General features: G+C 40.7%; 3 protein-coding genes and 1 pseudogene across 7 annotated transcripts; 3 read left to right on the forward strand and 1 right to left on the reverse strand.

Moving 5' to 3' along the window:
• Positions 1-7,665: 7,665 nt before the first annotated feature.
• LMNB1 (lamin B1) lies at positions 7,666-71,564 on the reverse strand. Of its 5 annotated transcripts, none has more exons than XM_041763091.1 (11): positions 70,809-71,564; positions 41,558-41,714; positions 40,802-40,927; positions 37,276-37,446; positions 35,739-35,864; positions 28,704-28,924; positions 27,640-27,865; positions 25,948-26,052; positions 22,771-22,890; positions 10,906-11,013; positions 7,666-8,394 (listed from the first exon to the last, which is right to left on the reverse strand). In XM_041763091.1, the coding sequence occupies exons 1-11, from the start codon at positions 71,165-71,167 to the stop codon at positions 8,353-8,355; spliced, it is 1,761 nt and encodes a 586-aa protein (XP_041619025.1). In that variant the 5' UTR covers positions 71,168-71,564; the 3' UTR covers positions 7,666-8,352. The 5 variants fall into 5 exon arrangements, with proteins under 5 accessions (XP_041619025.1, XP_041619030.1, XP_041619029.1 ...); XM_041763096.1 differs by lacking the exon at positions 70,809-71,564 and adding an exon at positions 70,349-70,368 and having other exon boundaries at positions 7,689-8,394; XM_041763095.1 differs by lacking the exon at positions 70,809-71,564 and adding an exon at positions 70,238-70,348 and having other exon boundaries at positions 7,689-8,394.
• Positions 32,131-32,716, forward strand: LOC121495531 (60S ribosomal protein L39-like). The gene has a single exon (XM_041763097.1). It carries the CDS (start codon positions 32,166-32,168, stop codon positions 32,319-32,321), a length of 156 nt encoding a protein of 51 aa, XP_041619031.1. The 5' UTR covers positions 32,131-32,165; the 3' UTR covers positions 32,322-32,716.
• Positions 41,765-45,517, forward strand: LOC121494552 (annotated as a pseudogene).
• Positions 71,565-76,900: 5,336 nt separating the features above from the next.
• LOC121495247 (cytochrome c oxidase subunit NDUFA4-like) lies at positions 76,901-77,152 on the forward strand. The gene has a single exon (XM_041762490.1). It carries the CDS (start codon positions 76,901-76,903, stop codon positions 77,150-77,152), a length of 252 nt encoding a protein of 83 aa, XP_041618424.1.
• Positions 77,153-144,179: the final 67,027 nt, after the last annotated feature.

Here is a 144,179-nt window from a genome sequence, read left to right on the forward strand (position 1 = left end):
AGCAAGGAACCTGATGCAGGTCTCGATCCCAGGACCCCAGGATCACACGCTGAGCCGAAGGCAGATGCTTAACCAACTAAGCCACCTAGGCATCCCTGAATTAATATTTATTCATGAGGGACTCCTGGGTGGCTCAGTGGTTAAGCATCTGCCTTCAGCTTAGGGTGTGATCCTGGGATCGAGGCCCACATCAGGTTCCCTGCAGGGAGCATGGTTCTCCCTTTGCCTGTGTGTCTTTCATGAATAAATAAAATCTTTTTAAAAATTAAAAAACAATTTTTTCATGAAATGAGTAAAATGTGGTGCTTCCAGCATTCTCAGTGGCTTTCCTTGCTTAATCACTCAGCTGACTGGGAAAAATGTTAAACTCCGACCAGCACTATTCTTACGTGTAGACTTCCAACATTAAGAGCAGCAGATGGCCCCGCCATCTCATAAAGAAAATCTCACCCTACATCCCAATACCCTAGTCAAAAATTCTGGGGGCACCTGGGTGTCCCAGTCGGTTAAGCATCCAACTCTTGATTTCAGCTAAGATCATGATCTCATAGGTTGTAGGATCAAGCTCTGCCTTGGGCTCTGCGCTCAGTGTGGAGTCTGCTTGACTCTATCTCCCTCTGCTCCCTGGTCTCCTCTCTCTCAAATAAATCTCTAAAAAAAAAGAAAAGAAAAAAAATTCTGAATCATTAGTTTTAAATTACTATGTTTTTATTTAGACCTGATATCTTGGGTGTGATCTTTCTAGATGATCTGATTTAATTCTCCCGTCAACACTCTGTAATGAGACCTCTGGTCTTGGGGTACAGATAAGGAAGTGGAGAAGCAGGAACTCACCACACTTAGAGTCCTTGACTGCTGCTGTCTCCAGGGGTTCCTGGTCACAAAACTAGTTCAGAGATGAAATCAATGCTCCCTCTTCTATCCGCAGCCTGCCTGGGGAGAGGGCCCCTCCGTGTGGAAGTACAAACTTGGAACATGACCCAGAACGACACTTGGCATGTCTCACAGAATGGCTAATTCTCTATCATTTAAAAAACCAAAAACAATTTTTTTTACCTCCTTTCTTATCAGAGCTGAATCACCAGTTCCAATAATTTCTGTTATTCATAGCCAGCCCCCACCGCCCACTATGAAGATTGGGGGTACTTGTATTCACCCCGGGACACTGGCCAGTTCCTAGCTACTTTATAAACATGTTGCTTCACTGAGGCTGAGCCTGCTTTAAACAAATTGCTGAGTCTCCATCGCCTGTTTAGCTTACCTAATGGTGACTGTCCCCCAGAGGAGACGTTTGCATCCCAACACTTTATTACCTCCCTGATGTCAGGAAAAATGCATCCTGAAGCAGAGCTGGCTCCAGGAAGGGCGTGCACAGGGCTGCGGCCTGCTGTTCTGGGAGGGTGTGGGGTGTGGGGGGGACACCGCAGGGAGGGGGTCAGCCGCAGGAGCCAGGCTGTGGGAAGCAGGCTCCTTGTCACCCCCAGCCCCTGACTAAGCTACCACTTCCCCAGTTGAGGAGCACAAGTTGGCTCACCTACATAAAGGCATTTTCTCAACGGCCACCTTGCAGACAGTATTTATCACACTCGCCAGTAATTTGAGGAACATTCGAAACAAGAGATATGAAACAGGGATTTGGGGATTATCTGACAGTTGGAATTGTTCCCATTCATTCTTGACAACGCACAGCACCATTTCCATCTGTAAACTAGCTATGTCAATTTTTTCTGACAGCTGTCGAGGGTAAAACTGGTGGAGCTGTCAGACGCACACCTGGGTGAATGAGGCACACTCCCCCGAAAACAGCTGGATCTCCCACCTCGGTATCTCAGGCAGTGCTGGGCAAAACCAAACCCCCCGGGGCGTGGTCGCTGAAGGAATGAGTGCATGAATAAATGACCTAACCGCTGGGCCCCTAAGCCCCCCTGCAATACAAGGGTACCCCTTAACCCAGTGCAGTACCACAAGCTTTCAGTAAGGTAACCTCCAACTGGCAGCACCACATCTCCAGAAGCCTGTGCCTGCTGCTTTCTCTTAGCTGGGTCCCCCAAATCCCAGGTGCCTGACATGGCCGGGGGGGGGGGGGGGGGGGGCACTTCAGGATCCTGCAGGAACCTCTGGCAGGAGGCTACCTGAGTCATCCAAACACCCCATCAGCCCAAGCCCTTCCTTCTCCATAAAGGGACCCCTCCCCAACCTGCAGTCAGGAGCCCTGTTCCCAGGGCCCACAGCTGCAGCCCTGGGGCCATCAATGGTTTCACAGCAGGCACTTAATGAATTATTTTCAGCTTGTTCTAAGTTTCAAATTTCCAGTTTTTCTCTCAGCAGGACAAAGACTTAAAAGAAATGGGTAAGGGGATCCCTGGGTGGCTCAGCAGTTTGGCGCCTGCCTTTGGCCCAGGGCACGATCCTGGAATCCCAGGATCGAGTCCCACGTAGGGCTCCCGGCATGGAGACTGCTTCTCTCTCCTCCTGTGTCTCTGCCTCTATCATTAATAAATAAATAAATTAATTAAAAAAAAAGAATGGACAAGTGGGAAAACAAGAGAATTTGGGCCCCACAAAGAGCCTGGGTTCAGCTCCCTCTTGATGCGGGCAGGGAAGTCGGCCTAACAGAGTGGGAAGCTGGCTGGGTCATCACAGTCCCAGGCTCCAGTAGAGGACGTCCTGGCCATCAGTGGCTAACTCAAAAATAAGCATTTGGTGAAGGGTGGTGGAGCTGGGAGTCTCCCTGGCTCCAATGCAACGCAGGAGGGAAAAGGAGGGAAAAAGAAGACAAAGGTTCTGGGACTCAGAGCTGGGGAAATGAGGCAATGAACGAGTCCTCTGAAGACCATTCTCAGCCACTAGGCTAGAAAGTCAGCTTCTGCCAATGAGACCTACTTGGCAAAGGTCACCACTGTCCCTCTGGTGACACACTCTAGCTAACGCTGGGAGCTACTGGGAGCTAAAGGTAGGTCGTAGCACAGGCCGATATGGAAGGCGGCTGGAGAAACACTCCTGTGCATTCAATGAAGTAGACCATTTGAAAAGAATTACCCAGATTCTGTCACAAACACAGAGGAAATGGGGTACCTGCATGGCTTGGTGACTGAGCATCTACCTTCGGCTCAGGGTGTGATCCCGGGGTCCTGGGATCGAGTCCATGTTGGGCTCCCTGCAGGGAGCCTGCTTCTCCCTCTGCCTGTGTCTCTTGTGAATAAATTAATAAAATCTTTAAAAAAATAAAAAACTGAGGAAAAAAGAATCCTGGTGAAGGTATCTCTTCGATATCACAGCTCTGCGAGGAGGTCTATCCCCCACTTCCACCCCTTGGGACACATGGAAAAAATCCAGAGGTTGGCAGAGGCTGTGGTACCCAAGAGGACAAGGGCATTCGCCGTGGGCTGAGTGCACCATGAAAGAAAGGATAAAAGGCAGTGAGGAGTTTCTTACTCAAAATCAAAGAAATAAACGCCAACAATATGAAAGTGGTATAAAAAAAATGCAAAGAAATCTTTGGGACCCCCAGACCAGAGCCCAGTTGAAGCAGTACACAGCTCAAGGAAGGATAGTAAGTACTCAAACGGAACAAGAGCTACATTTCTCTAAGAGCAAACTTGGAGGGCGTTTAAACGGAATTCCAACCCAGATTGGTGGAAGCAGCGCTCATGTAGTAAGCCTGGTGAAAATGCGCTTCATCGTTGTAATTAAGCTACCGAACAGGCGGTCTCCTTAACATGAGGTGCATTTTTGCCTCTGGAGAGAAGTCAGCAGAAGACAGGATTTACTGGCTGTTAAAAGTGAAGGCAAATATGCGGGGGGGTGGGGGGGTGGGGGGGATGGGAGGGGTAGATTAGGCGCCTGCCTCCAGGGCAAACTGGCTACTGGTCAAACTCTCCGTCCCCTCTGCCCTTTTCCTGCCCGACCCTCCAGAACAGCAGCGCGCGTCCACTCCCTGTACTGTTCCCCACCGATTAACAATTCTTCCCGTTTGTCACGTTCCTGTGAAACTCTCTTCGCAACACCTTGAAATACAACTTCTGTGAGCTTACATGTATCTTGCCTCAATATTTTCCTTGTTGCCATCAGTTTGGTTCTGAGTGTCTCATTAGTAAGACAGGCGAGACGGCAAAACACAGAATGCTAAACATTGCATACTTCTGTGCCTTTTTTTTTTTTCCTGGAAGGAGAGGGAAGGAGTCTTCCCGATTTCAGAATTCTTGGTTTTCCCAGGTATCTATCATAGAAATACCAGAACCATTTCAAGTCATTCTCCTCTGGTGGTATCTCCTAAAATTCATCTCCATGCTGCTCCTTCATGCAACAGAACTAAAAAGATCTGCATTTTGTTCAGAAGCCAGTGATTCAGAAGCAGGGGTTATTTAAAGATCCTTTTCAATTTCCTATTTTGTTTTAACATGTGATTTGGCCAAGAAAAGAGAGGGCATTCAAAGAACTTTCTTTGTAATTTAAGATTTCATGAAAGGGATGATGGGTGAGAAGTTGAAACCAGAAGGAACATGATTTATAATAATCATCTCTCTTAAAATACACACACATACACATATGCAAATAAGTATGCATATGTTTATAGTGATGTGTGATGAGGAAAAAAACCGACGAGGACCCCTTCTTTCACTGTAAAATTGATAAACTGTAACTAAATCTTTGTTAGAGCCAAGCTTAAAATAAGAACCAAAAACTACCCAGATATAAAGCGACAAGAATTCAGTGTGTGAAAGAGAAGCCTTGTGGGCAGAGGTCGGGGGAGAAAACACAGCTCCAACTCCATGCAAAGGGCAGGACCCATAAAGGATCCGGCTGCAAAATGCTCAGAACCGTCAAGTGCTCCCACCTCCCACCCCACTACAGAAGCCCAACTGCCCAGAACAAAGGCAAACTTCTGATTTGAGACTGGGAGCAGCAGGTACTTGCGATAAACCAAGAAGACCCACACACTAGCATCTAACTATTTTTCACCACCACAAGATGAGAAACAGCAACACAGGTCTAATCCACTATAATCACTGTAGAGTTGGCACAGGAAACCCCCAAATTACTCTGTACAGCAGGGGCACAAACCACTCACAAAATAAACAACCCTTGCTGAAGAGAAGTTCTCAATCCTAAAAACCCCAGGACAAAGCAAACCATGAATTTTTTTCTGCAGCTAACAGAAAAATTAGGATCTCCGCAAGAACTCAGGAAAATCAATGAGAAACCATAAAATAAGTGTATTTAAAATGACTCTTTAAAAGGAAGAAGAGTTGAAAAAAGGGACAAATTTGAAAATGAATCAAGGATAATTCCAGAAATGTAAAAGTCAGTCAATGAAATTATAAACTCAATGAGCAAAATAAAAAAATTAAGGCTGAAAACAGAATTAGTGAGATAAATATACAAAAGTTAATGAGAATACAACACAGCGAAATCTAAAACATATGAAAGAAAAGAGGTTCAGTACAAATCTAAAAGAAAACACCACAGGGAAGAACAGTGAACAGGAATAAGGTAATACTCAACAAAATAAGAACACCCCAAAGTTTCTTAATGAAGAACACAGAGAGGAGAGACCTACACACAAGAGGAATTAAAAAAAAAAATCTGGGTGGCTCAGGTGTCTCAGCGGTTTAGCGCCGCCTTCAGCTCAGAGCCTGATCCTGGAGACTGCGGATGAGTCCCACATCAGGCTCCCTATAGGGAGCCTGCTTCTCTCCTTCTGCCTGTGTCTCTCAATATATAACTAAAATCTTAAAAAATATATATATATCCCTGTCTTAGGGGCGCCTGGGTGGCTCAGTTGGTTAAGCATCTGACTCTTGATCTCAGCTCAGGTCTTGGGCTCAAGGTTTTGAGTTCAAGACCCACACTGGGCTCCAAGCTGGAGGTAGCACCTACTTAAAAAAATATCCCTGTCTAAATAGTGGTGAAGCCAGAACACCAAAGACAAAATGAAGACGAAATCCCATACTTCTGGGGATCCCTGGGTGGCGCAGTGGTTTGGCGCTTGCCTTTGGCCCGGGGCGCGATCCTGGAGACCCGGGATCGAGTCCCACATCGGGCTCCCGGTGCATGGAGCCTGCTTCTCCCTCTGCCTATGTCTCTGCCTCTCTCTCTCTCTCTCTCTCTGTTACTATCATAAATAAATAAATAAATAAATAAATAAATAAATAAATAAATAAAAGAATTGCCCTGGGAAGGCCATCTGGTCCTAGACGTTGTTTTTTTAAAAAAAAAAAAAAAAAAAAAAAAAAAAAAGAAATCCCATACTTCTAAAAGAGTTCAATAATCCCGAAACATAGCCCTAAGCTCCATGAATGTGGAGATACAGTGAATACGCTCTCACCCTCTGCCTCTCACATTCAGTGGAACAGGCCCAAGTGCTGCTCGCTTTCAGAAAACCTCAACTTAATCTGAACTTTTTCAGACTGAGAAAGCCCTATAGTCTCCTGCTTGTGACACATCCAGTGACACCAAGCCATGTGTCAACAGGGTCCTGGACCTTCACTCCATACCACTAGATGTACATCTCTGTTACTACAGTATATACCACGCTTCTGTATTACAGCCAATTCTTTCTAATGTCTAACTACTCCAAGTGTTGATTTCTATAACCTAATTCACACAGCAATAAAGTACCTCCAGTGTATTTTGATGACAAGAACCCCATCTTGTGGCAAACTTTTCCAAAGCCAAGACTGGCCGTACACTGCAGCGCCATTCTCATTCTGAAGATAAATCTGCGTTGAGAAGTTATCATCTTATCTGCTTCACCAGACACAGTATCTTACCCGGCATTTATCTTGTGTCTGTGATGGCACCAAAGGAGGCAGTAAATCTGCAGAGCACAGTAATTCTGAGACTTTGTGAGTTATTTTCAAGTGAAAGCTGATCGTCTTTGTGAAGCTTACTGCAGGAATATTTTAAGAGAAAACCAAATACTGACTCTGGGCTGGCTTCTGAAATTTATCATCTGTCTGTTCTAGCAACGGTCCAGATATTCCACTTTCTACAAGATGAACACACTGAGCTAAAGCAATCACAAGACAAAAATGCCCCAAACCTCTGACAAGTGACACCCTAATTACCACCAAACACAACAGTGCCACCCTGTACAGCAATACACCTACCTAGGTCACAGCACTCACACCTTAAGCCTTTACTCAGTACCTTTACTCAGTAGCTTTTGTCCTATTTTACAAGACAGTAAAACTAGATTGTAGGCATCATCTCCATCTTCCTCCTTTAAAAGGACTGTCTTCGGCCACAACCCCTACCCCATTCGGCTTTCCTATTTAAAGAGATTTTGAGAAGGTCTTATTGTTAATAAGATAAAAAAAATATATAGCATTGAACACAGTGCCTGGCTCTAGAACATTAGCAATTATTACTGCTTCTATTATTGTTACTACTGTTATTAATAGACAGCAGAAGGCTGGAAAGCGGGGGAGACACCACAACAGTTTGTGTTAATCTTCCTCTTTATCAAAACTTAAAGAAACATCTGGCACGAACAAGAAGCCAAATTATTTTTACAAAAAGCAAAACTAAAACAATATTTTTGTTTTCCCACACACACAAAATCGGGCTTTTAAAGGTAAAAAAAAAAAAAAAGACATTAATATTAAAACAGCGTTTATTTGTTAATGTAACATAGGAAATTAAAGCAAGTTACACTATCTTTAAAAACACAGCTAATGCATTTTAAGAGAAACCCATCCCTCCCACCCCCAACCCCAGCCCCACATGAATTAAGAATCTAAGAGAAGAAATAACCATAAAACAAAGTTTTGTGGAATCCTTCATCCAAGAGTGCTTACATGATGATTAGGCTAATATTGCCTTCTTACAAAATTTCTCTTTTCTATTAAAAAAAATTTTTGTAGCCTTGATTGTTTATTACAAAAAAATTCAGTACAAAAGTTGTATATATTGAAAAATGCCCCCCTCACAGCACCGTTATATATATAGCAGAGAGTAATCAAGAGCAGACTGCTGGTCTAGATGGAGCAATCTGCAGATTATACCCAGACACACAGTGGTTCATTCACCCGCCCGTCCCCTCCTCCTAAGAACTTAAAAAAACACACACATACAAAAAAATGTCAAAAAATTTGAGGAACCCTTTCCAAACAGTACACAGTTAGTTCAGTGTCAATAATTCACATCTTGCAACCAAGTGTATGGATATGGTTTCTTTTACAAAACTTTCAGTGTCAAAAAAGGAAATTAAGGCCATCAGATTCGCAGCTTAAAAATTCACATAAAGGAAATACAAAAATACTCTGTGCTTCTGAGAAGGCTCTGCACTGCGCGTTGGTAAGGATTACCATGCTTCTTTATTTGAGGAAGACGGTTGACTGGAGAAGTTTACATAATTGCACAGCTTCTATTGGATGCTCTTGGGGTTCCCTGATGAGGAAAAGTAGGAAGAAAAATCAGTGCTAAGGAAGTAGATGACAGTTACTTCAAACTACGGCAGAGACTGGACAAATCCATATTACCTGACTTCAAATAAACCCTTAACTATTCCTCTCTTGCCCTTTTTAACCTTCTCTTACAGACATCTTCCAATAAATTCCAGAACACTGATCATGAATGAACTCCAGCTGCACAATCAGATCTGGAGGAGCTTAAAAAAAAAATATTCTGATCTAGGTCCCTAGATCAACTCAGTGAGAATTTCTCATTTAAATGGGGAAACGTATCTATTTATATGTAATTTTAGAGCTCCCTAAGCAATTATAATATGCAGCTGAAGTTGAAAGTCGCTGTTCAATAAATAACCTCCTTTTATAACTTTGGAGAGAGGAGGTCAGCAGACTCCATTCTGAACCATATCAGGGAACCCAGCTGGCTGGGTCCTCCGCTTGTACATCTCCAAACATGTGCTCTGGTCTCGTCCTCAAATGTGAAGTCAAAATGGCTCCCTTTTGCCACGAATTCTTTAAAACCTCACAGTCTGACCTGTCTAGACGAACCTCTAGACTGGACTGAACCTGGCTTCTTGAAAAGCACCAAAAAAACCTTCTTATCAATTCGGAAGGCCACTGGACCCATTCTTTAAAGTGAAGGCAAAATATCTACCCTTCCATCTTCCCTCTTTTAAACCTTGAAATCATTGCCTACTCTGATCACAAAAGCTAAAAGCCTCATACATGTGACTGCTTTTCCTTCTCTCCCAACTTCAGTCATACTACGTCTTTATGAACCTCCATTCACATAGTCCCTCTGTGTCTCCGCAATCTTCCTTCTGGAGTCAACCACGGCAGGTCTCAGCTTCTTCTTGGCTCCATCGTGTGCAGATGCTATCTGTCCAGGCATCTCAGACCGCACACTTTACCTCCAAGCCTCCTGTCCCCTATATGTCTGACACACACCAATACAAGTAGACAGATATGCTTGCCCCTTAAGTCCTGACACATCCCCTGTGGTGAACGAAAGATCACCTCAGATTCTCTGCCACTCCTCCCATCAAGAGTTGAAGACTGTTTACCCTCACCTAGGACTGGAGATGGCTTGGAGACTCACTTTTGCTAAGAGAAGATGGGCCCAGCCTTTAAGAGATCTGGTGCTCTCTTTTTCACCCTCATGGAAACCAGGCACCATGTTATAAATTAAGCTTGGGCTAAACTACCAAAAGATAAACCAACAGGGAAAGAAAGATGAAGAACATTCCAGCCCCAGCCACCATCCCAGCTGAATGCAACTGCATCACTAACTTCACTCTCCATCACGTGGAGCAAAAGAACTGCTCAGTTGAGCCCAATCAAACCACAGAACCATGACAAGTAAGTAATACTTGTTTCAAATCACTAAGCCTTTCTAGGGTGGATGGTAATGTGGCCAACAGGTAATTCAAACACATGGAGAACACCATCCGTCTTCTGATACCCAAATAACTGCCATCCTTAGAAATACTGGACAAGCATACTTCCCAGAGATCTTCTCAACTATTCTGGTGGCCCAGTCTCCAGCATCTGCCTGCTACAACTCATACTCTGAGCCACTTGTCTGGCACCCTGAGGTAACTGCTATTTTACTTCCAGGCATTAGAATTCTTCCCAGTTAAGGACAGGAAATAGACGTTGTCCTTGTTTCTTGAGAAAGCTAAGCCTAAAGTACCTGTTCTTAAACAGTCAAAAGTCCTCCAAAATGTATGAGGAAGTATCTAAAAACTCATTCTACCTCATACAACCCACTTCAAGTGGTTCTCTACTCTGGAGGCTAACCATGTCCAAGAATGTTTCTTGGAGTAGGACTGGGGTCACTGAAGCAAAACAAAGAGATTTATAAATCTGTGAAGTCTTATAAGGATAAGGTAGGGATTTTAATTCATCATCTGACTCAAACAGCTTGAGAAGATAAATGAATGCTTATTACTTATTAATAATTCCAATTTAATTAATTAAAATCATTTGGAGTTTCTTTATTTCAAGGGCTCTCAAAAGCCCAAGCATCAGCTAAAATCTATCTTGTAATTAGATGATTAGGAACTTAATGTAGCAAGAATTTTGTTTCCCACTGCAGGTGAATATTACTGTTTTTTCTTTTTTAAGTTTATATGCAGATACTCTAAATTAGTAATCTAAACTTCTGTATCACAGAACTCCAGTAAATAATTTTGAGCATGCATTCCAACCCGTATATACTTACTTACAAGTGATATACATGTCCTCTCATTATAAAACAAAACTGAAATCTGATGTGAGAGAAAAATGTTTTAAAAATAAGTGCTAGCATTTTCTTCCAATACACTAATATATTCTTCTGGAATATCCCCTCAGGGAAAACGAACCAACTCCACCTGGCCAACCACTTACGTGGTTCATCAAGTAACAGGGAAAAAACCAAACCTACTATTGATTTTGTCTTTATGTAATTCTGTCAATAAAACTTAATACAAATATATTAAAGTAATACCTGCTGGTGGAAAAGCTCTTCCTCTACAACCACTTCAGGTGCTTCTTCCTCCTCCTCTTCTTCTTCAGGTATGGTTGTTTTAAAGACTGTACTTCTCTGAGCAACCTCCTAAAGACAAGAGTGGTTTGATCTTAAGTTAAAAACCATACTTAAAAATCACAAAGGCAGTTGGGATGAGGGAACTTTTCCTTGCTTAACTTTCAGAAGTAGCACCTCTCCTACATCAGGGACTACTTTTTTAAAAAGAAAAAAGTGGTTCATCAATAGCTTTAGCTACTGAACAGGAAATTTTGCATAACTAGTAGCAGTTCTTAGATTTGAAATTTTCTCTGCAGGGGAGCTACTGATGTCCAATGTGAAACACCTGCTGCGAAGTTCCCAATGCTTTTGATCCCATTCCGTTATTAAGAACTCTGGAACCATGTGGCACACTAGATTCCTTATAACACTCAATGTGAATTCAGAGTAAAGATCCTGGCTCCTAGCAAAAAGAAGGTACTAAACGCTGAATAAAATGAAGGTGAAGGCCGAACAAAAGCTGTGATCTCAGGCACCATGGTGTTAACAGTCCACCTTCAGCAATTCGTTCATCTCAGGAAATGGAATAAAGACAGATGAGCAATCCCTACTAATAACACACTTGTGAAGAAGCTCCAATGGATTTCACACGGAAAACAGTCCTGTCACTCACTGGAGGCACCAGAGAACATAACCATCTCATTCTCTGCTGAACAGCTCATGTGCAGATGACTTTCCTGGAGAGAATGTGGCCTTGCACGATGCACAGCATCTCTGTGTGAGCAGAAGGCTGACCTGATGATCTGGCAGCAAGTAAACGAGTGTGTCCTACAGAGCACCACACAGCAGCTCATCTTATTCTGTACTGAATCCTAAGGTCGCTCAAGAAAGACAACTCAACAGACAAAGATGCTAAAATTATGTCAGTATAAAAGCTTATCTGGAATCTAACACACAACCAGCTAGTTTAAAATGGCAGAGAGAAAAAAACCAAAAAGCCCTATCCTACAAATGAAAGCTCCATTTTAAAAATGTCCAAGGATATATTTTATAAATGAAGCAAGGTAGTACACTAGTATTTTGTGGGGAATTTTGATTATTGTTACATGGCCAAAGAAGATGGATCGTTCTAAGAGTCTCCATTAGCCAGAAATTTCATTTCTGGGAGATCAGTCAGTGGTTACACACACAAATAGCCATTTCACAAATAGCCTGCTTTGACCAAACCCACTGACAAAAAAAGCATGTGAATCCTTAGATCAATCATAATTCTTTGAAGTAAAAGATGGATTGGAGGATGGCAACATACAAAACAGAAAAAGAATTCTCAAAAAAGCGCTCAGAGTACCCAGCTTTCTGTAATTCACCCTAAAATGTGGCAAGAGGGGCACCTGGGTGGCTCAGTTGGTTGAGTATTTGCCTTCGGCTTGTGTCATGACCTTGGGGTCCCGCATGAGACTCCCTGCTGGGCAGGGGGGACAGGAGGACCCTGCTTGTCCCTCTGCTGGCCACTCCCTCTAATTGGGCTCTATCAAATAAATAAATTAAATCTTTAGAAAATCTGCTAGAGAATTCTTACATTCCAGCTTGAGCAGCTGCTGACAAGCATATACATCTCATCTGGAAATATGGGTTCTTAAATTGTGTGACAGAACATTGTCCACAAATGCAAAATGCAGAAAACAGCAACTTGCCCAACTAAGTTAATTATAAATTAATTCAATTTAGCTACTTTTAATATAAGCCTGTTGTTAAGCACTTTTTATTTGACGACACTTAAAAACCAATTACTTTAATGCAGAAAGCCTGTACAGAAAATGAATATGCTAAATAATGTCTAAAAATTGTTAGAAAAATCATAAAACAAATTTAGAACCAAAAATTGTTAGGAGGTTTAGGCCCAGGAAACTGTTATTAGTCGAGGGAGGGGCAAGATGGCGGAGGAGCAGGGTCTCCAAAACATCTGTCCTCAACAAATTACCTAGAAAACCATCCAATCATCCTGAAAATCTACGAATTCGGCCTGAGATTTAAAGAGAGACCAGCTGGAACGCAACAGTGAGAAGAGTTCGCGCTTCTATCAAGGTAGGAAGACGGGGAAAAAGAAATAAAGGAACAAAAGGCCTCCAAGGGGGAGGGGCCCCGCGAGGAGCCGGGCTGAGGCCGGGGCGAGTGTCCCCAGGACAGGAGAGCCCCGTCCCGGAGGAGCAGGAGCTGCACCGACCTTCCCCGCGGAAAGGGGCTCGCAGGGAGGTGGAGCAGGATCCCAGAAGGGCGGGGACGCCCTCGGGCTCCCGGGGACAGTAACAGAGGAACTGCGCCCCGGGGAGATGCGCCGAGCTCCCTAAGGGCTGCAGCGCTCGGCGGGGCCCGGAGCAGCTCGGAGGGGCTCGGGCGGCGGCTCCGCGGAGGGGGCTGCGCGGCTCCGGGAACAGCTCAGCGGCGGCGGCTCGGGCAGAGGAAGAAGCCCCGCGGAGGGGGCGGCGCGGCTCCGGGAACAGCTCGGAGTGATTCGGTCTGCGGCTCCGCGGAGGGGGCTGCGGGGCGGGAGCGCGAATCCAACAGCGCAGGCCCCGGAGCACAGGGCGCCGGGACACAGCCCAGGATCCGGCCTCCCCCGGGACAGACAGAGGCCGGGAGGGCCCAGGACAGCAAGGGCGCTCCTGCCTGGAACTGAGCAGATCAGCGGCCCCGCCCGGGAGCCCCCGGGCCCTGCAGACAGAGAGCCCCGGAGTTACTGCGGGAGCTGACTCCAGGGTCCCAGAGCTGCCCCCGCCACTGTGGCTTCCTCCCGGGGCCTCACGGGGTGAACAACCCCCACTGAGCCCTGCACCAGGCAGGGGCAGAGCAGCTCCCCCAAGTGCTAACACCTGAGAATCAGCACAGCAGGCCCCTCCCCCAGAAGACCAAGGAGACGGACCAGTTCCAAGGGAAGTCAAGGGACTTAAAGTACACAGAATCGGAAGATACTCCCCCGTGTTTTTTTGTTTTGTTTTGTTTTGTTTTGTTTTGTGCTTTTTTTTCTTCTTCTTCTTGATTTCTGATTGCTTCCCCCACCCCACCCCACCCTTTTTTTTCTTTTTTCCCCTTTCTTTCTTTTCTTTCTTTTCTTCTCTTCCCCCCCTTTTTTTCTTCTTTCTCTTTTTTCTTTTTCTCTTTTCTTTCCTTCTCTCTCTTTTTCTCCTTTTCCCAATACAACTTGTTTTTGGCCACTCTGCACTGAGCAAAATGACTAGAAGGAAAACCTCTCCTCAAAAAAAAGAATCAGAAACAGCCCACTCTCCCACAGAGTTACAAAATCTGGATTACAATTCAATGTCAGAAAGCCAATTCAGAAGCACTATTTTACAGCTACTGGTGGCTCTAGAAAAAACCATAAAGGACTCAAGAGACTTCATGACTGCAGAATTTAGATCCAATCAGGCAGAAATTAAAAATCAATTAAATGAGATGCAATCCAAGCTAGAAGTCCTAACGATGAGGGTTAACGAGGTGGAAGAACGAGTGAGTGACATAGAAGACAAGTTGATGGCAAAGAGGGAAACTGAGGAAAAAAGAGACAAGCAATTAAAAGATCATGAGGATAGATTAAGGGAAATAAATGACAGCCTGAGGAAGAAAAACCTACGTTTAATTGGGGTTCCTGAGGGCGCCGAAAGGGACAGAGGGCCAGAATATGTATTTGAACAAATCCTAGCTGAAAACTTTCCTAACCTGGGAAGGGAAACAGGCATTCAGATCCAGGAAATAGAGAGATCCCCCCCTAAAATCAACAAAAACCGTTCAACACCTCGACATTTAATAGTGAAGCTTGCAAACTCCAAAGATAAGGAGAAGATCCTTAAAGCAGCAAGAGAAAAAAAGTCCCTGACTTTTATGGGGAGGAATATTAGGGTAACAGCAGACCTCTCCACAGAGACCTGGCAGGCCAGAAAGGGCTGGCAGGATATATTCAGGGTCCTAAATGAGAAGAACATGCAACCAAGAATACTTTATCCAGCAAGGCTTTCATTCAAAATGGAAGGAGAGATAAAGAGCTTCCAAGACAGGCAGGAACTGAAAGAATATGTAACCTCCAAACCAGCTCTGCAAGAAATTTTAAGGGGGACTCTTAAAATTCCCCTTTAAGAAGAAGTTCAGTGGAACAATCCACAAAAACAAGGACTGAATAGATATGATGACACTAAACTCATATCTATCAATAGTAACTCTGAACGTGAATGGGCTTAATGACCCCATCAAAAGGCGCAGGGTTTCAGACTGGATAAAAAAGCAGGACCCATCTATTTGCTGTCTACAAGAGACTCATTTTAGACAGAAGGACACCTACAACCTGAAAATAAAAGGTTGGAGAACCATTTACCATTCAAATGGTCCTCAAAAGAAAGCAGGGGTTGCCATCCTTATATCAGATAAATTAAAATTTACCCCGAAGACTATAGTGAGAGATGAAGAGGGACACTATCTCATACTCAAAGGATCTATCCAACAAGAGGACTTAACAATCCTCAATATATATGCCCCGAATGTGGGAGCTGCCAAATATTTAAACCAATTAATAACCAAACTCAAGAAATACCTTGATAATAATACACTTATACTTGGTGACTTCAATCTAGCTCTTTCTACCCTGGATAGGTCTTCTAAGCACAACATCTCCAAAGAAACGAGAGCTTTAAATGATACACTGGACCAGATGGATTTCACAGATATCTACAGAACTTTACATCCAAACTCAACTGAATACACATTCTTCTCAAGTGCACATGGAACTTTCTCCAGAATAGACCACATACTGGGTCACAAATCGGGTCTGAACCGATACCAAAAGATCGGGATAGTCCCCTGTATATTCTCAGACCATAATGCCTTGAAATTAGAACTTAATCACAACAAGAAGTTTGGAAGGACCACAAACACGTGGAGGTTAAGGACCATCCTGCTAAAAGATGAAAAGGTCAACCAGGAAATTAAGGAAGAATTAAAAAGATTCATGGAAACTAATGAGAATGAAGATACAACCGTTCAAAATCTTTGGGATGCAGCAAAAGCAGTCCTGAGGGGGAAATACATCGCAATACAAGCATCCATTCAAAAACTGGAAAGATCTCAAATTCAAAATCTCACCTTACACATAAAGGAACTAGAGAAAAAGCAACAAATAGACCCCACCCCCAGCAGAAGAAGACAGTTAATTAAAATTCGAGCAGAACTCAATGATATCGAGACCAAAAGAACTGTGGAACAGATCAACAGAACCAGGAGTTGGTTCTTTGAAAGAATTAATAAGATAGATAAACCATTAGCCAACCTTATTAAAAAGAAGAGAGAGAAGACTCAAATTAATAAAATCATGAATGAGAAAGGAGAGATCACTACCAACACCAAGGAAATACAAACGATTTTATTTTTTTTATTTTTATTTATTTATTTATTTTTTTTTAATTTATGATAGTCACAGAGAGAGAGAGAGGCAGAGACACAGGCAGAGGGAGAAGCAGGCTCCATGCACCGGAAGCCCGATGTGGGACTCGATCCCGGGTCTCCAGGATCGCGCCCTGGGCCAAAGGCAGGCGCCAAACCGCTGCGCCACCCAGGGATCCCAATACAAACGATTTTAAAAACATATTATGAACAGCTGTACGCCAATAAATTAGGAAATCTAGAAGAAATGGATGCATTCCTGGAAAGCCACAAACTACCAAAACTGGAGCAGGAAGAAATAGAAAACCTGAACAGGCCAATAACCAGGGAGGAAATTGAAGCAGTCATCAAAAACCTCCCAAGACACAAGAGTCCAGGGCCAGATGGCTTCCCAGGGGAATTCTATCAAACGTTTAAAGAAGAAATCATACCTATTCTACTAAAGCTGTTTGGAAAGATAGAAAGAGATGGAGTACTTCCAAATTCATTCTATGAGGCCAGCATCACCTTAATTCCGAAACCAGACAAAGACCCCACCAAAAAGGAGAATTACAGACCAATATCCCTGATGAACATGGATGCAAAAATTCTCAACAAGATACTAGCCAATAGGATCCAACAACACATTAAGAAAATTATTCACCATGACCAAGTAGGATTTATCCCCGGGACACAAGGCTGGTTCAACACTCGTAAAACCATCAATGTGATTCATAATATCAGCAAGAGAAAAACCAAGAACCATATGATACTCTCATTAGATGCAGAGAAAGCATTTGACAAAATACAGCATCCATTCCTGATCAAAACCCTTCAGAGTGTTGGGATAGAGGGAACTTTCCTCGACATCTTAAAAGCCATCTACGAAAAGCCCACAGCAAATATCATTCTCAATGGGGAAGCACTGGGAGCCTTTCCCCTAAGATCAGGAACAAGACAGGGATGTCCACTCTCACCACTGCTGTTCAACATAGTTCTGGAAGTCCTCGCCTCAGCAATCAGACAACAAAAAGACATTAAAGGCATTCAAATTGGCAAAGAAGAAGTCAAACTCTCCCTCTTCGCCGATGACATGATACTCTACATAGAAAACCCAAAAGCCTCCACCCCAAGATTGCTAGAACTCATACAGCAATTTGGTAGCGTGGCAGGATACAAAATCAATGCCCAGAAATCAATGGCATTTCTATACACTAACAATGAGACTGAAGAAAGAGAAATTAAGGAGTCAATCCCATTTACAATTGCACCCAAAAGATACCTAGGAATAAACCTAACCAAAGAGGTAAAAGATCTATACCCTAAAAACTATAGAACACTTCTGAAAGAAACTGAGGAAGACACAAAGAGATGGAAGAATATTCCATGCTCATGGATTGGCAGAATTAATATTGTAAAAATGTCAATGTTACCCAGGGCAATTTATACGTTTAATGCAATCCCTATCAAAATACCATGGACTTTCTTCAGAGAGTTAGAACAAATTATTTTAAGATTTGTGTGGAATCAGAAAAGACCCCGAATAGCCAGGGGAATTTTAAAAAAGAAAACCATAGCTGGGGGCATCACAATGCCAGATTTCAGGTTGTACTACAAAGCTGTGGTCATCAAGACAGTGTGGTACTGGCACAAAAACAGACACATAGATCAATGGAACAGAATAGAGAACCCAGAAGTGGACCCTGAAATGTACAGTCATCTAATATTCGATAAAGGAGGAAAGACTATCCATTGGAAGAAAGACAGTCTCTTCAATAAATGGTGCTGGGAAAATTGGACATCCACATGCAGAAGAATGAAACTGGACCACTCTCTTTCACCATACACAAAGATAAACTCAAAATGGATGAGAGATCTAAATGTGAGACAAGATTCCATCAAAATCCTAGAGGAGAACACAGGCAACACCCTTTTTGAACTCAGGCCACAGTAACTTCTTGCAAGATACATCCACGAAGGCAAAAGAAACAAAAGCAAAAATGAACTGTTGGGACTTCATCAAGATAAGAAGCTTTTGCACAGCAAAGGATACAGTCAACAAAACTAAAAGACAACCTACAGAATGGGAGAAGATATTTGCAAATGACATATCAGATAAAGGGCTAGTTTCCAAAATCTATAAAGAACTTATTAAACTCAACACCAAAGAAACAAACAATCCAATCATGAAATGGGCAAAAGACATGAAGAGAAATCTCACAGAGGAAGACATGGACATGGCCAACAAGCACATGAGAAAATGCTCTGCATCACTTGCCATCAGGGAAATACAAATCGAAACCACAATGAGATACCACCTCACACCAGTGAGAATGGGGAAAATTAACAAGGCAGGAAACCACAAATGTTGGAGAGGATGCGGAGAAAAGGGAACCCTCTTACACGGTTGGTGGGCATGTGAACTGGTGCAGCCACTCTGGAAAACTGTGTGGAGGTTCCTCAAAGAGTTAAAAATAGACCTGCCCTACGACCCAGCAATTGCACTGTTGGGGATTTACCCCAAAGATTCAGATGCAATGAAACGTCGGGACACCTGCACCCCGACGTTTCTATCAGCAATGGCCACAATAGCCAAACTGTGGAAGGAGCCTCGGTGTCCATCGAAAGATGAATGGATAAAGAAGATGTGGTTTATGTATACAATGGAATATTACTCAGCAATTAGAAACGACAAATACCCACCATTTGCTTCAACGTGGATGGAACTGGAGGGTATTATGCTGAGTGAAATAAGTCAATCGGAGAAGGACAAACAGTGTATGTTCTCATTCATTTGGGGAATATGAATAATAGTGAAAGGGAATATAAAGGAAGGGAAAAGAAATGTTGGGAAATATCAGGAAGGGAGACAGAACATAAAGACTCCTAACTCGGGGAAACGAACTAGGGGTGGTGGAAGGGGAGGAGGGCGGGTGTTGGAGGGGAATGGGTGACGGGCACTGAGGTGGACACTTGATGGGATGAGCACTGGGTGTTTTTCTGTATGTTGGTAAATTGAACACCAATAAAAATTAATTAAAAAAAAAAAAAAAAGAAACTGTTATTAGTCAAGGTGCTAGTAGATAAATGTCTTCATCAAAACAATTCCTCTCAGCAAGATATCCAACCCTACCAAATGCCCTGAAAGACACACACAGATTGGTCTGTCTACAGAATGTATTCTCAACAGGTCCCTGTTAAGGCCTTGTGCACATCACACGATTCAGGAGTGCACCAAAACCAACGGGCACCGGCTAATGTGGTCACCTCAGCCTATTCCGCTCAGTCACAACATGCTGGCGGTGTGAAATCACCATGGTGGGGGTATGGGATCCCCACACCCCAGAAATCAGCAAATGTTATGTGCAGATCAGGACGGGTTTCTGTTGACAGAGGAGCTGACTGTTCGACTCTGATCTCTCTGTACACACAAGTAGTCATTCACATAGACAAAAGTTTCAGTTAGGATTGCATTCCAGAAGGCACAAAGAGACTGCTTTATTTCTTATTTCCGTCATAGAAAAACATTTTATTTCAGCTTGTAAACGTTTACTGTTTTTAATCCTCTGGTACCCCCTTCCTTCATTTGTCAGTAAGAGCCCCCACTTTTACCTGAGTCCTCATCTCTCCCATGCTGATGGCACAGTCAGCCACAGTGAAGAAGAGGATGAAGCTGTTGGGAGGGAGAAGGCAGCTCAAGCTAACTGTCCTCCTGACCCCAGGAACGGGTTTAGAGGTGAGCCTGTGACCCAAACTGGTACAATGCAAGGAAAGCCCAGGATGGAAAACTCACAGGAACATGGCTCAGTTCCAAAAGCCAACCTCGAAAGATGCACCTCCAAGAGCATCCGGCATCTATCCTGCGTCAACCAAGGAGACACTCATAAAACAGAGACACGGAAGATCCTTGGGGACACTGGGTGAGCCACTAGATCAAGTCCACGATCTCTGGATTTTTGGTTTTGTGAGCCCATCTATTCCCATTAGAGACAGCTTAATTGCATTTTCTGACATTTCCAATGCCTCAGCAAGAAGAAAATATACATAAAAAATTCAACGGACTTAAGCCAATTACCTACAATCTTACAGAAAAATGGTCTTGGGGCACCTGGGTGGCTCAGTGGTTGAGCGTCTGCCTTCAGCTCAGTTCGTGATCCTGAAGTCCTGGGATCAAGTCCTGCATCAGGCTCCCTGCAGGGAGACTGCTTCTTCCTCTGCCTATGTCCTTGCCTCTGTCTCTCATAAATAAATTTTTAAAAATCTTAAAAAAAAAAAAAAAAAAAGAAAAGAAAAGAAAAACGGTCCTTACAGTGGTAATTATGGATTGCTGCAAATATGATATGGGACCTACTAATAAACATGATTTCAGAATTAAAGGAATAAATACCAAATGTATTTATGTTGTCTGACAACCACAGACAGAAAAACTGTATTCATGATATTTTCCTCATTTCTCTCTTTTTCTTTTTAAAGATTTACTTATTTATTTACTTATTCATGAGAAACACAGAGAGAGAGGCAGAGACACAGGCAGAGGGTGCAGGGAGCCCAATGCAGGACTCAATCCTGGAACTCCAGGATCCCACCCTGAGCCAAAGGCAGAAGCTCAACCACTGAGCTACCAAGGCATCTCACTTTCCTCATTTCTGACAGAAGTCACTTAATAGACCATAGCAAGCAGAAGACAAGTTTGTTAAAAAGAATAGACAAACCAACCAACCAAATGATCTAATATTCAAGCGTTTAAATTATGAAGGGAAATCCGAGCTTTATAAAGTCAACTTTATGGGGGCTCCATTATAGTATCCCCTCAAGCCCTATCCCTCTTCCTGGGACCTACTTATTCACATGTCATTCTATCTGTTTGAGGAGCTTTTAAACCTGCTACATTCCAAACACCTCCTCCAAGATCACTTCTAACCCGAACACGTTTTTACAGAGAAACAAATGGTACAGATGATGACCCAAGGGTTCACAAGAGCCTGTTGCCTCTGCCAGGGACCCTCATCACAGAGTTTGGCAACCTGAGCAGATCACCACTCACAGCCAGGCTCTGAAAGAGTCCTGTGTCCTGCCAATCCCAGACATGAGGATAATGACCCGCACAAGAGCTGCAGTCAGGGCAGCACCCAGGAGCCAGCAACAGCCACAGGGGAATGGTTCCAAAGTGCTGAAGACGAGAAACGAGCAACGGATTCCACAGAGAACAGGAGAAAGATCCAACACCTTGACATGCGCAAGTAACTAACTTGGCATGTATAAACTGACTCCCCTACCCTGAGAACCGAGCTGGGCATTTGGAGGTGAATTCCCCAGAGGCGCCCCAAAATCTCACACAATGCTGAAGTCTACAGTGAAAGAATCACAAGCCGTTTCATTTCCAGACTCAGCATGAGGTTAAGGGAACTCTTCACTCGGCAGAAAGTGATTCCACAGGAAGAGCAGTCCAAAGACCCACAGGTGCATACAGGAAGCAGTCCAAAGATCCACAGGTACATGACAGACAGGAGGGCCACCAGGCATAGGACTTGGGATGCAACACCTCAGACCCCCACGGCAAATGCTGTTAGCTGCTTTATTTCTCTGAACTCAAAAGTGAAGATCTGTGTCTAATTTTTTTTAATTTTTAGCAGGAAATTCTTACTGAATGCCTATTATGTGCCAGGGAAAATCATAATAGGTCCTTGCCCTCAATGTGCTTATGACTCTAGTGAGAGAGGCCAATGGGCCAAGCGCCATGCCAGGTAGGTCTACACCTGGCATCACAGGAGCAGAGAAAGCAACCTGAGAGAGATACTGCAAGTTGACCTGCAACCACCCTCTCCTTTGCAGAGCCCCATTTTGCGGGGGAGGGGAGGGCAGGTGTGTATGTGTGCACAGGGCATGGGTGTCTTCATGTGACAATGAGGGTAGGGAAGGTTCGTAAGAAAGTAGGAATGACATGTTGAAAACATAAACCTCAAGCAGATGTACACTCCACAATCTTCAAACTCAAAAGAGTTTCATAAACAATCTGAGAGCTAGGAACATAGCTTGTAACATACCAGAGGCTAGAAAGATACATCCTGAGGCGTTTCCCAATGAGCATCTCATTTATATTATATCCATTACATTAGTATTATCACAGTTGTGACTTGTCTTATTATTATCCTTTTAAAATGAAATGAAGACGAAGAGAGGTGAAAGAACTTGCCAAAAGTCACAAAGCCAGTGTGCAGTGGAGGCAGAAACTGGAGCCTGTGCTCAGCGCTCCACGATACACTCCTATTTCACTCCTAAAATGTGAAGTCGGCTTCACTTTGATTTACTCAGCAGCCTTGGTCTGGTGTAAGCAATCAGTTACTTCACATTTCAGTTTGACTTCTAAGAAGAAATCACACTTATACAAGGAACTTTGGAGTGGAACAGACAGTGGAGTGAGTGGTACTGACAAAATGGCCTCACCTCTCCCTGAGAATTTTTCAATATAACCTTCACATCTTCGCCAGTGCCCCAAGAGTTCTGGTTCTTCCAGATGAGGTCAGTGGGAGGACTGGCTGTAACACCAGCATTTGCAGCCCAGATCTAGAAAAGAAAAGAGCATCAGTCCAGCCAGAACCCTGCCCTGCCCATAACCTAGTAACAGCAATGTAATGAGAAGACTTGAACCCCTAATTCTAAGTCTCAGAACTGTGTCCCAGCTTCAGACCTGCTGTACAAACTAGCTGTGTGTCCAGGAGAGCTTATGTAGGCCTTAGCTTCCCCATCCAATAAATGGAAATGATGATGTTCAGGAATCTTGAGGTGACATCTACATTCACCTCCTAGCCCCTCAATATGTCAGTTGAATGTGTGCAAGTGGCCTTATTTTCATCCATAAAATGGGACAGAGGCAGAACCTATAATACACGGGATTGCTGCAAAGAACAAAAGGATTAGCTGCAAAGTGGGGCTGACTCACTGAGCAATGATTAGCCCTCCCTGTCAGCACTCAGCTATGGGTTTTATGGACCATTCCTCCAGCTTGGAGCCCTTGGACCCACTCCAACAGTATCCTCCAGCTGCCTATAGCAGTCAACAAGGAGACACTACTAACTCCTCTCAAACTTCTGCAGTAGACAGCCCATCTAGAATATTCTTATAGAACTGGTATGTCTCCAATCAGGGGCAATATCACCATACCCCATGAGTGTCTGAGACTGAACTCCAAAAAGCACGCAAGGAATGAATAACCCATTAATCAATGATAAACAGGCTGCTATTGAAATAGGCAAACAAGTAATTACTCTCCCCTTCTCATAAGCACGGAAATTTTGCCATGTTTTTAATGCATATTATTGGCAAGAGTATTGGCAGGGCATAGATAATTTGAGTCAGAAAAACTGTATGTGAACCCTAGACAAATTACTGCAGCTCCACCAACCTCAGTGTCCTCATCTGTAGGGATACTACGAGTCCTGAGGTTTCTAGAAGACCATATTAAAACAGAAAAGTTTTATACCCCATAAATTATTTCACAATATAAATGGCTACATGATGGCAAAAAGACAAGAAATAGTATAGGCAAATATCATTTTAAATGGAGAGAATAATCTATAAATCTCTGATTAGGAGGGAGGCTGTCCTCTTCAGATGCTCACCAGAAGCTTCGAGATCTTCCATCAGCATTATAACTAGAAAGGGACAGGGAGTTGTTTACTGGGATAAAACAAAAAGGAACTGGCTCTGGGCTGTTAGCGTCATGTAGAATGTTAGTGTTTTCCTAATTTCAAAGCAATACTTTTTCTCTAGTCCATATGGAACCACTGAGTTGGGTTTTGTATTAATTAGTAATAATCCTAAAATGTTGGGTAATTTAATTTAAAATTAGTATGTTCCAGAGCTATCCTGTTCAACATGCTAGCCATATGTGACCTCAAGCATTTGAAATTTGACTAGTTAAAACTGAGATGTACTGTGAGAATATCTTAGTCCAAAAAAAAAAGAGAAAAGGTAAAATATCTAATAATTTTTTATACTGATCACATTTTAAAAGAATAGTATTTTGGATACATTACATTAAATAAGACATAGTACTAAAGTTAATTTCACCCCTTTCCTATTTTTCTTTAATGCAACTACAAGAAAATTTTAAGTTACATATTTATTTCTCTTATTTGTGTTCTAGAGTTTTAAACTGATGTTTGCTATTGCCCAGTACAACTTCATAGTTAAGATTACTTATAACTGCTATGTTCCAAAGAGCTTCTTATCCCATTTAATGCTAGCTACTTAAAAAAAAAAAAAAAAATTTACATTTCATATGATAATTGGATTCTCCACTAGACCTATAGTATGTATCTATATCTATATACTTATATACCTATACATATATATATATATATATATATATGTATTTGGTCCCTGAGGAACTACATCTAGTGGAAAAAGCAGATGATTGGCATAATGGTTTCACATCACTTTAGAGAGGTAGAGCGCACACTCAAATCTGAATCTTCTGAATTAAAATGTCAGATGCTTTCCACCACATTATGTAGCTTCAATAAGACACATAATAGGGCTGAACAATTTTCTCGCACTATAATAATTACTGAGGAGAAGAAAAGACAGTCTGGTTGGGATATTTGTTCCCATTTTTTACCATTACAAAATTAGCATCTGATATTTTCACAATGTGGTATCAAGTTCTTCAACACACTTTTTAAAAGAGAAATCCTAACCAGTTTGAGCTTTTGATCTTAAACACTAAGATGTGTATCAATCATAAATTTAAAAGTATGTGTTTAATATTTTTAAAAAGGATTGATAAAAGAGACAGTCCCTTCTATATCCTTCAGGGATAAGAATGTAGACTTCTTTCACATCTATCAAAGTTAACACATTGTTTTTAAAATCTACTTATGAAGTTAAAGTAAAGTAATCTTGTGTCTGCTCAATGAAGCAACTTCTCTAATAAGTATGCTGTGAAATTTAGTAACTATTAAAGACATGGTATTTCAGAACACAGCAACAGTGAACCACTTAGAACCCAAATCAGAGTACCACAAAGCCCATCTCTTTTCAAATCTAGAAACTTAAACACTATGTAAAAACCATGTTACCCTCTCTAAAATATTATGTTTAAAAAAGTGATTGTTTACAACAAAACCTAACACTTAATAATTTTTAATCAAAACATAAGTCCCTGATCCAACACCAGAGATGATGATTAAGGGTGAGGTGGGGCCTGGACACCAAATCACTACCCAGATGATGCTGAGGGTCACCCAAGGCTGAGGGTCACTCAAGTCTTAAGGCATACCTTAGCATTAATAGATTATCCTAATAGTTCTTTATGTCAAGCAGTATCTCCTGAATCAGACTGGGTTACAATTACCAGTCAAGAGACAGCTGTTTTATATCTACTGGAGTAGACAAAATAAAAAGAATTCAAAGGTCAATACTTTCACTTTTAATAGTCAATTACCGCTCTCAATAAGACAGAATTTTTAAAATCTTTAATAGTACTTGTAATTCCTTAATAACGTCAAAGATGTTTTAATACCCATTTCTAAAACGCTCCTCTTTAAGCCAAAAATTTCCTTGAATTACTTTAATTGTTAGTTAAGACAGTGAAGTTAAATGATAATTAAAATCACTTACTGTAACAGTCTGGCCTGCCTTCAGCACATATCTTGAGGTATATTTGTAACTGACTGATGTATCTCCAATTTTTCTGATCATTTCCCAGCCTCCCATTGGCTGATCCTATTCATAAGCAGAGTAAAACAAGGTCACATCAAGTATACAGAAAGTGATGGATAATCAAATGAATTTACACAGGCACTTAAACTAAGACAGCTCTGTGGCTGTCTTCCCATGATTCATATTTTCCTACCATAAAGAGAAAACGTGGTTTTGGCATTCAGCAAAACAGTAGCTTCAACAATGCTGCAGTTTTAATATTAAGGTACTTAATTTTAAAGAAGACAAAACTGGAAGAAAAGGAATGTGAACCAAACTCGATGGTCCATATTCACTGCTAGATCAAGTGGGTCTTTAAAATTTACAACATAATCTAGAGGTCATAATCACAATTATAAACATCTAATATTTGACTACTTTAAGCTTTAAAAATGCAAACACATAAGAAAATAAATCCTTTTTCTTTTGCACCTATACTGCTTCTCACATTTAACTCCCTTACCTCAAAGCATAACGGGCTGAAAAAGGGTCACTGATCCAATGACCAGTCCCAGGTCACAGCTATCACCTCTGGCCCACAACCTGCCCAGGGCTGCCTGGCACCTGAAGAAAGGTGCAGGATATTTAAAATAATTAGCTACAGTCATCTATACCCATCTCTAACTCAAAGATAAGAATAAACCAGACTGAAAGCCAGCTTTAGAATAAGTCAACACACGGCTGTTATGCTGTCTGAAAAACAGCCGAACTACAACAATGGAGCAGCAGAGACTACTGTTGTTCTTCAGCTTTTAAACTCATGACTAAGAGGGCTTGGGGCCGGTTCCCTTTCCTGTATGAACTGCTAGCTTTCCTTTGCCCATCCCAATTATTTATTCATACACACAAAAGACACTTTTAATAGCTCCAGTGAGAAAAGGAGTGATTTTCATGAACATCATCTGACGAATCCTGAACACGTGCTTCAGAAAGTGACATCCATCCATTCCACTGCATCTCCATGGAACCCCCAGACCTGCCTTTCAGCATCATCTCACACTCCTTCATGACCTCCAGCTCCATGATGCCTAGCCAGGGAAGACTTTCACTACTGAGATCTCAAAAACTCCAGCTCAAAACCTCAGAATTTCCTATGAATACTTTGTTTACTTTTAAACAAATAATTTCAAGATAGGGCTCCACACTATTCTTCATACAAATCAAATCATTAGTATTCATTCATTTATTTAGAGAGAAAAATACCCCCTGCATATATTTGAGCCTGGGACTCACGTTTCCTTCCTTTTCTGAAGTTAACAACTGTGATAGAGTATCTCCCATTACACTCACAACTCCAACTCTTCCACAAGTCTGCCTGGGGCCTCAGGAAGGCCACTGGGCAAGAATGACCAAGTGTGAAAAGCAGCTCTGGCTCTGTAAAGAAATGCTGAGGAGGAAAATCTTCAAACTAGTAAGTGTACTTCCTCCTCCTCCTCCTATTTTAATGTATACTTTCCTTCATGAATTTAAGCAAAAAGGAGGAGACAAACTCATTCTTGTGAAGATTACCAAATCCAAATAAAGTCAGAGGAATTATGACAATTGTATAATCAGATGATTGTACATCTAGCAAAGCCTTCCTGGAAAAAAGGGGGGGGGGGTGTTTTTTACCTGTTCAGAAGTGTTCTTCAAGCGTATAAATTTCCCATCAACATCTATCTCTTCAATGCAGACATTCCCAGTGGCTGAAGCGGAGTGAGAGATGCTAACACTACTGCTGGCCTCTGACTCTTCCACATCAACTCTCTTCCTCTTTCCTCTAGTTGTGCGAACACTCCGACTTGAGGATGCTCGGGATACTGTCACACGAGACGAAGGGCTTGGAGAGAGTTTCAATCTACATGGGAAAAATAAGCACTCCATTTATGAGATACTTATGTCCTTACTACTTTAGGAAAAAGAATATTAATATCCTTCACATGCTTTTTGGGCACCTGCATTTCTAAAGCAACACATTACTAAGGATGTGCTGGACAAGGCCGATATACATCCTTAATAAGGTTAGTTTATTTGTGCTAGAATGTGCATAATGTTCTTTAAAAACATAGTAACTTGAATGCTTTCTCTAGAAATAGAATATAATCATTATGCAGGAAGTATGGAAAACACAGGGAGAGGAATCAACCCACCTACTACCACCCTACCACAACCATGGTTAGGTTTAGTATACTTTTCCTCATTTTTTCATACCTGTGTTTTCTTTCTATAAAAATTACAATCACAATGTATGTAACAATGAAACTGAATGGCTTCTCATTCTAAATCACTTTCCCTTAGAAACTTTTTCTAAGAACAGGTGTCAAAGAATTTATACACTAACTAGATTTGAAAAATGACTATGAAGTCTTTCAGCAAATCTAGTATTTTACAACATACTAAATTATGAAAACACTTTAAAGCTCAAGAAAGACTCCACATTTTGACAGAGTCCAGCATTTAAAATAATAATAATAAGACTGGGTGAACAGTATTTTTTGTTGTTGAGGTAGAAATATGATACATTTCTATTTACCTCTACACCTAGGTGTTAAAAATAACATAGAAAATACTTAAAGTTGCCTTAAATGTTAAAATAAAATTTTTGCAAAGGCCCAATCCTAGTTACTACTCTTTTAAATAAAAAGGATGAGGGCAAGAAGTAGACTATGAGGTAGAGTGACACCTAAGTTGCTTACCTCTCCTCTTCGCCCTCTAAGAGCTTCCTGTAAGCACTGATTTCCATGTCCAGGGCTAACTTTACATCAAGAAGTTGTTCATAATCGTTCAACTGTTGCTGCATCTGATCCCTTATTTCCGCCATCTCTCTCTCCTTGTCAGACAGCATGCGCCGAGAGTTGTCTCTTTCTTTAGCAAGCAAGTCCTCCAGCTCTTGAATCCTCTCCAAACATGCTCTAGACTTCAGAGTCAAGAGAACACATTTATTTTCTAAGAACATTCCAACAGTAGCACAAAGCAGCTATCTTAAACCGCTTCCTGGAGGAAAACAAAAAGAACCTGAAGGAATCTCTAACTTTAGAACACAAAACAGATTTTGATTTTAAGAAATTAAAAACTAAAATTTCTCCAATATAAAATATAGCCCTCAGGAAAGTTCTGGCTTATAAAAGACTTTAGAAAGAGATAAATTCATCAAATGCAACTGTCAGAAATGTACATATAACTTTTCTGTATTTGGCCAAATAAAACAAAATTTTAAAAGTTATGGTTTTAACCTGAGCCTGGGTGGCTCAGTCGGTTAAGTGTCTGCCTTCAGGTTGGGTCATAATCCTGGGGTCCTGAGATTGAGCCCATTGGACTCCCTGCTCAGCAGGAGTCTGCTTCTACTTCCTCTGCCTGTGCTCACTCTCTGTCAAATGAATAAAATCTTTCAAAAAAGTCTTATTTTTTTTAAAGTTATGGTTTTAGAAAAAGTCAACTGTGCCCCTCCCACAAGCCATGTCACTCAAACATAAATTAACTAAAAATGAAAGGAAACTCACTGATTAAAAAACCTCATGGCAGGTGAAAGATTGTTGTGGAGAACTGCTGGAACTATTCAGAAACCAAAGAAAGGGATTCTGGTACCCCTCAGGAAGAGTCTCCCTGCAAGACTATATACAGAGACGATACAATACAGTGCAGTCTCTAAGAGATTACTGTAAATATAGAAACTTTGTATTTGGAATTTAAAAAATGAGAAATAATACATCCTGCACCAGAAAGTTCATCTGAGAAAACTTGTGGCTCAGCGTAATTATTCTTCTGCGTTTCACCCAAAACAGAATTCATCTCAGTAACCTCAGAAAATGACAAAGGTAATCAACTAAAAAAGACTGATGGATAGCTCAGGCCCTTAGAATCATAAGTACCAGCAACAGAGCAGGAGAGAGGTACCATGCAAAAATTAAACCTGGAAGGCTAAAAATCAAAAAGAGACTCTGCACTGTGCAGAAACACCATACTCTAGTTAGTACATGTATTTCTCACAAGGTTATGGGTTAAAAATTTTCAAAGTGCTTTTCATCTTTACCACGGATGAACAAATAAGTAAAAAAGATGGTAGAAAATGAGGTTTTTCACTCTCAAAGAGAAAAGCTATATAGATAAGCAAGCAAGAAAGCCTAAAATGAACCCTTTGATATGGGGTTAGTCAGAAACATCTGTATGAACTTGCACTTAGTTTAATATAAATACAAGTGGACAGAGACACAATTATAGAAAAGTATGTAAACACGGCTTAGTATACACACATATATTACCTAGCTCCGTCCACAAGAGGGCCTAGAAGCAATGATACCCCAATACCAGGGAGACTCAGCATCCTGATCTTAATTTCTATATACCATTCTCCAGTAAAAAGAACCAGGGCTCCTTGGAGAAATGGCTGATTCCAGGGATGCAGCAGGGAAAATACAGGATGAGCCTGGAGCATCTTACAGTACTATAAAGTAAAGTGCTCAAAAGAAGGGGGACATGATAGGCATTCTGACAGAACCATCCAAGCCAATAAAAGAAGGTAGTATTGGACTATAACCCAAAGTATAAAATAAATATCCATGAGTTCACACTAATATAGACAAATGAATAAAAATATAAATAAATAAGAAAGAAGAGACAAATCTTTAAGAGAATTCCACTTAATAAATGTAGATAGATACTCACTTCAGAATGTGGAGTTTGCTTCCTATACTCAACCCTCAAAGGGTATGAGCTGGACTTAGGGACCTGCTCCCCAAGAATAGAGTATGGAAAGAGATAAATGGTAATCTGACAGTGGCAAACACTACATTAAGCAGTGATGAAGGTCGGTATCACCAAAGATACCCTGTGGGTGGCCTGTGATTCCTAATGCAATGTGACAAGAAGGGCACTTACTAAAACCCATAACCCCAGTATCATCATGGCAAAGGCACCAGACAAACCCAGACTGGGGACAGTACACAGGGTAAATGGCCAGTCCTCAAGACTCCCAGGGTCATTTAAAAAAAAAAAAAAAAAAGGAAAGCCTGAGAAACTGTCACAGACCAGTGGAGACCAGGGAGACATGTGGTACCCTGGAAAAGAAAAATAGCAACAGAAAATGTGGTAAAGGGCAGCCCCAGTGGCGCAGCGGTTTAGCGCCGCCTGCAGCCCAGGGCGTGATCTGGAGACCCTGGATCAAGTCCCACGTCAGGCTCTCTGCATGGAGCCTGCTTCTCCCTCTGCCTGTGTCTCTGCCTCTCTCTCTCTGCATCTCTCTCTCTCTCTGCATCTCTATGAATAAATAAATAAAATCTTTAAAAAAAAAAAAAAAAGAAAGAAAATGTGGTAAAAATCCAAACAGTCTGGAGTATAGGTATAGTAATGTCTTTGTTTTAACAAATATACCATGAGAACAGAAGGCGCTTACAGTGAGGGAAACTATGGGAGGGACAGAGGTGAACTGTCATACTAATTTTCTGTAAATCTAGATTTATGCCAAAATAAAAAGGTTATTTAAAAAATAATCAACCAGGGCAGCTCGGGTGGCTCAGCGGTTTGGTGCTGCCTTCGGCCCAGGGCGCGATCCTGGGGATCCAGGATGGAGCCCCATGTCGGGCTCCCTGCATGGAGCCTCTCCCTCTGCCTGTGTCTCTGCCTTTCTCTCTTTCTCTCTCTCTCTGGGTCTCTCATAAATAAATAAAATCTTTTAAAAATAAAAATAATAATAATCAACCAATTAACTAAAACCAGATTAGCATTGGACACTCTATATGAGAAGCAGGCATTCATCTTAAGAGTGATACTAAACATAATCCTTGCCTCAAGAGCTTGAATTTAAGCTGCATCTGTGGGGCACCTGGGTGGCTCAGTTGGTTTTGTGTCTGTCTTAGGCTCAGGTCATGATCCCAGGGCTCTGGGATCGAGCCCCAAGTTGGGTTCCCCGCTCAGTAGGGAATCTGCCTCTCCCTCTGCTTCTGCCTGCCACTCCCCCTGCTTGTGCATACGCTCTCGCTCTCTCTCTCATGCTGTCAAATAAATTAAAATCTTTAAATAAATAAACTGCATTTGCAAAAACCATGCTATAAACTAAGAAATCCATTTTTTTCTCACAAGCTTCTAATATAATTTAAGTTAAAACGCTTCTCTTCTCTCCTTTTCACCGCCATCCTGGTTGTGTGTGGTTGACTGTAATCACCATGTCCTCTCACAAGACTTTCAGAATCAAGCGATTCCTGGCCAAGAAACAAAAGCAGAATCGTCCCATTCCCCAGTGGATTCAGATGAAAACTGGTAATAAAATCAGATACAACTCCAAAAGGAGGCACTGGAGAAGAACCAAGCTGGGTCTATGAGGAAGCATCACACATCATGAAATAGCAAACATAATTGGCACACATATTTAAGCTGCATGGAGATCACATGTTCCTATCCTATCAATATGGAAACATCCTTCCTACCTGGCCAGTAGACATGTCTTATCAAGGAAATTATTTTCTCTGTTACTATGCCTCTATACCAGTAGGTTGGTTCAGTAATAAATGTGAGACCTTTCAGCTGAGCTGCTGTTGTGTCCTGATTTGTGAAGTACTGAATTCCCCCCTCCTGTCAGATCTCACATAGCACTGTCTGATAGAACTTTCTGCAGTGATAGAAATGACCAAGTATTTAAAGTGAGGCTAGGGGATACCTGTGTGGCTCTGTTTGCTAAGCATCTGCCTTTGGCTCAGGTCTTGATGGGGAGTCTGCATGTCTCCCCCACTCTGCCCCTCCCCCTGCTTATGTGCTCTCTCTCAAATAAATAAAATCTTAAAAAACAAAAAACAAAACCTGCTTCTCCTTCGATCAGCCTCTTCACTGTATTTGTGATGTGGGAGGTAGACAGAATGAGCAACAAGGTGGAATCTAAAGGAGAGTTGATGAAAGGCATGGAGTACCCAAGATTTAGAAGTAACATCTGGGCCTAGATTTGTAAACCCAAAATGTCTCTGTCTGCCTCTGATGTTACAGAGTTCTGTAAGTGGGAAAAAAACAAAACCTACCATGACTCATTTAGAAATACCTGAATTGTATTTTCAATAGCTGCATTACACCTGTTATGTAGTGAAATATAAAGAATACAGCGTAATACAAAGAATACAGCGTAAGAGGCAGACCTAGATCCTTCTTCCCAAGTCTCCCAACAAGTAGCTCTAAGACTCTAAGCAGGCTGTACCTAACTAACTTCATTAAGCTAGTGTCCACATCTGAAAAATGAAGAGGTCTAACTAGATTACCTGTGAGATCCCACCTCTCACTCCAAAGTATTTTATGACTGGCTTCTGACAGTCTTTTTTTTTTTTTTTTTTTTTTTTTAATTTCATGGTATATAACTGAAGTGTACTGAAGTTTATTATGGTCTACCTACAATAGCAATTTCAAATCTGCATGTTAGAAAAACAAAACTTTAGAGATGCCTTCAAAGTGCCAGTGGAGAGTCTTCCCAAGTCAAAAAGTCTGTGACCAATTAATTTGGCCAGTAAGAAATCTATACAGAAATAACAGAAATACTATAAGCAATATATGAAATTTCTAATTATAATACTGCTACAATCTCTATTTATTTAAAAATATTTTCTGGAGTCAGCTTTTTAAGAACTATTCATTTATTTATTCATTCATTCATTATGTCATTCATTTTTAAGTAAACTCTACACCCAACATGGGGCTACAACTTCTAACCTTGAGATCAAGAGTCACACGCTCTAACAACTGAGTCAGCCAGGTACCGCAAGGATATGTCAATTTTAAATAAAGTTTAAGTACTTCAGTAACATGAGTCATATCACCAAAAGGAAACTGTATGGCCTAAGAGGCAGTGTGATGAAACTGGTATGACCCAACACTAAATGCTATTAAGATACAAATGGGATGATACTGAGAGGGGTGGCTTTTTTCTTTTTCATGATCTAAGAGGCTAAAGTTTATCAACTAATGAAGATAATCCACAAGATATATTACTTATCATAAAATCTAATATCAGTAATGAATAGAGGAAAGGACATCCCCCTCTCCCTGGGTCCTCAAAGACAAGAGAAATTTAAAACTATTCTGACTGAAGAAGGTACTTCACCTATTCTATAAGGACTCTTAGCTCCTGGAAACCCTCAGGGCCTTGCCAAACATCATTTAAACACCATTACCCAGAAGTTAACCAAAAAAACTTCCAAGGATGGGAACAGAATAAGCAAACAGGGAAACAGCCCTGAACCTGAATCAGGTAACATGGCTACCAGGCTTCACAGCCCATCAGTGTCTAACAGCAGGCAAGTCTCAGACCACTATCTGTATACTATAGCTAGCTAAATCGAGAGGAAAATGCAGCAGCCAAAAACAAAAACAAAAACAAAAACAAAAACCAGGGACATGGGAAACTGAAGGAAAGGGGATAACTAGAGTATGATTTATTAAATGGAGAAAAGTAGTAAATGTCAACTCAGAGTAAGAACACAGGGGACTATTTTTTTGGAAAGTAGTTATTATAATAGTGCAATGGAAAAAAGATTATCTTTGAAGAGAGTGAGGGGTAAATGGAAAAATTGGAAACTAGGAGAGAAACCCAGCTATCAACCTGCAGTCTCTGGGCAAGTAATTAAACCACCGAGGTCTGTGTCTGAATGACTCAAAAGACCCTTCCAGCTCTAGTGCTATGTGAAAACTTCAAGATACTATCAAAATGAAATACTCTAAAATAATCTTTTAAATTATGTTACAAATAGTAAAGTACATGATAGGAAATGTAAATGTTTTTTAATTTTGTTTACATTACCCTTTTTTATGCAATTCACTGTCTGCCTTGTTTTCTAAATTCCTACAATGAATAGCCTCAGTTTTATAATCAGAAAAACATTTTACTAAAAATAAGAAAAAGAAAAAACAAAAAGGAAGAAAAGCTTAATCAAGAATAAAGTAAAGTTTATTCTTACGTGGAAAATTTAAAACAAAAGTCTCCTCCCTGAAGGGAAAAAGTAACTGAAGATTCTTCCCAAGTAATTAAGGTGAGTGGATTATTATTATTTTTTTTTTAGGTGAGTGGATTATTAAAGCCTTCTGAACACTTCAGGTGGTTGTTCGTGTACTTCATGCCCATACCAACATTACCCTTAGACTGAAACAGATCTCAAGCAGCAACCATGCCGGCCCTAGCCCAGCCAGGAATACACCAGCATGACTTAGGCACTTGGTCAGCACAATCAGTAATGCAATCATTTGTCACTCAGAGGTACCAACAAATGAATTAGTTGCTAAGTTCTTAATACACAAGTAAGGCTACTTCCCATGACCCTATTAAGTAGTTCAAACACTAAGAGAATCTATCTAGAAAAGCAAAGCATTTACTACTCACAAAGAATTTTTGCATGTTTTTCTTACTATGGTTTCCAAATGTGATGAAAAAGGAGTACATTAGGAAGACTGCTGTGTGTAATGAGGCTGCTCAAGGAGTCAGAAAACCTGGGTCTAGGGGTAAGCCCCAGAAATAAACCAGCATGTTACTTCCTAGGGGAAACTTCCTTAGCTCTGGATAACCTATTAGTTTAGGAATAACAGTCCCACTCAGAGAATGTTTATGCAACACAAAATGAAAAAGTCAGAACAGCGCTGTGCAACAGGAGTGTAGGAAAATACTACGCTCCCTGAAAAGTGACATCGGCAGAACAAAGCAGGTAGACGACAATGGTGAAGGTACCTTCAAGTTCATCTTCAATTCTTCTTAGAGTAAGAGGCTTACTTACCTCTTTCTGTAGATTAGAAAGCTGAGATGAAAGGCTCTCAATTCTCATACGACTTTCCATCAGTTCTTCCCTGGCACTGTTGACAGTAGAAGTATTCATCTCTGATGACAGTCTGGCATTTTCCAGCTAAAAGAAGAAACAAACAAACAGTCTTATCTAGTGACTTAGAACAAACGAAAAAGGAAGTATGATTCATTTCAAGGCATTTCATTTCAAACCTAAGCCCTGATGGTAACTGGCTGATGAAACAGGAAAGCATCATGAAGTTTGCTGACATGGTATGCATGCTCTTAAAAGTCTTTCTGGCTTTAGGCTCAATTCTCAATATATGAGCTTAACAGTGGTAATACGCCTCTTTCTCCAAAGTCTATTACTTAGATATTTCACCTACTGTGTCTCCAATGTGTCAGATAATACTGATAAAAAGAAGAATGGGTGGTAGAAACTTAATTGTGGGTGATGTCTGTAGGAAAATAAACGTCACAAATCTCTAACCCATCAAATCTAATTACAGAAGATAAAGCTTTAAACAGAAGTACTAATTTTAGATTATGTCCCACCAGATAGAAACACTTCCTTTGAGAAGCAAAAAATAGCCCCCTGGATAGAAACATCTTATTTCTCCAAATGCCCATAACATTCTGTTCTGCAAATGCCTGGAGTATGTTTGCTGTTTGTTGGCTCCCACTGGGGCCACAGTCTATGTGACTGACAAATTCTACCTTAGACTTTAGCCCCTTCACTGCCCAGCACAATGCCTAGCACTGAGTGTCAAGACAATTCAATACAGGGTTTCAAATATCCCTCTCTTTCACTAGCCAATTATTACTTCATAAAATGGATTAAACCAAAATCAACAGTTTGAGACCATTCAATAGAAATTACTTTCATTCAACACCTGTATGACCTTAATTTTTCTAAGTCTTCAACTAAGAATTCTTTATAATCAAATCATGCTAACATTTAACACACTGGGATAAAATCATTTACCAGGAAAGTCTGTACTCGGTGTTAAAAATTTTTGCATAATCTGTATGATCACACGTGGGAAGTTTCTAGAATATGTTTTAAATGAATAACAGTGGCAGAGGAAGAAATATCAGAGACTTTCCATTTGGCCTGTGTTCAAAAATGCCTGAAGTGTGACAAGTCACAACCTATGTAACAATGATGCCATGAAGTCAGAATGACCTGCTGTCTAACCCTCACTGTTATATGCAGAACAACATGACTAGTACTTGCTATAGAAAGAAACGTGTTTTCAGATGCCTGGATTTAACCATTATGACCTGACACAAGTGGCCAATCAGAGAAAAACATAAACCCTTACCTCTGATAAGGGTGAAATAAACCTCTTTCTTTGAATAATTTCTAGTAATACTTACTTTATAGAAAAGCTTTTTTTTTTAAGTCCATTTTTAATTTTCAGAGAGACCAGGGGAACTCATTTAAGAAAATTAGAACTAAGCAAACATCAATTCATGTTCTTCAGGGTGACAGGAAGTAAGGGTTCTCAGAGCTCAAGGAGACCACTGACTTTGGCATGGTAAGTCTGCTCCAGCTCCTCCTTGTACAGCTTCACTTGGGCATCATGCTGTTCTCGCATCTCATGAAGGGCCTGAGCGAGCTTGTACTCATACTCAATCTGACGTCCAGAATCCACCTCTACCAAGCGAGTTTCATGCTTCCTTCTGGTCTCATTGATCTCCTAGAGGGGGGGAAAAAAATCACATAAAACCAAGTTAACTACCAAGACTGCCCTGGTACAAGTCTGAGCGACATAAAAGCCATCGGAAGTGTTATACTGTGTCTGCCTTAGAGCAGGCACGTGAATAGACCTATTTCTGCCTTTGTTTTCAAATGAGAAGTTTTTGAGATGGAACTGTGACAGAAGTGGTGGCAGTATCTAAAGCCCTAAAAATTTTATTTATCAGTGGCTTAGCTATGTGTTTCTCAGAAAGCAAGAAATGGCATGGAAGCCTTACAAAAGTACCATGCAATCATGGATAACTATGTACACTGAACAGTAACTATTTTTCTAAACCTGTGTGATGATGATCCTTAGGATGCTTCTAGAAAAAATGCACATGGAGCACCTGGGTGGTTCAGATGGTTAACAGTCTGCCTTCGGCTCAGGTCATGATCTCAGGGCCCTGTGACTGAGCCCCATATGGGCTTCCTGCTTAGTGAGGAGTCTGCTTCTCCCTTCCCCCCTTCTCTGTGCATGCTTGCTCGCACTCTCTCTCTCAAATAAATCTTTAAAAAATAAAAAGTAAAAAATTTTTTAAATTTTTCATCAAAAAAAGAAAAAATACACATGAAAAATTAAACTTGCTAGTCTAGACAGAAGTAACTAGAAGATTTATGCATAATAAAACTATTAAGATTATTTATTTTTTTATTCATAGAGACAGAGAGAGAGAGAGTCAGAGACACAGGCAGAGGGAGAAGCAGGCACCATGCAGAGAGCCTGATGTGGGACTCGATCCAGGATCTCCAGGATCATGCCCTAGGCTGCGGGCTAAACCGCTACACCAAACCGCTGCGCCACCGGGGCTGCCCTAAAACTATTTTCTTAAACATACTAGGATGCAACAGACAGAGCAAGCTAATTTATATGCCTTATTTTAACAGCTGGTGCTAAGGTACCAACATCAATTGATAAAAAATTTTATTACCAATATTACTTTACTCTCTTAAGTACATATGACCACTCATTATCAAAGAACAGAAATAGTAGGCATAATCCTTTAATTTATGTTTTGTTTTAAGGAACTATCCCAAACTAGAATGGCAAGGAACACAAGTCCAAGAATAAAATTTCCATTCAAGCTTCTCTCTGAAAATACAACAGATCTGTCTTTAATGGCAATAATTAAAGAGCCCACAAGAGGGGGATATAATCCACTGACGTTTGTTTCTGCGTCCTTTTCCTGCCTATGACTCCCTATACATTTCTTCATCTTTCTTTTAACTGCTCATGGCAGAGAAGAATGCACTTATTAATAGGATACAAAAACCAGGGTCCAAATTCCAGTTCTGTTACTAATATCTCAGGGTTTACATTTATTTAATGAAACAAATTAAATTTAAAACATGCAAATAAAAGGTTTCATTCAACAAGTACTGAGCACCTAATAATGATTTTGCTCTTTGTCTACCTTTCCTCCTCTTCTTGTTCTTCTTCTTCCTCTTTCTCACCCCCTTAACTGTCCATAATAAGGAACTAAAGTATATCTATTGAATAGAATTATATCCTCTATGTTTAAAAAAAGAGGAATATTTTAAGTTCATTCTCAAAAAGGCAGAAACCAAAATATTCAAAGATGCTATACAACCTAAAAATATTAAATCATTTTTTTTGCTGGTGCCTTTTTTATTATTTTATGTAGAATCAGTGACTTGCAAACAAAAAAAAATACCCTACTCCTGGTTTAAAGATCTAGGACTCCGCACATAGCATAAAAACCAAGTAATGATCTATCACAGGCAATTTTATCAAAATAAAAATATAAAACAACTGAATATAAAAACATATCCATTTATAAAGCAAAACTGCAGTTAACAATTACGTGATAGCATTTATTACACGTCATACAAGGAACTTCAGCACAAAATATTCCACTTTGATCATCACCACTTCTCTAAGAACAGGTATTGGTATTTTACTTTTAAATAAATGACTTGAGGGCAGCCCCGGTGGCTCAGCGGTTTAGCGCCACCTACAGCCTAGGGCGTGATCCTGGAGACCAGACCCAGGATGGAGTCCCACGTCGGGCTCCCTGCATGGAGCCTGCTTCTCCCTCTGCCTGTGTCTCTGCCTCTCTCTCTGTGTGTCTCTCATGAATGAATAAATAAAATCTTTAAAAAAAATTTTTTCCCATTTTAAAAATCATTGTTAGTTGCTGTTTTCAAAATTGTATTACCTCTAAAATCATTAAGTACTTAACTGCAGGTTTCATACCCCAGGACTAATTCCAATCCTTTTTCAATCTTGAGAAAATATACATTCCCCCCTTTTTCCATTTTATTACTTGTCTTTTGGCAACAGTTGCTACCTTCACCTGCCAACGCTTGACCACAGAGGCTAAGGTTTGTAAATGGCATTTTATTTAATTTTTTTTAATTTTATTTTATTTATTTATGATAGGCACACAGTGAGAGAGAGAGAGAGGCAGAGACATAGGCAGAGGGAGAAGCAGGCTCCATGCACCGGGAGCCTGACGTGGGATTCGATCCCGAGTCTCCAGGATCGCGCCCTGGGCCAAAGGCAGGCGCCAAACCGCTGCGCCACCCAGGGATCCCGTAAATGGCATTTTAAAATAAACACACATAACCATAAATGCTGTGGGCAGCCTGCCTTCAAGATAGCCCCCCAGTGATGGCTGCCCTCCTGGCAGCCACACCTTTGTAGAATCCCCTCCCATGGTGTAACATGGTCAGTCTATGTAACAGAGAGTGATGGCACATCACTTCTGGGATTAGAAAAGTTATAGAAGATAATGTGGCTTCTGTCTTATGTTCATGTTTTCTCTCTCTCTCTCATCACTTACTCTTGGGGAAAGCTGTATCATGAACAGCCCCATGGAGAAGCCCATGGTGAACTGACTCTTCATACCAACCACCCGGGAATGAGCTCAGATGCATTTCCTCTCATCTAGGTTGAAAGCCTGATTGCAACCTCATGAGAGACCCTAAAACACATCCATGCTGTTAAGCAGCTGAGTTTCCCAACCTTCAGAAACTGTGAGATAATGAAGATGTGTGGTTTGAAGTTGAAAAATTTTAGTTATTAAGCAGGCAGCAATAGATAACTAACACAAATGCTCAAGCAAGTTAATAGTAATTAACTGCTATGACCACGTCCTTAGGAATTAAGACTTCTAATAAGGCAGTAATAAAGTGAAATCATATCTGTTTAACAGCCTGAATTCTTATATAAAACCTGTTAGCGGTACCTTGAATAATTTACTTATAAAATCTCTCACATTTTTTACATATAAAGTTATAATAAAGCATTTAGGATACTTCCATTCCTTAAAGAAATAAAATTATACAGTTACCTCCTCATACATATTTTTACGGAACTCCAGGTCCTCGGTAAGGCTCTGACAGCGATTCTCTAAATCCACTTTAAGTAAAGTTTCATCTGCTAACTGTTTTTTGGCAGCAGCCAAGGAGGCTTCCAACTAATACAAGGAGAAAGAATTGGTAAAAATCACAAAACAATTATTTAGTAATGAACTTAACAGACATCTATGGACTGAAACAAGAAATAAAATTTCTGTATCACTTATACCTTCCATTTCTTTTATCAATGTATCAAGAGCCTCTCATTATAACCTTTAACCCAGAACTGTGTGTCCAACTGCCGGTCCCCCCAAGAGTGCCACACTGAAACACCTCTCAGATCTGGTAACTGGCAACAAGTAATGAACAAAACCAACTAAGGAGACCTACCCAGGATTTGAGCTACCACTTTCATTTCTTCCTGTGTGTGGAGCAATGTTATGATTTTTTCTTTTCCTATCTTCCATTCTGATACAGTATTGAAATAGATTTTGAGAGCAAGAAACAGAATGAGCATAAGCAAAAGAGAAAGGAAGAAGACCAGCAGTAAGATGTGCATGACCCAGATAAAATGCCTGAGACGTGAAAATGCTTTGCACATCCGCTGCCTCAAGACCATGCTTCAAGGCAGCTATAAAAAATTTTTTTAACAAAAAATATTTTTTTAATGAATTCAAAAATCTACTCTGCCCCAGTCAGATGGGGCAAATTAACCTCCCAACACAGATCAAAATCAGAGTTTGCCTTACCTGGGCAATCTGATCCTTCAGGTCCTCCAAATCTCCCTCTAAACTTTTTTTGTCACCAAGTGCCGTGGCCAGAGCTGCATCTTTAGAATTCAGTGCAGCTTCATATTCTCGAAGCTTCATCTGGGCTCCATTGAGATCTGATTCCTTCTTAGCATAACTGTAAGAAATTTGAAAAAGTGCAAGAGGCCGGGCTAGAGGTTGAGCCCTTGTACAACATCGGAAATGAATGAGCTGTCCAAGCTGTATGAAGACAGCAATGACCCCGCAGATGGATGTGATGCCCGGTGAGGGAGGCAGTGGGAGCTGGGAGCCATCCCTGAACCCCTCCTGCCACAGGGCCCAGCCACAGCTAGAGTAGGAAGGCCCAATGGAGGAGGAGGCGGCCCAGCCAATGATGGAGCCGCAGGAGAACAAGGCCTTGCTCACCGGCCCATTCCTGAGGAGCAGCCAGGCCAGCTCACAGGCCTTGACTTTGAGAGTGAGGACAAAGGTGAGGAATTTGATTACTGGGAAGACAACTATGATTATCCGGAAGAGGAACAACTGAGTGGTGGCAGCTACAGAGTATCAGTGGCCCTGGAAGAAGCCAACAAGGTGTTTCTGAGAACATCCAGAGCGAGGGGAAGCAGCCCTGGATGGCGGGTTTCTTTCTTTCTTTCTTTCTTTTTTTTTTTTTTTTTGAATGGCGGGTTTCAAATGCATTATGAGAACACCCCGTTTGAACAGTTGGCTTTTATCAAAGAGCTTTTTTCACTTATGGTTGTCAATCGTCTGACCAAAGAACTTGGCTGTGATTAGATCACTGACGGAGAGTAATTGAATGCTGTTAAAAGAGGAGGAAGCTACTTGAGGAGAGACCCAACATTCCATGGTCTTTTGGGTTCATTCCAGATAGATAGTAACGGTGCCAAGGAAAAAAGTTGATCTTCAAAAAAAATTTTGTTGTTGTTGTTGTGCAGAATAGAATAGGGCAGTGACTGCGCAGTTATGAAAAAGAATTGTTAAAGAAGAAACATATTAGTACTGTGGAAATCTGTTTTCAAGAATGTTCCTGAAACACCCGCAGACTTTGTTACTGATCCAGATTATTTTTCTTACATTGAGGAAATTTTCGTATTTCATTATAAGGAATGGTTTTTAAGAATAAGTTATGACCAAGACAAACTGCCAGTACAAGACCCCCACTGATACTAATTACATGAGGAAAAGTACTAACATTCAATTTAGGACACAAGATGTCTGAATCATTTGGACTGAAAGCCTACTAAGAGAATTCTGAAGGTCCCACTTTGTGGTCTGTCCAAGCCAGTGTTCAAAGGCTAAATTTTTAGTGTGAAATAAACTGGGTATTCTTCAGTATCCCAAAGAGATAAGCAAACCCAAGAAGAAATATATATCATGTGTGATTTATCTCAAAATGTGTTTAAGAGTATCTGAAATTTTATTTGTACATGTATCTTGATCATTTACAAAGCTGTAATTCAAGAAAATTTGTCTTATGATTTTTAAAACTCAAAAATTAAGACATCCATAATTTCAAAGTTGGACATTAAAATCTATGTGAAAGAACAAACTATTTCTAATACTCTTACATACTGGAGATATTGTTTTACTCGCTCTCTGATTTTCATTTAACTTTACAGGTGAAGGGCTTTGGTTGAACTTCATAATATATAAGAACTGTTAAAGTGAAAATGTCAAGTAAAAGGAGAGCCCTACATCTAAAAAAAAAAAAAAAAGACTAACAATTATGCCCTCAAACTTTAAAGGTTTTAAAACCTGCCCAGAAGTCCACCTCAGTATCTCAAGTTTCCCTCTGTCTCTTCCTCTAATTAAGCTTGTTATTGGTTATGTGCCAGCATTCGCATTCGAGGTGATAAAATTTGTTCTGTGTAAAAAAGAAAGAAAAAGAAAAAGTGCAAGACATCAAATTATGCCCCTGACTTGAAGCTTTCTCCCTCCCTGCTCAAGAGGAAACAAAAGAAGATGCAGTTTAAATAAAGGCTGCCATAATCCACTAAAATTAAAGGAGCAATTTAGGAGCATTAAATCTAGAGTTCTAGCAGATAACAACTTTTTCCTTCAATGATTTCCCTTCCATGGGTACTAACGACTCTAGATCAAAGAACTCTCAAGGGCCAATGTTCCAGAATCCTGGTGGTCTCTGAGTAAGAACATATGTCCATCTTATTTAATAAAGAGACACTCACTACATACAGGTTTTCAGTAAAAAATGTTTTTGAAGAAATGGAAAACTATTATTTTAAAACAGAATTAATATTATAAACCAAGATGTACAGGAGACATAAATCAAGATACAAAATGAGATTAAATAAACGAAAATGAAGTTATTTTGAAAAATAATTTTTATGACTTGATGATATATCATATAGAAATTCCATTTTAATATAATTTTATTTGAAGTGAGCTGATATATAGTATTATTAGTTTTCAGTATACAACCTAGCAATCTGACATTTATATCCATTTACAAAATGGTTATTACCATGATAAATGTAGTTATCATCTGTCACCATACAAAGGTATGACAATATTGAGCATATTCCCTGTACTGTACTTTATATCTCCATCACTTATTTATAACTGGAAGTTTGTATCTCTTAATCCTCTTCACTTATTTTACCCAACCTGCAACCCTCTAGCAACCATATTTGTTCTCTGTATCTGAGTCTGTTTCTGTTTTATTTTATACCAACTCCCTTAATATTACATAAGAACTCAATGATCCCAAGCTTGCAAAACACATTCCATTTCTTACATAAGAGGTGATTTTAAGATTTTCCTAACAGAAAAAAGGGCCTTCCTAATATACTGAGGAAAACTTATTTCAGTTTATACTATTAACTACAAAAATGAGGCTCGAACTGAGGTTTGTCCTCTAAAATATCACTTTTTGGGGCACCTGGGTAGCTCAGTCAGTTAAATGACTAACTCTGGATTTTGGCTCAGGTCATGATCTCAGAGTCCTGAGATCAAGCCCCATGGCAGGCTACGTGCTTAGCAGGGAGTCTGCTGAAAGAATGATTCTCTCTCTCTTCCTCTCCCCCTACACCCTTCACAGTGCTCCCACACATGTATGTGCGTGCTCTCTCTCTCTCTAAAATAAATAAATATCTTTTTATTAAATGAAGTTCTATATTATAGAACGAAGGTTCCTTTGGATACATCTCTGTCAAATAATTCTTGAAACAATAGTTGTTTCAAGGATAGTATTTTTTTCATTCCAAACGATTGTTATCATTAATAGTGGCACTAGGAGAGTCTTAGTATCAAAACTTTCAATAACAATTCTTAATTAAAACTGCTATTGTAGACGAACACTTTTATAACTGATGTTTGAGAACGCACTAGAAAAGGAATAGCTAACAGGAATTTTTAAAATAATCTTTTACAATTCAAATAAAATGAAGAAAAAATTGTCCAAAGGATAAGTGCATATAAAGAGAATAATAGTATTCATCTCTTTTCATTTTGGTATCAGAAAACAACTATATGCATAAAATCTCAGCAGTCTTATCAGTAATTTTTTTTTTCTTAAATCGTATCTTTTTCAAATCCACAAGATGGCATCCTTTCACTGAAGATTCTTTTAGGAGGAGGGGGGGGAAAATCAGCTGTCAAAAAAAAAAAGCTATTCCACATACTCATTAATTTATAACAAAAACGTTTGTTCGGTTCATACAAGGGCTGGGTTCTAAAGCTGGGAACTCATAACAGAATCAATGCTTGCAAGGAGCAATTTTGTCCCACGATATAGAGCAGAGCTGGGCAGAAATATTGTCATAAAACATAATTTAAAACAAAATCATATTTCATAGAGTGTTACACAATATTCAAAAAGCTACTGGTTTAAAATTAATTAACAAAATTAAGTACAACAAATTCTGCTACACCACTATCTAATATTTATTTTTTTAATATTTTATTTATTTATTTATTCAGGACAGGACAAAGAGAGAGAGAGAGAGAGAGAGAGAGAGAGAGAGGCAGAGACACAGGCAGAGGGAGAAGCAGGCTCCATGCAGGGAGCCTAACATGGGGACTTGATCCTGGGATCACACCCCGAGCCAAAGGCGGTGCTAAACCGCTGACCCACGTGGGGCTGCCCTATCTGCAATTTTAAGCACAATTTCAACTTCTGATTTACATCTGCCTACTTTGTTCACTGATGTGAAAGTTAGAGCTTTAATAAATAATTTATAATGGGAGAAGTTATATTTTTACAGATTAATGGCATAGTATAAGCAACTGAGAACTTCACATCGAATTTCGGCTGGCACCACAGCTGAAATGGTGGCTCAAGGTACCATAAATTAGTAGCATATCCTACTCTCATCCTATTTACTCCACTACTCCTTAGCCTTGTTTTTGTTTTTGTTTTGTTTTTTTTAAGTAGGCTCCCTGACCTACCTGGGGCTTAAACTCACTACCCTGAAATCAAGAGTCGGATGCTCTACCTCCTGAGTCAGTCAGGCGCCCCCACCACTCCTTGGTCTTATTTAGGCTTGATTGTTAAAATCACTGTGTTCCAGTCACGTAGGTGAACCCTCTTAATTTTGGCTTCTTGTATTTCCTGTACTCTGCAAGAAGTCACACAGTGTCTTTGAAGTGTAACATTGTGAATTTGCAGATAAAAGCTAACTTTATTTGCCCTGGCTCAAGAGGGAAAAGGAAGAGAGTTAAATACCATCTTTGCACCTTGCACATTTTTGCACATTTGCACCTTGCACTGTTACACTTTTCACACAAACCCGTATTTGTGGATATACTCAGCTACCTCAAGTGACTTGAGAACTGTTTCAGGGCAAGGGCCACAAATTATTAACCTCTATCTTCTACATAGACAACATATAGATAGATAATGACTATTTTGGTAAATCTTTTTTATTTTTTAAGATTTTATTTATTTATTCATGAGAGACACACAGAGAGAGAGGCAGAGACACAGGCAGAGAGAGAAGCAAGCTCCATGCAGGAAGCCTGATGTGGGACTTGATCCCAGGACTCCAGGATCACGCCCTGCACTGAAGGCAGGCACTAAACCGCTGAGCCACCCAGGGATCCCTATTTTGGTAAATCTTAAAAGAAATCACACACACACACACACTCCTCAGAAAATATTGCTCTGCTTTTTTATGCTATATATGTTTTTGTCCTAGAAGAAAAAAAATATTAACTGTGATACTTCTATAATCTCTAAAATTCACACACCTACACGCCCTCAATATCATCTTGCCAATTTCCTAGGCTGAATGCACCATAAAAAAATTAAGTTTACAGGCAAGTCTCCATCTAATAAGCTATGAATCAACGAGTTTTATATGGCACATGAGCTGCCAATACCAAGGACACATGGGGGCCATGCAGAAAGTTATATAATCTTGTCATAGTTTTCTAACTATTATTATTTTTCATTCATTACATATTATACAGGAAGTCATGACCTAAGAATCAGCACTTAGTCAAAGTACAGTAACTTGCAGAAATTACATCCTAAAACGTATACAACACATTAATTAGCTGCAGCCACCAACTAAGCACAGAGTAACATCTGACAATGCCCTAAAACAAAGAGCTACTTAGGAATCCCAAGTTACCAGACGCTATCATGGAAGGGTTTGGTGGACATTTTTCTTTGACAATATTTCTTACCCAGATTTGCTCAGTGTTGCTGACCTTCCCTAAGCTATTCCTACCTCCAGATTAAGAGATCTTCTGTGTTTTCATTTATATTCACCATGTGAACCTAATACTAGAAATAAACTGCTGAATTTAAGTCAGAAAACATACTTGCTTACAGAGATGCTTACAGAAGAACCAAAACCCCAAATGCAGCCAAGAAAACTTTTATAAAATGTAACAGATACTCCATTCTAATTAAGAATTGCCTCCCTTGATACAAATAATTAACTTTTGGGGATCCCTGGGTTGCTCAGTGGTTTAGCGACTGCCTTCAGCTCAGGGAGTGATCCTGGAGTCCCGGGATCAAGTCCCGCATCAGGCTCCCTGTACATGGCTGTACTTTCCTAAAAGTACCATTAACCTTGGGGACCCATCCCTATAATCTTCTGGGGCCTAAAGAACTAACCTAAATGCAATTGCTTACTTGCCATTTTCAGAATTACTCCTCATCACCTCCTACTACCAGCAACATCATTCTATTTCATTGCTTTCATCATCTTGGTTTTTCAGCCTACTACCTCTTTGATCTTGACTTAGGACCATAATTTCAACCCTGCGTTCTGCACTGACCTACCTGGCTCTAGAACTCAAGTGCTTGAACTTCCTTAGATGTCTGCACTACCCTTTCCATTTTGACAACACAAGTCTCCTACTCCCTGAGTATCCTTCATCTAAGTGTACCCAACACCCACAGGCCCTACCAACAAAGAATGGGAGATTTGAAAGTACACTCAATTACAGAATCACTAAAAAATGAATGCTCGGTGTAGCTCTTAGGGGAAAATCATTACTAGGTAATAAATATAGAGCACATTTTTTTTTTAAGATTTTTATTTATTCATGAGAGACACAGAGAGAGAGGCAGCAACATATGCAGAGGGAAACGCAGGCTCCCCACTGGGAGTCTGATGTGGGACTCCATCCCGGGAGACTCTGGAATCACGCCCTGAGCCCTGAGCTGAAGGCAGATGCTCAACCACTAAGCCACCCAGGCATCCCAGAGCACATTTTAAATAAAGTCACACTACACATACATAACAGAGAAAATCACTCAAGACCTACTAAGCAGGGGCACCTGCGTGGCTCAGTTTGTTAAGCATCTGCCTTATAGCTCAGGTCATGATCCTAGGGTCCTGGGATGGAGGTCCACACCTCCAGCTCCCCACTCAGCAGGGAGTTTGCTTTTCCCTCTGCACCCCCCCACCCCGTCTCGTGGTGTCTTTCTCTCTCTAAATAAATAAATCTTAAAAAAAAGACTCAGTAAGCATATGACAGCAACCACTTGAAAATGAATTAGTAAGCATACTGTAATTGTAAACACTTGAGAAATTAGATTAGCCACTTAAACAAGGAACAAAGAACTAGTATGAAACAGAAATCCAAAAGTAAACTTAGAAAAAAAAAAGTAAATTTAGGGGGACACATACTCGGAACATAATCTGAAACTCATTGCAGAATAGTTAATTAAGTAATGGCAAATTACTGCCCTTCTGTTAACATTTTTTTTGTCACACAAGTCACTTTATACCACAAATGCTCAGCTGAATGAATTGTCTAGTTTGGCCAGTAGCACAACTACAAAAGGAATCATGGAGCTCAGCTTCTCCCCCCCCCCCTTTTTTTTTCTTCTTAATTTCAAGTAGGCTCCACATGGGGCTCAAACTCCTGACCCTGAGATCAAGAGTCTGATGCTCTACTGACCAAGTCAGCCAGGCCCTGGCCCCAGAACTCAGCCTCTCTATATCACCTACAATGTTATCTTTGAACAAAGCATCTGTGTTCATTTTCAGGACAGGGACTATGCACATGCTTGGGTTTGGTTTCCTTCTTTCACAATTGGCATAATTTTCAGTATTTTCTCAAGCACTTTTGTCCTTGTTCCTTGATTTTCATATACAGAAATATAAGTATAAAGAGTTACATTAAGCAATTCATAAAAAGAGACCTAAATACAGATGACCTCTTAGTTGGTCTAATAATGACATACCAAGATAAAAGTATAGTAGAGTAGTTTCTGGATATTAAATGTCACTTCCATGAAATTCACCATAGATTATACTGCATATATCCAAGACTGGACAAGAGTTCAATAAATGCCTGTTAAAATCTGTTGGAAATGTGTTTTCTTATGGAAATCCATCTAAGTTATAATATTCATAGACCTAAGAATATAGAATTTTAAAAGCTGTAAACTTGAAAAAAAAAATAGCCAAAGGAAAATTCATGTTTCTAAAGAAACAGAAATACAAGTATGTGGAGTTTTTTATTACTACTTTAACATGTCAGGCAAAAGAACAGCTTATAGAAACCAAAAACAAACCTTTCTCAAGTCCACTTGTTAATATTCTATAGCGAAATACTATGCAACTCTCTGCTTGCTTAGATCACTTTCTAGCAATTGTGAGAAGCTATTACAGATTGCCAGGTTCATCTTATAAAAGAATAGACAATAAATACAGATTGAGAATTTTCCCTAATGTACATATTGTAATATCCTCAATGGAAAGGAGATAATAAAGGAAAATGAAAAAGGAACACAAGAACTCCATGCTAAGAATACCCTCTCTTTGTCCAGTTACCTTTCTAAATGGCACTAACATTTCACTTCAGGACCATTCTTATTCAGTAAAACAAATAAATTACAGGGGTGAAAGGAAAAAGCAATTTAGTTCTTCAACTGCAATCAGATAACATAACATAAATCATTCTATATGAAACTTATTTCTTTCTTTTTTTTTTTTTATTATTTATTTATGATAGTCACAGAGAGAGAGAGGCAGAGACACAGGCAGAGGGAGAAGCAGGCTCCATGCACCGGGAGCCCCATGTGGGATTCGATCCCGGGTCTCCAGGATCGCGCCCTGGGCCAAAGGCAGGCGCCGAACCGCTGCGCCACCCAGGGGTCCCATGAAACTTATTTCTAATCATAACCAACAAACAAGGAATTTTAAATCCCTTGGAGGAGACCTACTCTACACGGACAGCCAAACCTATCAGGCCCAGCTGTTTGAGATCTGTGTTTTAATGTACCGTAAGGTTCTTCTGAACAGCTGTCTGGTGGCAGCTGAACAGCACTTAAGAGTAGAGCAATTATTCAAGTGACTATCAATCCAGCTTCTGAGGCTCTCTTCACACCTAGCATTCAAAATTAACATGCGGGGCAGCCCCGGTGGTGCAGCGGTTTGGTGCCGCCTGCAGTCTGGGGTGGGATCCTGGAGACCCGGGATCAAGTCCCACATCAAGCTCCCTGCATGGAGCCTGCTTCTCCCTCTCCCTGTGTCTCTGCCTCTCTCTCTGTGTGTCTATGAATAAATAAATTAAAAAAAAATCTTTTTAAAAAAAAAAACAAAATTAACATGCCTTTTATTATCTAGCCATCATCCAGACTTTAAAAAACAATTTAACTTGGGGGATCCCTAGGTGGCTCAGCGGTTTGGCGCCTGCCTTTGGCCCAGGGCACGATCCTGGAGTCCTGGGATTGAGTCCCACGTCAGGCTCCCGCATGGAGCCTGCTTCAACCTCCTCCTGTGTCTCTGCCTCTTTCTCTCTCTCTCTGTGTCTATCATAAAATAAATAAATAAATCTTATTTTTTTAAAAAAATAACTTCAATTTGAATTTAAGGTAAAAATTATTAATATGCCCAAACATAAACCTTTTCATAAAACTATGCTATTTCATAATAATGGACTCAAAGTACCTACTAACATTCATTCACCAGCCTCAATTCTGTCCCCAAAATATCTCACCTTTCAAAGGAAAAAGGAATGTGAGCCACAATATTTTTACTGAGGAAAATTAATGAATTTCTCAGCAATTAAGAGAAATATAACACAGGAAAAATCTCTAGGAAGTCCCAAGATCACTGGGATACCTGGGTGTCTCAGTGGTTGAGCATCTATCTGCCTTTGGCTCAGGGCATGATCCCGGGGTCCTGGGGGGGTCCTGGTTCTCTCTGTGTCTCTCATGAATAAACAAATATTTTTTAAAAAATCTTAAGAAAAGAAAAGAAAAGAAAAGAAAAGAAAAGAAAAGAAAAGAAAAGAAAAGAAAAGAAAAGAAAAGAAAAGAAAAGTCCTAGGATTCCAATTTTCATTAGCAAGGGTCTCCTCAGGCACAAGGAAAAAGACTAAGATGCTTTGCAATGAATAATTTCTGGTGGTAACAAACTTCTGCTACTCATTCAATAAAGTGAGCAGTCAACAAATTAGCAACCTAATCAGAATCAGGCAAACCCTGATTGAAATCACATAATTAGGAAAAATACTAAATAAGACAAATTGAACAGAGAACTATTTCTTTGAACAAAAGAGATTCACATATATAACTATTTCTGTGCTTGCTTATAGGGCACACTTAGACCTTAAATCCTAATTTTAAAAAAATTACTTTCTAGGGGTAAAAATACAACCAGTAACCACAATTGTGTGCCAGGTCATTGAGATGACGGCTTAGAAACAAGCAGTGAAAAAATATAACAAGCCCCTGCTTTTATGGAAGGTACCTTTCTAATAAGTAGCAGCTTAGAAACAAGCAGTGAAAAAATATAACAAGCCCCTGCTTTTATGGAAGGTACCTTTCTAATAAGTAGCAGCACCATAAGCAAACTAATGTAGGCAGAGATAATCAATACTTTGAAGAAAATTAAACCAGAATAATGAGTTAGAAATTAAAATTATGATTAGTTATTTTACTGCCTCTCCATGGGTTTCATGCAACCCAATCTTATAGGAGAATAGCTTCCTACAAAAATGGTAATCACTAAATCAATAATCATCTTCAGGAGAGCCTAGAGAGAGCTAGAAAAATGGACTGATAAAATAGGAAACAAAGACACGAACCCTATCCACAAAGAGAATCCACTCTAATAGGGGAACTGATCAATCACATAGAAGTGTCTTAACACATTGTATTTGTCAGCAACTTTCTCAACAAGTGCTAGGAAAGAGAAAAAAGAAAGTACACAGTGCTGCCAAGAGTCCATGATATAACTTCTGGATAAAAATGTCACATTAAACACAACTCTAGGGGATCCCTGGGTGGCGCAGCGGTTTGGCGCCTGCCTTTGGCCCAGGGCGCGATCCTGGAGACCCGGGATCGAATCCCACGTCGGGCTCCCGGTGCATGGAGCCTGCTTCTCCCTCCGCCTGTGTCTCTGCCTCTCTCTCTCTCTCTGTGACTATCATAAATAAATAAAAAAGTAAAAAATAAAAAAATAAAAAATAAAATAAACACAACTCTATTATTACCCTTCCAGAAACCCAACCAAACCAGCAAAGGCACAAATTCATAATGAAAAAAAAGAGGAAAAGACAAAATTTTGGAAGCTGAACATGAATGAATGAGAGAAAATGAGCCAACACAAAAGTTCTGAATCCTAATCCTAAGCCACTAGGACACCTGAGAATTAACCTACTTTATACCACAGACACTATTGACAACCAGAGATACTTTGGTAACTCTGAAATAGAACTAGCTGAAAATCTATTAAGAAGCAAAACATACAAATACTCCCTAGCACGCTCCTGGGCCAAAAGACCCTCATCCACAATGGCCAAAGACGAAAGGTAACTCTGTAAGGAAAGTAAAGCAGAATCTTAGACCTGGCAATTACAGGACACACTCAAAGGTAGCAGTACCACACCACAAAAATAAGGGAATTCAGTGGACTTGGAGAGATGCGGATAGTCCCTCTAAATCTGAGCCCACAGTAGACTAGGCAGCTAAACTCGGAGAAAGACTTGAAAACACTGACAGTGGGTAACCCTGCTGATATGATCCTACTATTTCACTCACAGTGAAGCTTGGTCAAGAAGCCTCACCCATGCTTTCCATCGGATTCTGAGAACCACTATATTTTAAAATCAAGAACTGAGTCCTTCAATTTTGTTTTTTATCAAGATTGTTTTGGTTATTCTGGGTACCACACATTTCCTATGAATATTAGGCTCAACTTGTCAATTTCTACAAAAAGGCAGCTGTGATTTTTGAGAGAGATTGCATTGAATCTGAAGGTCAATTTGAGGAGAAATGCCATCTTAACATCTTCAAATCCATAAAGAAATCTATAGGATATATTTTTCCACTTGTTTAGGTGTTAATTTCTTTCAAGATTTTATAGTTTTCAGTGAACAAGTCTTATATTTCTTCTGTTCAATTTATTCCTAAGTATTTCATTCTCTCTGATGCTACTGAAAATGGAATTTTCTCAACTTCATTTTTGGATTGTTCATTCTTCATTGCTATTGTACAGAAATACAACTGAGCTCTGCATATTGCTCCTATCTTAAACTTAGCTGAACTTAATAGTTCTCAATAGTTCCCCCCACCCCTTAGGATTTCCTATGAAATCATGGCATCTGCAAATATAGTTTTGCCACTTCTTTCCTAATCTGGATGTCTTTTATTTCTTTTTCTTGCCTAACTGCCCTGGCTAGAACCCCTAATACAATGCTGAAAGGTAAGTAAGAGTGGGCATCTTTGTCTTGTTCCTGATCTTAGGAAAAAAGCAGCCAGTCCTTAACATTAAGTATGATATTAGCCATAAATTTTTCATAGATACTCTTCATCAGGTTAAGAAGCTTCCTTTTATTTATTCCTCAGTTGAGTATTTTTATCATGAAAGAGCAGTATACTTTGTCAAATGTTTTTTATGCATCTACCGAGATGGTGGTGCCCTTCATGCCATTAATATGGTTTACTGCAGTATTGACTTTCATAGACTGAACCAATCCTGCATTCCCAAGATAAAACCTACTTGGTGATGGTATGTAGTCCTTTGTGGTAGGTTTGGTTTGCCATCATTTTGTTTTGGGGATTTTTGCACCGATACTCATAAGGGACACTGGTATGTGATATTGTTGCAGTCTGAAGTTTCTCCAAAACAGTGGTCCAATGTCCATTCTCCAGTTTGTGGGGTTGCATGGGGCAGGTGTTGGTAGCAACAGCAGTGGCAGCTTCCTGGTCCTGAATGGTGCTATACACTGTTTTTCTAAATTCAGTGGTTCCAGTGGTAGCCTCAGACATAAAAGCTCCCAAAATTTCCAGCATTCCAGGAATCATTCCAGCACCTCTAATCCTTCTAGTAATTTTTTCTGAACACCTGCATCCCATATCATTTTCTTTTCTGCTAAAAATATCTAATGGTTTCCATTTTCTGCACTGACAGATGCACAGAACTAAATAGATAGAAAAAGAAATTAACTTGGAACACAAAGGAACTAGGAAGGAAAATAAAGACTTCTGAAAAGGTCAGAGAAAGTACTGCACCCATGAAATTTAAATAAGCAAAAACTGGAAGATAAAACTGAGAACATCCATGAAAGAAAACATGGTTTAAATAAGAATGCTAAAGAATCCATTTAAGAAGTCCAATATCTGAATAACAAGAGTCTCAGGAAGCAGTAAAATAGGAGATAATCATGAATAAAATAATTTTTAAATCTGTCAAGGACTGAAGGACATGAATTTTCACACTGAAAAACTAACACCATGTGACCAGCACAATGGAAAAAAAGGGACCCACACCGAGGAACACCCTTAAGAAATTTCAGAACTGGGGCACCTGGGTGCTGAGGTCAGTTAAGCCTCCGACTCCTGGTTTTTGCACAAGTCACAATCTCAGAGTTGTGCGATTGAGCCCTGCATCTGGCTCCGCACTGGGCATGTAGTCTGCTTCAGATTCTTTCTCCCTCTCCCTTTGTCCTTTCTTCTTCTCTCTCTCTAAGAAATAAATAAATCCTTTTTTAAAAAATATTTTGAGAGAGAGAGAGAGAGAGAGAGAGAGCATGTTGGGGGAGGGGAGAGTGGCAGAGGGAGAGAAGCAGACTCCCTGTTGAGCAGGGAGCCTGACCTGGGGCTCAATCCCAGGACCCTGGGATCATGACCTGAGTCAAAGGTAGATGCCTAACCGACTGAACGACCCAGCTTTAACTGATAAAGATTAATAAATCTTGAAAGAAAGAAAAAAAGAAAAGAAAAGAAAAGAAAAGAAGAAAAGAAAGAAAAGAAAAGAAAGAAAAGAAAAGAAAAGAAAAGAAAGAAAAGAAAGAAAAGAAAGAAAAGAAAAGAAAAGAAAAGAAAAGAAAAGAAAAGAAAAGAAAAAGAAAAGAAAAGAAAAAAAGAAAAGATTGATTCCAGAACTGGACCAAAAAAAAAAGGATGCTACATGCTTTTTAATTTTTCATTCATTAGTACTTCTTAGCAACAACAAAAGCTAAAAACTATAAAGCATGCCTTCAAAATCCTTAGGAAATGTCCTTTACAACTTAGAATTCTACATCCAAACTATCAATGTTTATGCTACGCAACTAGCCTCGAGAAGAGTACAAGGCTCTGAATGCTATTTCTTCAATAACATAAAACTAATTAAAAAAAAAAAAACACCCTCATGATTCCAAATGTCTTGATGTTTAACAGTATTAAGTCTTTCTATATAATTAGACAAAACTGAGTGGGAAAAATGCTATTTCCACTGGTAATCAAAAGGTGGTATAGGGAAGAAAAACTAATGACAGTACTCTAATGAGTTCTGTTGGAGATTATGTTCATAGTACAGAAAGACATGGCTGCCATAACACAATATGTGTTCCTAAAAACTCTTGCATTCTGCAGACATTAAAGTAACAGATCAAATGGAAAAAAAAAGTTGGACAACCCTCTCAAGACCTATGCAGTTTTGTAGCCAGAGCACCAGCAATAACATAAATAATAATTAGTCCCTGAGGAGATGACTTGGAAAGGAGTTTAGTGTGGCTACAACTACAATCAAGAGATGCTTATAAATGCAAAGAGTCGTCATGCTGGCTTGCAGGAACTGAGACAATAGAGATAGAAGTAGAGCTCTCAACATACCACCATCTATAAGAGCAAAGAGAATGTACCTCTCTGGGAGAGGGAACCCTAGGAGCAAGCACTCAATTTTAATCTTCTTAAAATAAAATTGAAGAGCAGCAACCCATAAATGTAAGAGAACAAACTGAGGATTGCCAGAGGGATGGGACATGGGTGTGGATGGACAAAATGGTGGAAAGGAAAGGGGGATACAGGCTTCCAGTTATGAAAACAATGAGTCACACAGATGAAAAATACAGTAGTATAAAGGAGACAGTCATTGGTATGGTAATAAAGTTGTACAATGGTGCTGAAATCCATTGTGCTATGGATGTCATTTAGATACAGAGATAAATACCAAAAAAGCAATGAAAATAAATGAAGGTAACCTTTTTTCATGAGAAGACTTGGGAGAACTGTTAGAGTCCTTAAGTTGAGTAGACACATACACATTGCTGGGTAGTCCTAGGTTGGTTGGTTGGTTGGTTGGTTTTTCAGGCTTGTATTAAAAACATCTGATAGTTGAAGACTTCCCTAAAAAAATGGATAAAGTGGACATCTGAGAGGTGAGAAGTTAACCCAAAGATGAGAGAAGTCTAGACAAAGGCGCTTTTCTAAAGTTGCTATTAAGAGGGAGCATGGTAAAGAGGGTTGAATAAAGCACCTCATAGTGAGAGGAGAGAGCATGACCAAGTACAGCTAGAAGTGAAGCAGCAATCAGAAAGGAGCTGGCTCAGGCAGGGAAGAGCCTTGAGGCAGAATGACTACTATGTCGCAGTTTGCCCAGGACAATTTCCATTCATGCCAGTTGTCCCAACATAATTTATAGCTCCCTCTTTCACACATAAAAGTATCCTTATTTGGATACTAACTTATACAGTTAACCTGCAATTATGTAATAACTGAGGGTTTCAGTCTTTATCCTAGAAGCTACTAATATTTTAAGCAAAGAAGGTGAAGTGCATTATCAGAATAAGTGCTCTGGGGCAGCCCTAGTGGCGCAGCAGTTTAGCGCTGCCTGCAGCCGGGGATGTGATCCTGGAGACCAGGGATGAGTCCCGCATTGGGCTCCCAGCATGGAGCCTGCTTTTCTCTGCGTGTGTCTCTGCCTCTCTCTCTCTCTCCCTGAATAAATAAATTAATAATAATTGTTTTAAAAAGTGCTCTGGTCCTCTAGCCAATGTTTTATAATATAAAGTTCAACTGGGAATCTACTTTTAAGAATGTCTCTTCACAGCCAACATTCTTGTACAGGTGATCTCACAATCTTTCTTCCCGCTCCTTCCTTAATTATCCTACTTCTTTTGATTCCACTGCCTTTTACTAGCATTAGGCACCCTCACAACAAAAATCTCCCAGCCACCAAAGTTAATAGGTACTTTTAGGCCTTAACCTACCAAAACTATACCAGCATTCCTGCTGCAGAACTCAGCCCTTGTTCTACTTCTCTATTACTTACCACCTCCACTGTGGGTTTTCCTTTCTCTACCTAGTCCTTCTATGTGGATGTTTTCTATGTCTTTGCGCCTCTCTTGTCTTTTGTTTTTAACCCCAAATATCATCCATGCTCCTAAAACTGTATCTCCAAAGTCTCTCTTCAGAACTCCAGTAAAGTAGTCTAGATTGCCACTAACATCTCCCCTAACTCCCCACTAACCCTGAGTAGGTCCTCTAATCCAGTTCCTTACTCATCAAGCTCTAAAAGCAACACTTTCCCCAGGTTCCATGCTTAGAAGCAGAGTCACCCTAGACTCTTCTCCCCAATCTACCATGCTTAGCATCTTTTAAATCCATTTTATGTCCTTTCCTGTGGCTGCCCTGAATTCAGGGGCCACCTCATTAACTCCCCAAGTTTCCTTAGGGATGTTTTACCTCTACTCTTCATTTCCTCCACAGAATGGCCAGACAATTCATCCATTCATGTCACTTTTTCTTGAGGCTCCTCATTTCTTAAAATTCAACTGTCCCTACCACACACATACATACTTATTGCTCTAGTTAGAGCCTGCCATTCAGGAAAACACCCTCTTCTAACGTTTCCCAACCATCTAGTGCTTATTTAGCTCCCAATACTTAGCTCATTCCCCTGGGATGTCTTTCAAAACTTCACAAGGCTCCGAGTTTGCCTTAAGCTGTAGTCTTTTCCTCCAGAACACCATGTGGATACTCTCACCATAACACTTATTACACTGTATTAATATACTGCATTTACAGTATCACAATAGCATAGTATTTGTTTTCTGCAAAAATGTAAGCAACTTGATAATAAGGACTGAGCGTTCCATCTATTCTGAGCATCTGGGTCAAGGCCTGGCATATAGTACTATTCCACAAATATGTGAATAAAAAGTGAAAACAACATTTCTGAAAAAAAATTTTAAGTCTAAAAAAAATTCCTCTCTGGGATCCCTGGGTGGCGCAGCAATTTGGCACCTGCCTTTGGCCCAGGGCGCGATCTTGGAGACCCGAGATCAAATCCCATGGCGGGCTCCTGGTGTATGGAGCCTGCTTCTCCCTCTGCCTCTCTCTCTCTCTCTTTCTCTCTCTCTCTCTCTGTGTGACTATCATAAATAAATAAAAATTTTAAAAAATGTTTAAAAAAAATTCCTCTCCTGAGTTTATTAAAAACAAGAGATTTTAATTCCTTATAATTATTATTAAGGCTGAGAGTAAAGTAGGAAAGTAGCTTTTAAGAAAGATGAGTCTTTTTTCAGTAATTCATCTTCACCCTTTCCTTATTAGCAAATGAAGCCATTAATTAGTATTTCAAACAGCTGCTTCCATTTCTGCACTCTACTGATAAAACCAAAATTACCTCCTGGGGACTATGAACTATCACTGTGAAAAATACACATCCAATACCATTTGCAAAAGTAAAAACCAAACAAACCTGAAAATCAATTGTCCTGTGTAAGAGAGTTCAAGTCTCAACCCAATGACAGTGTGTGGTGAACCTGCTTCAGGCCAGGAAACCCGCAGAATAGCACTCATGTAAGAATTAAACAATATGGCACATAGGGGCACCTAGCTAGCTCAGTCAGGGGAGCGTGTAACTCTTCATCTCAGGGTCATGAGTTCAAGTCCCATGTTGAGCACAGAGCTTACTTTTTTAAAAAACTGAAATGATCCATGTAAAAACTCTGACAATGCTAGAAGACAGAGGCAGGACTTATTCTACCTCTACCATTTATCTGCTAAGTTCTCTGAGCCTCAAGTTTCCTTAATCATCAGAGTGTCACTGTAAGGCTTAAAAGACAGTGACTGTGAAGCATTCAGCATCATGCTTGACGAACAAGTTAAGCACAAAATGAATGTTAGCACTTTCTGTCCTGTATCTTGCACAAGTACTTTAATCTCTCTAAGTCTCAATTTCTGTATCCACAAAATGAGGTGGTTAGATCACACGATCCAAGACCTCTTCTAGGAGCAAAAGCGTTCTAATTCTATGATCAATAAATCCAAAAGCAGTGAAGACAAAAAAGTTAAATTTTAAAAGGACCAACTAGGGCAGCCCTGGTGGCGCAGCGTTTAGCGCTGCCTGCAGCCTGGGGTGTGATCCTGGAGACCCAGGATCGAGTCCCACATCGGGCTTCCTGCATGGAGCCTGCTTCTCCCTCTGCCTGTGTCTCTGCCTCTCTCTCGCTCTCTCTGACTGAATAAATAAATAAATCTTTAAAAAAAATAAATAAAAATAAAAAAATAAAAGGACCAAGTAAACAGATTAGCTAAGGAAAATGTTATTTATCACCTAGGCCCACACCAAAAGTATCAACAGAAACATAAGATTATAAACCTGAGTCTCAACTGTTTGACCCCTTTATGCCAACAACATTAGCATTACGATGTAAAAATGATCAAGAATTTGGGGCGCCTTGGTGGCTAAGTTGGTTAAGTGTATAGCTCTGGATTTTGGCTCAAGTCATGATTTCTAGATCATATATCAAAGCCCCATACTGATCTCTGCGCTAGGTATGGAACATCCTTGGGATTCTCTCTCTCTCTCTGCCCCTCCAACGACCCCTCCCTTTTAAAAAAACACCAAGAACTAGAAAGAATCTCCAAAATTAAAATTAAATTCCTCTAAACATGGGACGCCTGGGTGGCTCAGCGGTTGGGTGCCTGCCTTTGGCTCAGATTCTGATCCCGGGATCCAGGATCAAGTCCCACATCAGGCTCCCTGTGAGGGGCCTGCTTCTCCCTCTGCCTATGTCTCAGCCTCTCTCTCTCAGTCTATCTCTCATGAATAAATAAATCTTTTAAAAATAATAAAATAAATAAATTCCTCTAAACAGGAAATAGGAACTCGTCTGCTGCTGGTGGCATCAAAAATTGGCAAAATGGTAATTACTTTAACCAGTAAAATAGTTAACATTTAAGCATTAAGTTAACCAAAAGAGGGGCAGTGGGTGGCTCAGTGGTTGAGCATCTGCCTTTGGCTCAGGCTGTGATTTCCGGGTCCTGGGATCCAGTCCCACATCAGGCTCCCTATAGGGAGCCTGCTTCTCTCTCTACCTATGTCTCTGCCGCTCCCTGTGTCTCTCATGAATAAATAAATAAAATCCTTAAAAGATAATAAGTTAACCAAAAGAAAAAACCTGTTATACTGTCAGCAAAAGAGGATAATCGTGGTGCTGTAACGGTCTCTGGGAAATTGGTAGATACACAGTTACTATGAAGTATACACCCTTGAACATAGTAAGCTAAGTGACCAATAATGTTATCAATGTATCTTTAAAATGTGTTAAATGATAGCACAGTACACTTACTGACATGTAAAGATATTCGCAAAATAATGCTGCACAAAAAAGGTACTTATCGAGACTGATTTTGTTAAAATAAAGAACCATTTTTTGTTAATAATTTGGATATTAACAGAAAAACTTCAGAGCTTTTTATGGAACAAAGGTGATTTTTTATTTTCCTCTTGGTGCTCACCTGTATTTTCTAATTTTCCATAACAAATGTAATAATTTTGTGTAATAAAAAAACTTTAATTCCCCAAATGTAACAGTCAGCAGACAATCCTCTTAGCACAGAAATACAGTGAAAAAAAGAAGTCAAAAAACCCTGATTAGGAAACTCCCTTAGAAAAATAAATAAATAAGTAAATAAATTTTTTTAAAAAAAAGGAAACTTCCTTAGATCCCAAGTAACTAAGAACTTCGGTTAGGCTCCCATGACTCGATGCCTCAGCCTCAATCTATTTGTGAATGAAACAGACCTACACTTCTATAAAATCTAAAGATCTCTAACTCGGACATACCAGAGGTGATTCACCCCGACAAATTAAAGACAAACATTAACAGATTGTGTAGAGGAGGGGGAAAAAAAGCATCAGCAACATATTTTTATAGTGCTTTATCTTTCATTCTGTTTACTTTCTTGAATCTGGGTACACTAAAGATTATCTAGTTGAAGGGATTAAACCTAGGGATTAAATCCCAACAACTCCAAAAGATATCTTGCTCTACCAAACATCCTTTGAAAGCACAGGAAGGAAGTGTTATGACAGTTTAATTACTTAGGATTTGCTTCCTAAACTTTAACACCAATTCTAGGTGTTTCATCCTTCCATCTATTCCCCTGAAAGTTAATTTTAAAATGCAGTTTTACAGCTCTTGTATTAAGGCCAGGGTGTTACTGTCAACTTGCTTCTACCAGAGCAAAATAAGGACATAAAAGACCAAGTAACACATGTGATGAAGGTTTCTGTTTTTCAACTCATCATTCTACATACAAAGAACATTCCCTAAAGCAGATTAGCATTTATTATTTTAAGTTTGAAACCTAAACATGAATGTTAAAACAACCTTGCAGATGTTGTTTACCCTATCTATATACACATTTCTTAAATTTCATTCTATCAGTAACTAAAACATATAGAAAACCAACAAAGGAAGCATATACATATGTACTAAGTCCAAATATATAGTAAATTCCAACACCCTTCCCTACTAGGAAAGTAATAGGAAAAATTATTTTAGCATATCTATATTTCATTACTCTTTAAAATTGCTAAAACTTTAGCAACTTTCATTGCTAAATATTTCCTTGTTAAATATAATATAGCTAAAATATTAGCAATATTTTATCCAAATACTGCTGGATAAAAATTCATCATTATATAATACAAATAAATAACAAGCTAATAAAAATGGTGTAAGTTTCTTAATTCTTCCTGAAATTCAGAAAACTGCCACTCCCTCCTTATCCCAATTATACAGATGAGGAAACGTGGACTCAAAGAATTAAAGTACCAGCCCCCAGGCAGCCTGGGTGGCTCAGCAGGTTTAGCGCCGCTTTCAGCCCGAGGCCTGATCCTGGAGACCCCGGATTGAGTCCCACACCAGGCTCCCTGCATGGAGCCTGCTTCTCCCTCTGCCTGGGTCTCTGCCTCTCTCTCTCTCTGTGTCTCTCATGAATAAATAAATAAATAAAATCTTTTAAAAAAATAAATAAAGTACCAGCCCCAAGTCACAAAAAGTAGGAAGCTGCAACTTCATGTAGTAATCTTGCTTGATACTATCCAATCTCATGCTATTGTGATTCAGTGTCCGAACTATGTTAACATCGCTAATGTACCGGTATGCACTTTTTTATTTTTTTTCAGTATGCACTTTTTAATGAAAACATACAAATCCAAATTTTCCATTAGAAGTTTCCTTACTAAAGTAATAGCAAAACAAAATCAAAAGAATGTTATTTTCCCCAAAGGTTTAATCCCTCAATCTCAAATCCATCTTCCTCAAAGCAATGGTGCTTGGGAATAGTGACATTCTACAAACCTTCAGGAAAATATATACCATGAAGAAACACAATATTACAGTGTTAGGACAAAAAAGAAACTTTTATTAAACTGTATTTAAAAAGAAGCACCATTTATTTTGAAAAGGCAAGAAATTACACTTTAAATCATTAAATTTTTTAACTTGAGATTAATTTTTTATTATCTCAAAGATTACTCTGAAAACACCCGCTTTGAGGCCTAATACTGTAAAACATTAAGCTGTTTCATGGGACAGCCTATTTAAGTTTTTTTAAATGAAGAGACAGTAAAATTGGCTCAGCATCTTAAATAATCCTTCAGCACCCATTATATTTGTTATATACCAGTTAGCTCCCATCACAACTTTCCTAATTCATAACTCAAAAAAGAGAAACTTTACTACAGTTAATTTTGCTCCTTTTCAAGCTTTAATAGCTACCACAAAACATATGAGGAATATAAGACAACTTTAGACCTGATGAATCCAGTGAAATTAATAAAAAGCAGTCAATTTAAAAACACAAATCCAGGGACACCTGGGTGGCTCAATGGTTTACCACCTGCCTTTTTGGCCCAGGGCATGATCCTGGAGTCTGGGATCGAGTCCCACACCCTGTGTGGAGCCTGCTTCTCTCTCTCCTTGTGTCTCTCATGAATAAATAAATAACCTTAAAAAAAAACAAAAAAAAAAGGCACAAATCCAGTGACACCTGGGTGGCTCAATGAGTTGTGCATCAGCTTTTGGTTTTGGCTAAGGTCATGAGCTGAGGGTCATGGGATTAAGCTCTCCTCTTCCCCCCCCTTCCAACCACTCCCACTCACATGTCCTCTAAAATATACAAATAAAATCTTTAAAAACAAAAACATAAACCCATACTCCCTTATATGCACTTTCAGAGTTTCTAAAACCCAAAATTTTGATTAATTCAATTGATGACAAAACTTGACCTAAATGGACATGAGGCTATTTTTAGTTGTCTTTCTCCACTTACTCTATTAATATCTTTCCTTGCAGAAATATGTTTCACAATGGAGTGCTTAGCTATCCCCTGGACCCCAATGGGGGTATCCTATATACAGTACATGCATATTACCTTCTTAAAACTCAAAGTGTTTTTACTTCTAGAACATATCTGGCCTTAAAGGTTTTACACACAAAAAACTGTGGACCTGCATCATGGAAGGAAAAAAAAAATATGCATCCACAAAATCAATCACTGGTCAATGACCAACAAATTTAATTCTCCTATATCTAGCTTCCCTGTAAAATTGGTTAATACTGAAATTCTGAAATGTCAATCTTCCTTTTTTGTTTAAAGTGTTGACTGATGGTACTCATCTTCATTCTTAGAAACTCTTCCCCAAAAAACCTTCCAATAAAATATAAGTAGGCTTGAACTGAATCAAAGCAGCTCTATCTTAGATCTGAGATGTTCTCCTGTGAGAGATCAAGCAGATGGAAGCTGTTGTCAAATTCTCTCCAGGAGGACCAAGCATCCCGTAAATGCTTCGGTCTTTGAGGTACATTGTGTGCTGAGGAACCAAAAAGGAACCAAGTAATTTTGGAATCTATAATGTTTTTAAAGATTTTATTTGTTAGACCATAAGCAAGAGCAGGGGCAGTGGGAGGAGGACAGAGGGAGAGAGACAAGCAGACTCCGCTTGAAAAGGGATTCGCCGGGTGGGGCGTGGTGGGGCAGGGCGGCTCAATCCCAGGACCTCAGGATCATGATCTGAACTGAGGGCAGACACTTAACCAAATGAGTTACCCAGGCACCCTTGAAATCTAGAATTTTCTTAATCTACCTACATGATACACTAATTATTAGGAGTCTAAATAAAAAATTAGATAATTACTCTTAAATAAGAAGAGCTAAATGGACCCAAATAGGCAAAAAAAATTTCCTTTTCATCTCACCAATCATACTTCAATTATTGCTCAAAATTAAATGGTTTCCAAGACTTTCAAAAAGATTGCTACATATAGACATTAGCCACCCCACTACACCCTAATAAAAAGATAATTAAATATGCCGCATAAAATAAAACCATAGCACTAAAGTGAACTGGGAAGGAATCATTAGCAGACATTACAACAAATTTCTATAGGTGAAACATATATAAAAGTATGTATCACAAAACATGCACAGAAGGACTACAGGGGAAAGTGAGGAAGACTCAAAATGGGGGCATTAGCTTGTAGAACAGCTTTGTACCTGATCCTCCTCAGCATCCATTACTCTAACTGCAGGTTTTCCAACAAGTTAGCCAATAGTACATCCCAATCACACATAAAGAGGTCCTAATTTGCTCTTCCATTAGAAAATGCAGGGAAGGAACTATCTGATGGCTAAAGCAGTAATGTTCAACCATTCATTTGTAAATATTGACAACCAAGACCACACAGAAGTCATTTGCAAGAAAACAAGCCAAACAAAAGGAACGAGTGAGTAGGGAGGGAAAAAGATAAACCAGTGAACAGAAAAGAATTTTTAAATAACCCTAAGTAGGGCAGTCCTAGTGGCTCAGTGGTTTGGCGCCGCCTTCAGTCCAGAGTCTGATCCTGGAGACCAAGGATGAGTCCCACGTCAGGCTCCCTGCATGGCGCCTATTCCTCCCTCTTCCTGTGTCTCTCTGCCTCTCTCTCTCATGAATAAATAAAATTTTAAAAATAAAATAGGGATCCCTGGGTGGCGCAGCGGTTTGGCACCTGCCTTTGGCCCAGGGCATGATCCTGGAGACCCTGGATCGAATCCCACATCGGGCTCCTGGTGCATGGAGCCTGCTTCTCCCTCCGCCTGTGTCTCTGCCTCTCTCTCTCTGTGACTATCATAAATAAATAAATAAATAAATAAATAAAATAAATAAAAAATAAAAAATAAAAATAAAATAAAATAGGGATCCCTGGGTGGCGCAGCGGTTTGGCGCCTGCCTTTGGCCCAGGGCGCGATCCTGGAGACCCAGGATCGAATCCCACATCAGGCTCCCAGTGCATGGAGCCTGCTTCTCCCTCTGCCTGTGTTTCTGCCTCTCTCTCTCTCTCTCTCTCTGTGCGACTATCATAAATAAAAAAATTTAAAATAAAATAAAATAAACTGATAAAATAACCCTAAGTATTATCCTTTGACAGATTAAAGAATGCATCCTTAAAACAGAAACAAAGTGAAGGGATGAATACACCCATACAAAAAGACTTCTTGGAATTAAAAGTATGACCTCAATCTTTACAATGTCACTATTGAGCTACAAAAGAGTCAAATTTATGAGAACTTAAATTTTGTTGTTGTTGTTGTTGAGACAAAAGTGTTTAACATATTAACCACAGAACAAAGAAAACAGAGCACAGAAAAGCAGGGAATAAAGTAGGTTTCCCAGAGCGAAGTAAAGATCAAGACTTTAAATAGAAAGAAACCACTTATAACAGTAAAGATGCATAACAGAAATATCCATTCCTAGGCTTACCACCACACAATTTCAGAAAACCAGGATAAAAGAAAATTCAAAGCCTACTACACAGAGGAAAAGCAAAAGTAATTACCAAAAGAAAATATCTGACTGGCATCAGACAGACACTACAACTCTGGACTCTACATGACAATGGAGCAATATATTCCCAAGTTCTGAGGAAAAGATGTTGAACCAGTATTCTATACCTAATCCAACTATCAATCAAGCATGAAACAAAACAAAGGTATTTTCAGACACAGAGGACTCAAAGTTCACATCCTGCCAACTTTTCTGAGTAAGTTACCTAAGGATGTTCTCCAACAAAATGAGGCAAGACATCAAGGAAAGGAAAATATGTAATCTGGGAGGAAATTGGGTCTAAGGTCCACTAGGAGGATATCAAGTGTACAGTATGTCCTAAGAGCAGAAAGAGCATCTGTCTTTGGCTCAGGTCACAATCTCAAAATCTCGGGATTGAGTCCCACATTGGGCTCCCTCCAGGGAGCCTACTTCTCCCTCTGTGTCTCTCATGAATAAATAAATAAAATCTTCATGTAAAAAAAAAAAAAAAGTCTTGTCCGTCAACAAGAAAAGTGAAAGGCCAGTTAGGGACAAAACTGTACCAGAAACATCAGGATTGGGGCAGCGGGATGGCTTAGTCAGTTGGCTTAGTCAGTTAAGTGTTTGACTTTGGCTCAGGTCCTGATCCCAAGCTCCACACTCAGTGGGGAGTCTGCTTGTCCCTCAGCCCCTCTCCCCCCATGCATGTGTACTCTCTCTCTCTCTCAAATACCTGGATAAAATCTTTAAAGGTTTTTTTTAATATCAGGGTTGAAACCTCAAAGTAAAACACGGCATGTTTTGAGCAACTGGTGGCATGTTAGAAAGAAAATATATCTGATGCTGATGAAAGGTATACACAGATTTTAAAAATATATTTTTAATCCCAGCACACTACAAGATATCTCAGGATATTATCTTCAAGTATCAATCCCTAAGCAGGCCTTCCTTAACTACACCACCCCTTCATCTTCCTTTATTAAACATTTATTATTTTAGAGAGACAGCTCATGCATGTGCATCAGAGAAGCAAAGGGAGAAGGAAAAAGAGACCCAAGCCGACTCTGCACAGGGCAGGGCTGGATCTCAGTACTGGGAGATCACAACCTGAGCTGAAATCAAGAGTCAAATGCTTGTGACACGTGGGTGGCTCAGTGGTTGAGCATCTGCCTTCAGCTCAGGGCATGATCCCAGGGTCCTGGAATCAAGTCCCCCATTGGGCTCCCCACCACCACCCCCTGCAGGGAGCCTGTTTCCCCCTCTGCCTGTGTCTCTGCCTCTGTGTCTCTCATGAATAAATAAAACCTTAAAAAAAAAAAAGAGTCCCCCCCCCAAAAAAAAGAGTCAGATGCTTAATCCACTGCACACCCAGGTGCCACACTATGCTTTATTTTTATTCCTCTAGCATCTGTTATTACCTAATATTATACCAGGTACATTACTTTATTGATTCTAACACATATTCTTCACTTTTTAAAAAAATTTACTTATTTGAAAGATAGCACATGCGCAAGTTGGGGTAGGAACAGAGGGAGAGAGAGGAGGGGAACAGAGGGAGAGAGAGGAGGGAAGCAGACTCCCCACTTGATCTAAGAACCCTGAGATCACAATCTAAGCCAAAACCAAGAGTCGGATGCTTAACCGAATAGCCACACAGACACCCCTATTCTTCACCTTTTAATCTTACTGAAACTAGCATGCACCTTACAATCCATACATAGCATTTTCTCCACTTTAACTGACAAAAAGACACACATTACTGTGTAAGTTTAAAGCATACAGCATGATGCTTTGATTTACATATACCCTGAAATGATTAACACAATAGGTTCAGCTAACATTCATCTCCTCACATAGATACAAAAAGAAGGGACACCTGGGTAGCTCAGTGGTTGAGCATCTATCTGCCTTTGGCTTAGGGCATGATCCCAGATTCCCAGGTTCAAGTCTCTTGTCTGGCTCCTTGCATGGAGCCTGCTTCTCTTCCCTCTACCTGTGTCTCTGCCTCTGTCTGTCTTTCTCTCTGTGTGTCTCTCATGAATCAATAAAATCTTTAAAAAAAAAAAAAAAATACAAAAAGAAAAAAAAGGGTGGGAAATTCTTGTGATGAGAACTATTAAGACTTAGCTTCTTAAGTTTCCTATATATTGTATGACATGATGACCTACAGACATCATGCTGTATACTACATCCCTAGTACTTATTTATTATATAACACTGAGTATGTTTTGACTCTCTTCTCTTCCTCCTCCACATCCATACATACCATTTTATAACTACAGTCAGCCAGGTGGCAGTCTTGTTACTATGTGAAAAATCTTCAGTAGTTAACTTTTGGAAAGATTATAAAAGCATAAGCACCAAAATGCTTCAGATTAGATGAAACAGGACCTTTATTTGTTTGCTGGGTATCACTCCTACTGTACTCAGCAACATAAGGTCAGTAATTTATTTCTTTAAAAATCTCTGTAGTCTCTGGAGTGCCTCAGTGGCTCAGTGAGCTAAGCATCTGCCTTTAGCTCAAATCATGGCCTAGGGTCCTGGATCGAGCCCTACCATCAGCAGGAAATCTGCTTCTCCGTCTAACTCTGCCCCTCTGCCCGCCTCCCCCCCCCTCACCGCCCCCCCCCCCCCCGGCTCATTTTCTCTCCCTCAATCTCTCTTCTCTGCTCGTTCTCTCTTAAAGAAATAAAATCTTCAAAAAAAAATTTTTTTTGTAGTCTCTGCACATACAACAGAGACTGGCACATAACATAAATAGTGTCACATTTTAACACCTCTGAAACAGAAACGCGTCCAACGGGATGGATCCTACACAGTTGGTTCTAATGTTTTTTTCTTAGTAGTACATACAGTAATGGCAAGTCATTACAAGCAATGGCATCTAGGATTTGAAAACATTCAATAACAAAAACATTGAAGAAATTCGGGACAAAAAAATTAACAAATTGGGCAGTGCTGTGAGAGAAAGGATCCATTTCAAAAGATGACCTCAAAGCTCAGTAAATTCAAGAAAAAGAAAAATAAGCTTTTATCGAGTTAGGGAACTAAACATCCAAATAAATAAGAAAAAGAGTGAAACACAATTGCCTTTTGGAAACAGGAGAGTGTCACCCGTCTGTCATATAACCAAGTCTACAATTATTTTTTTTACCAAGTGCACTTATTTTTCATGATCCATGTTTTCAAATACTAATAAGGCAGGGAAGGAAAGACGCACACATACGAAAGTCACAGAGATTGAGACCGGGACATTCACACAGATACAGACAGAAAGACATTCGTGGGCAAACAGAGTCAAAATCAAGAGCCAAGCAACTCCAGAAATTCCAACGGACGATAAAGGATGGAGACCATGGGTTCTGGAAGCAATTTCAGCAAATACCTAACGCATGACATCAACGCTAGCAGCCTACCGATCAGAATTACGCCATTTTGCTCAGCGGAAAGTCACGGTGGCGGTGGCCTCCGCAGAGGCTTGCAAGTTGATCCCGGCGCCCCGGACCGAAAACTCAGACCCCCTTAGGGGAAGTAATCACAAGCTCAAAATAGCCCCAGCACTTCGCATCCACACGACAACCCTTTCACCAGCCCTGGCCTGTCATTAGTCACGAAAACAGACGTGGGGGCTGAAAGGGTCTCTCCAGAACCAGAGAGACCAACCGACTACGTTAAGGGAGTGCAAAGGCTCGGGGAGGAGACTGCTGCCGGGGGGTGGGCAGGCCGCGGGTCCGGGGACCGCAGCCACGACGCGCACCAACCCAGCTCGGGTCGTGGGGTCCAGAGGAGCACCCGGGGGACCCGTGCCTGACGTCCCGGAGGGAAAGGACACCCCTCCCCAGGGAATGCTCAAGAGCTTAAACACCCAACTTACCCTGGGCGGGCAGACAGTTCAGACCCCGCCCTCCCTCCCCGCCCAAGACAGGCGTAGAAAGATGGCAAAATGTCACAGGGCCCAGACTGAGCGCGCAAAAGCCGGACCCACCCCCGGGAGACCGGGACGCCGGAGGCAGGTCCCTCCCCTTCCTCTCTCCGCCCGCGCACAGCTCATTCATTCTCGAGGCGGGCAGCCCGTCTTCCCGGCCGGCGATCCCGGCCCCGCAACCCCGCCAGCCGCTTTGTCTCGGGCCTGGCCGGAAGCCGGAGCGCGCATCCGAGCGCGCGCCCAGGCTCCGCCGGCCCGCACCGGGGCTCGCCGGGCCTCCCCGCCGGAGAGCCAGCCCCTCTCGGTCTCGGTCTCGGGGTGCGCGCCTCGCCCGGTCCCGCCGCGTGGCCGGGGGACAGAAACGTGCCCCCGGGCCACGGCGTCGCTGGCATTCGAGCCCCCTCCGCGCCCCCGCGCCCCCGCGCGCCCGCGCGCCCGCGCCCCGCCAGGAGACCCTCGATTCTCCGTCCCATCCCCCCGCCCCTGGCCGGGCTCCCGCGGCCGCCGGGCCAGCACTCACTTGAGCACCAGCTGGTCGTGCTCGGCTTTGAACTTGCCCAGCTCGATCTGCAGCTTGGCGCGCTCGCGGGCCGTGTCGTCGAGCGCGCGGCGCGCGTCGGCCAGCTCCGTCTCGTACAGCGCCTTGAGGCCGGTGAGCTCGCGGCCGCGCACCTCCTCGCGCTCCGTCACCTGCAGCTGCAGCGCGCTGTTCTCCGTCTCCAGGCTGCGCACCTTGTCGATGTACACCGCCAGCCGGTCGTTGAGCTCGCGCAGCTCCTCCTTCTCCTGGAGCCGCGACAGCCGCGTGGGGCTCAGCGGCGTCGCAGGGGCGCTGGCGCGGCTGCCCGACCGCGGCGGCACGGGGGTCGCGGTCGCCATGGCGGGCGGGCGGGCGGGCGGGCGGAGCGGAGCGGGGAGGGGCTGCGGACGGCGAGGCGGCGACCGAAGGCACGGACCGACGACCCGCGCCCCCCCGGGAGAAGCACCTGGGTCGGCGGGAGCCGGGTCACAGCACAAAGGGCGAGCGGGGAAGGCTGCCAACCAGCCAGTCGCAAAATGCCCTTTGTAAGAAACACGCACACGCACTCACACCCGCGCGCGGGAAGGTTCGGGCGAGGGTGACCGGGAGCGCCGAGCAGGGTCCGCGCGCCGCCGCCGCCGCCGAGTCTCCCGCCCGCAGCACTTTGTTTCCTCTCTGGAGGCGCGGAGCGGCGGGCGGGGGGGGAGGCGGGGGGAGGGAGGAGGGCGGCGGGGGGCGGAGGTGGCGCGGGCAGTGGCGCCGCACTCTCCAACATGGCGGGCGCGCGCCGGGGCCCACGTGACTGCCGCCGGCCAATGGGGAGCGGGCGGCGCGCTCCGGGGCCCGGGGGCCGGGCCTCTCGATTCAAATTCGGGGCCTCGGGCAACCGTCGGCCTGGCGCGCGGGGCGGGGCGGGGCGGGGCTGGGGAAGGGCTCAGGGCGGCCGAGTGGGGCGCCCGGGACAGCTCGCCCGGCGGCCAGGCCCCCCCCCCCGCCCCGACAAGGGCCCCCCGGAGGGGGCCGGGCCTGCGGGTGGCGGGAAGGAGCCCCGAGGCTTTCCGGGGCGGGTCCGCGCCGCCGCCCACACCCAGCGGTTCAGGGAAATTCAAACGTCAACGGCCCCTAACAGCCACACGCGGAACTCGGGGAGGCCGGCGGCGGCCGCGGGCGCTGTAAGCTTCTCCCCGCCCGGCTCCGAACGGCCCCGAGGCCCGGCCGCCGCAGTTACGTAATGGGTTGCGGTGCACGAGCTTGGGAGCCGCCGGCGCCCGGGCCACAGGCAAACCTTCCCCTCCCGGAGGCGGGACGGTGCCGCGCACACCTGCCGCCTCGCCTCCCCGTGCGGTCCGCCTCTGCCTGCGCGTCTTGAGGCGACCAAGCCCCCAGAGAAGCCAGAAGCCCGGACTTGAGTCACGGGGACAGTAACTAGCCCAAGCTGCTAATTGTCTTGCTTCACTAAAATCCATCAGTGCATCGCAATCTAAACTTGCGGGGCCCCTGGGTGACCCGTGGTTGAGCGCCTGCCTTCAGCTCAGGTCACGACTGGGGGTCCTGGGGTGGAGGCCAGCATCAGATTCCCCGCAGGGGGCTGCTGCTTCGCCCTCTGCCTGTGTCTCTGCCTCTCTCTGTGTCTCATGATTAAGTAAAATATTTTTTAAAAATTTTAGACTTCTGCAAATTCAAGTAGAAATGGACTTTTGCTGAAAAAGGGAATCTCCTGGGGCTCCTGGGTGGCTCAGTGGTTGAGCGTGTGCCTTGGGCTCAGGTCATGATCCTGGAGTCCAGTCCCATGTCAGGCTCCTGGTGGGGAACCTGTTCCTCCCTGTATGTCTCTGCCTCTCTCTCTCTCTCTCTCTCTCTCTCTCTCTCATAAATAAATCTTTAAAAAAAAGAAAAAAGGGATCTCCTAAAATGTCATTGACAGCTGGTTCTAATGGAATGTCCCTTAATCCCTTTGAAAAGTTTTCACTTTCAGGCTAAGGTTTGTTGGAATTTGCTGGTCCCTGCCCTGGGCTTTTGGTGGGTTATCCATCCGCACACGGCCGCTCTGTGGTGTGGGAACTGTGTTGTTTCCCTTTGAAGATTTGCCCATTTAATAGAGGAATGTCCTTAAGGCTGCCCAGGAGGAACAGGACTGCGTTTGAACCCAGTTTCAGTTGACTCCAGAGCCGCGCCCTTAACTATATAACCTAAAAGGCCATGTCATAATCTAGTAGGAACCCATCTGTAGAATAATGACAGGTTAGCTTCCTTAATAATGGTAGAAAGGAAGACCGGAGTGTTCTTTAAATATTAATCAAGTTCTGTGCATGAGAATTAGTGAAGGGCATCAGGCTGCATGGCACCCTGGGCGGGATTTCTGGACACCCTGAGTGATGAGGCTCTCCTTATGAAGGGTTCCACTTCTTGCCCTGTTATCTACAGTACCTGGCTGAGAAGGAGCTGAAAACTTTCTATTTTGAAGTAGGTGTTAGTTTAAAAGTGAATATTCAGAAAGTTTGAATAACTTAAGAGGGTCTCAAAAATCCAAATTACTGATGAAGAAATGAGACCTCAGGAGGATAGCGCTGGATCATAAACCCACCTCATGCAGGCCCTTTCTACACGGATAATTTGGTTTTTATGCCATGGTCCACTTTGCCTCAGTCTTTTAAAAAATGTGCAGTATTTTTTAAAGTATTTTCCTTCCACTTTTGAAGTTTTAAAACCGGATGTGAAGTGATTTCAAGTATGATTCTTGTTACTCTCAAGCCCATGAATCTTGACAGAATCCCTCAATTCCAGATTCTGTTTAGGAAATTCAGGTTATGTCCTCTTAGCTGAAACAAATTCATTGGAATCAGACAGTCAAGAATTTGCTATTGCTAGCTGCATAACTATGGGAGTTAGTTATTCTTTGGTTTTCTCATAGGAAAATGTGGATGATTCCTACCTTGTAAAGATTAAATCTTAAACATATACTATGGGATAACAAGTAATTTTTTTTAAGATTTTATTTATTTATTTGAGAGTGAGAGTGGAAAAAGAGGACATAAGCTCATCAGCAGAAGGGAAGGGCAAAGGGAGAGGGAGAAGCAGACTCTCGCTGTGCAGGGAGCTCAGTCCTGGGACTCCATGATTATGACCTGAGCCCAAAGCAGATAGTTAACCAACTAAGCCACCCAGGCTCCCCTAGTAATTCTTCCCAGTAGTAGTTCTGTGTCTCCAATCAAAAGCAATTTTTAAAAATGAGGGGAAAATGGAAAATCTCTTAGCCATAAAGTTAGGCAATCATGTAAATGTTCAGTCAGGTACTTGACTAAATGTACACTTCCCTTATTCTCTTGCCTGTTCCCATGCCTAACCCTGTACCTGGAGTATTTTCTCCCTCCTCTTTCATTGTAAGTTTGTCCAGCACTCTTCATTCAAATAATTCCTGTAATCCCATCACCGCCAGTATTTTCCCCCAATTAATCAAGAGATGTAACAAACACTATGTAAGTTTGGTGACGGTGCATCTTCACTTATGAGAACAAGCATGATTTCAAATATACTGCCCTGTTTTCCCTATAAACCTTCAGTTTCTTGTCAGGGCACATGTTCTGATTATTGGTTAGGCCATATGTATATCCCCACCAAGCCTCAACTTGCCATGACTTTATTTCCCTCTTCAATACTCCTCCGACTTCAATAGTCTTCCCACAGCACAGAACTACTTCATAACATAGAGACAATTTATTTGACATTTGTCCTACATTCTGTATATCTTTTGGATCTAAGAAAAATACAGGATACCTATCATACCAGGAAAGAAGAAGCTCAGACTAGAATAAGGATGGGGAGACAGGAAGAAGGGAAGGAGATACTGAAAGCTTGCAGTAACCCACTTTTGTCCCAGGAGAGAGGAGTGACAGCTGGCAGAGAGCTGAGCATACAGTGCAAACATGTGGGCTAGCTAGGGGCTGAAGTAAAAAATGGAGAAAAACATTGTTAAATAGTATCTCCTCATTATATGATTGCTGAATAAATGCAAGAAGAAATAAATTACTACATGGTCTTCTACTAGGCCACATTGTTTCTGTTTAATACACTTTACAAAGTTAATACTGTTTCCAGTTATGTAAGCATAATAATAAATCACGTTTCAGATGGTGGAATGACCGTCCAAAATCCTTTCAAGCTCTGATTTTTTATTATTGTGTTTTAAAAAGAGCCAGAGTTTTAAAGGTGTCTTTATCGTCTTCAATAGCATTTGTTCCCTTAGCAAAGCTCCATGAAATTTACAAACTGCTCAAAGTTGTTTTCCAAATTGCTTGTTAAGATCTAGATATTTGGCAAAAGTAGGATTGGTAGAGTTCTTTTAACCTAGTGATTCCATCTTAGTGATAATTTAGGATTTAGTTGAAAAGAGAAACCAATTTGCATTCTTGCAGTTCAGTTTTATCTTATGCCCAAATATGGCCATAGTGCTACTTTATGTATAAAGGTTATCTTTAAAGCATTTTTTAAAGATTTCCTTTTTATTTGAGAGAGAGAGAGCAAGCAATCACACAGAGGGAGAGGGAGAAGCAGACTCCCCACTCAGCAGGGAGCCAGATGGGGGGGCTGATCCCCAGGACCCTGAGATCATGACCCAAGCAGAAGGCAGATGCTTAACCCACTGAGCCACCCAGATGCCCCTTTAAAGCATTTTTTAAACTAGTATTCATGCATCTGGTTTTTAATAGGCTTTTTTTTTAAATCCTACCAAGGTACTCCCCTTCACCCTATATTCTGCATCTTTACGGTTAAAATGGTAAAAATATGAAAAACTGGAGAAAGTGTAAGGTTTATTTATGCATAGTTCAGCTATTTCTATTCTAATTGGAACTGACCCTGCTCAAAAGTTAAGGGCTTTCCTTTTTCATGATCAAGGCTTTTGTCTTTGATGGATGATTTTATCCCCACCCAATAATTTTTAAATGTATTCATTTAACTTTAAACTATAGAGGTGAGACATTTCTTACCTAAAATAGCTTTGTTTCCAGCCCCCACAGCTGAGTTTAAGAAAGCAGATGAAAAAGGAAAATACAATATTCACGTAGCTAATGTACTAAAAAGAATGAATTTTCAACCAGATGTCAGGGTGTTCTTTACTACCACAATTTTGGGGTACAATTCTTCTCAGAATGGCATTGTAAAAAACCATTCTCAGTTTTTAAGTTTAATTAAATTGTGATATAGGTATAGGAAAAGACTTGAAAAGAAAGGTAGTCTGACTGAATGAGTCCCCTTCATCCCACCTTCCCATCCCTACCATCACAGCTCCAAACAGAGCCTGCCGAATGGAGAGGGGAGAAGAATTTGCAGAAGTCGCTGTCTCTTGTCCCACCCTGGGCTGAGTTGAGGGGAAGAGTTGAAGATTCAAGAATAGAGGTGGTTTGTGCCTCACAACAAAGTTCCCTGTTGTATTCCATCTTGCTATGGCAGGGTAGAATCCAAGAGCAGCCTTCTCTAGAGCCATGGTATTTAGCAGCCTCAAAAAAAAAAAAAAAAGGCGACAAGGGGTATGGGGAGCAATCATCTTGCTTGAGCCTTCAGCCTTGAACTGAAGCAGTGGCTCTTCATGACTCTCCAGCCCACCAACCTATGCTGCAGATTTTGAGCTTGCTCACCTCCCTATTCACATGAGCCAATTCCTTAAAATAAAATTTTTATCTGTATATACAAAGCCTATTGAATCTATTTCTTAGGAGAATCCTAATACACCTTCCCTATGTCCATAAGAAGGATGTAGAGGAGCTACCAAAAAAGTGCCAACAGAATGAAATGAGTGAGTGGGAGAGGAAAGCTGCAGACTGACCTGGATGAACAGGCCACCTGGGCCATGGTGGAACTGCACACAATTCAGTAGGAACACTGAGGAGAAAAGTTACAGAAGCCAACATACTCCAGAACCACAGGAAGTCATCACATCTAGGAAAAGCCAGTACAGACTAGAGAGAGCAAAACCAAAAGGCAGATGGCTCTCCTTACAGCTGTCAAGAATCTCCCAGGACATGACATTACTTAGTTCCAGGCCTTACAGAAACTTGGTTTTTTCTTCTCCTGCACAAGAGGCCTCTGCCACAATCATGTTACACCAGATCATCAGTCAGGTCAAGAAGCATCAGCACTTGATCCCCCTCTTCATATTTATTGGGGCAAGAGGTACTGGAGCAGCACTGTATGTCTTGCACTTGGCATTGTTCAATCCAGATGTCAGTTGGGATAGGAAGAATAACACAGAACCCTGGAACAAACTGGGTCCCAATGATCAATACAAGTTATACTCAGTGAATGTAGATTATAGCAAACTGAAGAAGAAGGTCCAAACTTCTAAATGAAATGTTTCATTATAAGGCTGCTTAGAATGAAGGTCTTCCAGAAGCCATCTGCACAATTTTCCACTTATCCAGGAATTATTTCCCCCCTAAATGCACAAAATCATGTTGGTGTATTGTATTGGGGTTTACACTGAATAATATCTGAAACTTGGGGAAAAAATAATAATCTCCCAGGACTTAGATTCAGTCTCAGATAGGGCAGTAAGGATGAAAAATCTGAAGGGTATTGAACATCAACATGATGGAAATATAAATCTAAACCAGTCCACACCACTAGGCAATTGCAATGCCCATCACCAGAATGGCCCCTTTCATCACTTCACACACTTTTCTCCACCAGTAAGGTTTTTTCCAACACAAGCTCTCTGCAACAAGGTGGGAAAGCTGGCTTCTGGGCACCACCAGCCTAAATTCTCCTGGTAGCTCACAACATAACAAATCATAGGAAAACGGATTTGCTTGTTCAAGTTGCATACTCAACCCTGAACCAATTACTATGTCCTCTGACTGGCCAGGTGTAGGCCAGAATTGAATTGATAAGCGGGGGTCAGGGAGAGTCAGGAGTCAGGGCAATCTTCACCAAACCACTTGGGATGGGTTCCATAAAGAATGAGGAATGCATCCCAAAAAGTGATGGAGGAATGCCAGACAACCAGAACAGCACGTGTCTACCTCATGCAAGGAGAGTAAGAGAATTAACTGAAACAGTCCTTTTGTCACCAAAAATTCTCCAGATTTGCATATTTTTAAAAATGTTAGAGGTGCAGCCTTTTGGGTGGCTCAGTCTGGTTGAGCAGCCGACTCTTGGTTTTGGCCTGGGTCATGCTCTCAGGGTTGTGGGATTGAGCCACGTATCAGGCTCCATGCTCAGCATGGAATATGCTGGCACAGTCAGTAGAGCATGCAACTCATGATCTTGAGGTTATGAGTTCATGCCCCACATTGGGCATAGAGCTTACTTACATACATTCATATGTAAAGGTAAAATACAAACTCGTAGATTTAGTATACATATTCATCTACTCATTAATCCATGCATTTATGCATCAAACTTGTGGAGGACTTACTACATGTAGAGGTACGTGACCCCTGCTCCTGCTCTGAGGAGCCCAACAGTCCAGTTGTGGAAAGGCAAACATAAATAAATCCTGCCTCAAAGTGCTAGGTACTAAACAGGAGACATGAACAAAGGAGTGCAGGTGCATTGAGAACCAGACAGGCCCCTGTGCAAGGGAGGAAGATACCACTTACAAACAGATGATCTCTGAGCCAGGTTTGGAAGAATTTCAGCCTCCAGGGACTGGAAGATGAATCCAGTACTTTGTGCAGACCTGTAAGTGGCAAACCACAGGCCCCAGGGAGAATTAGAGGGAAACCCCAGATGGAATCCCTAATTTCCTATGGTGTGCTTTTCATTGTAAACCACACTGTGTAGATGGTGCTTTAAACTAAGAATTAGTAGGGTGGTAAAGGAAGCAGATTTTAGCTAACAGTTAACCTCAGGCCCAGCTTACGGTGGTCAAGAAATATGGAAAATTAAGGAAATTGCCATATAATTAAAACAAGTAAATTACTTAAACCCCATTGATGCCTTGCCTAAGGCAAAATGAAGATAGAAAGCCAATTAAGCAGAAAATTTTGTTGAGTAACTCGTGTGTGCAAGGCATTATACTGTATCCTAGAAAAGAAATTTTTTTAAGTGTGAAATGTGAGTTGTTCCCTCAATAAAGGTATTGTGTGTGTAGAAATATACGGGGGCACCTGGATGGCTCAGTTGGTTAAATGTCGGCCTTCAGCTCAGGTCATGATCTCAGGGTCCTGGGATGGAGTTCCACATCACATCAGCCTCTCTCCTCAGCAAGGAATCTGCTTCTCTCTCTCTCTTCCTCTGCCCATCTCCCCATTTGTGCTCTGTCTCTCAAATAAATAAATAAAATCTTAAAAAAAAAAGAAATGAAATATATACACAGAATAAATAAGTAGATGAATCAACCAAGCTATGAATGATGTAGATCCAAAGGAGTGATGTTGATGACAAATCACTGGGGCTGCTAAAATCTGGAGAATGAATAAATCCCCGAAGGCCAGGACAGCATGAGAGGATGCTGTAGAAAAAGAGAACTTGAACTAGACATCAAAGTAGGGGAAGACTTATTTCAGTAAGTGATTTGATTTGCCAAAATATTAGCTTTACACACCAATTTTTCAGGAACAGAACAATTCCTTAAAGTTGGATGGCTCTATATTTTGTATGAAGTACATGTATTTATGAATGTTGAGTATGCATGCCTGGGATTTAATGCTATCAAAAATATTTTCTAGGGCAGCCCGGGTGGCTCAGCGGTTTAGCGCCGCCTGCAGCCCAGGGCGTGATCCTGGAGACCCAGGATCGAGTCCCACATCCGGCTCTCTGCATGGTGCCTGCTTCTCCCTCTGCCTCTGTCTCTGCCTCTCTCTCTCTCTCTCTCTCTCTCTGAATAAAAATAAAAATAAAAGTTTTTAAATATTTTCTGAAAAGACATGACATTGAAAAGTAACTAAGGACCTCTCCAATTTGCATATATGTCAGGTAAAGGAGCAACTGAACCTCTCCTATATTTCTGATGGGAGTACAACCACTTCAGAAAATTGTTTGACCCTTCTTTATACAGTTAAAAACACATGTACCCTGCAGGTCAGCAATTCTACTCCCAAGACAAATGAAAGCACATGTCTACTGAAAGACTCCGTAATAAGTTTATACTCACACTATTTATAATAGCCTAAACTGAAAACAATCCAAATGCCCATCAAAAGGATAGACAAATAAATCATGGTATAAGTATCATTCAGCCATTAAAAAGAATGAGCTACAGAAAAAAAAAAAGAATGAGCTACAGATACTTCAACAATGTGGATGAATCCCATGAACATTATATTGAGCAATATAAAGAGTACATTTTATGTATGATTCATTTACGTGAAATTCAAGAACAAAAAGTATAATCTTTGTAAAAGAAATCAGAACAGTGGATGTCCAAGGGGCTAGAATTGATTGGAAGTGAGCATTAAAGAACTTTCTGGAATAATAGCATCATGGGTATATGGACAGAGTTATCAAAGCTCACTAAATTATACACTTAACATGTGCATTTCACTACATGTAAATTTTACCACAATAAAAATAAACATATTTTGGTCTGTTATAGATTAGATTTCTAAACTTCTGAGAAGTACTTTGTATCTTTTTTTCTTAAATAGACAGCTTTCCACCTTATTTGTTGCTTGAATTCTATTTTTTCTGTGGACTCTAAAACCTGTGTGATTTCTTCAGGTGACGGAAATTGTACACAAACACACACACACACACAAAGAAATTATACACAGCCATTTTTTTAATAGCCGTTTTTTTAAGACCGTGACTTGATCAGATTTAAATGACACATTTAAACTAATATATGTTAATTATACTTCAATTAAATTTTTACTTTTTTTTCAATTAAAAAAATTTTAAATAAGGGTTGCCTCCCTGGGTAGCTCAGTTGTTTAAGCATCCAACTCTTGAATTTGGCTCAGGCAGTGATCTCAGGGTCGTGAGCATTGGTCTCAGTCTCATTGCTCAGCATGGAGTCTGCTTGAGATTCTCTGCCTCTGCCCCTCCCCTCACTTGCACTCTCCCTCTCTCTCAAATAGACAAAATATTTCTAAAAAACCTCTAAATAAGAAAATAAAAGATGTATTTGAGTAATGAAGACACAGATGTTCAGGCTGAAACCAGTGACTTAAAGAGAACTGCTCCTATTTTTGTCTTGGAAATATTGGAATATGTTAGAATACAAATACTACAAAACTGAGAACTTCATAAAGAAAAAAGAAAGAAATCTTAAAAAATAGTTTCTACCTATGAAATTCTGCTTTTCACTACTATATTGATTTTACTTTGCAAGAATATGTATTTGAACACTAACCATTCTATCAATCACATACAAATACCCATCTCTAGCAATCTGGGACCTAAGTTCTTTTAACAATATAACAACTTTCTGAACAACTGAAGGCACATCATAAGTTTAAGTCAGTAAGAGTAAAGAAGTAATTTTTAAGAGGGGGCTGAGGAGAAGGGAGAAAAAAGTTATCAGGATCTGGTATAGCATTGTGACTTAAAAAGGATATTTATTATTATAATTTTATATTTTATATCTAAAAAGCCAAAAAATTACCGATAGTTTCAATAAGACATATTTTAAATTTTGACTACATTTTCTCGGCCACACGGGCCTTGTAAACACTGTGATTTCCAGCTGGCTGGGGGCGGGGGCGGGGGCCGGACAGACAGACAGCCTCCTCTCTCTAAGGGGCTTCTTTAGATTTGAGGGGGCAGATGAGAATTTCATGTTTATCACAGGGGTTCACGGGATGACAGCGTTCGGAGACACTGCTGTGGAGACAGGAAATATAGCAGTCAGCTCCTGCCCTTAGTCTCCCTGGGGCTCTTGAGTTACAGCCAGAACCATATAAGCGAGTATACAATTACCTACCAGAAGTAACTAGGTCAGACAACCGGCCATGAGGGCCACGACTGCAGAAAAGCTCCGCCGTGACATTCACTTGGAAAAACCACCGTGTGGTGACCTGAACCAACTCCTTCATGAGGTTCTCAGCAACCTCATTTGTCACTTAAAAGAAATAGGTTTCATTTCCCTCATCTTAACCTCTTTGTGTTTTGTCATTTACTATATACTTCCTGTAAAGGATTTAACTTGGGCTGATCTCAAAGTGAGGAATGGAGAGAAGTGGTCTCAATTGTCATAGGGAAAAGGGAAGTGGGGGGGGGGGGTAAGCCTGGTTATTTTTATTTGCACAAGTAAAATGAATCCAAAATGTGTGCTTTGATCCCAGATATTTAAAATGTCTTTCCTCCTCTGAACTCCTGTGGCATTATCATCTAGGGGTGTTGTTTGGAACCTAGCATATTGCTTTTCGGTCTATCATTGCAACCAAATCATAAGACTCTTTAAGGCCAATGAACGTCTTTAGGGAACACTGCAGATGATGGAATATGGTTACTTTTGTCCATTGGCTTCCATATTTGACCTAGAGTGATATACAGCAAGGATGATGTAAGTACCCTGGCCTTCACCAATCTCTCATTTTTCATGAGCCAACTTTACCTAAGGGATATTTCTGCACACTTCCTTTGGGTAAAGGACTCTGGTAGTTATGAGTCAAGGGATACACTTAAAATGTCTCAGAACAATGATTTAAAGACTTTGTAATGGGGGACCTGGGTGGCTCAGTTGGTTAAGCATCTGCCTCCGGCTCAGGTCATGATCTCAGGGTCCTGGGATCGAGCCCATCAGGCAGGGAGTCTGCTTCTCTCTCAGCCTCTCCCTGCCACTCCCCCAGCTTGTTCTCTCTCTTTCTCTCTCTCTCTCTCTCTCTGTCAAATAAATAAATCTTCAAAATTAACTAATTAATTAAAGACTTTGTAAGAATTCCATTTAGAAAGCTATTTTTTTATTATTCTTGTCTGAAAGTAAGGATCTGATTTGCAACATTTTTTAGTCACTATCTATTATTGATAAAATAGTACTAAAAGTCACAAATAATAACATATAATGGGAAGCTTTTTCTCCTTAAATACATATAGCCTATTTCAGTTTCAGGTTTACTATGTCATCTCAAATGCTTCATCCAATTTTGGTCATGATTATTGATGAAAAAAAACTGCAGGAAATGAATCACTTGATTAAGAATGCATACTTTTAAAAATGTATATTTTAAAAATTGAGTGTCGCATGCTAAAGCAATGAGAAAGAGAACCATAGATATATCATCCACCCCAAATGGAATCTGGTTAACATCAGATTTTTATTTGTCTAGCAAAACATGACTGAAGGTGAAAGCTTAGAAATTCGGTGGAAGGGAATTACAGAATTGCATGTTAGGATTAGAATTTGGTGATCTGTTCTGGATCACCAGAAATACACTATTTCTCTTCCCATTTGACTTTTTTTTGTTTTTAAGATTTTTATTTATTTATTTATTTAATTAATTAATTTATTCATTCATTCATTCATTCATTCATTCATGAGAGACACAGGGAGAGAGAGAGAGAAAGGCAGAGACACAGGCAGAGGGAGAAGCAGGCTCCATGTAGGGAGCCCGATGTGGGACTCGATCCAGGGTCTCCAGGATCAGGCCCTGGGCTGAAGGCTGCACTAAACTGCTGAGCCACCCAGGGCACCCCATTTGTCTCCTAAACTTCCCAAACAATTTGAGTTAGGAGATTAAACAGTCGAAGACCTGAATGCCCCAACTCTTTCTGCTGTTGGGATGAGCAGAGGGAAAGAACATGGAGAACATTTCAGAGGCTGATCTGACCGATCTCTAGACAAATAAAATTGAGAATATTTGGAGAACCAATGGAGATATATTAGGGTTCAGATAGCATAAAGACAGGGCAGAGCAGGTTTGAGAGTCAGGAATACCCAAGTGTGAAACCTGCATAGTCACACACTGTGTGACATCTAGCAAGTTACTTCACATCTGTGAAGCCTCATTTCCTCATTTGTAAAAGCCAGAGAAAGAACTGCCTTGCAGGGATGTTGATAGGATTGACTTCGTAAATGTACCCGCAGTGTATCTGGTATATTAAGGGCTGAGTAAGTATCTATTCTATTCCCTTCCTCTACAAAAAGAGATCATAGAATTTTTACTTCCCAATTTTAAAAGCTTCTATTCAACTTAGCATATAAAACATTATACCAGCACTGAGAGAAATCAGTGCCCGTTACAACACTGCATTTTCGAAATGCTAACTGTTTTATTTTGTCATGAGGACTAATGTCTATCTTGGCAGAGAGTCAATAACTATATAAATATTGCATAATACATGTAGCGATTGACCTGCTAGAAGTTGATTCCATTTCACAAACTTTCAGTGAATACCAATATGGCCACCTCTAGAGAAATTACAAAATAATCAAGACTCCGTTCCCACCCTGAAGAAACTGACTGGGTAGGTAAGGAAAAGCCAATGTTAGGACCTCTGACATGTGCCCTACTGAATCTTTTAATTATTATCTATAAGCCAACCTCTCTCCAAATGTACATGATATGCCTGTTGAGGTTAGACTTCTTGGCCAGTTTTTATTATTTTATTGATTAGTTTTTAGATATTCGAGCATTGACTGATTGGCTTGGATTGATTTTTATAATAGGAAGAATACAAGACTTTGACTTAATGTTATCAAAACACCAATGGGCGCCGAGTTAATGGGCATTTGCAAAAGATAGAAAGAGATAAGATCCGTTTTTCTTAGACCATATAATATTTAAACCTAGATTTTTGCTTTATATGTCCCTCTACCACTTCCACATTTTGAGGAGGGAAAAAAGAAAAACACACACACACACACACACACACACACTCTCTGCATGACCACAAGATCAACCACTACTGCCTGCTGGCCAGAAAAAGGGTAGTATTAAGGGTACAGCCATCTGCTTGCCACAGACTGCTGGTGAGACAAGAAAAGCTAATTAGCACCCCAACCCTTACCCTCACTCCTCCCTCCTCTCCATGCCTCCACCATCTGGCTGGCCTCTCTCTCCTCTACTTTCTGCATCCTATGGCTTAGAAGAACAGAATCGTTTCGCTATCCCAGCAAGAGATAAGAACAGGCTTCAGCAGCAGCCCGAACCATGAATTTCTAAAATTTTAGAGGAAATTGCACAAATCACATCCTTTTCCCTCCCACCAGCAATTCTGTCTTTCACTGGTGCCTGTTATCTTACTGAAAACATCTTCTCTGTCCTGGAAAATGGTTAAGTCTGGACCCCAATCTGTTTTGTAATTGACAATTGTCTATGGATGGGGGAGCACTTAGATCCTACAACGAGTCTTCTTCACCACGTTGACTGGGGTTTTTGGGATAACAACGGGATATAAAAATCATTAAGTACATATAGTACATTTCAGCATAAAGCCACAGGAAATGGTGAGAAGTACCTTTGATATGAAGTAGCAATAACAGCTCAAATGTCATTACTTACTAAAGATGTCAGAAAACAGGACATCGGTGGAGCAGTCTAAAATTTTGAGACTTTACGGAATAAAAAGAGTGAAACTTCAAACTAGTAAACAACTATAGACCAGCTATTAACAGACAGGAATGATGACTTTCCTATTTACCTGAGAAATAGTGCAATGTGGATAAACCAATGTTTCATTAACATAAATCCTTGATACCAGGTTACTAGGATTTGGTTACAAAAACAACAGTATTTTTTTTCTGCATTTTGTTCTTGCTCTTATTTCTTCTCTTTTCCTACCTTATAGTAATAAAAACAATATACTTTTTTAAAGAAAATCTAACAGTGCCCACTTAAAGGATGAAAGGTAGTGGAAAACAAACTTTGAAAATTATAAAACTGTAAATATTGGCTCAGAATAAGAGGATGATTAGAATATTAGAGAGATAAGCTTCAGTTAAGCTTACTATGAAAAAGACTTGCTCCATAGCTCTATTTCAAACACAGCAGTGTCAATTTGAAAAGAAAAAAATACCGTGAGGCTTTGATGTCAAAATCTTTACCTTACTAAACAAACTTGCTAAAAGAAATTGCCCAAGTGGATCTTTTCATTTTGGTAACAGGAGGAAAGGGAGACCAACAAACTTCAGTTTAGAGTATTCTTCTAAATTGGATAAAATTAAGCTATGACTCAGACCCATACAGAAACCAGATGCTTCCTACCTATGGGGGACATCTGTAACTTTTTTGGCTGTTCACCCTCTGAACTGTCTTCCTGCATTTGGGGAATTCCTCACCATGTGAGTCTTAGCAAGAGATAGGGTCTGCCTCCCACTCTAGATGCTGAAAAAGCCTACCAGCCAGCCAGTTCTTTTGCAGGCCTAGTTTGGCCAAGCAGCCCCAGAATTTGACTCAAAGCAATGGAAGAGTAGCAAATTTGTTCTGATACCTACATCCAGTTTCCAAAGGCTGTGGGAACAGAGCACCAGCTTACATACACTGTTAGTGGGAGTGGCAGCTACAGAACCTACCCTTCCTTGGCAGCAACAATGATCTTCCCAGATAAATTCTGGGACCTTTGGCACGTAGCTTCTTTTTTTTTTTTTTTTTTTTTTATGATAGTCACAGAGAGAGAGAGAGAAAGAGAGAGAGGCAGAGACACAGGCAGAGGGAGAAGCAAGGCTCCATGCACCGGGAGCCCAACGTGAGATTCGATCCCGGGTTTCCAGGATCGCGCCCTGGGCCAAAGGCAGGCGCCAAACCGCTGCGCCACCCAGGGATCCCCTGGCACGTAGCTTCTTTTCACCTAGGACCTCTAGCTGTCCCATGATTCTGTGCACTACCTGATAGGTCGTCAGTACCTTCCTTTTCTCCTTAAGTCAAAATCCGCTTCTGTGCTTGCAACCAGGAACCCTAATGGATATAGAGCCTCTGGAAAAGTGACTTAGAACTACAAAGAGAGGAACCAGGGAGTATAGTTTCTCTATAAGCTACAAACTACTCACAAAAGACATCTAGTTGAAGGTAAAGGGCATTAATAAAGAGAAATGTATGTATTTTTCCTTTTTTTTTTTTTAGATTTTATTTATTTATTCATGAGAGACACACAGAGAGAGGGGGACAGAGACACAGGCAGAGGGAGAAGCAGGCTCCATGCAGCGAGCCCGACGTGGGACTCCATTCCGGGTCTCCAGGAAGGCTGCGCTAAACCGCTGAGCCACCCGGCTACCTGTGTATATTTTTCCTTAACATAATTCAGGGAGGTGTGTCCAGGAGAACATATAGGCCAGTTTCAGTGATAATGTAGAAACAATAAAGGGAAACCTTATCCCTTTATGTAGGTCTGGATCTAGACAACTTAGAGAGTTAAAAATGCAGGAGTACAAAATAACTGATGCATTCCACAATTAACTAAAATAAAGTACATTAAACCCATGAAAATGGTTCCCTGGGGAAGTTGGAAAGGGGACCAGGGAACAGAGATAGAGGGAATGGTTGCACCAACTCTGGTGCAAAATGCAGGGCTTGTGTCTGAAGGCCTCTGGCCCACATGCCTGGTGACATTTCCTCTACTCCTGTGATCTCCAGAAGAGAAAGAAACTATCCAGCAGCCCAACCTTTGGGCTTGGACATGAGCAAAGCAGAATGCAGCCTGCAGGTTAATGAAGGGACTGACCACCGCTGCCACCCCACCCCTGCAGGCTGCGGCCCCCAGCCCAGGTGCAAATAGGCAGCAGGAGGTTGTCAGAATACCTGTGATAGGGATCCAAGGGGCAGAGGATGATGATGTTAAACATCCTCTTTTATAAACAGACCTCTTTCCATCTAAGCCTAATTATGGTGTAACAATATTTGAAGCATCATGTTTGGCAGTGATGAAAGAGTTGGTAATGGATTGTGGTGATGATTGCACAAAACCATGAAAGTCGTCAATGGCACTGGATTGTACAAGGAAAATGCCAAGGTTTGTCAGTATGGTAGTTCCTCAAAAAGCTAAAAATAGAACTACCCTATGATCCAGCAATTGCACTGCTAGGTATTTACCTAACAAAGGACACAAAATTATTGGTTCAAAGGACACATGCACCCTGATGTTTATAGCAGCATTATCAACATAGCCAAATTATGAAAAGAGCCCAAATGTCCATGACTGATGAATAAATAAAGATGTTGCATATATATACATGTTGTGTATATATGTGAGAGAGGCAAACCAAGAAACAATTAACTCTAGAGAACAAATTGGTGGTTACCAGAGGGGAGGTGGGTGGGAGGATGGGCATTAAGGAGGGCACTTGGGGGATGCCTGGGTGGCTCAGCGGTTGACCACCTGCCCCTGGCTCAGAGCATGATCCGCGGTCTCAAGATTGAGTCCCACATCAGGCTCCCTGCCTGGAGCCTGCTTCTCCATCTGCCTACATCTCTGTCTTTCTCTTTCTGTGTCTTTCATGAATCAATAAATAAAATCTTAAAAAAAAAAAAAGGAGGACACTTGTTATGATGAACACTGGGGGTTATATATAAATGATGAATCACTAAATTCTACAACTGAAACTAATATTACTGTGTATGTTAACTAACTGGAATTTTAATAAAAATAGAAAAAATGCCAAGGTTTATTATATATATTTTATCAAAATTTAAAAATATTGAAAATGAGGAGCGCCTGGTGGCTCAGTCAGTTAAGCACCTGCCTTCAGCTCCGGTCATGATCTCCAGGTCCTGTGATGGAGCCATGTGTCAGGCTACCTGCTTAGTGAGGAGTCTGCTTCTCTCTCTCTTTCCCTCTGCTCCTCCTCAACACTCATTCCCTCTCTGTCTCTCTCTCAAATAAATAAAATAAAATCTTTAAAAATAAAATAATAAAATAATAAAATAAAATAAAATAAAATAAAATAAAATAAAATAAAATAAAATAAAATAAAATAAAATAAAATAAAATAGGGGCACCTGGGTGGCTCAGTAGTTGAGCGTCTGCCTTTGGCTCAGGGCATGATCCAGGATCCTGGGATCAAGTCCGGCATTGGGCTCCCCATAGGGAGTCTGTTTCTCCCACTGCCTATGTCTCTGGCTCTCTCTGTGTGTCTCTCATGAATAAATAAGTAAAATCTTTACAAAAAAGAAAATGAAAACTATGTTTGGCTATAATGGGCCTTTTGTTTTAATCTATGAGATTTTGATGAGAAGCTGCTGGTTCCAGGCCCCTCTCATGTTCAACAGTGCCCCTGAAAGCTCCCCCACCTACTCTCCTTTCCTCATCACCTGTGGCTGCAGGGTCTGAGCTGTCCTGGGAGCCTGGGCCTGGAAGACCCCACAGCTGTGCAGAGTACAGTCCCTTGATTTCTAGACAGCTTTCTGTTTTTGCCTGTACATTCCTAACTCCAGGCCCTCAATCATGCTGCTCCCTGTACGTGCAATGTCCTACCTAGCATGCAAGGTTCAGCCAAAATAGCCTTCCCTTCCTTTCCTAGTGCCCCACTGGAGAGCCACCTTCAAGACAAACCAAACTGTTTTCAAAATAATTGTAGAAACCATTCTCAGATGTTTTTGTCCAGGACAGGAATAGGGGCTGGAAATCAGAAGGGCCTAATAAGCTCTGGTTGTTGGCAGGTGTAAGGCAAGCAAAAGAGTATCGACTAAAGGAAAATACCCTCCCTACTACCATTGATTCATGAGAATCATTGTGAATGCTCCAAATTTAGACCTCCCTAGATCACCCAATGATCTTCTTTCAATATAAAAACTGCATTTCTTTAAAACTATTAATGCAATACACCTAGTGATTTTAACATTTTATTTCTTTAAAAAAATTTTTTAAGACTTTATTTATTCATGAGAGACACAGAGAAGCAGAGACATAGACTGAGGGAGAAGCAGGCTCCTCACAGGGAGCCTGATGTGGGACTCGATGCCAGGATCCTGGGATCATACCTTGAGCCTAAGGCAGATGCTCAACCGCTGAGCCTCCCAGGTATCCCTTAACATCTTATTTCAAAGTAATGGCCTCTCTTTACAAATCACCCTTATATAATTATTATGGGAAGAACAGGCTACATACACATTTTTTCTCTCCTAGTTTGACATTTAACTTTTGTTAAATTGCTATTAATTTCCACTTTTACTGGCTTCCAAGGAAATGTTTGCATTGCCCAGAAGAGTTGCTTCTCAGTTTTTTAAAAGTCACACACATGAAAAATGATAATTATTTTTTATTTAGGAATACAGAAGCAACAAGCTAGGTAAATCATTTTTTTAAAGATTGTATTTATTTATAAATTCATTGATTTAGGGGAGAAAGAGAGAGAGAGAGAGAGAGATCATGTGCTCATGCCTGAGTACAAGCACGAGGAGCAGAGGGACAGAGGAAATCTCAAATAGACTCTACACTGAGCACGGAGCAGATGCAGGACTCAATCTCAAGATCCTCAGATCATGACCTGAGCTGAAATCGAGAGTCAGATCCTTAACTGACTGAGCCACCCAGGTGCCCCCAAACTAACTCAATCATATCTCCAGTTCTTCTGCAATGCCCCCCAAGCTCATTCATTCATTCATTTGTCTATCCATTCATCCATCCATTCATCCATTCCTTTCTACCTCCATTGTCCACTCTTATTTCCAATTCCCACAGACAACCATTTGAGTGTTCAATGTATATTATTTTGTCTACTATGTTATTCTAAAATGTTTACACTTTGTATACATTAATACACTTGTATAAGTGATATCATGTTGTAGATCTCATTCACTTTCTTCTTTTAATCTCTGAGCGGGATCTTGCTGGGTTCACATCTAGTCTGTTACATAGGACTTCATGGTGGACACCTCCCGTGTCTAGCACCCAGCCCTGGCGGTAGGCACCCATATCACACCAGCTGCCTGCCTCTGTGTACCCTGCTGTGGTGAACACCCTCATATATGCCCCGTTAATGACCTGAGAAGGATCTGTGGGATCACAGGGGATACAGACTTTCATTGTAAGTACTATCTCTACTCCTCCCCAGGACTGCTGCCTACACTAGTCTAAAAGCTCTGCAAGGGTTTCCTACAGGCCTACAACCACACACTTGGCACGGAAACAAGAATATTTGTACAACACACCAGGGTGGAAAGGTAAGGAAAAGAGGCCCAGATTCCAGCAGCTTCAGGCCCTCCAGCCTCCCCGAAGTGGAATATCAGTTCATATCCCCAACACCAATGAGGATTGCTGGAGAACGATCCCCACCCCACTGTTGCTACCCTCTGAACAAATGACTCAAGTCTCAGGATTGTCTGGAAAGAAGGAGTGCTGTTGTTAAATTTCTCAGGGTGTCACTTCTGTAATCTCTGTTCCACTAGTTAGTAGCTATTGCTGACCATTCTCCAACAGTCCTGGGAGCAAATATTGCTTGTTGTTTTTTTTAAATTTTATTTTATTTATTCATGAAAGAGAGAGAGGCAGAGACAAGACAGAGGTAGAAGCAGGCTCCATGCAGGGAGCCTGATGTGAGACTCGATCCCGGGTCTCCAGGATCAGGCCCAGGGCTGAAGGCGGTGCTAAACCGCTGAGCCACCCAGGCTGCCCGATATTGCTTGTTTTAAGGAAGAAACAAATGAGGACAGAACTGGTCAAGGCCTCACAGCCAAGGGTCTGAGGAGCCAGTGGAATCCAGGACTGCTTGACTGCAAACCATGATCTCTTTCCATGCTTCCCAGGAAATTATTTCAAGAACAAGGTCCAGAAATAAAGGCTGCCCAAGAGATTAGCCTTGCTTCTTTGGGGGAACACAGAAGTGTTACCTGCAGAGCTAAAGACTCCATGACCAAGCTGCCTTGGGAATGCTGCAGATTCCAACAAGACCATGGTCTGTTTCTTCTGCTTTGTTACCTTGGGTTTTTAGGGATTTCGGTATGGCAGTTGAGACACAAACTGATAAGCTTTATTTGGAAAAATCTGATGATCTGAGAACTGTAGAGTTTGCTTTGCTAGGTTTGTGTGTATGTGTGTGTGTTTTGTTTTCCTTCGGAAGTGTAAATTGAGTGACTAATGTGTTTTCACAGTCTGTGGGCTGAGGTTGACAGAGGGAGTAAAATAGGCATCTTTTCCATTCCTGAATAATGAAAAGAGGTAAAATATCCCCCAGAGTTTATTTTTTGGAGAACTATAAAAACATACCAGCTTATGGGATGATAAGGAGATAAATAGTTCAATAGTTCATCAAGAGATGACATCTTCATTTATTCATGTGAAATGTCAATGTTTGTTACAGTCTGGAATGAGAATTTTCAGAATTTCTGTATATATCAAGTGCTGGAAGAGGAAGAAACATTCACTTATATGCTTCTTTAGAAATGAAAACAATATATTAATCAGGCAGAAAACTGATCTGTGCATCATTGGCCTGCATTTTGCAGTTCCTGATGACATCATGAGCAGAGGACAGGGAGGGACTGACCTAATCTCCTTCCTAGACATGAAGTGTTTGTCCACTCTGTGGTCACTGGAGGCATACTGAGTTGTCCTCTGGACTTCCAGAAAAGCCTTTCCACAATCTTTCCACTTTGGGTCTTGCATTAGCTGTCTGAGGTCCAATATATCATAGGGAATAGACTTAGGACATTCGTGCAAGACAAAGGAGTGGGACTTCCATTAAAGACTAAACACCAAAATAGTGACTCTAACAGTCATAATTACACGTACAAAGTTTAGACATTGTTAATTATGGTTTTCCATCTTCATATTTAGAAAGACTATCTACAGATAACATGTTTGGATGTGATGAAGTGCAATGATATCAAAAAATACATGCCTGTGTCTATACAAATAAACACATTTAAGACTAGAAGCCAATTAGCACCTGTGATGTATAACAATAATGGTATGTTTTTGGACCTTTCTCAAAAGTTAAATTCTATTAAAGATTTTATTTATTTTTATTTTAGAGAGACAAAGCACGCACAAACTGGGGGGAAAGGGAGAGGGAGAGGAAGAATCTTAAGGAGACTCCTCACTGAGTATGGAGCCTAACACAAGGCTCGATCTCATGACCCTGAGATCACAACCTGAGCCGAAACCAAGAGTCAGTCAGTTAAGCCACCTATGCACTCCAAAAGTCAAATTCTACTTATAAAGCTAACTACATAGAAGACTTTGCCCTTGACTGTGTGTTCATAATAATTGCAAGTTTTTTTTTCTCTCACATAACTCCCATTGCATACCAAGATGCCAGACTTATTCTGGATTTTCCATTGGTCAGACCTCTGCCTCTGATTACTGCACCAGCCCTCTTTTAATTCAAAAGAAGAAGTCGCAAAAATATTAGGAAAGAATGCATCACTTAATGCATTCATCACTCTACAATGGAAAATAAGCAAGGTTTGCTTTTAACTGCAATATGTGGTTAGGGTATTAAAGTCATGTGTAGGTGGCCGTGGACCACCCCCTACTCTCTGAGGGCCTCCACTGAGCTCACAAGAGTAGATTCTCAATTCTTCTAAATCTTGTGTCTCTGGTCTAGTTCTACTCAATCGTCAAGGCTGACTGGTCCAGAGCTAAATCCTGAGCAAAGAAGGAATACAGTATCTCTTTCCCAAAAAGTGGACGTTGCCTAGAAATGTTTGAGGCAGCAAGCACTCTACAGAGAAAATCTCTGAATGTGTCCATCCTCAGCGAGGTCCCCAGGGGCACCTTGCTCCTGCCCTCTCAAGACCTGGTGCCCCTCTTCCCTGCATTGAGGAGATGCTCCACTGTTCTCCTACAAGGGCCTCCACCCCTTGGTTTTTTGCCTAAACTTTCCTCTCTTCTTTTTTTCTTTTTCTTTCTTTTCTTTCTTTTTTTTTTTTTTTTTTTTTTTTTTTTTTTTTTTTTTTTTTGTCACTTGTAACCAGAGGAAATTCAATGTAACATAAAAGGAGACACATGTCTAATAGGATGTTACTTCAGGGCTACCATGGAATTTATGGTTTCTGGTAAAATGATGATCATAGGGTCATGTTCTGGCTAATTCTGTCCTTGCTGGAATACAACTCTAAATAGCCACAACTGATGTGCTTAGAATTATTTGAAGGTAAGTTAAAGCAGTGTGTTAGAAAACGATTTAAGGAATTTGCAGGAAAATTTGGGGCCTGTTAACTTAAACATTAAACTTTTTTTTTTTTTTTTGAGTAAAGAATGTCTGGGAAAAAAAAAAAAAGAATGTCTGTTAGACTTCCTTTCAGAATCTCAACATCACACAGGAGATTGTGAACTGTCTCTAAAAGTTATCATTCAGTTTCTTACAACCAAATGGGAGACTTCTCTCTGGTTAAGCACTAGATACAAGTGCTCATGCCAACCTACTCAGGATGTAAAAGTCCTAAGTCATTAGATAGCAGTGAGATTTCAAAAAAAATTGGGCAGCAGGAAATAGAGCAGAACTCTTACCAACACATGCAGACTACAGTAGCAGCCACAGAGAATGTGGTATCCTGTTCTGCCTCGCTCACTGGGCTGGCTGATGTTGTCTCATAGACCCAGTTAACGCTGGAAGAACTTAACAGTGCATATTGTCTAGGGTGAGGGGGGTGCTGCAAAATTATACCCATAGATGCTACAGCTTCTCAAGTTCAGATGAAACCAGCAATCTTGCTTCTAATACTCAAGGTGTGTTTCCCATTAAACTAAAATCCTAGTAAGCACCTGTAGTTTCTTCTTCACCATCTCTGTCGTGAAAATGAAATGAATGGGTTTGCTCCTCCTTTTCTTCTGGAAACAGCAATATCTAGCCGCACCTGAAAATCTCCATTCAGGGCATAGGTAGAATTTGTCTGATCTTTTCTGCACCCCAAAAGAAATGGTCTAAAACTGGAAGTAGTGTTGGGTAAGATTAAATGTGTTGATTTGGTTAGAGTCCAGCCTATACATAACTAGAACAACCTTTTATTGATTCCTCCCCCCTTCCACCAATTAATTAGTGTTCTTTATCCTTCAAGGAATTATTTACAAGAGAAGACATTAAAAGAATTCATAGGCTTACCTTTTCCTAAGAATGTCTTATAAGACCAACTTCCCCCGATCTAAATGAGAATTTCAAACGTTTCCTAAAGATCTCTTGGTGGAGTTCAGTGAACGAGTGTTGAGATGAGCCCACAATAACAATCTGAGGACATTGTAAGTCTCTGAGTACCAAAACCTTGTCCAATTCCTCTTTGTATCCCTTCCACCTACCATCAGGCAAGCTCCAGAAACCTTTGTCAAATAAGCATATCCTATTTAGCTTTCCTATTCAAATTCTAGTTCTCAGAGGGAGTAAGAGCCACACTAGTGGCTGCAAGTGCCACACTAGTCTGACAAATCGCATGCCTGGGGAAAGAACTTCAGATACATCTTAATCCATATTTATTAAATTAAAGCAAAGCAGTCAGTACCAAGAGATTTCAAATATAGTCTTCAGTCAACTTGGAATGACTGAACAAGGTATATAAAAAGACCATTCAAAAAACTCAGGGCTTTGCTCTTGGAAGCAGACGAGTAGCCCCAAAAGCAAACTCCAGAGAGGGGGAATCACAGTGGTCTGGAAATTTGGGGGAAAGATTCACAGGAGATGTGGAGCCCATTTGGGCAGCAAAGGCTGGGTGAGAGACAAAGCTTACCCCTCCCACCTCTGCAGAGGTTCCTAAATTCACCACTTCACTCTTCAGTTGATGATGAGTCAAACCAAAATTATCATCAAAGCTGCTAAGCTTTCTGCCCCCTCCCCTGGCTTTTTTTCTTTCATCTTCTCTTTCTTTCTTCTTTCTTTCTTTCTTTCTTTCTTTCTTTCTTTCTTTCTTCTTTCTTTCTTTCTTTCTTTCTTTCTTTCTTTCTTTCTTTCTTTCTTTCTTTCTTTTTCTTTCTCTTTCTCTTCTTTTTTTGTAACCAAAGCATAACAGGGAAAATAAAGACAATAAAAACCTTGGTAAAAAAAAAAAAAAAAAAAAAAAAAACAAAAAACCTTGGTAATAAAATAGTGCACTTGAAGGAGTGACTCATTTATTGTTTTTTCACAAGTGTCTGCTAAAAGGTTAACCAAGGGGATGCCTGAGTGGCTCAGCAGTTGAGTATCTGCCTTTGGCTCAGGGCCTGATCCTGGGATCCAGGATTGAATCCTACATCAGGTTCTCTGCGGGGAGCCTGCTCCTCCCTCTGCCTATGTCTCTGCCTCTGTGTGTGTGTGTGTGTGTGATGAATAAATAAATAAATCATAAGTAAATAAATAAATAAATAAATAAATAGTTAACCAAGCATCTCCCTTGATGGAGTATATGTGGCAGGAGGTGGAGAGAACTAATTTCATCCCTTCTTTGCTCAAGCTTTTGCCCATGCTGCTTCTGAAAATAACTTTATCTGGAGTTTAAGTGGAACAGGGGTCTAATGGGACATCACATAAAACATTTGTTAATGTTTAAGGAAGCAAGACAAAAATTTAATGCAACAAATGCCATTGTACACTTTAAAATAATAGTTAATTTTGTTATATGAATTTTACCTGAATAAAAAAAAAGAATGGAGCAACCTGGGTGCCTGAGTGGCTAAGTGATTGAGCATCTGCCTTTGGCTCAGGTCGTTATTCGAGGGTCCTGGGATCGAGTTTTGCATTGGCTCCCCGCAAGGAGCCTGCTTCTCCTTCTGCCTGTGTCTCTGCCTCTCTCTCTGTGTCTCTAATGAATAAATAAATAAAATCTTGAAAAAAAAAAGAGCAAACTTAATTTGCCATCTTAATTTGCCAAGGTCATGAAATTTGTCCATGCTACTTTGTGTGTGTAAGCTTTGGATCAAGGCTAAAAGCAATTTAGTCCTGTGAAAAAGTCCTGGAGGGGACCTGAGTTCTGGCCCAGCTCTGCTTCATCTCGGGGAATCTTTAAGATTTCTTTTATAAATTACCAGCATTGGAAATTGGGGTCATCCAGGTCTCTTCCAGAAGCAAATTTATTTCGAAGCAACAGCGATTTACATCTTTACTTTTATCTTTCAGAAGAACTTCTTTTCCATATCATTATCCACTTAAGTCTGAAGGCCCAGTGAAGGGACAAAACCATTAAAATCCAAGCAAATCATTTCACTGGGTCTTTCCTCACCCCAGGAACTGATTCGTTGGAAAAACACACAATTTAACACATTCCAAGACACAAATATGAATAAAACCCAATCTTGCCCCCAAGAAGTAATATGCAGTCTACTGACCATTATGTAAACATATACAAAAGGGCAAATCACAGCACAGCCCAGAAAGTGTCCTTAGGGATGAGGATTAGGAAGGACCTGGATCCAGAGGATGGGTCAGGTGAGGCAGATCCACCAGCAGGGCAGAGAGCAAAGGGAAAAGGCAGATGAGAAGGGGAGCTGGAGTCAGCAGGAACAGCCCTTTGGCACCCTTTCCATCACCGGGCAGATGAGGCAGTTGGTGACATGAAGGGTCCCCACAATATTGTTAACCACCAAGAGAAAAATGGTTACCCTACCAGGGAGGAAATGGGCAGGCCTCTTTTTTGAAGGATCACAGCTAAAGTCCCCAGGTAGACAACGAATTGACATAAAGTGCTTCTTGATATAATGCACTGAGTATTCTGGGGGAATTTCTGCCACAAATGCCTAATCTCAATTTAATCATAAGGAAACACCAAAAAGACAGAGGAACTGCTCCCCACTGATTAAGACTAAAGAGACAAAACAATTGAATGCAGTACTTGTTCTAGAATCTTCTCTTACTCTAAAGGACATTATGCAGATAATTGGAAAAATCTGAGTAAGTTCTGTAGCTTAGGCAGTTATATTGCATCAGTGACAATTTCCTGATTTTGTGGTTATGGAAAAGAATGCTCTTATTTTTAGGAAGTACACACTGAAATACTTAGGAATAAAGGGGCATCATATCTGCAACTTATTCTCAAACAACTTAGAAAAAGTGCATGTATGTATCATATTATTATGCAGTATATTATATATTTTATGTATATTATGCTAGTACATATACAAATGCCAAGGAAAAGGGATAAAACAAGTGTGAAAAAATGTTAACATTTGTGAAATATGGGTGAAAGGTATTTGGGGATTCTGTGTGCTGTTGCTGAAACTTATTTGTAATTCTGATTTTATACCAAAATAAAAAGTGGGGGGAAAAAAGAAGTTGAGCCTCCTGATGCTAAAATACAAACCCCACTTTGTCTGGCCATGTTTTTGACCATTGGCTATTTACTTCCACTCTTTGTGACATATTGGATGAATAATAAATAATACTTATAATAAGATGGGACAGATGGGATTTTTTACTGCACTGTAACTTACATACTATAAAATCACCTTTTTAAATGTACAATTCAGGAGTGCTTGGGTGGCTCAGTGGTTGAGCATCTGCCTTTGGCTCAGCATGGTCCTGGAGTCCCAGGATCAAGTCCCACATCAGGCTGCCCTTGAGGAGCCTGCTTCTCCCTCTGCCTATGTCTCTGCCTCTCTTTATATATCTCTCATGAATAAATAAATAAAATCTTTTTAAAAATAAAATAAAAAATAAATATACAATTCAGTAGTTTTTAGTTATGCAACCTCACCACTAATTCCAAAACGTTTTCATCCTCCTCTAAAAGTAACAGATTCATCAGCCATTATTCCCCATTCCCTCCTATCCCCATTCTTAGGCAAATGCGTTTTTTGTTTTGTTTTGTTTTGTTTTGTTTTGTTTTGTTTTTAGAGAGGAATAGTGCACACATGTGGCAGGGAAGGTGCAGAAGGAGAGGACGAGAGAGATCTTAGGCAGGCTCCACAGCCAGCATGAAGACGAACATGCAGTTAATCTCAAAACCCTGAGATCATGACCTGAGTTGAAATCAAGAGTCAGGTGCTTAACCGACTGAATCACCCAGGTGCCCCTTGGCAACAGCTGTTACTATGGATGGGCCTATTCTGGACATTACATTTAGATGGAATCTTATATGGGCATCTGGGTGGTTCAGTCAGTTGAGCCTCCCACTCTTGTTCTCTGCTCAGGTCAGGGTCTCAGGGCCAAGAGATTGGAGTCCCAGATCTAGCTCTGGGCTGGCTATGGAACCTGCTTAGGATTCTCTCTTTTTCTCTCCCTCTGGCTCCCTGTCTTTCCCTCTAATAAAGAAAATTTTCTAATTAAAAAAATAAAAAAATAAATGGAATCATGTAATATGTAGCCTTTTGTGTCTGGCTTATTCAGCTTAACGTTTTTTTTTCAGCTTAATGTTTTTAAGATTCATCTGTGTAGTGACATTTCTCAGTACTTTATTCTTTTTAATTACTGAATAATATTTCATTGTATGGTTATGCCACATTTTATCTATTCATCATGTGATGGATATTTGGGGTTTGGGCTATTATGAATATGCCATTGTGAATATTCATTACACATTTTTTGTGTGGTCATATGCTTTCAATGTTCTTGATTACATAACTAGGAGTGAAGTTTCTGGTACACGTACTATATTCACTTGCAACAGCTGCCATAACAAAATACAACAGATCGAGTGGCTTCAACAACAGAAATTTATTTTCTCATAGTGTTGGAGACTAGAAGGCTGAGATCAAGGTGTTGGCAAGTTTGGTTCCTTCTGAGGCCTCTCTCCTTGGCTTGCAAATGCATCCACAAGCAGAAAATTACTTTTTCTCTTGCTAAAATGGTTTGCTTTTGATGACATAACTTCTAAGGTCATATAATGTTAAAAAATTGGGGAAGAGACATAATGGAGGTGTGTGCACAGGACAAAATCCCTTTTGCCATTTGGTGCTTTATAAGAAAGAGTCTGGTGAATAAAAAAATTTAAAGAAATTTAGAGATTAAAAAATTTTTTAAGTTAGTTTCATCAACATACAGTAAGTGCCTCTTGGAGGAGTGTTTAGCTCTTTTTGACACAGTAAAAAGTATTTTAAGGAAATCTATCCTGAATCTGTTATTTTTGTGTTAAATATGGTGATTTCTTTGGCCTTATTTTTTTTAAGATTTACTTATTTGCAAGAGAGAGAGAGAGCATGCACACATGGAGGAGGGGCAGATAGGAAGAGAGAAACCCAAGCAGACTCCACCCTGAGCATGGAGCCCCACATGGGGCTCTATCCCACAATCCTGAGATCGCAACCCTAAGATTACACCTGAACCAAAACCAAGAGTCAGACTCTTAACCAACTATGCCACCCAGGTGCCTCAGCCTTACTTTTTAAAAGGGAGGATCTGAGTCACGGAAAGCCTGAAAGGGTTAATTAGAAATGACTAAGTGCAGAGGTGGGGCAACCAAAAGAGCTGGGCAGGGCTGGCCTGCTGACCACCAGTGGTTGGCTTTCTGTTTGGGGTTGGGTTGGGGGCTGGAGCATCTTTCACCCTCAGAGATAGTGCACAGATCCTATCTATCCTGAAGAACATCAACCAGGGAGGTGTGTCTAAAATGAATTATCAGAGTGAGCAAGTTTCCCAAGGCAGATAATAATAGAAGGTGCAGAGCCAAAGAAGATAAGAATAAGAAATGCACAAGAAGGCAAAGGAACAGCAATTTCAGAGGCTTTAGTTACTGCCTAAAGTTGAGCTTTACATTTTACTAATAGAATGTTGCTTGGTCAGGCTGGATGCTTCGTCCTCTTCCAGGATGGAGCACATGGAAGGAACAAGAAAGTTTAAAAGAGGGTTTAGGTCATGTCACAAAACATAGGATATGACTGAGCAAGGGAGCCAGGTGGCTCTCACAATCCCCCACCCCCGCAAATTAGCTTCAATTATTTGGGAGAGCTGAGTCAGCAACTTCTAATAAATTTTGAAAAATATTGTTTATGTGGTTTTAAAATGAACTTTGCTGAACAGCTGGTTTACAGGATCAAAGAAGTAAGGATATTGGGATATTTGTTTTTAAAATACACATTTTTTTTTTGCTCTTAAACATCTTTGAATTCTTTTTTCATCATCATCCTTGATATTCTGTGACTTTTAGGCTTTTCAAAGGAACTGACTTCTATTTTGTAAAAGTTGATACTCAAATAAAATACTCTGTAAGAGAAGGTGCTATTTTTGTTTTTTTTAGTTTACATTCTCAAAGCTTTCCCTGCCCAAATGGGAGTGCCTGCTGCAGTATTCAAAACCTACAATCATTTGGTAAATGACAAAAGACAAACTGCATCGGTAGGGCATGCCAGAACCTCCCAGGTGTGTGTCAGACACTTTATTTTGGCAAATTGGAACTTGTATATTTCCGTAATAAACAATGTGATTCTGTTTATTTTTCAACCACTTAAAGGGGGTGGAATTGTGTCCTTTCAAAATTCAAACAAAGGGGCACCTGAGTGGCTCAGTCAGTTAAGTGTTGGACTTCTGATTTCAGCTCTGTCATGAGCTCGGGGTGGTGAGATCCAGCCCCTCATCAGGCTCTGCACTGAAGAAGCAGGGAGTCAGCTTCTCTCCCTCTCCCCCTCCCCTACCTCAGGTTCTCTCTATCTCTCTCAAATAAATAAATTTTTTAAAAATAGACTATTGATTTAAAACATGAGACATAGTTTTCTGTTCCATTAATGTCAAGAATACCCAGAAAGGATTAGCAAACTATAGCTGGGATATGCGAAATTTACAATTCTATGGAATTTTTTCAGAGTTTCTTTCTTTCTTTCTTTTCTTTCTTTCTTTTTTCTTTCTGAGGTCATTCTTTAAAGTATATACTTTTTCGGCTCAGGTAGACAAGATACTTAAATTTGGAAGTTAAACAAGTTTGCTTCTGGAAAACAAAATAAAGAGGATCTGCTGGGAGACCTAATTGTTTTCTTCTTAACAGGGCCAATTATACACAAAAAAGCCAGAAACACAAAGAAAACCACAGCAGTGTAGGAAGGGATTCTTCTAGTACTCTACCTGGAATGAACAGGTCTCCCTGAGGTTACTTTTCACTGGAACTTAGATCCCATTAGGGATAGCTCAGCAGACTAACGTGCTGAGCACAACTCAGGCAGGAATCTCGCTGGCCATAAACCTTTCAGAAATACACATTTAAGCCAGCTTGGGCTAGGAGCCAAGACAATACAGTAATCCACTTGGACAGCTGAGGAGGTAAAGTTGGGTCAGAGCTAAGTAGCCCCAGCTGAAGGCTCGCAGCTCACCTACCACCTGACGGAGCCCAGGCGCAGGGCTCTGCAGCGCAGGTGTCTGGGCGTGGTGCCTGAGGCTTAACCCCTCAGCCATCCGGCTCTGTTACTGTAATTACCTCAGCCCCGATACTTAAGTTTTTTTTTTAAAGACTTATTTATTTATTCATGAGAGACACACAGAGAGGGGCAGAGACACAGGCAGAGGGAGAAGCAGGCGCCCTGTGGGGACCCTGATGCGGGACTCCATCCCAGGACCCCGGGATCACGCCCTGAGCCAAAGGCAGACGCTCAACCCCTGAACCGCCCAGGCACCCCCAGATACTTAAGACTTGCCGAAGTGAATACATTCCCCCAATTCATACATGGATGCTGAACTGAGCTGCTGAAATAAAATCCTCATTTTTTTAAATCGTAATTTTAATAAAATTTTCTTCCAGGCTTCATTTCATTTATTCAATAAATATCTATTGAGTGCTTCTTACGTGTTAGGGTTTATCTTATAGTTAAGCCAAGCAGAGGAACGAGAGCTGCCAAGGTTTGCCCTTTTGAGTTTCTTTCCAAGTGAGCAAACTCCCAAAGGAGTCAGCAGAATTGATATTTTCTGTGGCAGCTGCCAGCTGTGGGGAAACAAAAGTGTCACAGATTACTGGTGACAGATGGAAGCAATGGCTTGGGTTCAAACAAAATGCAAGTTTATGGACCAACATTATAAAAAGGCCAAATTACTTTAACTAGTTACACAATGTTTTAAGGTGCTGAGTAGTATACAAGTATAATTTAGATAAGCCCTTTGGTGTTGTCAAAATGCTAGTAGATTTGAAAATTAAAATATTGCCATAATGAGATGGATTAACACCCTCTGTCTACTCTCTACCTTTAGTGTAGTAGCCAGAGTGCTTTCTGCTGCAAGTGACAGAAGCCCAACTCAAAGTCATCCAAGCATATGAGTTTATTGACTTGTGTAACTGGTAAATTCAGGGTAGGACTGGTTTCAGGATGACACATCCAGGGTCTCAGATGAGCTGGTTAGGTTTCTCTCTCAACATTTTTTCCCCTCACTGTTCTGGACCTATTCCCTACTATACAGGTGGGCTTTCTCAGGGAAATTATCAATATCCCCTAGTTCTCATCTGCCATCACCTCCCTAATGCAAAAAGCCAAACAGCTCTAAATGTAAAGCCCAGAAGGGGTGTTCATTGGCCTGACTTGGGTTGCATGCCTTTGCCTACTAAAACCAGATAAATAGGGTGTTAGGAATGTCTGGAATGTTCTGTGCCCACTGAGCAGGGTCCTGGTTGAGCAGCCCCACCAAAAATCACACGATTGCACTGCTGTGGGGGAGAACCAATTCCCCAAAGAAGAAGAGTTATGCAAACAATGTCAAAAGACATTCTTGAAGATTCCAATCCTAAACTTTGAATCTGCCCTTACCTCTTGGTTCAGCAGTGTTGCATTGAAAGTTTGACTAATATGGTTATATTTCTGGCTTGGTGGTTCTTCAACTTCAACTAGCATCAGAAACATCTGGAAGGCTTGTTGAAATACAGATCGCTGGGACTCACCCCAGAGTTTCTGATTTAGTAGGTCTCTTTCCAAGTGATGCAGATGCTGCTGGTTGGAGGACCGCATTTCAAGAACCACTGTTTTGGATTTTTTTTTTTAATCGTCAAGGAGCTTCTTATCCAATAAATACCACTCCTGGATATACTTGGTAAAAGTTTTCTAATATTCAGGAATATATCATTCTCATGCTGATTAACATTATGGCCTTGGGCAAGTTATTTAACAACTTTGCCAATTTTTTCTTGTGTAAAATGGAAATAATGGCACTGACTTCCTATGATTGTTGTAGAGATTAAATGAATTAATATACATAATACATTACACTACATATGTATACTATATATGTACACTACATTACACTTAGAAGTATGTAGTATATAACACAGAAGCGTTTGCAAGTATTTAAACTGCTCCAAAAAATAGAGGGAAATCATCCAAAGTATTTTATAATGGAATCAAAATACCAGTATCAAAGCCTAAAAAGGATTATGCACACCTATGTCACTGATGAATTAACCAACCATGAAAACCCTAAATAAAATAGTAGCAAACAGAATCTAGCTGTACATTCAAAGAATACAATATCGAAGCCAAGTGGGTTTTATTCCAAGAAGGGAAAGATGAAAAAAAAAAAAAAAGAAGGGAAAGATGATTCAACTAAATCTACAAATATAGTTACTATAGAGATAGGTCTGAAGCAAAAAAAATATATATATGGTCATTTCAAATGCTGGAAGGGTAATCATTACTGACTCCTGATGAAATATTTTAGTAAAGTCAGAATAGATGGGTAGTAGATTTTGTCATTTCTATCTTTGACTATCCAGTGTCAGCATCCCATTATGGGGTACGGAGTTTCATGCATCTTGGTGGGAAAAAGGGAACCCCTTAAAAAGCCAGTCATTTGTTTTCCTGGCCCCTGAGGAACCATAGTGCAAACACTAGCCAAGCCCGATCAACCAGAGACCGTCACCCAGGACTCTGAGTCAGGAGAGGGTAAAGCAAAGAATCAGAGGTGAGTTAGAACTTAGTCTGCAGGCAGCAGAGATGGTAGGATCTTCAAGGGTGGTAGAGGCATCTCAACCTAGTTTTTTTTTTTTAAGATTTTATTTATTTATTCATGAGAGACACACAGACACAGAGGCAGAGACACAAGCAGAGGGAGAAGCAGGCTCCATGCAGGGAACCTCATGTGGGACTCGATCCTGGGACTCCAGGATCACACCCCAGGCCAAAGGTAGGTGCCAAACCACTGAGCTACCCAGAGATCCCCTCAATCCAACTAGTTTTGAGGAACAATTTTGGCTGCAATCAAGCTTCCCAGCTTTTTATTTTTTATAAGAGATAAAACTTGAATTTACTTTTAAAAGATCAGTATGATTGTGTCTTACAAAAGCACTAAAAAAGCATTGTAGACAGAGGAAACAGAATGTGTTTTTTTCTGATGACCAAAGGGATAAAAAAAAAAGAGAGAGAAACAATGGGTAAATGCTATAGGAAGTCAAAGAAATTTGGCAAAATCATGACTGCCCTATAGAGACTGATGGGTCACTACTTGGTAGGAACATTGCATCAAAGGCTCACATGTTTGGGACGCCTGGGTGGCTCAGCGGTTGAGCATTTGCCTTTGGCTCAGGGCATGATCCTAGGTCCAGTAATCAAGTTCTGCATCAGGCTTCCCACAGGGAGCCTGCTTCTCCCTCTGCCTATATCTCTACCTCTCTCTGTACCTCTCTTTCATGAGTAAGTAAATAAAATTTTAAAAAAGGACTCACATGTTAGATGGGTCCTTGTACCAGATGATTTCAGGTGATTTGCAATCCTGAGACTTATTAATGGATGCTTCTCATAGGATATTCAAGGAATAAGCAAAACTCCCAAACTTCAAGGGAATCCCCAATATCAAGATTCCCGGTCTTTCTTGTTTTTAGGTTGAGTTTGGATCTTCAGTCTTCACAGAGATTCCAAGAATGATCAAGTAGCCTTGTGAAATTTTCTTCCAGTAAGTTACTCAGATTCTGTTTCTGATGGGAAAGAACCTTGAAACCAAGAATTTTGACCAGTGCAAGATGAATATCTTCTTGACTTGATTTTAAGAGTGTATATCTTAAGCCAATAGCCAACCTTATATTTAATGGTGAAATACCAGAAACCCCTTAATGCCACCAATATGCAAATGTGATCTCTATGATCATCCACCATAGAAGTCTCTGGATTTTTTTTTAATGTTAAGGCAGGCAACAACTTTTATACCACTAAAACCTTGCAAACACAAGTGTGGGCATGGAAAGATGAATGGCGGTAGAAGGTCTAAATGCAGTCAAGGAGAGATTTCCAGAAACCAGGCCAAAGGAGTTGCAGCAGAGGAACATGATAATATGTCTAATAAATGATAATATGTCTTAACAGATGTTCATTCCCTCTCTCAGCAGTTTACTTCTGGGGATTCAGCCTAAGAAAATAATCAGGGCTGAGAACAAAGATTTGTGTGTAAAGGGCAGAAAATTTGCACCTGGCCACAATAGATGACAAGCAGGCTCTCTTGTAAGTAGGAAACTGCTGTCTTTATCTTCTTCCTCTCCTCACTGCCCATCTCCTCCTCTTAACTTTCTTCTCCTCCACCTTTGCCCCCTGCCCCTCCAGTTCTTTTCCTTTTTCCTCCCCTTCCTCCTCTTCTATCTCCACCCCCCCCCCTCCTTTCCATCTCTAACTTTCTCATACCTTCATAACCTCTTAGTCATAAGAGAGAAGGTCCTGGGCTAGATGAAAGGAGCAGGTTGGGAAAAAAGTAGGCTTAGTACTTCTGAGGACAGATACATTCAAGTATGAGGGAAAAACAAGATCCTAAAGATATTTATAAAGAAAAAGGAAGGGTACTTGGATGGCTCAGGTGGTTAAGCATCTGCCTTTAGCTTAGGTCATGGTCCTGGGGTCTTGGGATAGAGCCCCACATCGTGCTCCCTACTCAGTGGTGAGCCTGCTTCCCCTCCTCCTCTCCCTCCATTTGTGATTTTTCTCTCTCTCTCCAATCAATAAAATCGAAAGAAAGAAAAGAAAGAAAGAAAGAAAGAAAGAAAGAAAGAAAGAAAGAAAGAAAGAAAGAAAGAAAGAAGAGATAACTAGATGATATGAAAGACTAGCCCCTAACTCACTGGATTGAGACTAACTTATATGAATTTATTATGTGATTTTAGCATAAAGACTTCTGTGCACGTGTTCCCTGGTTGCACTTGGGAATCTTAGGATTTTCAGCACCCTGGACCTTGTTGAGAGGCATCTGGCATATAGCCAGAATTAATTGAATCCTCATTATTTCCTAAAATCTTGTTCTTATGTAAATCACTTGATTTAATTTGCACAACTGCCCAATGAGATAGATGCTATTGTGATTTTGAATAAAAAGGTGAGGAGTAGAAGCTTCGAGAAGTAATGAGTGGGATGTGTCTGCCAGGCAGACAGGCACCAGAACCCCCACTCCTAACCACTAAGCGGCAATGTCCCAGTTGGCTAGTAAATCTAGAGGACACTTTAAAACTAGTTATTTGGGTCCAAGAGGCCTCCCATTCTCCTAACTCGGTTTGGTCATACGATATGGGAACCCCTATTCTTTTTACTGGCTGAACTTCATGGGGATGCATCAAGTCTTTCCACATTTCCTATTATTCTCTCCTGGCTGCCCAGTGTGGTGTACAGAGGTTAAGCTTTAGGGACGTATAGACACGAACTTCGCTTACATCCTGGGGACTGGCTGTGTGACTGAGTCTAAAAGGTTGTCCAACTGGGAGTCCAGGTCCTGTGACTGACCAGAACAGGTACTGTTCTTCATTGCTCTTTGAAACATCTTGCAGAACTACCAAGAGTGCAAAAGGGGTCTGTGTTAGTGAGACAGTTTCAGCCATGCAGCCTTGGACAGGATGAGCAATGCCACGTGACAGCAGCAGATGTGAGTAGAGAATTTCTTTGATTATCCAGGTTTCAGCTGGATACCAGACTCCCTCCTTCTGGCTACAACAATAACAGTATGAAGGTTCCCTCTAATCTAGAGCAATTTTTTTTAGATATGCATGTCCCCAAGGCAAGAGTGAGAAGTGTGGAGGCTGGGCGTCTGAGTTTTGGCTCCTGCAGAGACACAAACAAGGGCCACCCCTTGAAATGAAGAAGCACCCTCAGAGAGTCCTAATCACATTGGGTGTGGGGCTGGAGGACACAGGGGATAGAAACTGAACTTGCTGATCTTCCAAGGATGTGCATGTGGGAGGCATCACTTTCCCTGCAAATTATCAGGTGGGATGCCCCAGTTCCATTTTGAAGAGAACAGAACATTCATATTGTTGCTCTGAAGTTCTGAAATCTTACATTGGGCATTGGTGATGACTTTACAGGTTATCTCATTAACAACCCACCCAATATTTAAATCTCCTTGCCAAGAGTTTTCCAGCCTATTTCGACAGATCTTGACACTGCAATTCATTATGTTTTGAAGCAACTCCTCTCGTGTTTGGGAAACATTAATAAAATGGTATTTGAAAATTGTGCCAAAATCCGTCTCCCTGTAATGTTCATTCTTCGGTCTGGGTGCTACACTGAGGCAATATGGGCTAAGTCTAGTCAATATTCCATAAAACACCTTTCAAAAATGTAAAGGCAGCCGGCATAAGGGAGATGGCTCCTAAGAAGCCAAACATGCTCAAGTCCATTCGTCCAATTGTTTTTGCGTGACATGTGTCAGGGCCCTCAATGCTCCTGATTTCTCTCCATGAGAACTTGGCAGTTGTCTCTTTTCCTTCCAAAATACAACATCCAGAACTAAATGTCATGCTTCTGAAGTAGGAAGCAACTGTCAACTATGCTTTTCTATTAATGCAGACCAAGAGCATACAGACTTTTTTTTTTTTTTGTAGAAACCTCAAAATGGGTGGAAATTGATATAACTGCTGGCTACATTCCCTAAATAATTTTCACATGCGTTGTTTCTAAACCCTGCTTTCACTTTGCTCAAGGCAGCTGCTGTACTCTTGTGACACTCAAATGCCCTCAGGGGTATGTTCCAGCAACAGAAGGAATAGTCCATCCAATATTATTAAATCTGTGTTTCCAGATTCAAGACAATCTCATGCTTTCAATCACGCATCGTATTTTTTCATAAAAGAATGATTTAGTATTTCTTAAAATGCCAGAGTATGCCTGATTCCCTAATGTTTTAGCCATTATGCTTTGCTATGCAAATGTGGAAACAACCTAAGGATTATTGGCATTTTTTTCAGATAAAATTTAAGCTTAATTTAGAAATATCTTTACTATTCCAGTTCAAAACAATGGATTCTCAGGAAAATGTCCTAGTGTTTGTATTAAGTTTACAGACTAATCTTTCAGAGTGTCAGGGAAATTGCTAGTTTTATCATCATAAAGCCAACTCTTAAAATGTAAAACAATAATTCACTTTATAGTATCTAAGAGTTTGAAAAAAGATTAAAATTAAAGTATGTGAGGGATCCCTGGGTGGCGCAGCGGTTTAGTGCCTGCCTTTGGCCCACGGCGTGATCCTGGAGACCCGGGATCGAATCCCATGTCCGGCTCCCAGTGCATGGAGCCTGCTTCTCCCTCTGCCTGTGTCTCTGCCTCTCTCTCTGTGTGACTATCATAAATAAATAAAAAAATTTAAAAAAAATTAAAGTACGTGATAGTAATGTTTAGGAAACCTTATAGGATTTTTTCAAGCACTAGATTGTTGCCCTTTTATCTAAGTTTAGCTTAGATAAGTACTTAAAATCTCAGAAATCAATGTTACACAAGCAGAGTGTCAGTGCAAGATTAGTGTGCTTGGAACTGCCAGGGCTTCGTATCTGTCTAGCAGAGTAAGTAGAATTTGCCAAGTTCTTTACAAGTATGCGAGTTTCTAGGTTTTTTTCAAAAACAATATTTGGGTCATTTAAAAAAGAATCTTACAAATAATTCAGCTGAAACTAGTTTATTAGTTCAAAACAAATTACTTCATACTTCATCATACTTTGGAATTGTATGTATTTTAAATCACATTTGGCCTCCAGCAGTTGGTTCATGACCTTTTCCCACGTGTATTTTTGGCAAACTTTAATGTTGACAGTCTTAAAATATTTAATTTTTCTAAAAGCAAAGAAGGGAAACCGATTTCACTTGAAAACTCATTTAAAAAGTACTGAATAGGGATCCCTGGGTGGCTCAGTGGTTTAGTGCCTGCTTTTGGCCCAGGGCATGATCCTGTAATCCCAGGATCGAGTCCCACATCGGGCTTCCTGCATGGGGCCTACTTTTCCCTCTGCCCGTGTCCCTGCCTCTGTGTGTGTGTGTGTGTGTGTCTCTCATGAATAAATAAATAAAATCTTAAAAAAAAAAAGTACTGAATAGAAAAAATGAAACTCTTGATATTAATGTACACAACCTACAAAAAGAAAACTGTTTTACTCCCTGGCATGCAGATAGACAAAGCTACACACAGGACAGGCCCTCCCTCTCCACCTTCCCTAGAGGCCAGGGTTCTGGATGGAATTTCTAGAGGTGGAGACTGCATTTAGTCGGTGTTCTGTGAAGGACGCAGCAGAGCAGTGAATCATCCTCTAGGAGCTGACCTGCCACTGACTTTGGTCCTCCAAACTCAGGCTGAGCATTGATGCCTTTCTCCACCCACTTCTTCCTGTGTGGCCCCTCCCCTCCTCTCTTTTTCTCCAATGGAAATTTAACTTGGTTGGAAGGTGAGAAGGGGTTGGTGGAGAGAAGAGGGCGGGAAACTGTAAATGTGTATCTAAATTTTTCAGCCTTCCCCTAGACCAGTGACTTTATAACTTCAACATGTCAATAATGGAATCCTTCCCATAAAGCACAGAATGACTCATAAGTAGTTCATCTGGGAGAAGCCCTCAGGTGCATGCAAAGAATTACAGTGGGTGCAGGGTGGGTGAGAAGGTGTGAAGTCACACATTATTAACCTTTGAAGTTCTCTATAACCAAATGACTTTAGAGAGAATAACATTGGGTAACCTTCAATTAATAACAAACTAAAAGCATTTATGGGGGTAATTCCTCTAGGTTCTGTGCATTAAGTGAGATGAGAGAAAACCCATAAAAACAAAAACAATGTCCTTAATGAAAATGTGTGCAAATTCTTCAGAAAAGTAACGTAGGCTAAGTGTTTTCAATGTTTATCATTATCTTTTTTAAAAAAGATTTTGTTTTTTTTTTAAGATTTTATTTATTTGAAAGAAAGAGCACAAGTTGGGGGAAGTGCAGAGGGAGAAGGAGAAGACTTGCTGAGCAGGGAGCCCCATGTGGGGCTTGATCCTAGGACCCTGGGATCATGACCTGAGCTGAAGGCAGACACTTAACTGACTGAGCCACTCAGGCTTCTAAAGATTTTATTTAAGTAACCTCTACATTGAACATGGGGCCAGAACTCGTAACCTTGAGATCAAGAACCGCATACTCACCAACTGACCTAGTCAAACACCCAGATTTGTCCTTAATTTCTGTAGTGGAATGAAATTGTTCTTTCCAGGGTTCATCAATGAACCCATGTTGCCAAACAATCACTTCTCTTCTCTTTTGTATGTGCGTGGAAAGCATTCAACACAGTTGACCACACTTTTCTTTTCCTTTCCTCTCTTCCCTTTTCTTTCTTTCTTTTCTTTCTTTCTTTCTTTCTTTCTTTCTTTCTTTCTTTCTTTCTTTCTTTGTTTCTTTCTTCTTTCTTTCTCTTTCACCAAAAATTATATATATGTGGTATAAAGACTCAAATGATTCCATAAGGTTTATTTTTAAAATTAAATTAAAATTTTTTTTCAAGGCCAGTCTGTGGGGGGTTGAGGTAATTGGTTGACGGACATTAAGGAGAGCATATGATGTGACGAGCACTGGGTGTTATATGCAACTGATGAATTACTGAATGCTACATCTGAAACTAATAATGTACTACATTGGCTAATTGCATTTAAATTAAAAAAAAAAATTCTTTTCAATCCCGGCTGTTCCTCCCCTCAACCTTTCACCATACTCATATTGTGCTTCCATTTCCCAGAGCTTTGAACTCTTTTTGCTCATTCTTTTGATATGGAGCTCCAAGTATCTAACAAATGTGCATAGAACACCACTTCTTGAATTTCCCATTTTAGGTATTATCAATTGATTTCACGCTTTGGGCAATGAGGAATTAATATGGATTTGGTCAGTCTGTCAGTCTGCCCTCTTTCTTACACATACACATACACACAAACCCCACATGCATTGCACTTGGCAACAAGCATACTTCTCGTCCTCTTGATTCCAAAAAAGAGTTGAATTATAAAAGTACTTTTGGGGCACCTGGGTGGCTCAGTTGGCTAAGCATCTGCTTTCAGCTCAGGTCATGATCTCAGGGTCCTGGGATGGATCCTTGCATCTGGCTCCCTGCTCAGTGGGGAGCCTGCTTCTCCCTCTCCCGCTGCCCCTTTCCCTGCTCGCTCTCTTGCTCTTGCTCACTCTCTCTGTCTGGTAGCCTCCTGAGAAAAAGTACGTGAGTGATCCATCTTTTTTACTGCTGTATGGTAGTCCATTGTGTAAACATATCACAGTTTGTTTTTTTCATTTTACTGTTGATATGCTTTTGGATTGCTTCCATATGGGAACTGTTATGAATAGTGCTGCCATGAAAATTCTAGTGCATGTTTTTTGGTGATTTATCTAAGAATATTTACTGCGTATATACTTTGGAGTGAAATTTATGGTACAGGAGATGAATGTGTTCAGAGAGAATAGGTATCGCCAAAACATTTTCCGGTGTTGTTGGATGGACTTACATGCTCTTGCCAGAATGTCTGAGAATCCAGGTTCCTCTACAGTCTTGCCAACACTTGTTGTTTGCTGCGTTGTTAAAATTAGCCTTTTTTGAGGGTTTGTAATGGTATCTTACAATGGTCTGAATTTTCATTTCCCTGGCTACTAATAAAGTTGAATGCCTTTTCATATGCTTGTTCACATCCTCCTATGTGATGTCACTGTTTAAATCGTGTCTCTACACTTGATAGGATGAGCACTGGCTGTTATACTATATGTTGGCAAATTGAATTTAAATTTTTTAAAAATGTCCCTACTTTTTCTATTAGGATTATCCTTTTCCTATTGGATTATGTTATTATAGGTATAAGTCCTTTATCAGATACACGTTTACTGGATATCTTCTTACTCTGTCAGTTGCTTTCATCATCTCTTAATAGTATCTTTTGCTAAACTAAAATTTCAGATGTTAATACAGTCCATTGTATATATTTTTTTCTTTTATGGTTAGTGTATTTTATGTCCTTTTTAAGAAATCTTGCCTTCTAAAGATCAAGAAGATATTCTCATATGTTTTCTTCTAAAAGCTTTATTGTTTTACCTTTCATCTGGAATTGCATCTGGAAAAAATTTTCTGCACATGTTGAAATATTTCAGTACGGTGAAGGACTCTAACACATTGTCCTGCTGGCTCAAGCTTGCATATCCAGTATCAATCCAAATCAACTGTGAGATATCTTAGTTACAGACTGCTGAATTTGATTTGCAAATATTTTGCTTGGAATTTTTATTATCTTTATGTTAACGAGTGAGGTTAAATTGCATTTTTCTCTTATACCTCTTTTGGTGTCAATGTTATATCAGTTCATTAAAATGATTTGGGAAGGGTTTATTCTTTTTCTATGCTCGATGAGATTACAATTAACAGGCACTTGAATTTTTGGTAAAACTTGCTTGTCAAATTATGTGGACCAAGTTGTTAGGTTTATTTTGCAAGGAAAGCTTTTAAACCTATTAATTCAATTTATTTAATAGAAGACTTTATGGTTTCTCTGTTTCATTTGGACTATTTTATTAAATCATACTTTACATAAATTTGTCTATTTCATGAAAGTTTTCAAATATATTACACTAATGTTGTCCCTAATTTTTCCTTTCTTATTAATCTGTCCTGCATCTACACTGTTGTCTCCCTTTTCATAGGATTGTGTCTTCCTTTTTTCTTGATCTAACTTGTAGATGGTAGTCAAATTTTTGTTCTTTCCAAAGAATCATCTTTGAAATTTAACTTTTAAGCTTAGAAAATTATTAGTTTTAAAAATATTGCAATAAAATTTGTATGTGTTTCAGAGATTGTGATTTTTTTTTGGATAGTTTTGTGTTTTATTTTGTGGCCTGCCACATAAACAAATCTTAAAAATGTTCCATATGAGCTCAACAAGAATGTATCTGATTATATATCCATTAGATCTGGCTTGTTGATCATATTGTTTAAATCTTTAATACCTCGATGATTTTTTCCACTTAAAGGATCATTCGTGAGAGATATATGAAAACCTCCTTCTTAGATAGGGAGTTAGCTCATTTCCTCTCAAAGTGCTAATAAATTCTGCTTTCTATATTTGTTGCTATGTTAGTAAATGGATAAAAGTTTAGAAGTATTTATCTTCTATCTGAATTGAGCCTTATAATAATATGTAGTGATCCTTTTTAACTCTAATAATGCTTTTTTTCCTAATAGCTTATTACTACAAACTGATATTATAGCCTTCTCTCTTTTAATATTATTTATATGTATTTTTCGATGTTTGAAATGCATGGTACTTTAAATGTCTTTTTTTGGGGGGGGTCTTTTTTTAAGATTTATTTATTTATTTATTTATTTATTTATTTATTTATTTATTTATTTATTGGCAGAGAAGCAGAGGGAGAAGCAGGCTCCATGCAGAAAGCCCGAGGTGGGACTTGATCCCAGGTCTCCAGGATCACACCCTGGGCTGTAGACAGCGCTAAACCGCTGAGCCATCTGGGCTGCCCTAAATCATGTCTTTTATTGGAAAAAAACTTTTTGGCTGGCTGGCTGGTATGTCAGTAGAACATGTGACTCTTGATATCAGGGTTGTGAGTTTAAGGTCCACAATGTGGGTAGAGTTTACTGTAATTAAAAAATAAATAAATATATATATGTATATATATGTATATATATATATATATATATATATATATATATATATATATATATGAAACATTTCTTTTTGGTTTTTAACTGTTTTGTTTGTTATGTTTTGAGTGAGAGAGCATGCATGTGCTCATGTGTGGATGTGTTCACAAGCAGTAGGGGAGGGGCAGAGGGAGTGATAGAATCCTGAGCTCCATGTCCAGGACTCAGTCTCACAACCCTGAGATCATGACCTAAGTTGAAATCAAGAGTCACACACTTAATGAACTGAGCTACCCAGGCACCCCTGGTTTTTAACAGTTTTATTGAGATATAATTTATATACCATAAAGGCCACCCACTTAATACAATTCAGTGGTTTTCACAGAGTTGTGACATCATCACCACAATATAATACTGGAACATTTTGTCACTCCAAAAAGGCCATACCCATCAGCAGTCACTTCACCTTTCTGCCTGTCCCTTCTCCCTCTCACAGCCCCTGGTAATAATTAATCTACTTTCTTTCTCTATGAATTTGACTATTTCAGGCATCTCACATATATGAAATCATATGGTGTTTGTCCTCTGGGGTCTGGCTCATTTCACTTAGCATAATGTTTTCAAGGCTCATCCATGCTGTAGTACTTCAGTCATTTCCACTGATGAATATTTTATTGCCTGCACATTCCACATTTGTTTATCCATCATCAGGTGACGGACATTTGAGTTATTCCCTTTTTTTTAGCTATGATGAATAATGCCATTGTGAACATTCATGAACAAGTTTTATATGTACACATGTGCTTTCCATATGTATGTTTCTTTTGGGTAGATGCCTAGGAAAGGGACTGCTGAGTCTTGAAGGAAGTGTATGTTTAGCATTTTGAAGAATGAATGAACTGTTCTCTAAGCAGCTTACATCATTTTACAGTCCCACCAACAATGTATAAGGATTTTAATTTCTCTACTTCTTCAACAATACTTGTAATGATTCATCTTTGTGACTATAATCATTCAATTATAATTGTGTAACCTAATACAAACAAGGGCTGCCATATGCAATACCACAGGCTAAATGGCTTAAATACCAGAAATATTTCTCATAGTTGTAGAGAATGAGAAGTCCAAGATAAAAATGCTGGCCAATTTTTTTCCTGGTGAGACTTTATTTCTGGCTTGTAGGTGGGCCATCTTGCTGTGTGATCACAATACTTCTTCATGTGTGTGAAGAGAGACTGCTATGGTCTTTCCCTTTCTTAAAAGAACACTAATCCTACTGAATTTAAGGCCCTGCCCTTATGACTTCATTTAATTTAATTACTTCTATAAAGGCTCTGTCTCCAAATACAGTCTCATAAGAGGTTAGGGCTTATGAATGAATGAATGAACATATGAATTTGGGAAGGATGCAAACATTTAGTCTGTAACATAGAAAATATAAAGTAGTATCTCATTGTGGGCTTGATTTTCATTTGCCTGATAATAATTACTTGAGCATCTTACATGTTTTATTATTCATTCATGTATCTTTTTTGGAGAAATGTTGATTCAAATCTTTTGTCCATTTTTAAAATCAGATTTCTGTCTTTTTATAACTGAATTGTGAGACTTTTAAAACATATTCTGGATATAATTCCTTTATCAGATATATGATTTGCTAAACCATATATTTCCAAAGTAAACATTTTAAATTGTAAAAGTCACAAAATATGGGCACACCTGCTAGCCCCATCAGTAGAGCATGCAACTCTTGATCTCAAGGATGTAAGCTTGAGCCCCATGTTGGGTATAGAGATTACTAAATAAAATTTTGTTTTAAGTCATGAAAAATGCCAACTTAACAAAATACTAAAACTATCAAAAAAGTAGGACCCGGGGATCCCTGGGTGGCTCAGCAGTTTAGTGCCTGCCTTTGGCCCAGGGCGCAATCCTGGGGTCCCGGGATGGGGTCTGGCGTCGGGCTCCCGGCATGGAGCCTGCTTATCCCTCCTCTTGTGTCTCTGCCTCTCTGTGTGTGTGTGTCTATCATAAACAAAATTTTAAAAAAATCTTTAAAAAACAAAGTAGGAAAATAAATAAATAAATAAATAAATAAATAAATAAAGTAGGACGCCTGGGTGGCTCAGTGGTTGAGCACCTGCCTTCAGCTCAGGGCATGATCACGGGGTTCCAGAATCAAGTCCCACATCGAGTTCCCCGCAGGGAGCCTGCTTCTCCCTCTGCCTGTGTCTCTGCCTCTCTCCCTCTCTGTATCTCTCATGAATAAATAAATAAAATCTTTAAAAAGGAAAAAGAATTATCAAAAGAGCAAAGAAAACAAATTACATCACAAAAGAATTTTTCGATTACAGAAAGAAAAAATATAAAATAAAATGACATAAAAAAATAAAATATGCCTGTCACATCAAAAAAATGAAAATATGCCAAGATGCCTGGGTGGCTCAGTGGTTGAGCGTCTGCCTGTGGCTCAGGTCATGGTCCAGGATCGAGTCCCACATCGGGCTCCCTGCAGGGAGCCTGCTTCTCCCTCTGCCTGTGTCTATGCCTCTCTCTCTCTGTATCTCTCATGAATAAATAAATAAAATATTTTTTTAAAATGAAAATATGTTTACACACCTTTTGCAAATCAACACAAAGCAAAAACCAAACTAAAAAAAAAAAAAAAAAAAAAAAAACCAAACTGCAGAATGTAAGAGAAACACAACTAAAACAAAGCAATTCACAAAGGTTGAAGATAAAGAATGGGCAAAAGTAATCTAGGCAAATGCAAATTAAAAGTAAGCAAGAATTGCAATCTTAATATCATAGGTTAGGAATTTATGACAAAAACACATGAAATGAGATCAAGTGGGTCTACTGACAATATTAGTTGATGCAATTTACAATGACGATATAACATCTATTTGGTAGATATGCACCAAAAGCATGGTGGCAATAGTCAAAGAGCAGATACTACAGGAGATATAGACAGAATTAGACACATCTACCTTAGGAGACTTTAACTGCATCTCTAGGTTCAAAGCAGATCAAACAGATTTTTTTTTTAAAGGATGTGAGGGGCAGCCTGGGTGGCTCAGCGGTTTAGCGCCGCCTTCAGTCCAGGGCCTGATTCTGGAGACCCGGGATCGAGTCCCACGTCAGCCTCCCTGCATGGAGCCTGCTTCTCCCTCTGCCTGTGTCTCTGCTTCCCTCCCCACCCCCCTCTGTGTCTCTCATGAGTAAATAAATAAAATCTTAGGGGAAAAAAATGGATGTGAGGATGTAAATAACATAAGGTAGAACCGGTCAATGTATCACATTTCTTTGGATGTAAGATGGCATCGGTTGTAAAGCATAACATGTTTTATATAGCACTGTTAATAAATACTATCAAAGTATGACACAATGTCTCAATTTTAGCCCTGCAAAATACATGAGTAAGTCTCACTATCCTCTGCTCAGTGTAAAATTTATTTCCTCTCTTCTGAGGGATTTGGCAATTTCTCTATTTGGTGTACAATAACTATACTCCTGTACATATCTCAGGAACAAAACACCACACAGATCCATCTACTCATAGTTACTGTTCTTTATTGTTTTAAGGTTATTCAAGGTCTTTGGTTGTTTTTATAAGAAAATGTAGAATTATAGTAATTCTTCCATCAATATTTGCTTTACTAATATCACATTTATACCTTTCTGCTTTATTTCCAAGCTTTACTCTGTGCCCAGTAACTTTTAGTTTCAGTGCCAAAACATACTATAATCTTATCATCCGCATTCAAAATGGTAATTAAACCCAACATGTACAGAGCCAGCAATGCAAACATAACTGAGTTGAAGAGTCAATGACATAAACAGCTGGGACCCAGTGTGTCCATGTGCCAGCAATAACAACCACACTACAAGTGCCATCTGGCCAAAAGTAATTATAAGATGCCAAAATTGAAAGATGAATCTCAATCAGGGATTTTAAAATCTAAAGTAAGACACTGTGACTTAGTTTCAATAAAATATGGTGCATTTTACTCCGTCAGAGCTGGTAATACATCTGCATTTCAAGTGCCCATTGAAACCTCACCATATACACGTCCACAAAAAAACGCAAACAGATTTCAAACAGTAGAAATAATACAGGTCACATTCTTTAATCACAATGTAAGTGGCAGCCCGGTGGCTCAGCAGTTTAGCGCCTGCCTTTAACCTGGGGTGTGATCCTGGGGACCAGGGATCGAGTCCCACGTTGGGCTCCCTGTGTAGAGCCTGCTTCTCCCTCTGCCTGTGTCTCTAACTCTCTTACTCTCTCTCTCTCTCTTTCTGTGTATGTCTCTCATGAAAATAAAATCTTTAAAAAGAAAATCACAATGTAAGAAAGCTAAACTTAATAACATTATCACATAATAAAGGCCTTTATTAAACACAGAAAGCAAATTCTCTTATATTTTGGATCCAGGGGGATATGCTGAAATACTAGGCAACAACACATGTTCTGGAATTGTGAACAAGTCAAAATCATCAGTTTTTGACTTTGTCAAATAAATATTTATTTTTTTTTTGTCAAATAAATATTTAAATTTAGGGATTACCAGTCAGAAAAATCAATGGCATATACACCTTCTAAAACAGTACAAGAGAAAGAAGCAATAAGGACCAATGTCAAAGAACTTACTATGTTTCCTTCTATCGGGTTTTATGGTTTCAGGTCTTAGGTTTGAGTCTTTAATCCAGTTTGAGTTTATTTTTGTGTATGGTGTACTTTAGGAGTCTAGTTTCATTCTTCTGTATGTGGCTGTCCAATTTTCCCACCCCATCTATTGAACAGACTGTCCTTTCCCCATTATATATTCTTGGCTCCTTTGTCATAGATTAATTGGCCATATAAGGGTAGGTTTATTTCTGGGCTCTCTATTCTGTTCCACTGATAGATGGGTCTGTTTGGTTTTTTTGTTTGTTTGTTTGTTTTTTGTTTTTTTTTTTGCCAATACCACTGTTTTGTTCCCAGATTGGATTAAGTCCCACCCTAAGGGCCTCATATTAACTTAATTGCCCCTGTAAAGGTTCTGTCTCCAAATGCAGTCACATTGTGGGGTCCTAGGCATCAGAGCTTCAATACATGAATTTTGAGGGGGCACAATTCAGCCTGGAACAAAATTTAAAATAAAATATTATGTGGAGACAAAACATAAGAGACTCATAGGAAACAAACTGAGGGTTGCTGGAGGGGAAGAGGGTGAGGGGATGGGATAACTGGGTGATGAACATTAAGGAGGGCACCTGATATAAGGAGCACTGGGTGCTATGTGCAACCAATGAATCATTGAACTCTATGTCTGAAACTAATGATACTGTATTTGTTAATTAATTAAATTTAGATAAAATAAGATTTTAAGATACTATGTAATTTTTCAGGATTTCTGTGTGCAAACTATAGGGCATAGCTACATTATCACATTGCTTCCCCAACTTTAGACACACTTGTGAATGCCCTAGGGATATTATAAAAAATGCAGATTGTGAATCAGTAGTTCTCAGAGGGTTTGGGATTCTGTAATACTAACCAGCTCCAAGCAAGGCTGATGCTCCACCAAATGGACCACATTTTGGGTAGTAATGAAGCCCTAGATATGAAATAGTCAGATCCTTGCACCTCCTTGTAATCAAAAGGTTTGGATTTGAGAAATAACAGGATCCAAAGATATTCCACACAAGAAAAACAGAAAAATGAAACAGCAGGGGAACAAATGTGATTTATATCTGTAGATGCTAAGAGAAAGAAATTTAAATGAAGTAAGGATAACATGCCAAGACAACATACTGCCTTTGTGGAGAAAATGAGGAGGTATCATATCCCCCCCACCAAGTGAATAAGTGATTAGTTTTAATATACCCCACCAGTGCTGTCAGATTTCCCAAACTGCAAATGTGCCAAACAGTTTTTCATGCCACTGCATAATTTCAACACCACTACAGGTAACACAATGGGATGCCCACCATGTATCATCAGTAATACCAAATACAATGTTTTTAAAAAGGGAAATGATTCAATCAGCCCTAATAGCCCCCTTTCCAGTTTATTTACTGCCAATTTTTTAAGTATTATAATCATACATCACAGAAGGAAGAAGCTCAGATTTAGTAAGTTATTCAAAGACTGTCTTTAATTCCTTTGGGTTTCCTTATCCATACTACCTACCTCTAAATTAACAGGGTTTTGGGTTTTTTTTGTAACTTCCTGTAAAACAACAACAATAAACTCATTATTAAAATCTAACAAATTATCAATGATGTATATTTGTAGTGGGTTAATCCTGGTGGAACACTGTACAAACTGAGGGTAGTTCTTTCTTGTGTAAGACATTTCCACACCCTATAGGTGGTTTAACATTCCTGGGTTCCGCTTCTTAAATATATGAGTGTCCAACCTCCAATCCTTATTAGAGGTAAAAAGGATCCCTAACAACAACTAAAACACACTTTAAGGGGCACCTGGGTGGCTCAGTCAGTTGGGCATCTGCCTTTGGCTCAAGTCATGATCCTCGGGTCCTGGGATTGAGCCCCAAGTTGGGCTCCCTGCTCAGCGGGGAAGGGAACCTGCTTCTGTCTCTGCCCCTCCCTCCTGCTCTGCTTTCTCTTGGTATCTTTCAAATAAATAAATAAAATATTTTAAAAATAAAAATAAATAATAAAGTACACTTTAGGATGTTGACCATCACTGCATAGATCATCAACTAGACTAGACTAAACTTTACACCTTGAAGATTTAATGCAACTTGCAAATGCCTGACTTAAAACCAAGATAGTAAAGATACCGAAACAGAAAAGGCTTCACAACTGTCTTATAATCCAAAAGTTTCCTACAGAAAGGTCAAGCCCTAGAAAAATCTGACATGTTCACTCAGGATTTGTCACTGAAAATCTCAGGTAGTTAGATAGCCAGTGAGCTCTGAAAGTTCTTCCCTTACTAACTGGAAATTCAAGAACAACCACTTCTATTCTTTTTATATCCTGTTTTACCCAAGAACGCGCCTCTTTCACTCTCTGTTCAAAACACAACATACCTGAAGACACTCTGTTTACATTCACCCCACCTGCAAGACTTTGTAGCCTATTTTACGGAAGACCGGGTCCTATTCCATATCATAATGTTCATGCTTAATTACCCTACCCTGAATGAGGTGACTTCAGGGGACCATCTGTTCAGAAAATAACTGGATAAACACTTGAGAGAAAATATGTGAAAGGGTCATTAATATGGTAAGCTAAACAACAATAAGAACTACACACCCATATTTGGTTCATTTGCAAGATCTCTTCGGGCACTTCTTTTAACATAGCATCTGTATAAAATTAGGCAATGTGCATATCAGGCCCTGTAATTTGCAAAGCTAGAATCTCATCAACAAATTGGTAAACTCTGGCTAACTTATCCCTGAGATCAAAATCTAGATGGATTAGTAGCATCAATAAATTAACTCTTCACAGCCTTAGTAAATTATGAAAAAAATACTCTTATTAACAATAATTCCTAGATTCACAAGATGCTCTTTTAATATAAGTCAAAGCCATGTGTTTTTGCAATGTTTGCCACCAATAGGTTTCAGTTTATTCCAGACATTAAAGCAAATGGGTCATATTGTAATTGTTGGTTATATCTGATTATAAGATATCTACCAGTGCACTGTATATGTAGAATAAAATCTGGGGGGCTAAACCACAATACACTGACAGAGCTTGTCTCTAGAAGCTGGGATTAAATGTAATCTTTACTTTGTTCTTTATATTTTGCTGGGGTTTTTTTTTTAAGGTTTTATTGGGACACCTGGATAGCTCAGGTTGTGATCCCAGAATCCAGGATCAGTCCCACATCGGGCTCCCTGCAGGGAGCCTGCTTCTCTCTCTGCCTATGTGTCTGCCGTTCTCTCTCTCTCTCTCTCTGTCTCTCATGAATAAATAAATCTTTTTAAAAAATTTAAAAATAAAATAATAAAATAAAAAGTTTTTATTTATTAGAAAGAGAGCGTGTATGCACACCCGTGCATGAACTGGGGGAAGGGCAGAAGGAGAGGGAGAAGCAGACTCTGTTGAGCAGGGAGCCTGACTTGAGGCTCCGTCCCAGGACCCTAAGATCATGACCTAAGCAGAAGGCAGATGCTTAACTGAGTCGCCCAGGTGCCCCTCTTTTTTTTTTTTTTTTTAGATTTTTAAAATCTATTTACTCATGAGAGACACAGAGAGGGGCAAAGATACAGGCAGAGGGAGAAGCAGGCTCCATATAGGGGGCCCGATGCGGGCTCGATCTGGGGACCCAGGGATCACGCCCTAAGCCAAAGGCAGCCGCTCAACCACTGAGCCACTTAGGCATCCCCTTCTTTTTTTTTTTTTTTTTTTTTTTTTTGAGAGAGAGAGAGAGAAACTGAGCCAGGAGGAGTGGGTGGGGGCAGTGGAGGGAGGGGGAGAGGAAGAGGGAGACAGAACCTTAAGCAGGATCCACTCCCAGAAGGAGCCTGAAAGGGAGCTCAATCTTACCACCCTGAGCACCCTGAGATCAAGACCTGAGCTGAAACCAAGAATCCCACACTTAACCCACTAAGCCACCCAGGTGCCCGTCGATGGGTTCTTTTCCAAAATGTGTTCAGTAACTATGTTTTACTTTTATAACCAGATATAAATGAATGAGAGTTATTTTTTAAAACATAATGCACGACTTGCAGAATGTTGACCAAAACTTGTTTGAAAATGTCTTACTGCATGGAAATGAATGAAGCGCAGAGAAGACAATGCTTTGGAAAGATTAAAACCACAAACCATGGCAAGCATTACCAGGGAAAATGAAGGTTTTAGATGTCAGACAAATAAAATATCTGGCAATGAACATGATAATGTAGTCTATAAACAAAAACTTTACTATGAAGAATTAAGTTTAAAGCAAATTTCCTTTTCTTTCAAAACACTCTGTCATGTGAGTACTTAATTTTTTTTAAAAGATTTTGTTTATTTGAGAGAGAGAAAGAGGGAGAGCATGATCGTGTGCGTGCGCACAGAGGAAGAAGACTCCTGCTGTGCAGGGAGCCCGATTCAGGGCTCCATGGGGGCGGGAAGAACTTCAGGATCATGATCTGAGTCGGAGGCAGATGCTTAACTAACTGAGCCACCCAGGTGCCCCCAAGAGAGTACTTTTAAATCTCTGTTTAAAAACTTTTTTAGAGGGCAGCCCGGGTGTCTCAATGGTTTGGTGCCTGCCTTGGCCCAGGCGTGATCCTGGAGTCTCAGGATCGAGTCCCACATCGGGCTCCCTGCATGGAGCCTGCTTCTCCCTCTGCCTGTGTCTCTGCCTCTCTCTCTCTCTCTCTCTCTCTCTCTCTCTCTCTGTGTCTGTCATGAATAAATAAATAAAATTTAAAAAAAAAAAAAAAAACCTTTTTAGAGCTCTCTGCATTTTGCTCAGGGTCAGGACATCCGGGGAGGAAAAGACGTCTGACATGAACCAGGAGGGGAGCCCTCACCAGACACCCTACCTGCCAGCAACTCCATCCTGCACTTCCCTGCCTCCAGACTGTGCGAAACACATCCTTCACGTTTATCAGCCACCCACCCAGTCTAGGCTACTCTGTCCTAGTGGTCCCAACAGACTAAGACAGCAAGGGTAAAGTTTCTCTATTTAGCTCCTTTCCTAAGGAATTTTTTTTTTTTCAGAAATTGTCAAAGTTAGGGCTTGTGGTGGCCAAAGCTCAAGGTCACAGGGTCTCAGTAGCCTCAGAGGTCTGCTCCCTTTATAACACGCACAGGAGGGCACAGCTCGTCTAGCAGGGGTTGTCCAAGTGTGATCTGGAGATGCCTGGGGTTCCTGGAGTTCCTGGAGACCCTGTGAGGAGGGGCTGTGAGGTCAAAACTATTTGCAACACAATTATCTGGCCATTTTTGTTCCTGTTCTTACATTAGTGTACAATGGAATGTACTGAAAACTCCGTGACAGGTAATATCACAGCAGAGAGAAAGCAGGAGCAGTTGGGAGACTCCACCTGGCTTCAGTTAAACAAGACATGAATGATGCACAGTCTGTCACTCGTTAAATTATTTTTTGTTTTGGGAAATAGAGTTACTTTCCTTAACTCGAATGTTTTTAAACATTATGTGTGCATATGAGCCTATTATTAATTAATCTTTCATTTTGAGGGGCGCCTGGGTACCTCAGTTGGTTGAGTGATCAACTCTTGGCTTCAGTGCCAGTTGTGATCTGCTGTGTCAGGGGATCAAGCCCTGTGTGGGGCTCCCCGCTCAGAGGGAGTCTGCTTCGGTTTCTCTCTCTCCTTTCTTCCCTTCACCTTCCCCCCACTCATAGGCTCCCTCTCTTTGAAATAAAAAAAAATTGTTCATTTTGTTTTTAATCTCTAGTATAATATCAATAGAACCCACATAAACAAAAACTCTCTTAAGGTCTTCAGTAGTTTTTAAGAACGTAAAGGGTTCTATCTCTTATGTTGTTGGTGGGAATGCAAACTGGTACAGCCACTCTGAAAAACAGTATGGAGAGTACTGAAAAAATTAAACATAGAACTACCCTACGATCCAGCAATTGCACTACTAGGTATTTATCCAAAGGATACAAAAATACTAATTCAAAGAGATATGTGCACACTTATGTTTATAGCAGCATTATTTACAACAGCCAAATTAGATGTCCACCAACTGATGAATGGATAAAGAAGAGGTGCAATACATACACAATGAAATGTTAGCTGCAAAAAAGAATGAAATATTGGCATCCACAATGATGTGAATGGAGCTAGAAAGTATTATGCTAAGAAATAAGTCAGAGAAAGACAAGTATCATATGATTTCACTCATATGGGGAATTTAAGAAACAAAATAAATATAGGGGGGAGGAAAACCAAGAAACAAACTCTTACCTCTAGAGAAGAAACTATTACCAGAGAGGAGGTAGGCAGGAGGATGGGTGAAATAAGTGATGGGCATTAAGGAGTGTACTTGTGAAGAGCACCAGTACTGTATGTAAGCACTGAATCACTAAACTGTACATCTGAAACGAATATTACATTATATGTTAAATAACTGAAATTTGAATTAAAAACTTGAAATAAACAAACAAAAGAATGTAAAGAGTTTAAAGACCAAAAAGCTTGAGAAGCACCATTTAATATAGTATAATCGATCTAAACTCAGAAAGCACAGAGGACTTGATATATAAACATAATTATTATTAGAAATGGGCTTCAGGAAGTGTTTTGTTTTATTCATGGAAAAAACAGACCAGTATAACATGAACACACATTTCTGCAGCCTCAACTCGCCCAAATTAATTAATAAAATAATTTAGTAGGATATCTATATGCCAATACATGGGACTCTGTCACCAAATAAAAAGCATATGATGTGATCCTGGAGTCCCAGGATCGAGTCCCACATCAGGCTCCCTGCATGGAGCCTGCTTCTCCCTCTGCCTGTATTTCTGCCCCCCGCCCCATCTCTCATGAATAAATAAATAAAATCTTAAAAAAAAAAAAAAGCATATGATGTGGCTTCACTCTGACAAATACTGGGAAACACTAACTTGTTTTGTCATTTTGTTGTGGTGTTACAGAGCTACAATCATTAGCCCAGACTATCATCTATGAAATGCTTGTGTACAGGTAATTACAATGATAGAATGTCAAGTATGGACCAATACAGCGAGTGGTGTGTGAACACTTAGAGATCTGATGATCCACCAGCTATATCAAGCCAAAGGAAAATTCTCATTTGAACAGGTACTGGTTTTCTTTCCTTTTTTTTTTCCTTTTTTTTTAGGGGGACGCCTGGGTGGCTCAGTGGTTTGGCACCTGCCTCCGGCCCAAGGTGTGATCCTGGAGTCCCAGGATCAAGTCCCACATCAGGCTCCCTACATGGAGCCTGCTTCTGTCTCTACCTATGTCTCTGCCTCTCTCTTTCTCTCGGTATCGCTCATGAATAAATAAATAAAACCTTAAAAAATGATACAATTTAGGGAGAAGACACAGTTAATATATGTATTTAGATACATGAATTTTTTACATTTTCATTACAAAGATTTTTAAGTACAACAGACAAGAGTATAGTACATTACACCTTGTGTGTCCATCCTCTGCTTCAATAGCTACTAACATTTTATCAATGTTGTCTCATCTATCCATCACCCCACAAACGCACTTTTTAGCTGTAGTATTTATTTATTTATTTTTTAAATATTTTATTTATTTATTCATGAGAGACACAGAGAGAAAGACAGAAACACAGGCAGAGGGAGAAGCAGGCTCCAGGCAGGGAGCCCGACGTAGGACTCGATCCTGGGTCTCCAGGATCATGCTCTGGGCTGAAGGCAGATGTCCAACCACTGAGCCACCCGGGCGTCCCTAGCTGCAGTATATAAAACAATTCTCAGTTGGGCATAGGGAATATAGTCAATGATACCATAATAATATTGTATGGTGACAGATGGTAACTACACTAATCATGGTGAGCATTTTCTAAGGTATAATAAACTCCAAATCCCTATGTTGTACACTTCAAACTAACATAATTTATGTCAACTATACTTCAATTTTAAAAATGCCAGACGTTATATTATTTACTCATAAATAATTCAACGTGACTTGGTAATAAAGACTTTTATCTAATAAACTTTTATCTAATAAAATGGTCGATACTTTTTTGGTACAGAGTAATCTAATACCTAGTCCATGTGCAAATTTCCCTGATTATCTCAAAGCTATTTGCAATGAAATTCATTTCCTCCCGTTTTCCTTGGGATTTAAATCAGTTCCTCAGATTATGTCTCTTAAATCTCTCTTAATGTCATTTGTTTGTTGAAGAATCTAGGTAATGAAAATGAATATTTTAATCTCATCATTAAGTAAAGAGGCAAAAAGGGGCACCTGGGTGGCTCCATTGGTTAAGCATCTGCCTTCGGCTCAGGTCATAATCCCAGGGTTGTGGGATTGAGTCCCACATTGGGCTCCCTGCTCAGTTTAGAGTCTGCTTCTCCTCTGCCCCTCCCCCTGCTTATGATCTCTTGTTTGCTTGTTCCTTCTCTCTCTCAAATAAATAAAATCTTTTTAAAAAATGTAATGAAATTTGATGTAGCTAACAAACTCTAGCTAAAATTAGATTAATGGATGAGATATGGATTTTTTTTTTCATTTAAAGTAGAGTGGCAAATTACTTTGTCAAGTCACAGTTACTTTGTTGGTTCTCTTCCTTCCTCTGTTGCCTGAAGGGGAACAGGGGTACTGAGAAAATGTAAGGACCCTTTGGGATGAGACAGGAGCTCCAGGAGTTCAAACCAACATCAGAGTCGCCTACTTAGAATGCTACCGAGTACGCGACAGGTGAAGCTAGGTTGGGAGACCTAGGGGGTGATGGGATCAAGCTCACAGAAATCCCCAAAATGCTGAGATGTAAGGAAATCAGATATAAGGGAACAAACCAGACCACTCAGCCCTAGCTGTGGGTGGGGAGGGTGTCTTCTTTTTGACAGTCACATGTGACCAAGAAAGAATAACCAGACCCCAAAAGAAAGCCATTAGAGATGTTATTACCACTCTTTACTCAAACCAAGACACCAGAGGAATGATAAGGCCACAAGCTCCCTGGTCAGTTCTAGATAAATGGCTGTCAGTGCAGGCCTACGGTGGCAATGCTGTCGGGACCCCTCCCACTCCTGAGAGCTTCTTCTGTATCCTTGCTTAAGAAACTTTTATCACTTTGCTCACTCTCTTTTGTCCACAAGATTCATTCTTCGACTCCATGAGACAAGTACCTCACTCTCCTGCTTCACTACCAGCCTCCAAAGACAGCTTCAGCTGAAGAGCTGTTGGTCCCGCCTCCTGTACTTTCAGAATAGAGTGCTGGTGAGTGCTATACTGCTTACCCTACCCAAGTTATTCTAATTAGTTATTTTGGAACAAATTCAAATGTATTCTGTGCCAATTCCCCTTTCTGGGTTGAGGACGCCATAGCCCTGCTGTTGGGCACATTGAGGGCAATTGGCATCAGCTGCTGGGAGCCGCCTCTGCCAAGATCACAGAGGGCAGCCCCAGGCCAACACCTGGCTAAGCAGGGGATACAAAGTCCTGCTTTCCTTGCTTCGATTGGGGCCAATGCTCAAGGACCAAACCAGCTCTGGAGTTCACAGGGCTGCAGGGTAGGCCAAAGCCACAGCTGTGACTTACGCCGTGGGTCAACTTCTCCCTCTGCCCAGCACTGCCTTCTTCACTCCCTGGCAGGTGTATCTCCTGAGAGCACTCCCTAGTAAACCTTCTGCCCTCATTGTTGTCTTTGTGTCTATTTCCAGCAAACCCCATGTAAAATTGTTGGTTAAAAGGGACGCCTGGGTGGCTCAGTGGTTAAGTGTTTGCCTTCAGCCCAGGGCGTGATCCTGGAGTCCTGGGATCGGGTCCCACATGGGGCTCCCTGCTTCTCCCTCTGTCTCTCATGAATAAATAAATTAAATCTTAAGGAAAAAAAAAACACATGCATATATTCTGTCCCTCTTATGTTTTGTTAAACATATGATAGCTTTAAACCATTCTTTGCTTTGCTTTTTTCTTTTAACAATAAATTTATCTCTTCATAGTACGTTTTGCAAGACTGCCTTATTATTTTTAATGGATGTTTACTATAGAGTTACCACAATTTATTTAACCATTGCTCTCTTATTATTGCAACATATAAATTGTGTCTGATTTTTTTTTATTACATGCCAGGCTGTAATATATCACTCTGTGCATGTATCTCTTCAGAAATATGAGATTACATCTCTAACATACAGAAGTAGAGTCAAATTGCTAGGTCAGAGGATATGACTTTAAAATACTGTTTGATGTTGAGGTGCTTGGGTGACTTAGTCGGTTAAGTGACCGACTCTTGATTTTGGCTTAGGTCATAATCTCAGGGTGGTGAGAATGAGCTCTGCTCTGGGTGTGGAGCCTGCTTAAGATTTTCCCTCTCCCTCTGCCTGTCCTCCCCATTCGTGTCTCTCTCTCCTTCTGAAACGAATAAATAAATAAATAAATAAATTATTGATTGATGTTGCCAAATTTGCCCTTCATGGAAGTTTTTTTTTTTTAAAGATTTTATTTATTTACTCATGAGAGACACACAGAGAGAAAAGGGCAGAGACACAGGCAGAGGGAAAAGCAGGCTCCATGCAGGGAGCCCGACGACGTGGGACTCGATCCTGGGTCTCTAGTATCACGCCCTGGGCTGGAGGCAGCGCTAAACCACTGAGCCACCAGGCATCGCTATAGATACTTTTTAAAAACAAGACACCACTCACTATGACTCAGTGGCAAGTTAAAGCTATCATTAGATGATTTCCTCCATATCATATTGATGGCTCAGCGGTTGGGCATCTGCCTTCTGGCCCAGGGTGTGATCCTGGAGTCCCAGGATCGAGTCCCACGTCTGGCTCCCTACATGGAACCTGCTTCTCCCTCTGCCTCTCTCTCTCTCTGTGTCTCTCATAATAAATAAATAAAATATTTTTTAAAATATTTATAGTGAACTTTTTTCATGAACTATCTGTTGATATCTATTGTTAATTTTTCTATTGGGTTTTTATTGCTGCTTCTTATCTTTTTCTAGCTCTTTATATATTAAGAAACACAGTATTATAGGATGAGCTACCAATACTGTTCCATGGTTTGTCATTTGTATGTAGACTTTGGTTTTGGTAGTTTCTGTCATGCTAATTTTTAAATTTGGTTAATTTATCACTTGTCTCTGGTTTCTGAGATTTGTGTTAAAGAGTATAAGGAGAAAAAGACTTCAAGATAAAACCCAGGGTGTGCTAGAAAGGAACATAATAATTAAAACTGGATAAGGCCAAAACTACTTGCAATCATCACTGATGTTTCTCCAAGGAAGACATACAGATGGCCAATAGACCCATGAAAGGATGCTCATCATCAGTTACCATTAGGGAAATGCAAATCAAAATTGCAATGAGGCATCACCTCACACCTGTCAAAATAGCTAAAATCAACAATACAAGAAACAACAGGTGTTGGCAAAGATGTGGATAAAAAGGAACATTTGTGCACTGTTTTTGGAAATTCGAACTGATGCAGCCACTGCAGAAAACGTATGGATATTCCTCAAAAACTTAAAAATAGGATTTCCCTATGATCTAGCCATTGTACTACTAGGTATTCACCCAAAGAATACAAAAACACTAATTCAAAGGGATACATGCACTCTGATATTCATAGTAGCATTGTTTACAATAGCCAAACTATGGAAACAGTACAAATGTCCACTGATGAATGGATAAAGAAAATGTGATATATATACAATGGAATATTATTCAGCCATAAAAAATAATGAAATCTTGCCGTTTGCAATGGCATGGTTGGAGCTAGAGAATATAAAACTAAGAGAAATAAGTCAGAGAAAGACAAGTACAATATGAGTTCACTCATGTGGAATTTAAGAAAATAAATAAGCAAAGGAAAAAAGAGAGAGGGAGAGAGACAAATCAAAAAACAGACTCTTAACTATTGAGAACAAAATGATGGTTACGGCGGGGGGGGGGTGGAGGATGGGTGACACAGGTGATGGAAGTTAAGTAGGGCACTTGTTGTGATGAACCCCAGGTGATGTATGGAGTTGTTGAATCACTATATTGTATACCTGAAACTAATATTACACTGTGTCAACTAACTGGAATTAAAATAAAAACATAAAACAAAAAAACTTATTACCAATAACCTAATAAAAATCTTGATCCTCCCTCCACCTCACCCTCCAAAACTTGTTCCTCCCATAGTCTGCCCCATTTTAGCAAGTACCAACTTTATCTTTCTATTTACTCAAGGATGGCCTTGGAATTATCCTTGGCTCTTTCTGTCACATCTCACATTCAAACCATTAGCAGTTCTTATCAGCTCCATTTTTAAAATATCTCAAGAATCTGACCTTTTTTCAAAACCTTTACTATTGGCACACCTGAGTGGCTCAGCAGTTGAGCACCTCTGCCTTAGGCTCAGGGCATGATCCAGGATCGAGTCCCACATCAGGCTTTCTGCTGGCAGCCTGCTTCTCCCTCTGCCTATGTCTCTGCCTCTCTCTGTGTGTCTCTCATGAATAAATAAATAAAATCTTAAAAAAAAAAAAAAAAACCTTCGCTATTACCCTAATCCAAGTCATCATCATAGAGGCTCCTAAGTGGTTTCCCTGCCTCTACTCTGACCTATACAATTTACTTTCAAGCAGTTAGAGAAATCGTTTAATACCATAATACAGATCACTCAGCTTCTCTACTCAGTCCCCTGTATAGTCTCCATCTATTTGGTTTAGGATAAAAGCCAAAGTCTTCCCAGTGGCTTATGGTCCACTAAGATCCTCCAAACTCATCTACCACACACTGCTTGGTTCACTCTGTTGTCTTTGCTATTTACCACTAGAACATAAAAAGTTTCTGCCTCAGGCCATTTGCATGTCTTGTGCCTAACTTTAGACTGCTCAGTAGCTGTAAGTTCACTTTTAGTGAAACGTTTAGTGAATGTTTAGTGAAAAGTTCCCTTTTAGTATTTTACTCAAATGTCACTTTTCCATGGGCCCCTCTGTGATCACCATATTTAAAACTCCACTCTCCATTCTGACCACTTCTGTGCTCCTTATCCTCCTTCCTACTCTATAGCTCGTATCTCATACAACATTTTGAATATGTTGCTCATTTATTTATTTAATATCTTCATATCCTAGCCCTGCCACCACCCTTTTAAACTCCGAGGGCAGAAATCTATTCCTTTTGTGTTCACTTTTATATCCTTAGCCCTAGGACAGTGCCTGTCAGATAACTAGGATGGAATGGATCAGATCTTGAATTGTACTTGAGGGATTTCATTTCCTAATTTGATCCACAATAGTGTGCTGAAAATTAGCTATGTGGATGACTCTGTACTTGGAGCAGTTGGGGAAAAAAATTCTACTCATACAAAAAAAGTTTCAAAGAAGAATCAAGGCAGAGTATTAAGAAAAAAAGGCACACATGGGGAACCTGGGTGGCTCAGTCTGTTAAGCTTCCAACTCTTGATTTGGGCTCAGGTCATGATCTGAGGCAGAGCCAGACATTGGGGTCCACACTCATCATGGAGTCTGCTTGTCCCTCTCCCTCTGTTCCTACCCCTGCTCTCTTTCTCTCTCTCATAAGTAAATAAATAAACTATTTTTTTAAAAAGGCATATAGGTAGGAAAGCTTAAGCTTTTCCAGGTAGTTATATAAGAGGTGGGTGTGTGAAATAGATACTAATGAATTTAATCTGGGAAATGCAAATTTTCTTAGTTTTAAGAGATCCTGGGGTTAGGTTATACCAAATTGTATATGCACTAGGAAACCACTGACAAGACTTGAGCAGAACTTGACACAGTGGGAAATGAGTTTTAAATGCTTCATCTACCAACATGTCCAGGATGCAGTAGGGCTGGAAAGGCAGCTTAGAACCTAATGCCTACCTACCATGTCAGTGATAGTGACCTTGAAAGGGAATGACTTGAAAGACCCTCTATATGTTGAATAAACATAAGCTGGCACATGATTGGCTACGGAAGGTAAAAGGGAACAGGGGTCAGATGGTGCTGAAACTTTAAGCGTAGGTGATCTTTAAAGCATGTTCTAGACACCTTATGTAACCAGGTCTAGTACTTTGATGTATTTGTACATGAGACTTTGTACGTGTGATCACTACACAGACCCTCTGTGGAGAAAGCCAGCAATGCCTTAGCTCTAGCTGTGTTAGGAAACAGCTGTGCCCTTTACGTTAGTAACAGGAGTACAAGGAATAAACAACCCAACCCCAGGGAGACAGGTTTGTGGGGAATTGAATGGAGCCAAAACCCAGGTAAAAGGCTGAGAAGATCATCTGGCCTTTTCTCTCCCTTGAAGTATTTTATGGAATGTCATTGCTCAAGCTGCAGCTAACCCCTAGAATTTGACAAAAATTTGCATGGCTCTTCAGGAAGGCAAACTCCATGCTGCCTGAATTGAATTCAGCAACTTTCCAGCCACTGAGGAATAGTCATCATCCTCATCCTGTGGGAAAATCAGCCCAAAGAGAATTTGCATATTGTAAGGTGGGTAAGACAAAGGCAGCCCTATAAAAGATCAAAGTCCTAGATACTTTCTCATACCTTCTTTATCTACACTTCTCCTAGGTTTCTTATGCAAATATTAAGAGATTAAACACCACACTTTGCCCAGCTTGAAAGAAAGGAAGGAAGGATGGAAGAAGGAAAGAAGGAAGAAAGGAAGGAAGGATGGGAGAAAGGAAGGAAGGAAGGATGGAAGGAAGGAAGAAAAAGAAAGAAGAAAGAAAGAAAGGAAGAAAGAAAGAAAGAAAGAAAAAAAGAAAGAAAGAAAGAAATCTGTGATTCAGAGAATTGTCAGGCTGACTTTATCTTTTTTTAAAGGTTTTATTTATTTATTTATTTGAGAGAGAGAGAGAGAGAGACAGAGAGACAGAGAGAGAGGGATCCCTGAGTGGCTCAGAGGTTTAGCACCTGCCTTTAGCCCAGGGCGCGATCCTGGAGTCCCGGGATCGAGTTCCACGTCGGGCTCCCGGCATGGGGCCTGCTTCTCCCTCTGCCTGTGTCTCTGCCTCTCTCTCTCTGTCTATCACGAATAAATAAATGAAATCTTTAAAAAAAAATAATAAGAGAGAGAGAGAAAGAGAGAGAAAACAGGAACAGTGGGGAGGCAGAAGGAAAAGCACACTCCCCACCAAGTTAGAAGCCTAACATGGGCTCCATCTCAGGACCCTGGGATCATGACCTCAGCTGAAGGCATATGCTTAAACAACTAAGCCATCCAGGCATCACATGTCAGCCAGCTTCGTACTTACCAGGGTAAAAGATTGATCTGTAATAGCTTATGGAAATACTTCTTTAACAATTTTGTACCTTCTAAATGACTTTCTTTAGGTTTGTTAATTTTTTAGAAAAGATTACCAAAACCAGTAAACCAAACGTTATTGGAAGATAGCCATGCCCATTTGTTTATAAAGTAAACAAAACTTCATTCAGCCTATAGCTTAAGGTTCAAGTTATTCTCGACAAGGGCTATGTGTCGTTTCCATGGTCATGGCCGGGTGCCCTGGAGTATTTCTGAGCATTGCCAAATACAGCTAATTCCCATTGGACTCACTTGGCCCCTTTTCCTACTCTTCTGAAACAAATCAGCCTCAATTATACCTTAATTGAACGAAGTATTTGAGCTGTTTAAGACAACTTGATTGTATCTAGAGCCAAAAGCAAAGAACCAAGTGTCTTTGACTCATCTCCAAATTTTCAAGTCTGGTAATAAAAGACATTCTATGATTAAAGGGCTTATTATAGGTTAAGTTTAGAGTAATATTTAGTGCATTAGAGTCCTGTGCTCCCACTCTTCAGCTTATAAAGAGCTGACTCTGTATATTCCTTGAAGACATTTGATTTTAATACAATACAGAAAATCAGTAAATACAAAAGCTAGAAAGGAACTATGAAGTCATCTGGTCCATTTAATTTGCATTTTTCAGACGGTGAAACTGAGACACAGAGAGATAAAGTCATATTTTACAGGACTCCATCATAGACCTGAGAGGAATCTGAAACTGGAATCCAGTTCATCTGATCCAGTGGCTTTGAACTTTACCATGTTTATGATAGAATAATTAAGTGATATTGTTTTATGTTTTTTTTTTTTTAATTTACTCATGAGAGACACAAAGAGAGAGAGGCAGAGACACAGGCAGAGAGAGAAGCAGGCTCTATGCGGAACTTGATCCTGGGACTCCATCCTGGGACTCCAGGATCATGCCCTGGGCCAAAGGCAGACACTCAACCACTGAGGCACCCAGGTGTCCCAAGTGATACTGTTTAATAAGATAAAATCCAAGCACGATAACTCATCATTCAGCCATTTTTCAGGGGAAAGGTACCAGAGACTCTGTATTAGAAAGGAACAGAGTATTTGGAAATATTCCATCAACTTGCTAGTTTTTCAGGAATCCCCTTAGGGCTCACAGGTAGAGAGTATAGGAGAGTAATGCTAGCTGCTGCAACAAAACAAACTCTAAACTTTAATGCCAAACACACTCAAAGTTTACTTCTCACTCGTTTAATAATACAAGTGTTACTGATTGGTGGCCATCTTTCCCAAGGTAACTCTGAAACCCAGACTCTTTTTATCTGATGGCCTCCCTACTATAGGGTCATCTATGTGCAGAAAGAGGAAGAGAACAAGTAGAAAAGGCTTCTTAATCTTGGTCTTGAGAGAATGTGTCTTACCTTGTCTCCCATTCCATTGCTGAGAACTATTCCTGTGGCCCCTCTATTGCAAAACAGGCTGAGAAATGTTGGTGGTGGCTGGACAGAGGCCTCTGTACACTAGAGAAAAAGGAATGCAAATGTTTGGTGAACCCTCCCTGAGGTGAAAGGGTTAGATCTATATTCCTGTACCAGTCAGCGACCCCAGGCAATACCTTGGGTGGGAAGTGGTTTAATTTCCCAGCCATGTGTGACTTAGGCAGTTTCCTTCAGCCAAATGCAAGCCTCTAGGAAACAGCATAGGTGTGAGTCATTGGCAGCCAACATGGGAACTCCAGCACACAAAGCAGACTCCAGTTTACCGTTTGTACCACTCAGAGCTGATTCTTCCTATGTCCATGTCACTCCATCTGGTTGCAGGTCTTCCAGGATTCTGACTGGTGCAGTTTCTGGTTACTTGTAAGAGGAGGGTTTCTAGAACAAACTATAACCCTGACTATATCAGAGGCTCCTCAGGTTATGATAAATATGCCCAGGATGAACTGTTGCTCTTTACAGCATGAAGGGGTCTGATATAATCATTTAGCCACCAAGTAGGTGGTTGGTTTCCTCAAGGGGTTGTTCCGTATGAAGAACTCCGTTGCTCCTCATTCCTGATGGTTGGATATGTGGCAGCAGCAGTAGCTAGATCAGCTTTGAGGAGAGGCAGCACAGTAGCTGAACTCACACATAATCCCCATTGCTGCCGTCATGGCTACCCTGCTCATAAGCCAAATGTGCAAGGGCTGGTGTGGCTGAGGACAGAAGCTAGTGGGCATCTGCTGAGTGACCCTTCCTGTCTCCTGGTCGGTTACTACCTTGTCTGTCATAGATACGATCTGGTGGATGTTAACCAATGTTTCTTGCCCACACCCAGTGATCCACTCACATGCTTCTTCTCTAGAAGAAGATTTTCTAATCTTGCTGCTTGTCAGCCCGCTTACTCGACCAGTCAGGCCATTCACCAGTGCCGGTGAATCTCCACATAACTTTTTTTGGGGGGGGGAGGGGCGTCTTCTCTCCACACAGAGTAGACACCCAAGAACACCAAAGTAGATACCCAGTGGCAGAACTTGTTTTCACCCCCGTCATGCACTAGCAGCCTGTTTTCAACCTGCATTACCCACCAGGAAGAGGGTTTACCCTCCTCCATCAGCGGTCTTAGGGAACCCTCAAGAAGCTATGAGCTCAAAAGAAAAGCTCATGAAAGAGAAGTGAGAGATAAGTCATCTGAAGTACTTGTTTATACAGCTTACTCACAACTCGAGGACCTGTGTGAACCCAGTCTCAGACATACTGTTCATCTTATGACGGAATGCTGCTGGTGTACCCAGTCTTATGACTAGCTGTGTCTGGACAAGCCCAGCTCATGGTGGGCAGCTCTAGTTGCCTCACTGCTTGATGTCTTATACTCAGGGAGTCCCTTCCAGGTCTGAAGAGTGTGTCAGAAGCTCCATTTGAATGGTATATAGTTCTCTGCTGCAGATGGCATGGCCTTGCCCGAGTACCCTAGACGTCCACCCTGCAACTGTCACATTTGGGCGTCCCAAATATTTCACAGAGCATTTTAATCTAACATAATACAAACCAATCTAGTACCCTAGAATCCTTTGAGTCATATGGCCCAAACATATTTCTTATCTTGTAACTCAGATCCACAACAGAGCCCTCTTGTGCTCTGAGTCTCACTTAAGCTGGTGACCTTCCTCATGCCCAATAAATAGGTCAAAGCAGTTTCGCAAATGTGATAAATACTACCTCTGAAATGCCTGCATATCCTGTACCTTTTTTAGTGGTAGGAAGCACAACACACAATTACTTGTCCTTTAGCAGAGATGAGATGTCCCAGCATGTCCAAGAACACTGTACCCCTAAATATATGTACATGGTGGCAGGCTCCTACATCTTTTTAACATTATCTTCCACCTTCCAAAGTGCATGTGTCTTGCCCATGTCCCCGAGCACTTGCCAGTTCCTTCTTACCAGGTTCATTTAACATGACCATCGGTATGGTATGGTTGGCCAGTGTGAAGTTCTGTGGAATGTCTGCACGATCCAGGTCTTTTGGGAGTACACTGTGACAGAGCATAGGAGAAGTGAAGTAGCCCTGGGGCAGAGTGATGAATCAATACTATTATCTACTCCTTGTGAAAGCAAACTATTTCTGATTCACCTTTCTGATGGAAATAGGAAATAAGTGTTTGCCAGTTACAGCTGCACACCACATCCGAAAAGCTATATTAATCTGTTTTAGTTAAGATACCAAACTCAGTCTAGCAACTTTGATTGCAGCTACTGCTTGAGTTTCTGGGAGTCCATGTCATTTGCCACAATTTATTTAGTTTTTGCAAAGAACAAGCTATTGAATTAAATGGCACATAGATCAATGGAACAGAACAGAGAACCCAGAAGTGGACCCTGAACTTTATGGTCAACTAATATTCGATAAAGGAGGAAAGACTATCCACTGGAAGAAAGACAATCTCTTCAATAAATGGTGCTGGGAAAATTGGACATCCACATGCAGAAGAATGAAACTGGACCACTCTCTTGCACCATACACAAAGATAAACTCAAAATGGATGAAAGATCTAAATGTGAGACAAGATTCCATCAAAATCCTAGAGGAGAACACAGGCAACACCCTTTTTGAACTCAGCCACAGTAACTTCTTGCAAGATACATCCACGAAGGCAAAAGAAACAAAAACAAAAATGAACTATTGAGACTTCATCAAGATAAGAAGCTTTTGCACAGCAAAGGATACAGTCAACAAAACTAAAAGACAACCTACAGAATGGGAGAAGATATTTGCAAATGACGTATCAGATAAAGGGCTAGTTTCCAAGATCTATAAAGAACTTATTAAACTCAACACCAAAGAAACAAACAATCCAATCATGAAATGGGCAAAAGACATGAAGAGAAATCTCACAGAGGAAGACATGGACATGGCCAACACGCACCTGAGAAAATGCTCTGCATCACTTGCCATCAGGGAAATACAAATCGAAACCACAATGAGATACCACCTCACACCAGTGAGAATGGGGAAAATTAACAAGGCAGGAAACCACAAATGTTGGAGAGGATGCGGAGAAAAGGGAACCCTCTTACACTGTTGGTGGGCATGTGAACTGGTGCAGCCACTCTGGAAAACTGTGTGGAGGTTCCTCAAAGAGTTAAAAATAGATCTGCCCTACGACCCAGCAATTGCACTGCTGGGGATTTACCCCAAAGATACAGATGCAGTGAAACGCCGGGACACCTGCACCCCGATGTTTCTAGCAGCAATGTCCACAAGAGCCAAACTGTGGAAGGAGCCTCGGTGTCCATCGAAAGATGAATGGATAAAGATGTGGTTTATTGATACAATGGAATATTCCTCAGCCAGTAGAAACGACAAATACCCACCATTTGCTTCAACGTGGATGGAACTGGAGGGTATTATGCTGAGTGAAGTAAGTCAATCAGAGAAGGACAAACATTGTATGTTCTCATTGATTTGGGGAATATAAATAATAGTGAAAGGGAATATAAGGGAAGGGAGAAGAAATGTGTGGGAAATATCAGAAAGGGAGACAGAACATAAAGACTCCTAACTCTGGGAAACGAACTAGGGGTGGTGGAAGGGGAGGAGGGCTGGGGGTGGGGGTGAGTGGGGACGGGCACTGAGAAGGGTACTTGACGGGATGAGCACTGGGTGTTATTCTGTATGTTGGTAAATTGAACACCAATAAAAATAAATTTATTATTAAAAAATGAATTAAATGGCAATTTGTGGGGTACCTGGGTAGCTCAGTGGTTGAGCATCTGCCTTTGGCTCAGGTCCTGGTCCCGGGGTCCTGGGATCAAGTCTTGCATCTGGCTCCCCGCAGGGAGCCTGCTTCTCCCTCTGCCTATGTTTCTGCTTCTCTCTCTGTGTCTCTCATGAATACATAAAATCTTTTTTAAAAAATAAAAATAAATGGCAATTATGTGGGAGCTATCATCTCTGCATCCCCTAAGTCCTTGTGGATACTACTGATGTCTACCATTTTCCATAGGATATAATATTGTTTTCACACTATGGGTGTTTATTTGCTTGTTTTTAATTTTTTTTATTTTGAAATAACTACAGACACAAGAAATTATGAAAATAGTACAAGCAGGCCTCTTTACCAAGATTCCCCTGTTTGCCTGAAACGTGTTAAATGCCAGAGCCATTGAACAATTTAACACAGTCTCTTCTACCTATATTTTGTCCCAGTCGCCACAGGTGACAATCTTAGTGAGCTCACACTCCAGCACGTCAATGTTTACTGTCTGACAAGGATGGGGTTCACATTGCCACCTAGTGGTTGATTTATCCAATCCCAAATTCCTGACTATTCTGCTACCTAAGGACTACGGCTGCACCAACTATCTTAAATTATGCTCCCTCCATGAACAGACCCTGAGGTGGGAATTCCTGCTTCAGTGATTTTTTTTTCTTAAAGACTTTATATATTTATTTGAGAGAGCACATGAGTGGTGAGGTGTGGGATGGGAGGAGGGAAGGGCAGAGGCAGAGGCAGAGGCAAACTTCCTGCTGATCAAGGAGCTGGATCCCTTGGCTGGATCCCATGACTCCAGGATCATGACCTGAGCTGAAGGCAGATGCTTAGCCGACTGAGTCACCCAAGCACCCTGCTTCAGTGATCTTAAGGAGAATTTAAAAAGTAGCAGACAGGGGCACCTGGGTGGCTCAGTTGGTTGAGTGACTAACTTGGTTTCATCTCAGGGTCATGAGATTGAACCCCGCCTTGGCCTCTCCTCTCAGCAAGGAGTCAGCTTGAGATTCCCTCTTCCTCTCCCTCTGCCCTGCCCCTACTCACGTGTGCATGCCCCCTCTCTCTCTCAACAAATGTTTTTTTTTTTTTAAAGTAACAGGGTGCTTGTTACCAGACAGCCTGCTTCTCCCTCGCCTCTTGCTCCTCCCCTCTGCTCATGCTCACTCTCTTTCTTTCTCTGTCAAATAAATAAATAAAATCTTCAAAAAAAAAAAAAAAAGGAGCAGACAGCAGGGGATGATGTTTGGCAACTCTACTCCTTAGGAGAAGTCTGTTCTCAGCCTGATCCCATGGGAAACCCTGGATCGTAAATTGCACCAAGAAGGTGTCCCACCCAGAGGAGAGGAGGCTGCTCTATCTCTTCATCACTTATTCTTTGGCCCTGGCCCCCCCTACGTGGAGGATATGACCTTCAGCTATGGTCGCCAGGACCACCACCACTGGGTGAGAAAGCTCCCATCAGCCCAGGACAATCCTCCGTAAAAGGACAAAACCCTGAGCCTTGAGCCACCAAACACCCACAGCACCTGGGGGTGAACCCATAGCCTGTGAGGGGGATATGGGCAGGGTGCCCAGCAGCATCCACTGTGCCTCTGAGAAGATGATGGTCACTTTAAAAACCCAAAGATGAGAAGGAGTGAGCCATGTGTAGCTCTTGGGAAGAGCATCCCAGGTGGTTCTGAGATGGGCGCTAACCTGGTGTGTTTGAGATACAGAAGGAAGCCCCTAGTGGGATGGGGTGCAGAGGCGGTGAAGGAGAGACCGTGCTTGGCAATCGGCCAGAGCAGTGGGATAAAGTTTTATACTTTGATTACTGCTTCCTTGAGACACTTTATGTCTTTGAAGCTTGGAGATAATGTTGTTTTCTTTTCTTTTCTTTTCTTTTTAAGATTTCATTTATTTATTTGAAATAGAAAGAGCGAACGAGAGAGCGAGCGAGCGAGGGAGAGCACCAGTGAGCATGACCAGGGGGAGCAGCAGAGGGAGAGGGAGAAGCAGGTGCCCCGCTGAGCAGGGAGCCCGACGTGGGGCTCCATCCCAGGAGCTCAGGATCGCGACCTGAGCTGAAGGCAAGTGCTTAACCCATGGAGACACCCAGGCGTGTCTTTTTTAAATAAACAGTTCACTCCAGGAATTACTTCTTTTTAATAATTGGAGACACAAGAGCTGGAGTGACTCACTACAAGGAAATGTGAGTTAGTGACAAGCTTAGAAATGTTATTCCTGCTCTCATTAAAAACACACACCCACACATGAGCCATAGCTCCTCCGGAATGCATCAGATCCCAGGTATTGTCACGTTCATGAATTTTCACAAGGTAATAAAGCAGGTCCGATCTTGATCTTGGATGCCTTATCTATTCCTTCCTAACTAGGCTGTACTTAAATGAAACATCTCTGAAAGGGAAAATAGTCACACTAAACAGCTTTCTTAAAATACTTCACCATAAAAAAAAAAAAAGCACTGTACCTCCTGCTACTTCCTACACCACACATTGATTTTTCCCCCTCTCTGTGTTATCATGTTTTTTAGTTTTATAACTTTTCTTGGAGGTTAAAATGGTCTCTCCACTCATGCCTTACTGACCTCATTTATAAAGGTAACTACCAAGTGCAACTAAACTCTTTTTATGTGTAGGTAGGTCTTGTCTCCACATGCACAAGCCTCTCTTGTGCAGTTCATTTACACCAATATAAACTGTAGAAAGGCAGCTCCCTATTCTCCATTCTATTTGCTTTGATCCTAATCTGAGCCTCCTCCCCTGGATGTATTTCCAAATAAGTGTCACGATTTCTTAATCTCCAAACCATCCCTTGAATTACTGGCAGATAAATTTTCCTGAAACCCTATTTTGCTCATTAGCGCAACTCTCCATAGTAATCTGTGTGAATCACTCCTTTTAGGACTTAAAGTCCTCAAAAAGCTGAATCCCTTTTCCTAAGACTATCTTTTTTTATTCTCCAACGGAAAACTGCTCTGCCCAGGATATTCTCACCATTCTGTCAATACCACAGCTTTTTCTTTCCTCATTGCCTTTGTTCATATCTTCCCCACAAGTAGAAAGATCTCTCTGGTTCTTCTCTGCTCACATCTCACCCATTATTCAAACCTCACATCTCCTGTAAGCAGAGAGAGTTAGAAGTCCCCAGAAGAAGCAGCTTTCTTGATGTAAAAAAAGTCATTTTGGGCTGCTGGCTATCTTGTGAAAGAATGTAAGAACTGACCTTGACTCGGACTCGGTCATCTTAAGATGACTCTTACCCCAATTCCATGCTGCATTCCCCAAATGGGCAAGTTCCTTCATAAATATGTATGTTCCCCTTAGCTTAAAATTTTCCCACGTTTGTAGTTTGGGGAGACACTGCTTTGGGAAAGATCTCTGGTATACTCCTTTACATGTTGCAACTAAAATCCTTCCTTTTCCTATTCTTTGGTGTGGTTGTATCTTTTGGCTCTTGCATGCACCAAGAGGCAAACCCGGTTTTAAGTAACAGTCCTGGAATTTGTCCTGATTCCTTTCACTCTATAAAGCTTATCTCTCCTCTGATAGGTAGCACCAGTCAAAGAGTGGCCATCTAGCAGTCACTTAGGATAAAATGCACATGTAATTGTTTGAGAAACTTATAGCATGACGATGATCTTTGTCTTCCAATATCAGGATGGCAACGAACCTTGCTGTACTCACAAAGAATTCTTTTAACTCCCCAGGAAGACCAAAGGATGAACACATTTGTTATCCTGAAAAAGGAAAGAACAGAGTTGTTACAACTCATTGCTGGGGGGAATTAAGTATGTCCTAAGTGACCTAAGTCCTGTGTGACTCCACAGCAAGAAGACTCTTGGAAACGTATGCCTGCTGTCCCTGGACTTCACCCCATGGGCTGTTTCCCTTTGTGGATTTTGCTCTGTATCCTGTTGCAATAAATCACAACTATGAGGATAACTATACACTGTTTTGCTAGTCTTTCTAATGAATCACTGAATTTGGAGGTGGTTCTGGGGAACCTCCAATACGTAGGCCAAAGGACAGTTAGTGGAGGAATGGATAAAGAAATAGTTGCACATCCATAAGGCAGAGTACCACTCAGCAATAAAGAGCCATAAAGTACTGAAACATGCAACAAATTAGATGGATCTCAATGGCATTACACTTAGAAAAGCCAAAGTCAAGGGTTGCATACTGTAGGATTCTATTACTACGACATTCATGAAATGACAAAATTATAGTGCTGGGACATGGATCAGTAGTAGTAGATCCAGGGGAAACATGACTATCAAGGGGTAATGTGAGAGAGTTTCTTTATGGTAATGGAACAGTTCTGCATGCTGATGGTCATGATGGTTAAGTTGAATCTATGCTTTTGATAAGATTTCACAGAACTATATACTCCTCCCTGGCCGCTCCCCCAAAGAATGCCTGTAAAAAGTGGTGAAATTCCTTTTTTTCTTTTTAAAGATTTTATTTATTTATTCATGAGAGACACAGAGAGAGAGGCAGAGACACAGGCAGAGGGAGAAGCAGGTTTCCCCCCATCACCCTGGGATCCTGAGGCACCCAGGATCACAGCCGGAGCTGAAGGCGGATGCTTAACCACTGAGCCACCCAGGCATCCTAAAAGTGGTAAAATTCTAATAAATTCTGTATCTTGGGACACCTGGGTGGCTCAGCGGTTGGTGCCTGCCTTCAGCCCAGGTCGTGATCCCGGGATCTGGGATCGAGTCCCGCATCAGGCTCCCTGCAAGGAGCCTGCTTCTCTCTCTGCCTGTGTCTCTGCTTCTCTTTCTCTCTGTGTCTCTCATGAATAAATAAATACATCAAAAAA

Source organism: Vulpes lagopus, chromosome 7 (assembly GCF_018345385.1).
Source record: "Vulpes lagopus strain Blue_001 chromosome 7, ASM1834538v1, whole genome shotgun sequence".
Lineage (NCBI taxonomy): Eukaryota > Metazoa > Chordata > Mammalia > Carnivora > Canidae > Vulpes > Vulpes lagopus.

Excerpts from the sequence above, each read along its gene's own strand:
- LOC121495247 (XM_041762490.1), top strand. The coding sequence starts at position 76,901 with ATGTTACACCAGATCATCAGTCAGGTCAAGAAGCATCAGCACTTGATC.
- LMNB1 (XM_041763091.1), bottom strand. The coding sequence starts at position 71,167 with ATGGCGACCGCGACCCCCGTGCCGCCGCGGTCGGGCAGCCGCGCCAGC. Across the intron at positions 40,928-41,557 it reads TGAAGGATCAGATTGCCCAG|TTGGAAGCCTCCTTGGCTGC; the intron begins GTAAGGCAAACT and ends TCCTTGTATTAG. Across the intron at positions 27,866-28,703 it reads TTAGAGGGCGAAGAGGAGAG|ATTGAAACTCTCTCCAAGCC; the intron begins GTAAGCAACTTA and ends TTTCCCATGTAG.
- LOC121495531 (XM_041763097.1), top strand. The coding sequence starts at position 32,166 with ATGTCCTCTCACAAGACTTTCAGAATCAAGCGATTCCTGGCCAAGAAA.